Source organism: Mercenaria mercenaria, chromosome 13 (genome assembly GCF_021730395.1).
Source record: "Mercenaria mercenaria strain notata chromosome 13, MADL_Memer_1, whole genome shotgun sequence".
In the NCBI taxonomy this organism is placed as follows: Eukaryota; Metazoa; Mollusca; class Bivalvia; order Venerida; family Veneridae; genus Mercenaria; species Mercenaria mercenaria.
The window spans coordinates 22,314,714-22,438,465 of NC_069373.1; the positions used below are offsets into that span (position 1 = coordinate 22,314,714).

Here is a 123,752-nt window from a genome sequence, read left to right on the forward strand (position 1 = left end):
ACTTGCTAACACGTTTACTGAATCAAGAATTTTGAGAAGAGAAGGGACATAATTGTACAAAATTTGAAAAGCCTCAGGAGTTATCTCCTGTGAACAAAATACAGGGTCTGATCTGAACACGGACTAGTTTCTCTTTCATAAAGATTGAATTTCTGTTAGCCGCATGGTTTATCAAATGATCTGTGTAAAACTGAATCCCAATGATCATGAATTGCTAAATTTGTGTCATGTCATGCATAGTATATAATATAGTTAACATTATTGTAACAATGTTTGAATACTTTTAACAGAAAGGCCTTTTCAACAGTTACTGTACATCTCTGCAAATCCAGACTACACCTGAGTCACATAAACAAGTTGCCAAAACTGAATGGTTTCAATACAGCCTGTTGTTATATACGAGGAATCTTTCAAAATATCTGCCACATTTAATATACCCATCATACAAAACTTTTTACTATGATAAAAGATTTAAGTGAAATAAGAACTGACTTTTAAGATCGGCCGTAGAAATATAGCGGTGTGCCGTACCCATGGAAACGGCTACAGAAGCTGGTAATCGCGGAAACTCGAAAAACTTTTTTTTGTCATATTTCAAAAGATAATAGTATTAGAAACTTGATTTTTTCATATTTTCATTAAGTTATGAATACTTATTGTTTGCAGTGATTATGTAGGGATAACGCATGTTTTTTCGTGTTATAACGTCTGCAGAATCCCGAGGGATTGGTTGGTGCCCGAGCCCGTAGAGCGAGGGTTCCAACGTATCCAGAGGGATTCTGCAGATGTTATAACACGAAATGAACATGCGCTAACGCTATTCTAGCATAAAACGCGGAAAAAATACTAATAAATGAATACATCCTACCTCAACATCATTAAATTTCCATGAAATGCGCGGGAATGTCTGAGCTGTTTTAACGTTGACGTCATGTCGTTTTGAATTATCCGTTTTGGAGCCGAATGACGTTTACGCTTTGCCACGGAACTCGCATATATAAAAAGGTGTTATAACAGCACGTGAGCGCGAGAATCTCTCTGTTAACAGAACAGAACAGAACACACGTTTTCTCTCCTGTTAAAACACCCCCGAAATGTGACAATAACAGCAGTTTTATGCTAGAATATTCTGAATATCTTATTAAATTTCTTAATTGTCGTCAGCACGTGCAATTTTAGTAATTAGCACGTCCATTCAGTTGTGAATCAAGAAGGTACCTCTTTTAATCAGAAAATGTTTTTGGACTTAATTACAACTATGACTGATTTTTGGCTTAAAATATTATATAATACGCATGCAATTTAAATTCTAAAAAATTTTATACGTCAGTTTAACATCATTTTATATATTAATGCAGCGGATTGCATGCCATATAGGCTATTATTCTATACCTATTTTATCTATCTAATCGCGAACGTTCATTTGCAACACGTGACCGTACAATATATTACGGTATTTGGATGCACGTGCGTACAAAAATCCTGTATTTTCTGTATTTGGACGCACGCGCGTACAAAAAATCCTGTATTCTCTGTATTTGGACGGTTCAACAGTCCCATGTTAAACATATGATAAAGCCAGAAACGCGTGAAAATGTTCCGAATGTAAATCGGATAAGTAGGCGCTCTGTGTACAGAGTTTGATTATGCGTCTTGAAATCTGGATTTAATTTTAGTTTGTTTTTTGTTGTTTTGTTTACAACACACAAAAACGATTCAAGGGATAACAACGCTATCTGATTTAGATATTAAAACGTTCGTTAAGAAATACAGTAAAAAGGATCATCAGATGTTGGAATATTTGAAAAGTCGCTAAAAGAAGCCGTTCCGGACGAAACCTAGAAATTGGTGTCTGAATAGCTACCTAAGCATGTTTTGTTTAACGGTTAGAAACAAAATGGAGAAAACTATGAATGGCAGCGGACGGGCGGTCAGCATCCAAAACATGTCTGCTCTATAATTCAGTTTTCGTCGGCTCTTCACCAAACTTGCTGAGAATGTTAGTGGGCATTACATCTCGGCCAATTTCGATAACCAGCCAAATTGTACCAGGCACTCTTTGATTATAGTCCTTGAATAACTCGAAAAACGGGGAATTTAGCCTTGTCCGCTCTTTTAAGTCTAACAGTTTTCATCCGATCTTCACCAAACTTGCTGACAATGTTTGTGGGCATAATATCTGAGCCAAGTATTATTACCACCCAAATCGCCAAATGGCTGTTGTAGAGAGGTTGCACCATATACTTTTTTTAATGATGATACGCAGAAAAAACAACATTCAGTGAATTACGTATATTATGTATGAAGTGAAATAAATATAGAATAAAAAGGTTATTTAAGGTCTAACATTGTTCTGTATAATAATTATATATTTGCACTCATACCAAGCTGGGTAAAAAAAGACAGGAATACAATATTCAGTGAAACATTTTTAATTTAAACTATTATTATAGTAAGATAAAATAGATATAGAATAAGAAGGTTATTTAACATTGTACTGTACAATACGAGATATATTTGGACTCGTACCCAGCTGAGAAAACCATATTGAACTCGCCTAGCGGCTCGTCCAATATGGTTTTCTCAGCTGGGTACTCGTCCAAATATATCACCGTATTGTACAGAACAATGTTAAATAACCTAATATTAATTCGCTTCCTTTTTCAATACATATGGACAATGAAGTTAATTAATAACGCGTTAAATATCGGCTTGGAATATTTAATGTATATTATATGAAAAACAACAAAGTTTATTTAATTAATTGTTGGAAAACATATGGATAAATTGTTTTTGTGACATTGCCTTTTGTTAGCTGTCAGTATTGTATAGATACGCTTAACATATTATAATTCATGCATAAAATTGTTCCCTTTTCTGTTGATATTTTAGATTATTTTTACTATTACTGTTACGAAATCAAATATTTTAGATTTGATACTTCTATCACTTTAATAATTAATCATATTACCGGATCTCTCTCCATAATTCAGCGGAACCATAATGGGAGTAAACTAGGCATAGAGTAATTTTTAAAGGCTTCCAGTGTATGTAGAGCGGTTCTACCAAGGTGGCGAACCATATGTAGCTATATACGTTTATTTTTGAAATAATATCTAGCATAAACATACTAATAAACTTTGATAATGTGGCAGTTGACCTGAATACAATCGACACTGTTTATTGTCCAATACAGGTAAATCCAATAATTGCTTTGCAATAGATCTATGGCGGATTATCTTTGAACATCCCTGGACTTATTGGACTCAACTGCCACATTATCAAAGTTTATTAGTATTTTAACATAAAAATTATATAAACAATACACAGAGTATAGGGCCTACACCTGCGAAAGAATTCCACGAGTCTTGTCCGAGTGAATTATCCACGCAGCTTGTAACTGACTAGTATTGTTTGGATAATTAAAACATGGTTCCGCTGATTATTATTTCGATCGATTGTAATATGCTCTTTTTTATGTAAAAACGTAGATGGAAGAATCGGGAAGCACTAGTTCACGTCTCATTTAAGGCACCAAATATGTAGGTGGACACGTCACCGTGCAACGTGTATTTGTGCTAACAACGCTGAAAAAACATAGGAGTGCGTAGAGTGAGTTCTATCCTGCGTACCTAGTAATCCATACACTGTGCCTAAATTAGCTTTTAAGTGTAACAAGCCTTTCATATGAAATAGAAGATTAAATGTATATAATAGCAGCACTCTTTATTCGTACCTGTTAAATGTAATTTTCATATTAGAATCAAACTATCATGTATTGCTTCAGCAACGGATTGTCAGTATGCCAGATACCTAATTACAAAATGTGCACATATCTAGTGCTCTGTCATTATACAGCATTAAAAAGCATTTTTTTTTTCAGAACATGTCGGTTCATCTTGAAAAAAATGTTACAGTTTTAAATTGTTGCGACATCAACCATTTCTGTCAATTCAGCATACAACGCCAACATCATGTCTTTGGTACTGAATTAATAGAATTATTGTGTCTAATACCTTTATAAAGAAAAAAGACCTCAGTATGTTTAAATTGTAGTTACATTAATGTAACTGTTATGATATTACATTGTTATAGTACGTATAATATCTTGTCGGAACAATGTTGTCTTTTTCCCCTAGTATCGTGTGCGCGGAACTAATGTGTCAAGGTTCCAATTTCACTGGTTGCAGTTCCAATGTGGTTTTGTCTTTTGCCCGGCATTAAAAGATAGTTCCGACTGGAGATCACATGGAGTTAATTTTGGCTAGTGATTGATTAAAAATCTTAAAACGGGGTCAATGTCAAGGTGTTTGCCTTTCGATCCTGGGGTTATAAGTTCAAGCTCTTATAGGGTCGCGGCAACACGTTAATCTTACTTTCTTCAAGGAAGTGGGCAGAATAAGTGTGAATCTTTATCACAATTAGGGTGAAAGAAATAGATAAAACGGGAGACCATGTGAAACGCAGTAGGAAATCATTACTACTACAAAATCTAACGTAAATTATACTATAGCGCATCTGTCATCATTCTACATTTTATTTACCTAGACTCATTTTATTTTATATTATTCTTTTGTGTGTGTGTGTGGTGGTGGTGGTGGGGGGGGGGGGGGGGGGGGGGGGTATGATATAAACCTACTCGGTGAATGCTATTTAGAGAGAGATACGCAACGAGATACCGGTATGGCTTTCTATACTGAAAACTTGTCCTTGGAAGTGAAAATGGTGTCTTGAGTCAAAACTACACGACAATTATCCCACTGGAGAAACATTAGAAATAAGCAAATAAGCAAGTCAAAAAAGGGGAGAGCGTTCCCGGCCAAACACCAAAGTCCACCCTTGCTCGGAAACCAGACCTTAACCAGGATGGCCACCACCCGGGCGTGTCGGGCGTCCACCCTCTCTACAACGACCACCCGGTGGCACCCCAGTTTCTTCTGCTGTTGCGGGACTGGAGCCCGACACCGAAACTCGCCATTTTACGTTCTGCCCAGACTTTGACACACGCTCACGAAAAAACCAGACCTTACGTCTGGCATATTTGTTTGTCACAAATCCGTGGGTTACGGGCAGCCATTTTCTGTCATAACCCAGTTGATCACATAAATTTCTACATCTAACCTTTACCCTGCTGAATTTCTAAAAAGGACTGTTCCATCATTCAGTTTGGGCAATACCATTTACTATTAGAAGGGGCGTTATTAAATGAAAATTTACTGACTGAATAGTAAATAGTCTGCACTGGTCGCAAAGGCAGAATCACTAGCCGGCAGCAGGCTAAAGGCTAAAAGGGTACAGGCAGCCCAATTCTGTCATAACCCTTATATATTATATGGTACATTATGGGTTACGGACGGCCCTCTTCCGTCACAACCCGCAAGTTCTTAGCAAAGCATCATCTATGAACTGTACCTAGTATTCATGATTTTACTTGTCACATTTCATTTTATGATGTATTAACTTAGCTGTTCGCTATTGTTAAGGGTTTGTAAATATATTTGAAAACTGCTATTCAGCTTGGTTTTTACTTGGTCTAACTTTAGAATAAACTTGATATACCAAGTGTATGACCCTAGGGTAGTAACCACCCCGCTGAAATATCTACTCTTTGGAGCTATAGCATGGCTGGAAAGTTGCATGCTTAGTGAAACTTGAGTGAACTTGAGGGTTTCTAGTTAAGTGCATCCTACAAGATCAGCTTAAGTTGGCACTATTTTAAGTCTGAGCTGATGGAACGGTTACAATTATAAGGGAAGGCAATTCCGAGGAATCCTTTTTGATTAATTTCCCTTTGATGGACTATAATACAAGTAGCTGTAAACTGCTGCAACTGCCAGCAGTTCTAGCAGTTAACTGCTGTAACTGCCAGCAGTTGTAGCAGTTAACTGCTGAACTGCTGCAACTGCTAACTGCTCACTTCACACCGATGTGGAAAGAATGTACGACAAAATTTGCGAAATAATAATAATGCTTTGCGTATTTCTTATTTTGGAGGTGGGTGACTTATTGTTACTCTGTTGAAATCTCGTATTATGCAATAAACTTTCCGGAGATATCTTCACCATTGGTATGTTATTAAGTATACTTCATATTTTGTATATAGCACGGTTGGAAAAATCAAAGGAAAATACGATGTTTTTGAAAGAGTATGTCTGTATTTTTTCCATGCACATTTGTAGAAGAAAATACATATCTTAAAGTGACAGTTTGCAAAAGGATGGTCAGTAAATGTTATCGTTACACGTTTTCGTTCCGGCTCCGTTACTTCAATAAGTCGCATATTTCTAGTTATTTTATATACAAAACACTTTACAGTTTATTGACAAAATGAAAAACAAAATGAAATCCAAATGATCGTTTTACTATGATGACTTACATTCTAAACATTACAAAACATGCAAACACCATAATCTCGTTTTAAGAAGCAAACAGAACGTTAGTAGGGGACTATGTGTAAAGACGAATTTCAAGTGTTAATGAATAACTCCGGATGGCCAAACCCCCGGGCCCCCCCCCCCCCCCCCCCCCCCCCCCCCCCCCGCCACCACGCACTACCCCTTACTCAATTTGAGCAGCTTAAATAAATCCTAGACGTCCCAGTGCTAGGATTAATTCTTAATTGCAACTTTGTACGACTGTTTCGATAGTTACCAATATGCACACTATATTAGAATCAATTTGCTTTGAGTGAAAATATCGAAATGGTACAAAGTTACATTCTTCCTTTGTTTCATATAAACAATTAAATCTTGAAACCTCATTTTCAGTGTTTTACAGCATTTCGATGATATTAAAACACATATATAGCCATTATATATAACATGTCTTCTCACCAAAAATGAAAAAAAAATATATATATATATATATAAAAATGAGAAAGTCACCATCATAAAGGCACTAACGAGACCAAGGATAGAGGAAGATGCTTTTCATCTCCTTGATCGGTCTGAACAAGTGATGCTGGTCAGGCTTCGCTCAGGGCACAACAAGCTCAATGCTCACATGTACAAGAAATACAGACTGGCACCAACTTGTTCATGTGGTGAGGAAGATCAGACTGCGTGCATATCCTTTAGAGATGTAAAAGGCATGACCATGAGCGAGCTGCGACTTGGCCGATAGATACCTCAATGCACCAGAAACTGTATGTAGACATTGAGGATCTGCGGCAAACCACAAGTTTCATCGAGGCTACTGGTCAGACAGTGTAGTTGCGAACGAGAAGAAGAAGAAGATAAAAGCAAATTCTTTTTATCAAATGATAAATGGTAATTCTCAAATTTATGATCTTTATGATCTTTATCTCTTCAACTAATGAATGTAACTTTTACTCATTTGGAAAAAAAAGTTCTGCCTTCCTAATTTAAAGCAATAACGTTGCAGATGTTATAGGGACATGGAACCGAAACATTTTGCTGTAAAATGTTTATTATATAATAGACTAAGATATGTAACAGAGATAAAGTTATGTGATGTAGGGCAACAACAACAACAAAAAAATATCTTTGACAATTACCGTTCGAAAGCCAATATTTGAAATTACGCAGGTCGTAAATAGCATTTTTCATTTTGCATTAACATTTTTGCAGTTACCATTGCGCATTGGCCTTCCTTAGGCATATAGCATTTGGTATGTTGCATTTTATGTAAAGTATTTGGCATTTTACATTAAGTAATTGGCATTTAGCATTAAGTATTTGGTGTGTAGCATTAAGTTATTGGCATTTAGCATTAAATATTTGTAATTTAACATTTGGCTATATTCATGGCGTACCTGCCTTCAGTACATATCAAATGCCATATACCATATCCTTTGTGCTAAATGACTATAATTGTTGCCAAATGGCAAATGCTACTCGTCAAATGCTTTAACTTTGTGAGTTAATGATCTGTATCCCTTACTTACACTAATGACTGTTACTTTTAATCACTTGAAAACATATGAAGTTCTATCAGTCTGATTTGAAGCAATAACATGTTCTAAAGGTTATGAGATGACATGATCGAAACTTTTCACTCTAAAATATTTAAAAGAAATATTTTTAATAGAGACAAAGTTATGTTACAAAGGCAAATGACTATTTACAGGATGCATTTATACACAGTGACTGATATATTCTGAATAAGTACTTAGCAATACGCATTTGGCATTTATTGTTTCGTATTTGCAATTAAAAATTATCATTTATTGTTTGACAATAACCATTTCACAGGCAATATTTGACATTAAGCATATAGCAAATAGGATTTTGCAATAGCTGTTTGTAAATATCATTTCGATTTCAAAACATTTTGCATAAGGTGTTTGGCATTTAGCATTGATATCTGATATTTCGCAATTGACAAATAACATGGCGCACCAGGTTTCCATATAAACATGAACATTAGCATCACTTTGGTAGAACCGCTCTACACACACTGGAAGTCTTTACTCTGGGCCTAGTTTACTCCCATTATTGTACTGCTGAATTATAGAGAGAAGTCCGGTAATATGATTAATTATTAAAGTGATATAAGTATGAAATTCAAAATACTTGAATTCGTAACAGATATAATAAAAATATCAACGAAAATGAAAACAATTTTATGCATGCATTATGTGTTAAGCGTATCTATACAATACTGACAGGTAACAATGTATCACAAAAAAAAAACCATAATTTATTCACAATTTTTTCAACAATTAATTTAATAAACATTTTTTTTTCATATTATATAATGTTAAATATTCCAAGCCGAGATACAACGAGTTATTCCTTAACTTCATTGTCCATATGTATTGAAAAAGGAAGCGAATGAATAGCGTAAATGGCATGTAGTCCGCTGTATTAATATATGAAATGGTGTTAAACTGACGTATCAAAATTTTTAGAATTTTAATTGCATTCGTAGTATAAAATATTTTCAAGTCAAAATTCAGCCATAGTTGTAATTAAGTCCAAAAAACATTTTCTGATTAAAGAAGGCACCTTGTTGGTTCATCACTGAATGCACTTGCTAATTACTAAAATTGCACGTGCTGACGACAATTAAGAAATTTAACAAGATATTTAGAATATAATCACAGCAAACAATAAGTATTCATAACTTAATAAAAATATGAAAAAAAAGTTTCTAATACCATCACTTTTTGAAATATGACAAAAGAAAGATTTTTAGTTTCTGCGGTTACCAGCTTCAGAAGCCGTTTCCATGTTTACGGCACACCGCTAAATTTCTACGACCTCATTTAAAACCTCCATTTGTTGTCTAACTGTATTTTTATATAGGTGAAAAAGTTTTGTATGTTGGGTAAATTAAAATCCTTACGGAGGGCCCATACACACGAAAGCTTCTTCAGTTATTAGGAATATTTCTGTTTGATGAAACGCAATCCATTGAGCGACAAACCTAGATTTAGCCATTTTCACAGTGCGAAAAGTAACATTAATGTAGATATTTTCCATTTAAAAACAGATGGAGGCAATAATTTCATGGCAGAACTTTTGTTTTCAACAAAAATGATACGTATCTTATTTTTTCCTCTGTAGTCACTTTATTCATCTTTTGAGAATATTTATTATCCTTTAAAAGGTCATAAGATCGAAAAAATGGAAAAAAACCTGATTTTAACATATTTTTTTGATCACGGCATGATAATGTAATAAAAAGCTTAATTCAGATCATGCGTTTTTATTTTTGTTGCTTTTAATTACATTTTTATTGCTGTCGTGCCCAGGTGCGAGAAATCCTGACTGACTTACTTCCCTTGACCATGCACAGATGACGTCATCTGTTCATACTCGTTGATTGGCTGAAAACGTATCATGCGACCTTTAACCCGCGCCATATTGTATTTTTTTACGGGAAACGCTATCGCTACTCATCGACTCTGTTGAAAAATTGGATTATTAAGGAAAGTAATGGCTAAATGTGTTGTTGAAGGCTGTGGAAGATAATTTTTAGATGGCAGAAATCAGCCTTCATACTACATACTAACAAAGAAAATGACCAAAAGGCTTTGAGTGCCTGTGATAAATTACGGCCTCCGATATATACCGGATTCTAGAAATTTGAATGATAAGTATCTTAAATGTATATATATTGTAACCATGGCAATCCTAACCCTAACCTTTAGTCAGTAAATCATACATATTCTACACTAAATGCGTGCGTACGTGCAATGAATTGCGTCTATAAAGTCTAAATACATACATCGGTATATTCTGTGCTAATTATGATATATTTTTCATCATCTGTTTGCATGCGATGTTAAAGTTGAAAATTATCAGGGCCATTACATGAATTCTGTATTACAAATGATCTCAATTTGCGACAGACTGTCTGCACGAAATCTGTACTTAGGTAACTTTAGACAAATCCGCCTTATTTTACACTTTAAGTCGATGGTTAATACAAGAAAACTACAGTCAAACCTATGCTTAGATCATTTAGCTGTAAAGATCAATAGTAAACGGAGGTCATTCAGCTATAAAGACCAACAGTAAACGGAGATCATTCAGCTGTAAAGACCAATAGTAAACGGAGATCATTCAGCTGTAAAGATCAATTGTAAACGGAGATCAGTCAGCTGTAAAGACCATCTGTAAACGGAGGTCATTCAGCTGTAAAGACCAGCTGTAAACGGAGGTCATTCAGCTGTAAAGACCAACTGTAAAAGTAGAACATTCAGCTGTAAAGACCAATAGTAAATGGAGATCATTCAGCTGTAAAGATCTACTGTAAACAGAGATCAGTCAGCTGTAAAGACCACCTGTAAACGGAGGTCATTCAGCTGTAAAGGCAAAAAATGTAAACGGAGATCAGTCAGGTGTAAAGACCACCTGTAAACGGAGATCATTCAGCTGCAAAGAACAACTGTAAACGGAGATCATTCAGCTGTAAAGACCAACTGTAAACGGAGATCAGTCAGGTGTAAAGACCATCTGTAAACGGAGATCATTCAGCTGCAAAGACCAACTGTAAACAGAGATCATTCAGCTGTAAAGACCAACTGTAAACTAGATCAGTCAGCTGTAAAGACCACCTGTATACGGAGATCACATAGCTGTAAAGACCAACTGTAAACGGAGATCATTCAGCTTTAAAGACCAAACGTAGATCACTAAGCTGTAAAGACCACCTGTAAACAGAGATCGTCATTGCAGACAGGTTTTACTGTAGTTCCTCAGGTTAATTTTCCTTCAGTAAGTTAGAATCCTGTTTCCATCTGTAAATATATTCTGTACACCATACTACTAGTGAGTAATAGTGACCTCAAAAAAATTAGTAGGGTTACAGGGATAAGAGAAATGAGTTCGGAGACCAGTCTTAGAATCTGCAACGTTTTAAAAGGCATACGGACACTAAAAAGGAAGATGGCGCGAAAAATAAAAGGTAGTCGCTTAAAGGCGGATTCAAATAGTCCTCAGTTTTTTATTTTTTTATTTTTTCTTTTTTTATTTTTTTGCTTTGTATAGCTATTTTCCCTATTTTCTTTGCAATTTTTTGTTGAAATCACATGACAGATCTATGCTTGTATATAAAAAAGGATTTGTAAGAATGAGAAATAGAACATTTTTTCTGTATTCTGGACATTAGGCGAATACTGATGTTTTTACAAAGATATATTTTTGTTATGTTGTTTTATTTTAGCAAATTGTTTAGTGTTGAATACACATGTGTATGTAATGTGGTTCAAAGTTATATTCAACTATCACAGGCTGAAAACAGGGTCCATACGACAAAATTTTCAAAACTGTGTTAAATTGTGCTTTTGGCAAATATAATTAGTTTACAAGCATTTAGACCTTTTTAAACAATTACTTATATTGTATATTTTGAGTCAATATTGAATATATTGACAAGAGTTGTGAAACGATTACTCAAAAATTACCAAAACCTTGACAAATTTAAGATAATTTCCTTTACTGACTCAACTTGTTAGATTTTGAAAGCTATGTCCAGTGATTTTAAGGGAAGACACTTGACCAGATGTTTCAGAGAGTCCAGAAGCTCTCACCTGGCCTGTGGTTGTGGAGCGTGTTATTTTAAAGTATATGCAAATTGTTATTGTCCAGCTAATTGGTAGACAAAACCCAGCCTGAGTTTTCTACAGTTTTTCAACTGATAGATATAAATCATATAATCAAATTTGTTAATGTTTTGACAAAAAAAGGCAACATGCATGTTCTTCTTTAATATAAGAAAACGCCTTTGATTGTTTTGGCATAAAGGTCTCATTTTTAAATTTAGACAATATGGCTTTTCGGGCAAACTTATCGTCTAGATTACTTACTACCTTTCAAACCATAGTCAAGAAGTTTTCGTGAACTCGTCTTTTGCAGACCCAAAAATACAAGATATTTTTCAGTGAAAATTGGCACTGTTATAGACCATGGTAATGTAGAGAATGAGCACGTCCTTTTATTTAGTTGCTATGGCAACAAATGTGGTAGACGAAAACAAAAAGGATTCTGCGATAACTTAAACATTTTTACAGATTTTTTTATTCATTCTTTAGATACGTAGAAGTCGTTGATGGAGAATATGCAAATTATTTTATTTTTGTTCATTGTCCATCCGTTCATCTGTCTGTCTGCCCATCCACCAGTGAAAAAGGATAGATCCTTTCAAAGTGCAATATTTTACCCATAAAACATAACTTATAGATAGTTGTAGGTTATTTGTAGAAAATGTAGGTTTTTCAGTTAAGTCTCCGTGTAAAAATTAGGTTCCTGTGGCAGGAAATATGACAAATACCACTTCCGGTAGGTGACTTAGAATTGGGAAATAGTCTTCATGGTCTTGTTGGTTTAACGTCGCACCGATACAATTAGGCCGAAAGGTCATATGGCGACTCCTAGCTTTGATGGTGGAGGAAGACCCCAGATGCACCTCTGTGCATTATTTCACATGAAGAATTCAACGCCCTGAGTGAGGTTTGAGTAGGCGTTATCATTGATTCAAATAAATGCAATTGCAAATCAATACTGAGTTGAAGTTTTCTTGCTTTTCTCAACAGAGAATACATAGCTTTTTAGCCTGGTCTCAAAAAAACTTACCATTATAATTAAACTTTATGCCTAGATAACTAAATTATCAACAATTTCAAGTACTTTGCCATTACCCGGTATAATAGAAAACTGGCTTTATTCTTATTTTACCACGAGAAAAAAAAAACAACAACTTTAGTTTAACTAGAGTTAACAGCCAGTTTCCACATAAAATTCATCTAACCGGAACATGAAGACAATTAATATGCGCATCTCCTCTTGATATTAAGCTTCCAATGAAGATTCGCTAAATTCTAACCAGTGTTCTACTGTTGAATAATCAAAGGGCAATAACTCGCTGAAAAATCATCCGACCGGAACACGAAGATAATTTGCGCATCCTCTTGATAGTGAAGCTTCCTGTTGTGTCAGTCACACTACACCGTAAAGCGTTAACGGACGCCAAACGTATAGAAAAATTGCGGCAGCAAGTTATCCGGTGACGAAAAGCATCCCCCGCTGCTGCTCGGTTCTGTCGCGATCGTTGTATGGGGCGCATAAAATGCACAGTGACCGCAATATTAACGCACGTACATAGGACGAACAACGTTCAGTTAACGGATATCACCGTACTAGTAACGGATTTGTACCGCGTAAAACGTTAGCGCAACGCATGAGAAACTGACAAAACGTTATCGTCCGTTGAACATACGTTACATCCGTTGCATGTCCAATAGTAGTCCGGCCGTGAATCAGGTCCACCGGACAAGAACGGATGCGAACCGGACAAGTACAGAATAGGAAACGCACGAGTAGCGTACAAAACGCATATCAGCGCATTGCTACAGTACTTTGCCCGGTGGTGTACATGCTCAAAACCGTCCACCGGATGGAACGAAACGTCGCCGGACAAGGAGCGCAGGCGCCGCATGAGAAACGGACACGAACGGATTGAAAAATTTGTTATACGTTACGTCGTAACGCTCCGTTGACTAGCGGCTATAACGGTTGTGGTACTGAGACTTAGAAGTTTCAATAAATTATCCAAACCGATATTGGTTGCTCGAGTAAATTCCACCGGGTTAAGAATACTCGGAAAACTATTGCATACTACAGTTGAATAATCAAAGGGCAATAACTCTGTTCGCCTCTCCTCTTGACAGTGAAGCTTTCTATGAAGTTCCGCTAAATTCCAATCATCAGTGGTTGCTGAGAAATACTCCGGACAAGAAATGCGAGTCGGAAGGACGGACGAAACGGCGACTATTAAAACATGAGAGAATGTATAAAACCTGTTGAAAAAGTTTCGGTTAAATTATTTGTTGATATAATGGATATCTAGCTCATCTCGATTTTGAATTCTCATCTGCGCAAGTCTGACAGGAACGTGATAACAAGATTATTGATACCTTACCGTCGTTCTGTCGACCTCAGCACGACTACAACAAGATGCTATAGCCCGATATTTATGCGGTACTGTCGACCACGACAACACGATGCCATAGCACGACCACAGGCACTGTTCTAGTGTTACAGAAATTCTTTTTCAAAAATCTTCTTTTTTTCACATAAAGGTTGTGTTTATACGTTAGTTAAATGGGGGAAAAAATGATGACCAAAACTCCGGTCACAGTACATGTATATACATTGTATATGATACTGTGACCGAATTTTGTCATCTTATCAACAGAACATTTGTGTCAAAAAAGAGATTTTTGAAAAAAAGGTTTACACTAGACCAGGGCCTGTGAGCACGAAAACACGAAGAAATAGTAAAACAACACGAAAAAATAACAACACTCTGAGATAGCAAGACAATACAGTGCGGTAACGCAATATTAAAGTTGTGCTACCACATCATCACAGTACGATGGCGTTGTCGGAACATCGTATCTATTTCCTTAGCAGTAAATTTATAGAATGATTTGGGTGTTGAAACTCGTCATTTTCCGACAGTGCCGTCATTCAGAAGTACATTAAAGATAATAATTTAGACCTTCACAATTCCCTAATTTTACTTGCTGGTGACAGACACTACTCAATGTTTCACGCTAATGTAGTGACATTAACGCTGACTTGCTTATTAAGCACATCAGAGAAAATCCAACGTGCGATTGCAGTTCCGAAATGGAAGATACAGAAGACTATTTGAGCCGCGTCATGAAAACACCAACATAGTGCGTTTGCATCCGCGCATCCGCGCAGTCTGGTCAGGGTCCATGCTGTTCGCTAACAGTTTCTCTGAATGCAACAGGCTTTGAAAGCGAACGGCATGGATCCTGACCAGACTGCGCGGGTCGCAAAGCCACTATGTTGGTTTTCTCATGGCGCGGCTCATTTCTTCCAATGTACACGGTTTTTTTTTCATCAAAGAAGAGAACTTGATTACTGCATCCACTTAGTGCCAAAAAAGCTATTATACGGCAATGATAGCATTTCTGCAGAAGATAACATTACTGTTTTCACTGAAGTTCAAAAATATATCAAAAACACATAACGTTTCTACAGTATAGTACTTTGTATACTGTAGTTCCAATGTCTTCGTATCCGGGTTGACATTCGCGACGATATGGAGCAGCATAGTAGTTTTTTAATGAGACCTGAATGAGTTTATATTATAAGTTTGAGTTTTAGACATGATTTACACGTGCATGAACACTACATTTTTTCCATATATTGTATGCCATAAAAGCAAAAGAAGGAAACGAAAGCATAAAGGTATGGACGATAAAGAAACTATTTGTTTGTGTTCAGTGTAAGATATTAAATATCTTTCACAAGTGAACACCAGATGCAATATTTTCACCATAGCCACGAGTGAAAATGTGAAATATGGTGTTCGGGAATGAAAGATAATTTGATCTTTCATGTAGGAACAGACAATGTTTTCTTTTATTTTAACATTTTTAGCAGGTGAGTTATTGTGATCGCTCGATATCCGGCGTCCGTCGTCTGTCTGTCGTCTGTCCGTCAACATTTAGCTTGTGTATGCGATAGAGGCTGTATTTTTCTATTGATCTTGATGAAATTTGGTCAGAATGATTGCCTTGATGAAATCTAGGTCAAGTTTGAGAATGGGTTATCTGGGATAAAAAACTAGGTCACTAGGTCAAATAAAAGAAAAACCTTGTGCATGCAGTAGGGACTGCATTTTACACCGGATCTTCATGAAATATTGATCAAAATGTCTGTCTGGATGAAAGCTAGGTCATGTTTGAATATAGATTATCTGGGTTTAAAAACTAGGCCACCGGGTCAAATCAAAGAAAAACCTTGTGTACGCAATAGGGGCTGCATTTTACACTGGATATTCATAAAATTTAGTCAGAATGTTTGCCTTGATGAAATCTAGGTCAAGTTCAAATATAGGTAATTTGAGGGTAAAAACTAGGTCGCTTGGTCAAATCAAAGAAAACCTTGTGTATGCAATAGGGAATGCATTTTACAACGGATCTTCATGAAGTTTACCTGGATATATTTTAGCAGGATGTTCATGAAATTGATCAAAATGTTTGCTTTGTTGAAATTTAGGTCAAGTTCAAATATGGGTCATGTTGGGTCAAAAACTAGGTCACCTGGTCATTTCAAAGAATAACCTTGTGTATTCAATAGGGGCTGCAGTTTGTTCAAATGTGGGCACTTGACCCAAGAGCTAAAATTAGAAATACCCTTAAAAGACTTTTCCTCATGAACCACTTGATGGATCTTCATCAAACTTGGTCTGTAGCATCATTATAAGGTCAATTTTGTTCAAATAGGGGCACTTAGTCCCTTTTTAGGGCAGCTAGAGCTAAAATTAGAAATACATTTAAACGACATCTTCTCATAAACAGCTTGATGAATCTTCATCAAACTTGGTCTGTAGCATCATCATAAGGTCCTCTTCCAATTTTGTTCAAATGGAGGCACTTGGTCCCTTTTAAGGGCAGCTAGAGCTAAAATTAGAAATACATTTAAACGACGTCTTCTCATAAACAGCTAGATGGATCTTCATCAAACTTGGTCTGTAGCATTATTATAAGGTCCTCTCCCAATATCATTCAAAATGGGTGCACTTGTCCATTTTTAAGGCCACTAGAGCTAAAAATAGAAATACCTTTAAAGAACTTCTTCTCATGGACCACTTGATGGATCTTCAGCAAATTTGGTCTGTAACATTATTATAAGGTCCTCTCTAAAATTTGTTCAGATGGGGACAGGCGGCCCCTTGTAGGCGCCGCTTGAGTTAAAAATAGAAAAGCCTTTAATTGACTTCTTCTCATGAACTGCTTGGTGGGTCTTTATCAAACCTTGTTTGGAGCATCATTATAAGGTATTTTACCATTTTTTTCAATAGGGGTCACTTCGCTCCTTTAAGGGGCCACTAGTGCTTAAAATAGAAATACCTATAAAATACCTCTTCTCAGATTTGCATCAAACTTGGTCTGTAGGAATAAGGTCAGTAATTCGGTCGAAAATGTGCTTCCGTGGTGTCGAAAGAAGTCCATAATAAATAGATCCTAATTTTCCCATTTTCTGCGCAAATTCGTGTAGAACGAGTGGTTTAATCACACTTTTTCGCTACTTGAATACATTCTGCATGAAATGAGATGGTTTTCATGTTCATACAACCCACATGGCAAGTTTTGCAGATCGAAACCGGAGGTAGGTGTTTATTGCGCGGAGGAGAGCAAATATGCGCCATTTTTAGGGTAGCAGACCACAACTGACTGGCATTTCACTAGGAACTTTAACCCAAACAAAAAAAGGCCCAATAAACACTGTCAATAAACACCACTAAAACATGAATTATAATTTATTTACTGTCAAAGTAGAATCTAGTTGACATCTGTGGTGCCTACAGCGCAGAAATTGTAAACTACACACACGACCAGACTAGATGCACTGGTGTTGAAATTGAAACTTACCGGGCTGAAACATTTTCTTACGGTAAAATTATAAACAAATAAATTCATCAGTTAGAAATTGTTTGTTTCAGAAAATTTGATGTACTTTTTATTACTACTACATATCACTGAAAAGTAGAGTATTTAGTCGGTATATAACAGAAGCAGAGTAGAATCTCACAGTCGTGTTACAATCGTAGGGTGGAATGGAAGAGCTATATTTTATCCTAGATTCATGTATAGGCGATTTCGCTATATGTTTATATAGCAACTGCTGCGGATCGTGTTAGAATGTGCATTCACGTTGACGTTATAAATTTAATGCACTAAGCGGCACTAAAATGAGCTTTATTCATGTAACGGTTTCAAGTTCACAGACTGAAGTACATTTTTACGTAGAGGCATTATTCATTTATTCATTTTGTTAAGATTCCTGATTCATTAGGGGCTCATTTGTTAATATTTATAGGTATTAAAAGCTAAATTAGAATACCCATTAAGATTTCTATGAAAACTCAAATCTTATCAAAGTTTAGCATCATATAAGCAATAAAAGGGGCACTTGATCCTTTTTAGGCATCCTAGATAATTAGAATACTATTTCGTTTTAAAAAGCTTGATATCTTCATCTTGGTCTGGAATATAAGTTCCTTACCAATTTTTCAATCTGGTATCTTCCTTTTAGCAGTACTGAAAATTAGAAATAACATAAGGAGTCTTTCCAGTTTGGCACTTATAAATTTCTAGCAAAAGGTTTAAAATGATTGGCCTGCCATTTAGGCCAAAGCAAAATAATGGTTTTGATTCCGCTACAGCTGTCAGGATCCAAAAATTGGTCGTAACAATTGTCTTTTAAATTGCAATAGGCTTTGGCTTGAGTAAAAAAAGCGAACCCCAGGCTTGGGGGTCTTGACAAACTGCGGGCATCGCTATAGGTGATCTATACTTGTCGCAATAGGTCACTGTGTGGTTTTACATGGCACGTGCTAATATAAAATTTAAATCACCTTTTCTCGATTTATCTTGGGTCTGTGGAATAATTTAAGTGAAATTCTTGTTTGAAAAATATAAAATTTTGAAGTTTCCGTTTTCTGCGCAAATTCGGTAGATAAACATTTCTACACCACTCGTTCCACGAAACATTTTCTTTTAACCTAACATGGCAGGCCAGATCGAACGGAGTAGGTTATTGTCCAGAAAATTTTCAACCACAATGACCATTTCAGTAGTTTAGTACATGCTTTTACCCGGTATGTTCCATTTGTGGCCGAAATTGGCGATAGGCATAACATGTCAGACATCGAATTGCCGAAATAGTCTGTTGCATGGTAGTTAATTTGCAGGTGATATTTACTTATAGAATATTATATAACTTTAAACTGATAATACGGCTAAACAATGTAAGATCAAGTGTTATATATTTTTAATAAAAAGTATTGTTTTAATTAATCTCTTTATGTCTGTTTATATCAAAAACATAAAAAATGCATTTGGCACGCTTTAACGTGTCATTGTGTATTTGAACGATCATATATTTTATTGCTATTTTAAACAATAAAAAGTAAATTTACAACAAAATTTGCGTTTAAATAACTTCCCTATTTTTATTTATTTTTTGTTCAAAAATGCACTTGAAAAAGAATTTCTATAAAATCAAGAATTTCTTTGATTTTCCGTTTTATTTTGTTACTTGCTTAAAGGCCATTGAAAACAATTGAATATTTTCTGTTTATTTTTTTCATAGTAGGAAATCTTTGCTATAAGTTTTTTCCCAAATTGCAATATTTCAAACGCTAGAATAAATTAATTTACATTAATATATATTCCTGAGTACATGTGAAAAAATGTAAAAACATTTAATTTATAATGAGAATTATTTACAGTGTAAAATTTGACTGCATTTCCCTGTCGAAGTAATACATTTTATGGCCCTCAGGCTGGCCGACTCTTTATAGGGGATAATGTTGGTATTCGGACGGATATTTTTTCTTTTTTCTCCAAATGAAAGAGGAGGATATATGTCATACAGACCTAATACCCCAGCTTATATCCAAAAACCCCATCAAAATTTTCGTAGAGAATGACCCGCAAACAAAACTTTAACAACACGCTAATGGAGCGCACAATGGATCGCTCAATGGAACGCATAATAGATCGTATAATGGAACGCATAATGGATCGTATAGTGGATCGCTTAATGGATCGCTTAATGGAACGCATATATAATAGATCGCTTAATAGATCACTCAATGGAATGCGTTTCATCAAACTGATAAATTCCTAACTACAAGCTGTATTTAATTGAAACCTGATGCATTCAGTTTTGGCAAATCGTTTATGTGACTGGATATATATATATAGCCTGGATTTGCAGAGATATGCAGTAACTGTTGAAAAGGGTTTTCTGTTAAAATTATTCAAATATTAATTTGTTAGATAATTTATATAGCAATCATTCAACATTTTCATGATCATTTGGATGCAGTTTTATACAAATCATTTAATAAATCATGCAGCTAACAGAAATTCCATCTTAAATTTTGTGAAATATGGATAGACAAAGAGAAACATATATTTATTAACTAGTTTCAATATAAGAAAGTAATATACAGGTCATTTGAATCTGCATTTCAAAAACTATTGTGTTATGCATTTGATAAATCTTTGAATTCTAACATACAATGAAATCTATAAAGAATCACAATGTTAACATACATTTATTTATACTGAATTGTAAGTACATGTATTAAGAAAATACCTTTAGTTGTAAGTCATAGAAATTAAATGAAATAACCACCATTTTCTCTTCAGTAAATCCATATGTCCAACCCCTATACTTACAACCTACAAAATGCACTAATTTCTGTCCCTCTATATTATACCTTAAATGAGATTACATAACATAACCATAGCAACTAGAAGATCTGCTGTTACAGTACATTTGATGGATTAAAACCATATGTTTCCTGATAAAAGAGGAGAAAGCCTTCTGAATGGCTCTGTAAAGTTAAAAACTCGCTTCAAAATCGCGATCCATTTAATGGAATACGTTCCGTTAGCGATCCATTGCAACCATTTCTTGATTGTTTCAATGGATTACTAATGGAACGCACTAACAAACACCAAAAGGCGGTTTTGATAGTGTTTATAAGGTGTTTTTATAGTATTTATTAGAAAAAAAATTTGTTTGATGTATTCAACCCCCTATTTTCTTTCCATTTTTTCGTTAATTTTTGATAGAACTTTCATGAAAAATTGGTGTAGGAAAAAGTGATGTTCTCTAAAGATATGTAAAGACGACATGAAGTTGTCGTTTTTTTATATGAAACAAAGAAAGATTTGAATTACTGACCTTTAACCTGTAACATCATTAAAAGGTCTTATGCCAAATTTATTTAAAAGGGGTACACTTTTAGTATACATTGTTTATATCATTGAAAAACGTGTAATAATTAAGTTAATATATAGAACCTTCAGGCAATATTCTTACTTAATACTTAGAGCAGTATCAAATCAATATCTCATATGTAAGTTCAAAGGGTAGTTATTTTGCTAAAACGGTACAGACAGATTGGATAAAAGTTTTGGGACGTATTTGATCGTGTTGCAATAGCAATCTGTATTCCATCAAGCTGCCACAACAGATTGATTTCATTTTGTTATAGCTTTCGAAAATCATTAACCCTGCAAGCTTAAATGTTATAGCTCGTTACCCGAATATCATAGGCTTGTTTGAGAGCGGAATAAATCCAGTGAAAAATTTGAAGTCCTGCATTCTCGGGCATTTTAAAAACATTTAAGAACAATTTGTCCACTTCAGTTTTATATACAATATACCCCTTATTTGCATATTTTTATGAGCTCACCTAAAATAATAAAATTAAGTTTGCTTAAAGGTAAAATTCTTTGTTTCTTTGAGATAATTAACATAAATATGAATTATGTCGTGGCCGTATGTAGCAGCAGCCACATACACTTTGAATGCGGTCCTATTGTTGCCTTTTCAAAAGAACGTTTTCTTTCCTTCTTCTTTTCTTTCTTTTGTTAAGGATTTTCCGGTGGTGGTGTCCGGACCCCTCCGGATCCGCGCATTCAACATTAATTTACAAACCCAAGGAAACGAATTCACATATTTAGACTTCTTCGAAGGCTTGATTTCAAATCGTTTGTATATTTTGCTCTATTATGTGTTGTACACTTGTACATCTATTCATTCTTTCAAAATAATGGAAGCTAGGCGGACTAAGATTCAAATCACAATCCTCTACAAGATCTATCACAACTTAATCGACATCCAAGCAGATGCATCAGACAAAGGACTTCCATGACCAGATCTAGGCACCAAATTCAAAACTTTACAACTCTACCAACCATCTAGCAATCAGTTTAAATACAGCTTCTTTCTGAGACCCATCCGACAGCGGAACGCACTACCAGCCTCAGTTGCTGAGGCTCCCTCTTTGGCACACTTCAAGAGAGGGAGCTATCTACCAAACCCTCCTAAATGAGGACTTTCCTCCCGAGTTGTGGCATTTTCAATAGTATAAGACTCACGAGCTGTGCCGGCGGGGACACTTCCCTGGTAGCGCCACGCAGGCCGGAGTGGTCAGCACGTATAGTCTGAATGTCACAACTGGGCAATCTTTTACTTTTATTTCCTTACTTTTACTATATTGCACTTGTCCGAGTCTTTTCATACTTTACTTGCCATTTCTCTTTATCTTTTATTCTTGCACACCTTGATAGATGTAGATGTAGATATAGAAACACTGTTTTAGACAACAAAATATAAATAGAAGTACGAAAACAAGTATGACTGTAGACTGACTAGACTAGTGTAACCTTTATAGTACGGTACGGTACGGGCAGGAATAGGAGCAATTCTTGCACCGATCGGTTATCATCGGTCATTACCGTTTCACCGTTGCGGAAGAAGAAAGATGGAACTCGCCGGCAAAACAATTTTTGCATTCTGCATGGTACTGATGCCATTTATGGTATTTGGTAAGATATTCTCTTCTCAATTTCTTCAGTCACCATTTATGTCTTATCCTATTGATGATATTTCCTTCTTACTCGTTTTACCAACTGAGAGACGAGTGGAAAAATCTGCATACGTGGCAGTCCGATACACTTTAGGCAGATAGCCTGATACAGTGATAGGGCATCATCATGTCACATAGAATGTGAATAGTCTTAAAATTAAAAAAAGAAGCAACGCCATTTTCTTTTATTCCACGGAAGTGTTACTGGACAGGAAAAAGTAATTTTGAAGCCTTGTAGTGAATTTTGAAAAAAATGACATCACTCTCAGACAATCGACAGTCAACTCACCCATGGTCAGCTCTTCCCCATTTTCAAATGGTCTTTTCATCCCCCTTGACGATTTCAAATTGGTCATTTCTGCCCCTCTTGTTTACTTTTTTTATTGAACTTTGCTTGAAAATGGGTAATATGATTTTAATATGATGTCAATGTTGACACTGTTGTATGTGCTGACTTTTAACATCGGAAGTGTCTAGCCGTCCGGTAAACGGACCCCTAGCCTGTGTTCTAGTCGTCCGGTTACCGGACGGCTAGCAAATCCTCCAGGGATTTTCTAGTCGTCCGGTAATTGATTTCCTAATGCATAAGACATGATTTTATATAGTTTTTATGTTACTTACTTAAGATATCGATTCTTATCTGCAAATAAATTTTTGTGTAAATACATACTATAAACATTTACAATAAATCACTGCATTATTCAGCCGATAAAATGGAAGTTTGCCGAACTCAATAATGGCGAGATCGACGTGACATCACTTATTAAAATCTGTTCATCTGGAGGCTTTTATGGGAACGGAATTTTTAAATTTTAACAACTTTTTCACTGGATTTTCAAAACTAAAACAGTTTTTTAAGTACTTTCAAATTTTCATATTTCAGTATTCAAATATTTTTTAATGAATAACAGTTTTAAATGACATCTAATTTCAAAAGCGACAGCGTGATGTTCAAAACTTTAAGAAAAACAGTACGTAGTTGAGCGTTCATTAATCCATTTTATTTTGAAATAATAGACCATTTCACGAAGTATATGCGCATGCGCAAACTGATTACCGTTAATCCGTGAATTAACGTGATTAAACGATAAGACAAAAACTGGGGGCTAAGAGATAGATAGATAGGTTATGTACAGCGTGTTAAGTTTGAGACAGTTTTCTTCAATTTTGAATCGAACTACGTTGAGAATAAACAATGAAATAGTCTGTATAGCTGAACGCTTTACTTAAATGTCTTACGATAGCTGACCAACCGCTGCGTCTGTAGTTTATTGACAGGTGTAATGAGCGGGAATTTCAAACACAAGTTGCGTCCTTAATAACTTGTTTAATTAATAGCAAAAGCTGATCTTCACCCGATGTACAATTATTGAAAAGGTCAAATGCACACTTTTTACGCAAATGGCGTCGAAAAATCACGTTTTAGCCTAAATAGTTTTGATGTTGCTGTTTTTACAGCGATTAATTTAGTTTCGGGCGCCCATTTCAATCAAAAAGAAATTTATTTCATTTATTATAACAGGACCGTTGAAACCTATACGGTAATGTAATTTTCAAATATGTACTCCGACTATTCGCCGAAGGAATTCTTACTTAATGCAAAGACTATGCCAAAATCTTTCTACGAAATTATTATTTTCGAACGGAATGACTAAGTAATGTGTAAAAAAAAACTAAACTCATAATACAAATTTATTTTACTGTAAAATTAGAGATAAAATGCGGGGTCTCCGACTTTGTTTTCGCTGTATTGTCTTCAATTTTCCCCTACATTCTTTTCACGCGACATTTAGGGAAAAATAAAAACAACAACATAAATTGCATTTTAAGCGTACTTCAATTTTGTTAACAATTCTCCGATTTCTTTCTGATTTTTATTGTCACACTTGTATGCGTGAATGCATGTTACACACACAAAAAATGAAAAAATGATACTTTTTATTAAACATTTTACTGCTCGTTCTCTCCTCCATAGATTTTTAGAAATTTTCTGAAAATGATCCCGGGATGTTTTTGAATAGAATAAGATAACAAAACTCCTTGACTACCGTGTTTATTTTCACGCTACAGTGCTAAGAAAATTAGGAAGTTTAAGGAACTCTAAACATGTCTTTTCCCGCATTTTCCAACCAAGTTCATATTGTCTGTTTGTGGAATTTATTAATTTATTTGCAGCCTTTATTTTACGGCTTGTAGCGTTATTAAATAGTGGTTTTTGTTTTTTGTTTTTTGTTTTCGTATAAAGTTTAAGCCCATTTCAGCTGTTTCATAAATAACTAAATGCGGTTTTCTCCGGAATCTGGAGATGTTAGTTCGGGACCGACTTCCTACAGCACTGCATGAAGTGGGGAAGATGTAAATTTCTTACGGAGAGTACCTACTGGTTAGAAAGTATAAAACAGGTTGTGTAAGCAAACCGCCGTGACAAGGTTGTTGAGAAACGGCGTAAACCCAACACATAATGGACATCAAATGGATATATACAATAATCTATTTATTTCATGTCGGTAAATTTTTACGTCTGACATTAACTTCATGTCGTTTTGATTGTGCATATTTCGACCAACTTATAAGGGAATAATTATTGTTTGTTTAGGGTTATACACCCGTTTTCTTCAACATATTATTTATTTATTTTTTGCAAGCACTATACTATTTCTACAGTAACTTAAACTTGTCTCATTGATAAATAATACTTACGGATAGAGTGGCCGTACCAGACACCAAACATGTGATCGCTCGACTGACGGGCGAACGATCCAACCAGTGTGTATTTCGTTCCGGGCGGGGGTAAATTTTGACTAGATGAATTAGACAAAGACTATTTTTAAGAGTCATTTGTATTTGATGTTTCAAAACTGGAATTATTTTAAAATCTGAATTGCACGTATTTGTTAACAATGGTTTAAAAGGTTCATTTAAAAAGATGAATGTTAAATTGTGGGAAGGACTTATATACCGATCATTTGAAATAACTTAATAACTTGTAGCAAAGAAGTATTAAATACATTTTATAGCTCTTTGGTTGTAGCCTGACCCAACTGTTTTTTGTTTTTTTTTGTTTTTTGTTTGTTTTTTTTTCATTTTGTTATGTGTTAAAATGATATGCTTGTATTATTTTATGTATGAAACACAAAGCAGTCAAATATAATTATTAAAATAAGAAAATGAAGTGAGCATGTAATTGTTTAAACGCGAAAGTCCATTGTCGTTTGTTTTTTTTTTTTTTTGCCGTTTTTTTTTCTTTTTGTTAGTGCTTCTTTAAAACAGACTCTTAGTGGTGACACGGGTTCTAAATTTTTGCATAATATTCACGTTATTCAAATTTGATAAAAAAGAAATACACATACTGATAAAAACGGTGGATTCGATATAATTACGGTCAAATGCTGACAAAATCATAACCATATTTTTAGTCTAAACAGTCAGATAGGAGTTCAGTTTTCCTATGTCAATATCAGCCGAATCAATAAACCACTGAAGTGAAAACCCTTTTTCACCGATTTATGCATCAGGAAACTTTGTTGCAAAAATCGATAAATAACAGAAGAGCCCCCAGTTTTTCAAATCTCGTTGCGTCTCGAGAATTCTCGCTTAGAATGCGTCTACCGATCAAGACTTTTCCAATACTTAGACGCTTGCCGTGAAATGGTCTATTATAGTCAAAATTAATGAATAAATTGCTTTTTTAAGCTTTCCATTCTTCAAAAAATATATATATAATTGTGTTTTAATAATTAATGAGGCCGTTAGAAAAAAACCATCACTTTTTACAAAATAGCATATGGATGTTCGGCGATCAATGCTTTATCACTTCTAAAAATAGAATGTTAACGGATTGTAAACAAACACGATCTCTTGCGTTTAATCGACTGAAAAATCAGGTAAGTATTGACATTTTAAGTAAATAACATTTAAAACTATATAAAATCATTACTTATTCATTAAGAAATCAATTACCGGACGACTAGATAATCTCGTGAGGATTTGCTAGCTGTCCGGTAACCGGACACGACTAGAACGCAGGCTAGCTAGGCGTCCGGTTACCGGACAGCTAGACACTTCCTTTAACATCAGGTTTTTTATTCCCCTTAAAAGGGCCTTTGCCGAGTTACTGAGCTATTTTTTCCCCAAAACACAGGCTTGGGGCCCCTTCCTCTCCTGGTACAAGAAATCCCCGAGTTACATGTTTATAACAGTAAAGGTAATCTTTACTTACATCATTATATATGTTTATGTCCAGGGCTTTCCATCCATATATAACAGAGGCCTATAAAAGGCCTCTTCCCAATCCAAAAATAAACTATTTTTTCCCAACTGTGGCAGAAATATTTCCCAAAATGCAAGGTAAGATTTCCCAAAATCATGCAACAGACAGTTAAGATTGTGTTTACATTTTAGTATTTCCACAGGAAGCGTCTGTCTGGTATCGATTTTTTATCGCACAATAGCCTAACAGCGCACAGAACAACGTGTGACACATTGCCAGTCTAGTACGTTAAAATCCATGGCCTGGATTTTAGTCCATGTTTCAGGGGAGATAAATTTGCCTAGTCTTTCGGTGTTAACTTCCGGTTGATAATTTTTCCCAAAATGGACAGTTATCGCGCATAAATTTCCCAATTTGAAAGGCCAAGACCTCTTCCCAATTTCCTGATGAAAAGCCCTGATGTCGCTAATTGATAATCAGTTAATATGCTGTTTTGTAACATTTCTTTCATTCTTATTATAAATCTATAACAATCATTGTATTTACTACATGTATCAGCTATTTTCTAAAGTTTTCAGGGATTTCCCTTGGATTTTCCAGATGGGGTCTCGGGACTCCCACACTTGCCAGTTTGGGAGTCCTGGATGACTTTTGGGGGTCCCCAATTATAATTTTATATGTAATGATATTTTTGCTAATATTTTTATTCATCCTACCCCGTTAATTACCTTTTTGTATGATTTATATCATCTCAAAATTCCAAGAGTAAATCTTGGATTATTCAAATTATGCTCCTGAGGTGAAAAGAGGCCCCACCTCGGAGTCCCAAGTTTTACATAGACTCGTATCTATATAGGAAAAACCTTTAAAAAATTCTTGCCTGGGGACACTTGTATAGGAGTTATATAGGAAAAAATAATTATCTGATCATAATTATAATTACCTAATGAGTCAATGACCCCAAGTGATAAGGTGTCACTTGACTGTGACCTTGACCTACTGACCTACTTTCTTGTTTTTTAAGATACAGCCTTGAAATTTGGATGACTTATACAGTTTTGCACAACGATCGTAACACTGACTTTCAGTGACCATGAATGTGACCTACTTTCTTAATATTTTAGCATCAGTCTGACATTTGAAACATGTGGCACATATTACTCAGGTGAGCGATCCAGGGTCATCATGACCCTCTTGTTTCTTTTCTTTTTGATTTTGTTTTCTCGCATCTAAGCATTTAAGAGCTTGAAAACCCATATCGAAATTAGACCAACGTCGCTGCTGATTTTGATAACCTGAAAATAATTAATTCAGTTACAAAGGGAGTTTATCACCAACATTTTAATAAAAGCAGGTCACGTCTGTGTGCAGTGTCAGAACCAAATCACTTTTAATGAAGAATTATCTCCATTGCTTCTTTACAACAACTAAATTCTATGTTTTTAGGTGATTCTTGTGTGGACCCTAAAGTGAAGTCAAAAGTGTATACAACAACAGAAGCTACCTCATCAATGGATACAGTTTTCATAGTACAGTTTTCAGTAACATGCAAGAATGGTCTTGAGGTAAAATAGAAGAATTCCACACATTATCTATAAACTTGTATAGATCATAGGTCAGGAGTCCCTGTTCCTGCAACTAAAATAACTACAATTCAGATAGGAGTCCTGTGTATGGGTGCTTTACACCTAGCATGCTGAGAACCAGGGAAGCTTCAAGAATGGAAGCACCTTTGGGATTTTGCACTGGCCTCCCAAGTACTATAACATACTACTTATGAGTACTTACATACTTCATGTATTTTGTGAAGGAGTCGACCATACATGGTTATCAATGGAAAAAAAACAATATACATAAAATACACACACTCACTGTAGCACAGAAGTGTGAGCACTTGTTTCAGAAGTGGAAGGAAGTGGGTTCAAACCCCACTGATTATTGAATTCTTCATACAAAAACACTTATAGTCTAAATTGAGAAAATTGTCTACAAGTCTGCTCAGTAAGTGTCAAAAGTAAAATGTTGGAGTGACAGGCATATTTTGTGACAGTTTACTTTTAATATGAACTGTTTCATATTTATGAAAAAACAGCTGTTTGTTTATTCAATATACTTGTACCAGCTGTTTGTTTATTCAGTATACATGTACCTGTAAGTTTCCCCTTGAGATGGACACATCCTTATTCCTTGTTAACAAAAAAAAACAGACACAAAGTCTAATAATTTATGTCAGATTAATTAAAATTAATGGTAATATAGCAAATACCTTTATGTTGCTGCTGTACTGATATGTGATATTGGTATTCACTTTTCAGGATCTAACTTTGTTTGCTGACATCAGCGGAAAGACTCTAGCTGTGACCAGAAATGACGAGAACACAGACTTCAAGTATCAGGTGTGTACATCTTGCTCAATGTCTGATATTGCAGAACATTTCTGTCAGTCCCTATTGTTAATTTTTATACACCCATGAAATGGGATGTATAATGTTAACACTTGTATCTCAACTTTGATAACCAGGTGGTTTGTTCCAGGGTCTCTAGCCCTTGGATTACAAAAAAATTTGCAAAAATTGAGTGTCCACTCCCTGGGGTAGTTTCTACATAGTGTTCATCAAACATGGTCACAATATTTATTGGCATAAAATCTATGCCAGTTTTGAGAATTATACAGATTGTCCCCGTGGCTTTGGAGTTACAGCCCTTGAATGACTCAAAATTGCAAGCATTGACGGTGCGCTGTCTCTGTCCACAAGCTTGAGCAGTTCTTACCCAATAATCACCGGACTGGGTCACAATGTTAATGGGCATAATATGTTATCAAAGTTTAATCATCATCTGGATTGTCCTAGTGGCTCTGGACTGATGGCCCTAGAATTCTTAAAAATTGTGAAAATTGACAGTGGCTGCTCCAAAGAATAGTTCTTATCCAGTGTTCACCGAACTTGGTCACAGTGTTTATTGTGCATTATATCTCGGAAATGTTCTATAAGCAGCCAGATACTGTGAAATCATTAATATTCGTGGGGGACTAATTTTCTTGGATTTCGTGGTTGAGTCAATCTACGAAATTTAAGCCCACCAAACATGTAAATTTTCCATTCATTTTATGTTCAGAAGTTGAAATCCACGAATTTGTATCTCCATGAAATTGCCATTTTAACCAAAACCACGGAATTCCATGCCCACGAAATTAAATGATTTTACAGTAGTCTGTTCAATGAGTAGGAAATAACCGACACAATGTTAGTTTTAAAATATACTGTTTGTTTTTATTATCAGATCATTTGATTGATACAGAACATCTAGGCCTTTGATATTTTGTATGAATCGAATGTATAGCCAGTTATGTGGAGAACTGGAACTGGTTATGTGAAGACAAGTTACGAGATACCTTACTTAGATTTAAAGCAGTACTGTTCTACCTGTACATTGCTGATCCTTGTGGGTTTGTTTAAACAAACAACTACGTGGGATACAGCTTTGTTTGGCTGCTCTAGTGTCAGTTTTATGTTTGATGCAGGTATTGCACTCGGCACTTCTTGCTTGCAGCTGTACATAAATGACTTTCTTGCTTGCAATCAACTGTCATTTTTAAACTGTTTTAGAATCTGTAATTATTTGATCGTATCAGTCTGCCACAAAAGCAATTTGTGTAATTTATGGCTACGTTCTATATATGTTTTACAGGTGAGCTTTAGTGATGAAAACAAAAATTTACCCTCTGGAAAGTACGATTTGAAATTTTACGATGAAGATGGATACTCAAGTTTGAGAAAGGTTTGTTATTTGTTGTTTTATCTGTCCACGAAATATAATCCAGACAAAACTTCAATTAATTCTGGTATTAAATATTGAAATCAGCAACATTATATCCCAACTATATACTGTGAAATCATTAATATTCATATGGGAAAATTTTCATTGACTTGAGCGAGTTGATCTGCCAATTTTAATTTCGACAGACATGTAAATTTCCCATTAATTTTATGTTCCTAAGTTGAAATACAAGTTTTCATATACATTTGTATACATAAATAGCTATTTCTGTCAAAATTACATGTTTGTGCCCATGAAATTGAATGGTTTCATAAGTTGCTTTGACCGAAACCACATAGAATTAAATGGTTTTTACAATGTAGATATAGAATTCTTAGACTTGAAAGTCAAGCAGCTCATTATAAAGTTATACTAGGTTGTTGATATTGAAAATACATTAGAAAGTTATTGATAGATGTTTAGCTGTTTTTATTAGTGTTTTAAAAGTAGTAGTTCTCTTTTTCACTTTGTTGTTTAATATTTTCAGGCTCAGCGCAGCGGAGAAAATGTGGCATCAGTTAAGTCATTGTTCACCATTCCAGTAAACCATCCTGTAAGTTCACATTTACAGCAATATATAATGTTGGTTTGTTAAAGTGCACGATTGAAGTGTCTTTCACAAGTGAACACCAGATGCAGTATTTTTATAAATGACATAGGCACACATGAAAGTGTAAGATCTGAAGTTCACGAGTGAAAGATAATACAATATTACATAGAAAACAAAATAACATTCTTTTATTCCTTTTTCAGTGGTAACCAAATATTGCATATATTTGATTTTTTTTTTCACTGTGAAATTATCAGCTATGTCATTTGATATTTCAGTAATTTGCTGAAAACACAAAAAGTATGAACTAGAGTATTGAGAAGACATTCTCAACTTATCTTTACATGTACTTTTATAAATTTGATTAGTTTTTGCATTGCTTTTATTTAAATATTGGATGTTTTTTGTGTGTATTTATATGGGTATAAACTACATTTGCATTTCTGGCAATTTCATAAATCACACTACAGAAGCTTTCTACAGTATTCCATATTTTGTTCAGTAGAAAATCAGATGCGTGTATTTCCAGTGTCCTCGTTGGTCAGATGTTTCTGTCTACATTTCCAGCTACATAAAATTTACAACTGCTGCCAATACAGCTATCTTGTAGTGAACTAAATGTATTTTAACAGAATGTTGTTAAAATCTCTGTATTACTCCAAAAGTGAAATGCTTAATTTCCATTTTCTGTAAAATCTTTTTATTTCGTGGGCATGAAGTTTCATTGTTTTGGTCAGAACAGCAATTTCATGGGGATATGAATTCGTGGATATTAACTTTTGAACATAAAATGAATGGGAATTTTACTTGTTCGCTGGGATTAAATTTCGTGGATTGACTCAACCACGAAAATTAGTCCCCCACGAATATTAATGATTTCACAGTATTCAGACTATTGTTGACATTGCTACTTCATAGCAGATGACATCTAGACCGTTCTACCTAGCAGCTTATACTTTCTGCTTGTCAGCCTGTACATTTTATTATTTAACATATGTACTCCATTTTAAATAGCAACTTTTATGAATGCCTTTGGCTTAGGAAAGGGAAGAACGATTTACACTAACTGTATAATGTTACTATTTCAGGGTGTATGGAAGGGACAGATGGTACCTAGCGAATTTGTAGCGTTAGCAGTATCAGCAGCAGTGTTTTATTTTGCATACAGTACCAGAGCAAAGCTTCAATCCTCGTGAAAATATCAACAGCGATAAAATTATTTTTTTATATTTAATTGATTGATAAAAATGTGGTTTTTTTTAAACTTAGGCTTCAGTTATCTCAGATGAGAAACAAAATATTCCAAAGAGCTAATTTGCAAAGAACTGAAGTTGATGAAACTGGACTAAAAAAACCGACTCCTCAATTTGAAAGAAGTATTACAAGACTCTTCACTTCATCCAACATTTTGTATTTAATAGTCATTAGATTTTTATACATTTATGCATTGTATTTAAAACCTTCATGTACATGTATACATATTGTTATTTCTGTAATACGAGTCCACCCAATGTTTCTTTTTGAGTGAATTTGAGAGAGAAAAAACGCCTGGAATGTTGAGTAAATGTAAATGTTTTTAGGAATAAATGTTTTGTAGAAACGAAAGTTTTTATTCGATTATTTAAACCTGTCTTGCAAACTCGGAAAGTAGTTAGTACATCCGGGATTTCAAGTAGTCCTACTTTTTAAGTCTGTTCCTAATTTTTTCCTACTTTTTAAAAAAAAAAACTAAGACTTTTTTTATTTAAAGAAGAAATATGTTAACAAATGTTAGTTTACTTGTAGAATGAATTTTGTTACACTATATAAGGACTGATGGTATACTGGTGAGACTTGCTATGTACAATTGGACCTCGGGGCATCATATGTGACTGACCTTATATATCAGGCCCGAATCTAGCGCCTTGCCAAGGGGGGCCTGTGACCCCCCGGTTGCTGAGAAGTGATCTATACTCCTTGAAGTTGCACCAAACTACAATTTGGCAAAGAAATAATACTTTCTCAAAATTTAGACCCAAAATGCACCAGAGGCCACCATTTCATACCTATATTTAAAAATTTTCCAGGAGTAGAACCTCCTGACCCCCTAAAATGAGGGGGTATCCCTCCAGTATCTCAAATTTTTGACAAAAAAATGCACCAGAGGTCACCATTTCATACCTATATTTCAAAATTTTCCAGGGAGAGAGCCCCCTGAGCCCTCTAAAATGATGGGGATATCCCCTCCCATACATGCAAGTTGTCCAGTTCAGTTTGCTGAAATTGTTTTTTTCCTGCCTTATAAAGTACAGTGTTTCAAGTTCAATAACAATACATAAGTTTGTGATTTTAATACTTAACCAGTTGTAAATATCCTGTGTCATTTTTGCCAATTTTTATAGCTCACCTATTTTGTCCGTCATCCGTCCGTTGACAATTTCTTGTGAACACGACAGAGACCACATTTTGCAATGGATTTTAGTCAAACTTGCACAGACCTTGTATTAGCATAATATCTTAGTTCCTTTCGAAAACTGGCCAGATCCCATCATGGGTTTCAGAGTTATGGTCCCTTAAAGGGCAAAAATTTGCTATTTTGACTTTTGCAGCAATATAGACTTCAATTATGGTTTGATTTGATACAAACTTGCAAAATATCTTAAGCAGCAATATATCTTGAATTCCATGATGAATCCGTCAGATCCAATAATAGGTTCTGGAGTTAGGCCCCTGAAAGAGCCAGAATTAGTTAGTTCTTACCTTGTGAACACGATAAAGTGACATTTTACATTTGATTTTAATCACACAACTTGTCACAATAAGATCTTGGTTCCTTTCGAACACCGGCTACATTCCATCATGGGTTCTAGAGTTACTGCCCCTGAATGGGGCAAAATTTTTCTATTTTGACCCTTTCAGCCATATAGTCTAGGTTTCATTTATGCTTTGATTTGATACAAACTTGCACAGAATGTTTATCTTGATGATCTCTAGGCCAAGTTCGCAACTGGGTCATGTGGGGTCAAAAACTAGGTCACCAGGTCAAATCAAAGGAAAAGCTTGTTAACACCCTAGCTGCCACATTTATGACCCTATCTTCATGACACTTGGTCAGAATGTTTATCTTGATGATTCCTAGGCCAAGTTCGAAACTGGGTCATATGGGGTCAAAAACTAGGTCACCTGGTCAAATCAAAGGAAAAGCTTGTTAACACTCTTGAGGCCACATTTATGACCCTACCTTCATGAAACTTTGTCAGAATGTTTATCTTGATGATTCCTAGGCCAGGTTTGAAACTGGGTCATGTGGGGTCAAAAACTAGGTCACCCACTCAACTTGTTAACATTCTGTGGGCCATATTTATGACCCTATCTTCATGAAACTTTGTAAGAATGTTTTTCTTGATGATTCCCATGCCAAGTTCGAAGCTGGGTTATATGGGATCAAAAGCTAGTTCACCACTCAAATCAAAGGAAAAGTTTGTTAACACTGTAGACGCCATATTTATGACCCTACATGAAACTTGGCCAGAATGTTTATCTTGATGATTCCAAGGCAAAGTTTAACAGGTGAGCGATATAGGGTCATCATGACCCTCTTGTTAATTATTGAGGATCTCCATGGTTAAGATCGCCGACTTCAAAACATCTGCCCCTCAACAATGCGAGTTTTGAACCACTTTGGGCCTAGAATTCTACATGTCAGGAAGGCAACCTGCTTGTTTACCAAAGGCTGGTGGTTCTACCACAGGTGCCCCATGTGATGAAATAGTACCTGGAGGTGCACCTTAGGGTTTTCCTATACCATGAAAAGCTGGGGAAGCATCATAATTTGTTAGTGTGATGTTTAACCCAACAAAGACATTCCTAACTAAAACTATAAAATGCGCCGATTATAAATTGAGGCTGTTTTGTTTAAAAATACTCCCGTATTGAAGCCAAGACATTATCCTCCCACTCGGAAGCATTCATTATAAATTGTACTTGTTCCCTGCTTCCGAAGTTTAGGAAAAAAGTAGCTATTGAATCTTGATACCTGCTATTCTCATAAGATGAGTAAGTCTTTTCAGTTCAGTAAAAGTATTTATTTAAAATATCCACTAGTGACTGACAATTCATTAATATGTCTCTGTTTTAAAATGTCATTATAATTTAATGTAATCCTGGCAGCGACCTATTTTAGAAATTTTGATTTATAAAACATTAATGGGCCTTGATGGCCCTAACTTGCTATCCACAGAAATGTATGTCGCACAAAAATCTTTTCTATTTTTAGCTATGGCAGCCCCAAAAAGGGGCCAATGATGCTACAGACCCAAGTTTGATGAACCTTCCTCAAGTGGTTCACGAGGTCAGTAATTTGAACAAAATTGGGAGAGGACATTTACAAGGGTGCTACATACCAAGTATGGTGATGATCTTAGTTCTTTAAAGGTTATATTTTTTAGCTCTAGCAGCCCCTGAAATCAACAAAACCATTTGAAAACATCTGAGACGATCTTACAAGAATGCTTTTCATGAACCGCTGGATGGATTTTCATCAAACTTGGTCCTTGAACAATTTATTTATTTATTTGGGTTTTACGGCGCACCAACACAGTATAGGTTATATGGCGCCAAACAGGACTACAAATTTTGGTTTCACATCTCATTTACATCGAAATAAAAACATGAGGTATGGAATCAAAATTTGCATACCTGCTGGAATCGCAGAGTTACTGCAAAACCAAGTGTTAAGACCATCTAGGTAAATGATCAAACAAGGTACATTTCTTTTATATCATTTTGAAATCACACATACATATAAGGAAAAGTGACCATGCTGGTAAACACTGGAAAATTTCTATCAAGTTCTTTTGAAATATGACCAGTGATTCCCAAGCAGGCTTTGAAATGTTTTCCATTCCACTGCCATGTTAACCAGCATTTTGCATGGAATAAAATTCTTGACCATCCAAGGAACATCAAGGCCACTGAAGACTTGAATTCAAAAAGAACATGTACATACAAAATAGAAGTTTATTCATTAAACATAATACACGAGTTAAGATATACAAATGTGAATAAATACAGAGTACATACAACCAGCCATAAAATAAATCAAAAATGAAATGTTAAAAGTGACACGGAAGAAAATAGAAACAATAATACAATTGGAGTGCAGACATATGTATCACAGGAGAATAATAAGCAATGAAAAAATTCTCCTCACTTGTGACACTTTAAAAAATATGACAATTTTGATTAATCAAGGGCTATAACTCTGGTCTTACTGAAGCAAAATTCAACCAAGATGTTGAGACTTAGTCAATTTTTTATCACAGAAGATTACAGGGTAACCAAAATGAACAAGCGCTACATTTAATGATTTTCAGCTTAACTTGTCAAATTTAGGCACATTGGTGAGGAATGCATAATCATTATAACAAAGTCAGAAGTTGTATCAACTCGTATCACAGCTGAAAATTAGCAACCTTTGATAATGGTGACAGGCACAGTTTGCCTCAGTGCTCTGAGGTGCTTTAGTTGCTTAGACTAGTTTACTATGGTCAGTACATGAAAACTTCACTTCTGTCGAGTTAAAGGTAATGCCCTTGCATTATTAACCATAAACTTAAAAGAGTCGTAATGACTACGGTTTAAAGTGGCTTTAACACTTTTTGATATGAACATAAAAAATATTAATTTCTTGCTATACTTTATATTTGTCATAGACATAACTGAAAGTATTAATGAATCCATTCTTTTTTATTACCTCCCTTTATGGAACTAACAAATTAAGTTCATATGCAACATTTAAGGTAGTGCTTGTCTACCTATGTAAGCTGGTTTGTGCTCTATCTAGAACACTATCTGTTTTAACATATAGTTTAAAGGGCAAGAAATGCCTGACAATGAGTTAATTTTACATGAAAGCCATCCTCAAGCCTTTCATAATGCTGAAAGAATTTTTAAAATCGGACCACTATTGAAAAAGATATGGAAGTTTGAAATTTAAGAAAATGGCTGTCTGATCATGGAGGCAGTCATTTTAGTGTGTTTATGACGTCATTTACACACTGCTTAATTCTATAACCTTTTAAATAGATTTATTTGATATGTTTCTTGAGTGTAAGATGTAAAACATGGTAGTTTCTTTCATTATGGCAGGAAAAAGTTGAGAAATTACTTTACAGAATTTAGTAAATACATTGCAATTATGTATCTAAAAATTTAATAAATCTGCCATTTTGTTTCTTGTTACCATGGAAACAAAATGGCCACCATTTTGATAAAATATTTAAATGCTCATAACTGTGTCACTTTTAAGCTGATTTTGAAAATTCTTTCACTTCTTTAAATGATTTAAGAAATCCTAGTAAACTGAATTAGCATAAGAACAACACTGCCTTTTCCTTTAAAGCTTTAATAAATATTAAAACACAATACTTATGTTTGTGCCAGTATCTTTTAAATTGCTAAATCAACAACCATTAAGTTTTATATACATTTTAAAAGATCAATTCTTAATGACATGTAAAATGTTATAGCAAAATTGAATAATGGAATCACATAATAAAATTAAAAGCTCAACCCATTTTGAAAAAGTCATAAAATATGAATTCATAAATATACTGCATTTTTTACGTAACATTTACATATTGATAAGGTAAATAACACATTTTGTTTTCGAATTGCATTTCTGAAGGTAGATGCAAGCTAATTATTCCGACATGAACTTCTGTGAGACTGTGATTTGACCCTATTAAGGTCTAAGGGAGGTAACTCAACAGTAGACAATTTTAACAATACATGTATGAACAAGAAACGTGGCAATGCCACAAAACCAGGTTTTCAACGCTTTTCATAAGAATAAACAAGAGTGCCAGAATGTCACAATATACGCCCGTCAAAGCAAATTTCTTTACTCTAGCACCTGTATTTGCAGATGTAATTTTAATTTTGTGGTTGTTTAGTAATCATTGTAATTCTTTTGTTTTTCTAAGTCCACAAAAAAACTCCTTACCAGGTAGAGATACCTTAAAATACACCTAAAATTAGAAAGTAACAACTATGTTGTACCACAGAAAAGTGGTCTTGGTTTTTCCCTACGGTCAATTATAAAAAAGTTACAATATAAGTTATTTATAGTAACAACTAAGGGAAGTTAATCTTAAAAAAAAAAAAAAAAAAAAAATACAAAAAAAAAAAAAAAAAATGTAAGTCCACACAGAAATCCTTACCAGGTAGAGATTGGTCAAAATACACCTCAAAATTGGATGTAACATGCATGTTGTACTACAGAAAAGTGGTCTCGATTTTTCCCTACATCTAGTAATGAAAAAGTTACAATATAAGCTATTTATAGTAACAACAAAGGGAAGTAATTCTAAAGAAGGGAACTGCGCAAGACACTTCGTCTCATGATGGTGTATAATTGTGCCAAGTTACATCAAAATCCCTCTATGCATGAAGAAGATATGCTCCGGAAAAAGTTTCCATTCTTGTATCCTTTGATCTCTAAGTGTGACCTTGACCTTAGACCTAGGGACCTGGTTCTTGCGCATGACACTCCGTCTCATGATGGTGAACAATTGTGCCAACATTCATCAAAATCCCTCCATGCATGTAGAAGATATGCTAACCCTAACCCTAACCCTATTTTTAGTAACAATGACCTTAACCTTGATCCCAGAAACCCCAAAATCAATCCCAAGCTACAACTTTATATAAGTTTTCTATACACCAAGTTTCATCATGATAGCTCATTCCTAAGTTAAGTTATTGACCAGAAACCCTTTTTCTATTTTAAGTAACAGTGACCTTGACCTTGACCCCAGAAACCCCAAAATCAATCCCAGCCTTTGTCTTGATATAAGCTACATACATACCAAGTTTTATTCAAATATCTTTACCGAAACAAAAGTTATTGACCGGAAACCCTTTTTCTATTTTAAGTAACAGTGACCTTGACCCCAGAAACCCCAAAATCAATCCCAGCCTTTGTCTTGATATAAGCTACATACATACCAAGTTTTATTCAAATATCTTTACCGAAACAAGTTATTGACCGGAAACACCAGTTTGACGCCGCCGCCGCCACCGCCCGCCCGACCGACATCTACCCAAATCTAATAACTCAGGTTTTCAATGAATATTTAAGACTTTAATGCTATTTTCTGTGTATTAATGGGAAGCAACTAGGAATTCTTTAACAATTTACAAGAAGTCCCACTATGATTTAAACCCGTCTAAACGCACATAAAATAGCATTCAATTCTTATAATTACTGGTACATTTTATACAGTAGCTTGCTACAAAAATAAGTGGTTTGCTTTCCACGAGTACCAGAAATTTTACTTTTTAAACATGTGGTATGGTCATAAAAGATAAGATGACTTAAATACTTTTTGGTGAAATTTCTCTACAAAATACAGAAAAAAATCATTTAAAGTAAAGCCAAATTTCAGGAATGTGTTTCTATTTCATGCAATCAGTTAAATATACTGGCAAAAATTCTAGAATGGACTGGTCCACCATCAATTTGGGCAATACCATTTCTTATTCAAAGGGTGTTCACTGAAAATTTACTGACTGAATAGCGAACAGTGCTGACCATGATCAGCCTGGCAGGCTGATCATGGTCTGCACTGGTCGCTAAGGCTGAATCAATTGCCGCCAGCAGGCTAAAGATTAAATATACTGGCAAAATTATATGCTTTAAAAGATTTGTTAAGTGTACATTAACATACTATGTACATAAACTATAATACAACAGATCTCTATTCTAAAACAAAATTTCTTTACATAAACATGCTAAAAAAATGAAAATGAGTAAACTTCATTCATTTTAAAAATAAATATCAATCACAATAAAAGTTGATTTAAAAAAATCATAATAAACTAAAAGAACTTTGGTCCTTTTTTTAAAAAAAAAAGTATTCTTCATAGATAGATAGTGTTATAACTATTCTTTTTAAAAGAAAAAGAAACCAAAGATAAAAAAATGTGAATTTGTACCTTCTATATACAACAAAGCAACTGATAAAACAAAGAAAAAAGATAAGATGACAGTTGGTAATTTCTATGCAATTTCGTATTCTCATCTGCTATTACGGCATAGTTCTGCCACAAATGTAGCTCATTTGTAACACCCAGAGAATGCCAAAATATCATACGGAGAAAATATGCAACAGAACGGAAATAACAGATAGACATTACAGCCCGCTACCTTCAAACCCAAATCACAAAGTGTGTCAATCTTCCAGCACTTCTATATCATCATCAGGATCACTGTTCACTGATATTGCACTTCTTTTTGACTTTGTTAGGTGAAAACCACAATACCAACTATACGAGTATTTTCTACAACAGCCCCTAATACTTCTGTAGCATTCCGGAACCTCTCGCACAAACAGTGGAACAATGCAGAAAATTGTCAACCCAGTCTAGAATGTAAATAACAAACCATACAAATAATCATCAGCTGATAGGAAAGTCCCCTACTGGAAGGCACTTAAGTTTCTCGACTGCAGTATAACATAATGAACTGATATCTGTCAATAATGTATAAACAATATTGTACTATATATACAATATGTTATAACAAAACACTTGGATTAAAATTTTGTATATAGAAAAACCTATAGTTGTTTTCATATAGCATTTTTTTGGCCGATTATCAAAAAAGGTATCATATAAGTTATTTATAGTAAAAAAAAAAAAAAAAAAAAAATATTTGTAAGTCCACATAAAACTCTTTACCAGGTCAAAATACACCTAACCTAAAAATTGGATGTAACATGCATGTTGTACCACAGAAAACTGGTCTCAATTTTTCCCTACGGCTTGTAATAAATAAGTTACAATATAATCTTTTTATAGTAACAACCAAGGGACATAATTCTAAAAACAAGAGTGCCTCATGGTGGTGAACATTTGTGCCAAGTAACATCAAAATCCCTCCATGCATAAAGAAGAAATACTCCGTACAAAGTCATTCTTGAATTTGGCATTTGACCTCTAAGTTTGACCTTTGACCTAGGGACCTGGTTCTTGCACACAACAATCCATCTCATGGTAGTGAACATTTATGCCAAGTTACATCAAAATGACCTCCAATTATGACCTTGACCTTTGAGCTAGGGGTCCGGGTTTTGCACAAGACACGTCATCTCATCATGGGGAACATTTGTGCCAAGTCATATTAAAATACCTTCATGAATGGCAGAGTTACGGACCGGACACGAAACAGACCCTGTTCATGCCATGTTAACATTTGACTGCCAAGTGTGACCTTGATCTTTGAGCTAGGGGTCTGAAAGTTGTGCAAGACACATCGTCTTATTATGAGGTACATTTGTGCAAAGTAATATTAAAATCCCTTCACGGATGGCAGAGTTATGACAGGAAAAAGGCCCTGTTGACCTTTGACCTCCAATTGTGACCTTGACCTTAAGCTAGGGGTCTGGGTTTTGTGCATGACATGTTGTCTCATCATGGGGAACATTTGTGCCAAGTAATATTAAAATCCTTTCATGGATGACAGTTATGGACCGGACACGAAATTGCGGAAGGACGGACAGAAAGACGGACGGACGGAAAAGCGTATTCCTATAGTCTCCAAAACTGGTTTTCAACCAGTAGGGCACTAATAAATGTATCAGAAGATCCAGCTTTCATTCTGAGATAAAAGCGTATCTTGGTACATCTTCACTAAAAACACAAAACAGCAACTGCAGCAGTCAAAATACAATGCCACAGTGTGATTTAAGACACATCTAAACAGGTTAGTGACAGTATGTCAATCCTAACTGTTCAAAAACCATCTCTTTCTATTATAGGTAACTGAGAGTTTGACCTTGACCTTAAGGCATCTAGTAACTTTTTCATAACCTAAATAAAACAACTTATACCATGACCGGGCCTAGACCCACTACCCTTCTGCTGCCTTCAAACATTTCTACATTCAAATAGGCACAATAAATCACTGCCTAAGACCACTGCATTCAGGTCTCATGCTCAATGTATACACATTATGTGATGTTGACCTTGAACTTTCCCTGGTGTTTTTTATTTCTTCTGGTGGCACTGGAATACACATTTCTGCCCTATTTAAGGGCTTCTTTCAGCCCTTCGTTTGTTCAGAAGTGTGATGTAGAAAGTTATATACATACCATAACAATAAAAAGATAAAATACAGAATGCCATCCTGTATGCTCTTGAAGCAGAGGCACTAAAACCTGAAATAAATTTAGTAATTATAATTTGAGCTATAATTTGTGGTGATACAATGAAATATTTCTTTGTACAAATAGGAATGTTTAGTATAGCATTTTTTATGATTTATGCAAGAGTGTCATGATGGCCCACGATCACTCACCTGAGCTTAGAAGATTGCTTGAACTGTTCTGGTATAGGGTCACATAAGGCTAGTATCTGTAAAATTATTCTGAAATAGGACCAGTGTTTTTTCTGATAAGAAGAGTTTTGAAAAGTTTCCATTTAAGATGGGCCTGTAATGTCGGGGAGGGGCTAGTATAAAGAAAGAGTTGATTTATTTTATGTGGGTGGGGATAATGTGGTGGTGGGTGTGCATTGATATGCAGGGGGGCGGGGGTGTCAGATAATTATGATATGTTACTTAGACACAATATATAAAGAAACATAATAAACTAAAAGAATGGATGATAGACGATGAATGCCAGAGTATCCATGTATGTTAACAGCTCACTCCTAAAAATTCAGGTGAGCTAAAACTATTATGTTTCCTTATGCATTTAATCTTGATAAGACAGCTTTTTGTAGAATATAAAAAGTGGAAGTAAATGTTAATTAATTACAGAGCAACATCATGTTGAACATATTCTAAAAACTATGACCAGTGTACAAAAATCAAAGGACCATAACTTGATGAAAACATATTTAACTATAAAATTCATAATGCAATACCTAAGTAGGCTTACCACTGTTCCTTCCAATAAGTTTCATTCAAACCCAACAAATAACTCCGTAAAACAAGAGGACCATGATGGTCCTGAATCGCTCACCTCTTCCCACATGACCCAGTTTTGAGTATGACGTCGTTTTTTCTATTATTTGACATAGTGACCTAGTTTTTGAGCTCATGTGACCCACTTTTGAACTTGACCTAGATATTATCAAGATAAAAATTCTGACCAATTTTCATGAAGATCAATTGAAAAATATGGTCTCTAGAGAGGTCACAAGGTTTTTCTATTATTCGACCTATTGACCTAGTTTTTTATGGCACGTGACCCAGTTTCAAACTTGACCTAGATATCATCAAGATGAACATTCTGACCAATTTTTATGGAGATCCATACACAAGTATGGCCTCTAGAGAGGTCACAAGGTTTTTCTATTTTTAGACCTACTGACCTAGTTTTTGATGGCACGTGACCCTGTTTCGAACTTGACCTAGATATCATCAAGATGAACATTCAGACCAATTTTCATACAGATCCCATGAAAAATATGGCCTTTAGAGAGGTCACAAGGTTTTTCTATTATTTGACCTACTGACCTAGTTTTTGAGGGCACCTGAACCACTTTCGAACTTGACCTAGATATCATCAAGATGAACATTCAGACCAACTTTCATACAGATCCCATGAAAAATATGGCCTCTAGAGAGGTCACAAGGTTTTTCTATTATTTGACCTACTGACCTAGTTTTTGAAGGCACATGACCCTGTTTCTAACTTGACCTAGATATCATCAAGATGAACATTCAGACCAATTTTCATACAGATCCCATGAAAAATATGGCCTTTAGAGAGGTCACAAGGTTTTTCTATTATTTGACCTACTGACCTAGTTTTAGAAGGCAAGTGACCCAGTTTCAAACTTGACCTAGATATCATCAAGATGAACATTCAGACCAACTTTCATACAGATCCCATGAAAAATATGGCCTCTAGAGAGGTCACAAGGTTTTTCTATTACTTGACCTACTGACCTAGTTTTTGATGGCATGTGACCCACTTTCGAACTTGACCTAGATATCATCAAGGTGAACATTCTGACCAATTTTCATGAAGATCTCATGAAATATATGGCCTCTAGAGAGGTCACAAGGTTTTTCTATTTTTAGACCTACTGACCTAGTTTTTGATCGCACGTGACCCAGTTTCGAACTTGACCTAGATATTATCAAGATGAACATTCAGACCAACTTTCATACAGATCCCATGAAAAATATGGCCTTTAGAGAGGTCACAAGGTTTTTCTATTATTTGACCTACTGACCTACTTTTTGAAGACACGTGACCCAGTTTTGAACTTGACCTAGATATCATCAAGGTGAACATTCTGACCAATTTTCATGAAGATCTTTTGAAATATATGGCCTCTAGAGAGGTCACAAGGTTTTTCTATTTTTAGACCTACTGACCTAGTTTTTGAAGGCATGTGACCCAGTTTTCAACTTGACCTAGATATCATCAAGGTAAACATTCTGACCAATTTTCATGAAGATCTTATGAAATATATGGCCTCTAGAGAGGTCACAAGGTTTTTCTATTTTTAGACCTACTGACCTAGTTTTTGATGGCACGTGACCCAGTTTCGAACTTGACCTAGATATCATCAAGGTGAACATTCTGACCAACTTTCATAAAGATCCCATGAAAAATGTGACCTCTAGAGTGGTCACAAGCAAAAGTTTACGGACACACGCACGCACGGACGGACGGACGACGGACGACGGACACCGCGCGATCACAAAAGCTCACCTTGTCACTTTGTGACAGGTGAGCTAAAAATATATGCATAACTAAGCTTAATACCAATCACTCCTGTGAAGTTTCGGTAAAATCTGGACAGGGGGTTTTGAGAAGTGCAGACAAGCTAAATGCAGAAAACGCTAACACAGGCAGATTGCAAAGTCAACAATCACATGTCTCCAATGAAATTGGGAGAGGTATGAAATGGAGAAACATAATAAGGAAAACTGCCACAATTCTGACTAATTTAAGGGCCATAATTCTGACTTGACAGAAGCAAATCTGTATGAATGCTTCTGTATTAGAACTTGTAACCATAAAACGTTCTGTGTCAGTTTCATGAAGATAGCTCCAGTACCATCTACAAAGCCAGTGACTACTGGTTTCAACAAAGTTACCTACCTGACCTAAAGCAGCTCCCACACTACCAGTACCATCTACAAAGCCAGTAACTACTGGTTTCAACAAAGTTACCTACCTGACCTAAAGCAGCTCCCACACCACCAGTACCATCTACAAAGCCAGTAACTACTGGTTTCAACAAAGTAACCTACCTGACCTAAAGCAGCTCCCACACTACCAGTAACATCTACAAAGCCAGTAACTACTGGTTTCAACAAAGTAACCTACCTGACCTAAAGCAGCTCCAACACTACCAGTACCATCTACAAAGCCAGTAACTACTGGTTTTCAACACTACCTGACCTAAAGCAGCTCCCACACTACCAGTACCATCTACAATACCAGTGACTACTGGTTTCAACAAAGTTACCTACCTGACCTAAAGCAGCTCCCACACTACCAGTACCATCTACAATACCAGTGACTACTGGTTTCAACAAAGTTACCTACCTGACCTAAAGCAGCTCCCACACTACCAGTACCATCTACAATACCGGTGACTACTGGTTTCAACAAAGTTACCTACCTAACCTAAAGCAGCCCCCACACTACCAGTACCATCTACAAAGCCAGTAACTACTGGTTTCAACAAAGTAACCTACCTGACCTTAAGCAGCTCCCATACTACCAGTACCATCTACAAAGCCAGTGACTACTGGTTTCAACAAAGTTACCTACCTGACCTAAAGCAGCTCCCACACTACCAGTACCATCTACAAAGCCAGTGACTACTGGTTTCATCAAAGTTACCTACCTGACCTAAAGCAGCTCCAACACTTTCATTACAATTTACAATATCACCAAGTACTTGTTTCAACAAAGTTACCTACCTGACCTTAAGCAGCTCCCATACTACCAGTACCATCTACAAAGCCAGTGACTACTGGTTTCAACAAAGTTACCTACCTGACCTAAAGCAGCTCCCACACTACCAGTACCATCTACAAAGCCAGTAACTACTGGTTTCAACAAAGTAACCTACTTGACCTAAAGCAGCTCCCATACTACCAGTACCATCTACAAAGCCAGTGACTACTGGTTTCAACAAAGTTACCTACCTGACCTAAAGCAGCTCCCACACTACCAGTACCATCTACAAAGCCAGTGACTACTGGTTTCATCAAAGTTACCTACCTGACCTAAAGCAGCTCCAACACTTTCATTACAATTTACAATATCACCAAGTACTTGTTTCAACAAAGTTACCTACCTGACCTTAAGCAGCTCCCATACTACCAGTACCATCTACAAAGCCAGTGACTACTGGTTTCAACAAAGTTACCTACCTGACCTAAAGCAGCTCCCACACTACCAGTACCATCTACAAAGCCAGTAACTACTGGTTTCAACAAAGTAACCTACTTGACCTAAAGCAGCTCTAACACTACCAGTACCATCTACAAAGCCAGTGACTACTGGTTTCAACAAAGTTATCTACTTGACCTAAAGCAGCTCCCATGCTACTAGTAACATTTACAAAGCCAGTAACTACTGGTTTCAATAAAGTAACCTACCTGACCTAAAGCAGCTCCCACACTACCAGTACTATCTACAAAGCCAGTGACTACTGGTTTCAACAAAGTTATGTACTTGACCTAAAGCAGCTCCCACACTACCAGTACCATCTACAAAGCCAGTGACTACTGGTTTCAACAAAGTTATGTACTTGACCTAAAGCAACTCCCACACTACCAGTACCATCTACAAAGCCAGTGACTACTGGTTTCAACAAAGTTATGTACTTGACCTAAAGCAACTCCCACACTACCAGTAACATTTACAAAGCCAGTGACTACTGGTTTCAACAAAGTTATGTACTTGACCTAAAGCAACTCCCACACTACCAGTACCATCTACAAGCCAGTGACTACTGGTTTCAACAAAGTTATGTACTTGACCTAAAGCAACTCCCACACTACCAGTACCATCTACAAAGCCAGTGACTACTGGTTTCAACAAAGTAACATACCTGACCTAAAGCAGCTCCCACACTACCAGTACCATCTACAAAGCCAGTGACTACTGGTTTCAACAAAGTTATGTACTTGACCTAAAGCAACTCCCACACTACTAGTACCATTTACAAAGCCAGTAACTACTGGTTTCACGAAGTAACATACCTGACCTAAAGCAGCTCCCACACTACCAGTAACATCTACAAAGCCAGTGACTTCTGGTTTCAACAAAGTAACCTACCTGACCTAAAGCAACTCCCACGCTACCATTACCATCTACAAAGCCAGTGACTTCTGGTTTCAACAAAGTAACCTACCTGACCTAAAGCAGCTCCCACTCTACAAGTACCATCTACAAAGCCAGTCACTTCTGGTTTCAACAAAGTTACCTACCTGACCTAAAGCAGCTCCCACACTACCAGTACCATCTACAAAGCCAGTAACTACTGGTTTCAACAAAGTAACCTACCTGACCTAAAGCAGCTCCCACGATACCAGTACCATCTACAAAGCCAGTAACTACTGGTACCATCTACAAAGCCAGTAACTACTGGTTTCAACAAAGTTACCTACCTGACCTAAAGCAGCTCCCACACTACCAGAACCATCTACAATACCAGTGACTACTGGTTTCAACAAAGTTACCTACCTGACCTAAAGCAGCTCCCACACTACCAGTACCATCTACAATACCAGTGACTACTGGTTTCAACAAAGTTACCTACCTGACCTAAAGCAGCTCCCACACTACCAGTACCATCTACAATACCAGTGACTACTGATTTCAACAAAGTTACCTACCTGACCTAAAGCAGCTCCCACACTACCAGTACCATCTACAATACCAGTCACTGTTGCAAGTGCTGCTTTATTTCCTTGAACTGGTCCTTGTTTACCTGTTCAAATAACATTTAGTACAATAATCATCTGTGGTAACAACAAGTATTTTTTTGTCACTGCTAAGAACTGGAACTTTTTTTAAGGTGGCAAGCCATACTTAAAAGGGGTTTGGTTATTTGCATCACTATCTTAAATCAACCAAATACATTTCATTATGATATAAATTTTCAGTTGGTACTTTGGATTCTTTCAAAATTGGCAACTGAAATAAATGAATATCAATACCTACATTACAAACTTCTTTTTGTCATAATCAGTTAAACACATAAAGAGGGACATGATGACCCTATTTTGCTCACCAGGTGTAATTATCAGTGACTGGGAAACCCATGAGACATGAGCCATAGTCACATAAAAATAAAAAATGTCACGTAAGTTTTAAGTGCTGATGAGCCCTGTGTCACATAGCTAAACTGTATTGAATGCAAAAGAATGAAACTATTTAATAGTGCAAATGTTATGTAAAGGAATGTAACCAGTGTGGGGATTCAAAGTGCTTTCAGTGTTTAAAAACATGTGTTAAAATAGTATTTTATTCTAGACTTTGATTTTTATGTCAGTTTTCAATATTTGTCCCCAAGAAAGAGGAAATTGTTGCTAGTAAAAGGGCAAAAAGTTACCTTTAAGTTTTACAAAAAGGATATCAACAATAATGAGAAATTGACTTGCGATGAAAATAACAACACCCCGTTTTTAAATATATTTATTTCTGTTGAAGTTTTTATAATAAGTAAACAAGCAGTTTGTGCTCTTAGTGTAATACCTAGTCTAATACTGAGTGGATGTCTACTGTTACACGTGAAGTTCTCTGTGCTTTTAAATAATTGTTCATAGAAGTAACAGTACACTTGGTCTGCTTCTTCTTCTTCTTCCAAAGTATTAAATGTTGGCAAATTTTACTTTTATCACATACAGGTACATTGCTGTAAAATTCTTTTAAGAATGTTATACAGGGTATGATTAGAGCATTCTTCGGAAGACTTACATTTATTATCGTGGTATAAAGGAGTACTGTTCAGTTCTTACCAGGAAAGTAGAGTAAACAAACTCCAAATTACCCAGTATCAAATGAAAAACTCCCTTTGAATATTATTGACATTAAGCTGTTAAGCTTTTAAACAGTTTTTAGTTGCAATTACTTGTATTTAATTAAGAGCTTCTTTAATCTGAAATATTACATACTACAGTGCCAATTCCTAGCACACAGTCGCAATGTCCAATAGAAATTTCTAAATGTCACATGAACTTTTTAAATGTCACATAATAATTGTGTATGATGGGCCATTGTCCATGGACAAAAATTCTTTCCCTGTCACTGAATTATACAAAACCTTTCTGCTAAATTGGCAGGAATATTCAGGCAGAGATTTTCCAAAATTTTTCAAAATGCTTTACAGGGACAAGATGCCCAGTGATGGCCACAGGTCGTTCACCTGAGTTATACCACTTGCTTAAACAGTTTTGGTAGATGATTATGCAACGAAAATGTCTTTGAATTATGTTAAAATAATGCCAGTGTTTTCTGACTACAATATTGTAAAGGTTTCTACTAAATAAATATGGGTAGGTGCTCTCTCTCTGTGTTTGGAATGTTTGGGGTTGGGGTGTAAGAGGTTGGGGGAATTATGACATAGGATACTAAGAGACAATATCAAACAAGAAGGCTTTTTAAAATTTCCACTACATCCATACAGTATAGTAACCACACCCCCTGGTGACCATGTTTTTGACAAAACACAATAATCTGTTTAATCTTCTTAAAGGGTCACCCAAGAAACATTTGTGTAAACTTAAAATCAAGCCAGCAGTTTCTGAGATTTTTAAAGTTCCCTTTATATAAATATAGGGCAAAGTGGCCACACCCTCTTGCAGGCATGTTTTTTGATGATAATCTTGGCAGAGTGATGTGAGTACCATTTTTGTGAAATTCTTTCAAAATCAGGCCAGCAGTTTCATACAAGAAGATTTTTAAAGTTTCCAATATAAACATTCAGGGAAAAGTGACCACACCCCCTGGGGGCCATGATTTTTGACAAACTGGAATAATTAGAACAATCTTAGTAGAGGGTTACCATTTGCTTGAAATAACATCAAAATTGGACCAGAGATTTAGGAGATATCATTTGAAGATTTTTGTATTTTTAGCTCTCGCAAGCCACTCTGTGCAACCAACCAATGGTGATTAAAGATTTTTCTATTTCTTTCACATGTCCCCATATTTCTTGACAAAATGATGGTTACTCAAGCAACCTTTCTATGAAATCATTTTAAAATCAGACCAATGATTTTAGGGAAGAAGGTGTTAAGAGAGATTTTTTTACTTTTAGTTCCAGCACACATGTTTTTTCTGACGAGTCTGAATACAGTCAAACCTGTGTTAAAGACCACCTCTGAACAGAGACCATCTGGCTCTAAAGACCACATGTTTTATTTCCCATTTTAACATTTACAGTGTATTTAAAGCTGTGAATAAAGACCATTCTGGCTCTCCCAAGGGTGGTCTTTATAGACAGGTTTGACTGTAACTGAAAGTTGTTAAAGGGTCAATATATCTGTGTAAAATGATTTCAAAATCAGGACTGGTAGGCAAGTCTCTGACAAGAAATATTTCAGTTTCTGCTATACTTCATACAGCTTCATGAATTTGCAACTTATGGTTTTGGAGGAGATGCTGTTTGAAGAAAATGTAAACAGATGATAGACAGACAAATGGTAACTGATCACAATGGTTGAGTTAAAAATACCAGTTATAATATCTTCTGAGGGAACCATGTCACAATTTTCATCTTCAAAAAAATGTATCCTTTTCTAGTAATTCCAAACACACATTAAGTAGATGCTAATTATAAAGATGCTACTTCTAAGTACAAACAATTTCTGAAATAGCTCCCTTGACAACAAATGCCTTTCACAGTATGTTAACTAAAACTATTCATATTTTTGGACTCCCTACATTCTTAAATTTACTTATACTAGATTACTTTTATAGTTAATGATGGCATGGACATTACTAATGTTTTAACTAGGGATGGGAACGAATATTCGAATATTAAAAAATCGGCCGAATATTCGAAATTTAAAATCGAATTCGAATATTTGTAAAACAGGGTATACTACTTTTTAAAAATAGGTATCATTGATTTTGAGCAATCCAAGCAGAACAAGAGCTGTCAGTGGACAGCGCGCTCGACTATTCTCAGTGCTTGATAGTATGATATAAGCAATGAGTAAAACTTTAACATTACAATAAGCATATTCTAAATCGAAAAGGGGCCATAATTCAGTCAAAATGCATGATAGAGTTGCCTCCTCCTTTTAACAGACTTGGGTCATGATAGTAAACAAGTATGCAAAATATGAAAGCAATACCTCAATGGACTTTGAAAATATTTGGGGTGGTACGCAAACTTTAACATTTATTCTAAGTCGAAAAGGGGCCATAATTCAGTCAAAATGCTTAGAGTTGCCTCCTCCTTTTTACAGACTGGGGTCATGATGGTAAACAAGTATGAAAAATATGAAAGCAATATCTCATTGGACTTTGAAAATATTTGGGGTGGTACGCAAACTTTAAACATTTATTCTAAGTCGAAAAGGGGCCATAATTCAGTAAAATGCTTGATAGAGTTCCCTCCCCCTTTTTACAATCTGGGGTCTGATGGAAAACAAGTATGCAAATATGAAAGCAATATCTCAATGGATTTTGAAAATATTTGGGGGGGTTTACGAAAACTTAACATTTGTGTGACGCTCAAGCTAACGCTCACGCCGAGCCAATGCGAGTAGGATGCTCCCATATTCTTCGATAGTCAAGCTAATAAAAACGTTTGTTATGTCGTGTTTGTTTATCGCGTGTCAAAAACTGTAAAATTAACAAGAAAATTGCAATGCATAATTGGCAGGGGCCCCCGTTACGGATTAACAGTTTGCAACAGGCGTAAATGTGTGCATGTCAAAATTGTCCAAATTTTAACAAGAAATTGCAATGCATAATTAGCAGGGGTCATCGTTATGGATTAACAGTTTGCCACAGGCGTAAATATGATGCCTTTTTATCTTTTGTTCATTTTAACTGGCACCTGTTTTATGTAACAAATTTTAAAAGCTGTTGGTATATTTTTTGATAAATACAGTCCAACCTGTACTAATGGTCACCTCCGATCAGCGGTCACCTCCGTTCAGCAGTCATTTTATGACACCCCCGGCAGATTTTCCTCTATTTCATCACTTTATTCAGCGGCCACCTCCCGTCCGTGGCCAGCAGCCACCGAGATTGCCTCCTGACTGCCGTATTTGACTCCTTTCAGCGGCCTTGTTTCTTCCAAAACCAATTATTTTTAAGTGATTACTGCCGAAGATACCCGATTTTTGAGAAACACGTGATTGCTAAGTTTTGCGTGACCTCACCACAAGAACGACAAAATGACATGAGCTTCTCAATTAAAGGTGGATAATCAGATTTTGGCCATGTAACAGATTTGTTCGAAACTTTACCATCTGATCATTTACACTCATTTATGTTCACTTAACACTTAATACAAATTAGATATTCACTGGAGGTATTTTTAAAATTTCATTTTCCTATCCTGGTTGCCCAACCAGGATAGAGTTATTTTATTCTGGGTATAAATTTGATAAACATACTTTGCCTAAGGAAATGTATAAATTTAGAATTTGTAATATATTTGGTAAATATTTGCATTAAAAATTATGTATTTAGATGGAATTCATTAGAATGAAAAGTTTGAAAAATTATTATTACCTCACTTTGCCTATCTTGGTTGCGCAACCAAGATAGATTGGAAATAAATGAATTCAGTAGCTACACACAGCTTTTAAACTTGCATTTTGGTTCGATTGTTCAATAGTTGAAAATGTCTATCAAATGCAATGTAAAACTAGACATTTGTATCGAAATAAAAAGAAATACCCAGCTTTTTATATACTTTCATATTAAAGGGGAGTAATTACAAATTTTATAAAAATAAAAAAATATACATTTCAAATAGGTATCTAACTCTATGTAATCGGTCTTTTTGTTCCTTAAATAATTCTCTACCAGAATATACAAAAAGTAAAAAATGTCATTAAATGTTGTTTAAATGTGATTGACCACCTTTAAAACTGATAACCAAGGGTGTGATCCCCTTTTTGTTACGATCAAATGGCCAGTAATTATCGGCAATTAGCGCTGTCACCTCGTGTCAAATTTGTTGTTCACAGTTTGATCTCGGTTAAAGATAATACTCAATATCTAATTAGTAGCATAATGTTTGTGATTTTTTTATGTTTCTTTCATCAAAATACTATTAAATTTATATGAAATTTGTTGTGTTTGCAAGAAATATAAACCACTCGATCTTTTACGGAACGTAACGGCAATCTCAGATTTTAGCGTTGACAGTAAGCGCGGAGAGTAGATTCCCCTACCAAAATGGCGAAAATTGTAAACAAACTTGTTTTCCAAGTTGGAAAATTGTCTGTAACAATTTTTGTTGTAAAAAAACACGCCAGAGTTTTAGATTGCTAAGAAGACCATACGTACTGCGAAGGCAAATGCACATCAATGTATCCTGGTAAAATAATAATAGAAAACTGAAAAAGAAATGGGCCTAAATGTTAAAATGGTCAGAAGTCTGAAAAACACATACTGGCTGCACCTCCGATCAGCAGTCACCTGACTTAAGCAGCCAAATTGTCTGCTTCTCCTGGCTGGCTGCTTAAGACAGGTTAGACTGTACGTAGTTACCATCATACATTTATGATTGTGATACTTTTGTAGCTGTATAAACTATACTTGAATAAAAGTTGACACATTAAACAACGGAATATATTGTGTATATGCCAATCACTTAATAAGTATTTAAAGCTTCCAATAAACAAGCCGAATTTTCCTATATATTTGAATATGGCAAACCGAATATTCGAATATTGATTTCAGTATTCGTTCCCATCCCTAGTTTTAATGAATTAAGCTTTAATAAATAAAGCTTGAACTTACAAAGCATTGACCAATTAAACTTTAACAAATTAATCTTTAACTTAGTAAGCTGTAATGAATTGAGCTTTTTAATGAATTAAGTTTTATTAAATTAAGCTTTAAAGACTTAAGCTTCCTGGAAAAAAAAAGGTATTACAATGTACCTTCTCAGTTGTGACAGGCTGCCTTAAACATGTAAAATATCACTGCTCTTTAACAGACTTGCAGTTACATACATGTAAGGGAAATCTAATGAGTATATCACTTGAATGATAGTCGAGTGTTTCATGTGTGAGCAAAACAGAAAGCTGTCTAGTGAAAGGTTTGTTCCTTGGAGCCAGATAATCTATGTCTATAATATAGTTTGAAGAAAAGCCTGTGCTTTGGCTGGACAGTCCCCATATAACCAGATGCTGATCTGAAAATTATCATACAAAACAAAATGTATTTACCTAAATCAGCTGAAATGGCTGCACTGATAAGGTTGGCAACACCACCAATGAAAAACCCTGTGACTGTCATGAGGAAGGCATTAACTGTCATATCACTGGGAGAATCTACAATAAAACAACACTGTTTATAAAACACATGTACCTCTCCCCATCCATCATTAATAACTTTCCAATTATCAGGGCATTCATTTAGAATACTTACATTATTTAATTAGAAATTCATAACTAAGTTACATAACCATAACCAAAATATACTCTTGAGAAATGTATACAAAAGTGTCATCATGCTAAAAGTAAACTAGAGATCTCACAGGAGTGCCGAATTATACCCCCGCAATACAGCCTTGACACAGAAGTAAGCCAATTTCAAAGTCAAACTTGTCCTATATTTAATGATGTTACACCAGTGTATCAATAAGTGGGTCAAGATGACCCTGGATCGCTCACCTGAGTAATATGAGCTACATGTTTCAAATGTCAAACTGATGATTTTTAGAAATTTTTTGGAAGATTTTCTGATGTACAATCAAGTAACCCCTGCGGGGGTCAATTTTACCACAGTGGTCAAGATTTGAACAAAGTTTGTAGAAGTCTACTGGGCCCAATGTTATATCAAATATCTAAGATCTAGGCCTTCTGGTTTATTTTAGAAAATTTTATGAAGATTTCCCTATGTACAATCAAGTAACCGCTGGGCTGGGTCAATTTGACATGGGGGGTCAAGATTTGAACAAATTTTGTAGAGGTCACTTGGCAATGCTACATGTAAAATATCTAAGCTCTAGGCCTTCTGGCTTATTTTTAGAAAATTTTGAAGTTTTTTTCTATTTACAATCAATTAACCACAATGGGTGGGGCCCAATTTGACCTGGGGTCATGATTTAAATAAATTTTTTTGAAGTCTACTAGGCATGTTACATGTGAAAAAATCTAGCTCTAGACCTTCTGGTTTATTTTTAGAAAAATTTTGAAGTTTTTTCCTATGTAAAATCAAGTGCCCCCTGGGGCGGGGTCAATTTTGCCCCCAGGTGTCATGATTTGAACAAATTTTGTAGGGGGTCCATTAGGCAATACTACATGTCAATTATCTAAGTTTAAAGGCCCTTTGGTTTATTTTTAAAAATTTTAGAAGATTTTCCTATGTAAAATCAAGTGACCCCTGGGGCGGGGTCAATTTTGACCCTGGGGTCATGATTTGAACAAAGTTGGTAGAGGTCCACTAGGCAATGCTTCACCCCAAAATATCTAAGCTCTAGGGCATCGGGTTTTTTGAAAAGAAGTTTTTTAAAGTTTTTCCTTTCTGTTGCCATGGCAACCAGAGTTCTGCAGGGAAAATTAAATTCTTTGAAAAATTTTTGGAAGGGGCACCCAAGGATCATTCCGTGAAGTTTGGTGTAATTCTGCCAATGGTTTTCAAGAAGAAGATTTTTTTAGAAATTGTTGACGCACGGACGCACGACGGACATAGCGGTCACAATAGCTCACCTTGTCACTTTGTGACAGGTGAGCTAAAAATGATTTAAATCTGTCAACCCTGCAAAAAAAGTTCCACTGTTCTGGGTCAATGAGACCTTGACCTTTGACCTACTGACCTAAAAATTAATAGGGGTCACCTGCTGATCATGATTAACATCCCTAACTAGAGCTGCTTTTGAGAAAAGCACCTGTCTCCCACAACTGCCTAATCATCTGAATAGTTATGTATCTGAGTCAAACATGCACGAATGACTTAGAGTGCAGATACTGGCATCAGTGTCCAGAGCGATTTTCGGTAATTCAAGGGCTATAATTCCGAAGTGCCTGGACCGATCTGGCTAGTTATTGAACCTGGCCCAGGACTTATTGGCAAACACACTTTGTTCAAGTTTGGTGAAGATCAGATGAGATCTGTTCGACTTAGAGCACGGATAAGATTTGTGACAGACAGATGGACACACACACACACAAACACACATACAGACAGGAGTAAATCAATGTCTCTCACCATAGTGGTGTGGGAGACATAATAAGTTTCGTGATCTTAGGCCCATGCCTTCTCAAGTTATCGTCCTGAAACAGTTTAACTGTTCTGGGTCACTGTGAACTTGACCTTTGACCTACTGACCTCAAAATCAATAGGGGTCATTTGCTGGTCATGACCAACCTTCCTATCATCTTCCATGATCCTAGGCCCAAGCATTCTCAAGGTATCATCCAGAACTGTTCCAGGTCCTTGTGACCTTGACCTTTGACCTTAAAGTCAAACTTTACCTGTATTTTATGATGTTACACCTGTGTACCAAAATTAATTATCCTAGGCCAAAGCGTTCCCATGTTATCATCTAGAAACCATTCAACTGTTCAAGGTCATTGTGACCTTGACCTTAGACGTACTAACTCAAAGTCAAACTTGACCTGTATTTTATGATGTTACACCTATGTACCATAAATTATTTAAATCTGTCCAGCCTTTCATGAGTTATTGTCCGGAAACCATGAAAACCAACGGACCGACAGACAGACTGACTGACAAGCTCACTCCTATATACACCCCCAAACTTTGTTTGTGGGGGTATATTAAGTTCTTATTAATCAGGACTCTGAGCATGAAAATAACAAGAGGGTCATGATGACCCTGGATTGCTCACCTAAGTAATATGAGCTACATGTTTCAAATGTCAAACTGATGATTTTTCGAATTTTTTGGAAGATTTTCCGATGTACAATCAAGTAACCCCTGGGGCGGGGCCAACTTTACCCGGAGGTCATGATTTGAACAAAGTTTGTAGAAGTCTACTAGGCAATGTTAATATAAAGTATCTAAGCATTGTTTTTTTTTAGAAAAATTTATGAAGATTTCCCTATGTAAAATCAAGTAACTCCTGGGGCTGGGTCAATTTGACCATGGGGGGTAAAGATTTGAAAAATTTTGTAGAGATCCACTAGGCAATGCTACATGTCAAATATCTAAGCTCTAGCCCTTCTGGATTATTTTTTAGAAAATTTTTAAAATTTTCTATGTAAAAATAAAGTAACCCCTGGGCGGGGTCAATTTGACCCCGGGGGCATGTTTTGAACGAATTTGTAGAAGTTACTAGGCAATGCTACATGTCAAATTTTAAAGATCCGGGCCTGCTGGTTTATTTTAGAAAAATTTGAAGTTTTTCCTATGTACAATCAAGTAACCCTGGGGTGGGGTCAATTTTGCCCCCGGGGTCAGATTTGAACAAAGTTTATAGGGTCCACTGGGCCCAATGCTACATGTGAATATCTAAGCTCTAGGCTTTCTGGTTTTTATTTTTAGATTTTTTAAAAAATTTTCCTTTTTAAAAAATCAAGTGACCCTGGGGCGGGGTCAATTTTGACCCGTGTGGTCATGATTTGAACAAATTTTTGTAGAGGTCCACTAGGCAATGCTACAAGTCAAAAATCTAAGCTTTAGACCTTCTGGTTTATTTTTAGAAAATTTTGAAGATTTTACTATGTACAATCATGTAACCCATGGGGTGGGGTAAATTTAAATCCAAAGGTCATGATTTAAACAAATTTTGTAGAAGTCCACTAGGCAATGCTACATGTCAATATTAAGATCTAGGCCTTCTGGTTTATTTTTAGAAAATTTTTGAGATTTTCCTATGAAAAATCAAGTGACCCTGAGACGGGGTCACTTTTGACCCGGGATCATGATTTGAAAAATTTTGTAGTGGTCTACTAGAAATGCTACACGTAAATATCTAAGCTCTAGGCCTTCTGGTTTATTTTTAGAAATTTTTTTGAAATTTTCTATGTAAAATCAAGTGACCTTGGGCGGGGTAAATTTTGACCATGAGGTCATGATTTGAACAAATTTTGTAGGGGTTTCATAGGCAATGGCTACATGTGAAATATCTAAGCTTAGGCCTTCTGCTTTTATTTTTAGAAAAAAAAATTGAAAATTTTCCTATGTCAAATCAAGTGGCCCGTGGGGCGGGGTCAATTTTAACCCCAGGGTCATGATTTGAACAATTTTAGTAGAGGTCCACCAGGCAATGCTTCACACCAAATATCTAAGCTCTAAGCTTCTAGTTTTTGAGAAGAAGATTTTTAAAGTTTTTCCTTTCAGTTGCCATGGCAACCAGAGTTCTGCATGGAATTCAATTCTTTGAATAATTTTTAAAGAAGACCATCCAAGGAACATCCCTGTGAAGTTTCATCAAAATTGGCCTGTTGGTTTAGGAGGAGATGTTGTTTAAAGGAAAGTGTGGACGGACGGATGGACAATGGCCGGACAGTGAGCGATCACAATAGCTCACCCCAAGCACTTTGTGCTCAGGTGAGCTAAAAAGTCTTGTATCTGAAACTATCTCTTATACTTTGCCTAAGTTTGCCTACATATATCCTTTTTGTCAATATCCATATAAACTAGAAGATGCTTTTGTAGAAAAGCGCATGTATCCCCCTAAGCATAGTAGTAATAGGCAAGAAGTCAATAGGGGACAGAAGCGAAAGTCAAAGAGACACTGATGGTTGGCTGCAATAGGGATCACCTACTCAGCATGTCCAATGGTTCTAGTTATTGATCTGAAACGGTTTTCCATATTCTGGCCCCTGTGACCTTGACCTTTGATTAAGTGACCCAAAAATCATTCATAAACAGCAACAGAGGTACTGAGTTCTGCAATATATGTATGTAAATACTTACTGATATACCAGATTAATGATGGGATAGCCATACACAACATTGGTACAACAACTATAGACCTCTGCAATATGAAAATACTTACTGCTATACCAGATTAATGATGGGATAGCCATACACAACATTGGTACAACAACTATAGACCTCTTCTGGAAACAATCCTGCAACAATACAATGTTTAAAATCTCATCTCACCTAGTAAATCACAGACAAAAAATATGTAAGCAATTTGCTTAAAGAATTTTAATTATATATGAAATTTTCTCAAGTTTATGTATCATTTGATCCAGTTCATTGATGATGATTTTATGTGTATTACCTTTAACTGATAATGTCTACAACTATTTACATTTTACAATTCATTAATGATGTATAAATCTGAACAAACCGAGACATTTTACTTTATATTATAAATTACATGTGCTAATTTTAGCATCTAAACACAGACATTTCTTTAACATGCTGACACCATTTTCTTTTAATTCACATTTAAGAACTATTGTATATCAACTGAATAAACTTATAAAAGCCAAATATGGTTTGACAATACTGTGCTGGTTTTCAAATGTGTATTATCATCTCAGGTTCAAGTAAAATTGTATTTCTTACATTAAAATTTATCGACATGCCAGTAGATGTACTTTATTCCCAAAATAAATTTTACTGATAAAAGTTCAAGAGCTCTCCATATACAGAGGTAAACTTGTCAAAAATAAGACTTACTGGTAGTTTGCTTCCTTTAAGTTACCATTTGTCACAACAGAAAATATGTAACCAAACACGTATATCAAGCTAAATTAAAGTAAATACTGAAAAGAATGTTACCTTGTCTTGAAAATGTCAGCAAAACTTTTAGGATAGAAAAAGACCTTGATGAAAAAAAATGAGTCGAGCGGAGTACAAAACCTTGTCTTTATTGAATTTTCTCATTGCAGTAATAAATATTGTGCCTATCAAGTACACAAAATTTGAATGATACAGAAAAATATCCAATCAAAAGAAAGGCATTATCTTAAATCTGTTTAAACCAGAGCTGTTTGTAAAACACATGAGCCACCCCCACTCCCCCGTGATGACCTGTCTGAGGCAAGTGGGTATGTAATTTTGTTTGTTGTGACCTTAATCTTTGACAAAATTATCTCAAAAACAAAAGGTGTCATCTACACACTACAGGCGACCATCCTATGAAAAATGACAGCAAAAGTTTTTCTTTAATCAATCAGCAGAAGCAGTTTTCAGCCTAGAGGTGATTGTCACCTTGACCTTTGACATACTGACCAATAAAACAATACAGGTAATCTAGTGACCATATTTAATTATCCTATGAAGTTTGACAACTGTAGGCTAAAACAATTTTAAGTTGCAGAGCTGAAACGTTTTTCAGTCTTGGATTCACTGTGACCTTGACCTTTGACCCCAACACAAAATGGGTCATCTACTGACCACAAGTAATAAATCTATCAAGTTCAATGACTGAAGGCCAAAGCGTTCTTTCTTATTGAGAGGAACCCATTTTCAGTCTAAATGTGACTATGACATCCATCTTTGACCTACTGACTCCTAATACAGCAAGGGTCATCTACTGACCACATGTAATCATCCTATGAAGTTCCATGACAAGGCCAAAGCATTCTTTAGTTACTGAATGGTAATTGTTTTCAGCCTCAGTCACTTTGACCTTGACCTCTGACAAACTGACACCAAGAGACAAGGGGTTCTGTACTGACCAAAGGCAATCATCCAATGAAGTTTGACCATTGTGAGACCAAGCATTCTCTAATTATTCATCTGAAACCAAATAGTATACTGACTGATGGCCTGACTAACAACAATACCATATACTCCCTCTTCCCCAAAGGTAAAATAAACATTGCTGCAATTACAATGTCATAGAAGAAATGCTAAATATTAAAAGGAGAAAAGAACTTACAGATATGACACCAGCAATTGTTCCACCTGTAACACAATAAAACATCAACAATAATTATTCCATCTGTAACACAATAAAAATATGTTGCTTATTATTCATCAAAAGCATGTTTTTATGTCACCAAATATGGGGGAACAAACTTTCTTTCAAAATATTGTAGAATGAGCAAAAGGACAAGTGTAATGATCTAATGCTTTTCAAAGAACAAAGTATGTATGTCTGAAGCAAGTTTTCATCTACCTTTGACAATCATTATGGGAAGTTAAAAATTACCTGCGGAGAACAAGTTTGTGCTGGAATAATCCAGGAACCATTGGAGAAAAAGTTAGTGCTGGAGTATAATCAAGGAGTACTTGGTAGATAAACTGTACACTTGTAGAGAACAAGTTAGTGCTGGGATACAATCAAGAAGTACTGTGTAGATAAGCTGAAAACTTGTGGAGAACAAGTTAGTGCTTGGATAAAATCAAGGAGCACTGGGTAGATAAACTGAACACTTGTAGAGAACAAGTGAGTGCTGGGGAAAAATCAAGGAGCACTGGGTAGATAAACTGAACACTTGTAGAGAACAAGTGAGTGCTGGGATAAAATCAAGGAGCACTTGGTAGATAAACTGAACACTTGTAGAGAACAAGTTAGTACTGGGGAAAAATCAAGGAGCACTTTGGTAGATAATGAACAAATTGTAGAGAAAAAAGTTAGTACTGGGGAAAATCAAGGGCACTGGTAGATAAAAAGAACATATGTAGAGAACAAGTTAGTGCTGGGGTAAAATCAAAGGGGCACTGGTAGATAAATGAACATTTGTAGAGAACAAATTAGTGCTGGGGTAAAATCAAGGAGCACTGGGTAGATAAACTGAACACTTGTAGAGAACAAGTTAGTGCTAGGGAAAAATCAAGGAGCACTTGGTAGATAAACTGAACACTTGTAGAGAACAAGTTAGTGCTAGGGAAAAATCAAGGAGCACTGGGTAGATAAACTGAACATATGTAGAGAACAAGTTAGTACTGGGGAAAAATCAAGGAGCACTTGGTAGATAAACTGAACATATGTAGAGAACAAGTTAGTACTGGGGAAAAATCAAGGAGCACTGGGTAGATAACGACATAGTAGAGAACAAGTTAGTTTCTGGGGAAAAATCAAGGAGCACTGGGTAGATAAACTGAACATATGTAGAGAACAAGTTAGTGCTGGGGTAAAATCAAGGAGCACTGGGTAGATAAACTGAACATTTGTAGAGAACAAGTTAGTGCTGGGGTAAAATCAAGGAGCACTGGGTAGATAAACTGAACATTTGTAGAGAACAAGTTAGTGCTGGGATAAAATCAAGGAGCACTTGGTAGATAAACTGAACATTTGTAGAGAACAAGTTAGTGCTGGGATAAAATCAAGGAGCACTTGGTAGATAAACTGAACATATGTAGAGAACAAGTTAGTGCTGGGATAAAATCAAGGAGCACTGGGTAGATAAACTGAACATTTGTAGAGAACAAGTTAGTACTGGGGTAAAATCAAGGAGCACTGGGTAGATAAACTGAACATTTGTAGAGAACAAGTTAGTGCTGGGGTAAAATCAAGGAGCACTGGGTAGATAAATGAAAAATTTGTAGAGAAAAAGTTAGTGCTGGGGTAAATCAAGGGGCATGGGTAGATAAACTGAACTTTGTAGAGAAAAAGTTAGTGCTGGGTAAAATCAAGGAGCAACTGGTAGATAAACTGAACATTTATAGAGAACATGTTAGTGCTGGGGTAAAATCAAGGAGCACTGGGTAGATAAACTGAACATTTGTAGAGAACAAGTTAGTGCTGGGGTAAAATCAAGGAGCACTGGGTAGATAAACTGAACATTTGTAGAGAACAAGTTAGTGCTGGATCAAGGAGCACTGGGTAGATAAACTGAACATTTGTAGAGAACAAGTTAGTGCTGGGGTAAAATCAAGGAGCACTGGGTAGATAAACTGAACATTTGTAGAGAACAAGTTAGTGCTGGGGTAAAATCAAGGAGCACTGGGTAGATAAACTGAACACTTGTAGAGAACAAGTTAGTGCTAGGGAAAAATCAAGGAGCACTTGGTAGATAAACTGAACATATGTAGAGAACAAGTTAGTGCTGGGGTAAAATCAAGGGCACTGGGTTTGATAACGAAACATTGTAGAGAACAAGTTAGTGCTAGGGAAAATCAAGGAGCACTTGGTTTGATAAATGAACACTTGTAGAGAACAAGTTTGTGCTAGGGAAAACAAGGAGCACTGGGTAGATAACTGAACATTTTGTAGAGAACAAGTTTAGTCTGGGGAAAATCAAGGAGCACTGGGTTTGATAAACTGAACTTTGTAGAGAACAAGTTAGTGCTGGGGTAAAATCAGGAGCACCGGGTAGATTAAAATGAAACATATGTAGAGAACAAGTTGTGCTGGGGTAAAATCAAGGAGCACTGGGTAGATAAACTGAACACTTGTAGAGAACAAGTTAGTGCTTGGATAAAATCAAGGAACACTGGGTAGATAAACTGAACATATGTAGAGAACAAGTTAGTGCTGGGGTAAAATCAAGGAGCACTGGGTAGATAAACTGAACATTTGTAGAGAACAAGTTAGTACTGGGGAAAAATCAAGGAGCACTTGGTAGATAAACTGAACATATGTAGAGAACAAGTTAGTACTGGGGATAAATCAAGGAGCACTGGGTAGATAAACTGAACATATGTAGAGAACAAGTTAGTGCTGGGGTAAAATCAAGGAGCACTGGGTAGATAAACTGAACACCTGTCTTACCTATAATGCCTCCAATGTCATACCAAATTGATATTTTATCTGCTGTTGATTCTGACCAACCAAATGATGCATGCAGGTAATAAGGCAACCAGAAGAAGAATGAGTAGTTGACTAACTTCAAACAGAAGTAAGCAAATGCATACTGAAATATAATAGAAACAATAAAATCTCAAAGAGAGTGCAAGTATCATATGATTATAGGTTATTAGAATTGTATCGAGAAATATGCACGAGTTCTGCAACGGAAATACTGCGCGACTTTAGGAATGCAATATTGTTCCGCATCAGAACGAGTCCATATTTCTCAATGCAAATCTAATAATCTTTTTATTTACATACACATTTATACTTAAGATTATTATAAAAATGATATAAATTTGTTCTTAAGCCTGAGTAACACTGAAAATATTGCCGTAAAAGAACTTTTAAACAAGACAAGATACATGAAACTGACGTCACAAATGAGGTCATACACCCGATATGAAATTTGAACGTCAATATGAAACAAGAGGGTCATGATGACCCTGAATTGCTCACCTGAGTAATATGAGCAACACGTTTCAAATGTCAAACTGATGCTAAAATATTAAGAAAGTCAGTAGGTCACATTCATAGTCAATGCAATTCAGTTTTATGATCGGTGTGCAAAACTGTACAGGTTATCCAAATTTCAAGGCTTATCTTAAAAAACAAGAAAGTAGATCAGCAGGTCAAGGCTACAGTCAAGTGACATCATAATACTTAGGGTCATCAGGTAATTATTATTAAACAGTCTTGGAAATAGGATTCAGATAATTTTCAAGTATTTTTCCTATATAACTCATATAATAATTAAGTGACCCCGGGGCGGGGCCTCTTTTAACCCTAGGGGCATAATTTGAACAATTTTTGTAGAGTACTACTAGGTAATGCATCATACCAAATATCAAAAGACTAAGTCGTGTGGTTTCAGACAAGAAGATTTTAAAAGTTTTTTCCTATATAAGTCTATTTAAAAAACCGGGACCCCAAGGGGGGGCCCCTTTTTCACCCAGGGGTACATTTGAACATTTGGTTGGGACCTAAGACAAAGCTACAAACAAAATATCAAAGGCTTTTGTCATGTGGTTTCAGACAGAAGATTTTTAAAATTTTTTTTCCTATACAAATCTATGTAAACTTGGGACCCTGGGGAGGGGCATATTTGATCTAGGGGGATAATTTGAAACCCAAACCCTTTGGGAGAGGACCGCTAGTGATGCTACATACCAAATATCAAAGCCCTAGGCCTTGTGGTTTGTACAAGAAGATTTTCAAAGTTTTCCCATATAAGCCTATATAAACTATGTGACCCCCCGGGGCGGGGCCCTATTTGACCCTAGGGGATAATTTGAACACATTTTGGGAGAGGACTACTAGATGATGTACACCAACCGATATCAAAGCCCTGGCCTGTGTGTTTTTGACAGAAGATTTTAAGTTTTTCCCTTTTAGTTGCCCTGGCACCCAAAGTTCTGATGGAATTCAATTCTTTGAACAATTTTAGAAGGGGCCCACCAAAAATCTGTCATTGTGAGTTTGGTGTAATTCTGCCCAGTGGTTTTCAAGAAGATGTTTTTTAGAAATTGTTGACGGACAACGCACGACGGACATCAAGCGGTTACAATAGCTCACCTTGCCACGTCGTGACAGGTGAGCTAAAGATATTGGTCTAGCTATGAAATCCCAAATAAAACACCATGTGTACAACTTCACACGGCGAATGATAATCCTGTGAGGTTTGATGACTCAATGATGGGTCAAATACTTCTTGAGATATGCACAACACAAATTCAGGTGGACAGATAGATGGATAGATGGACGGATAGACACGGCAATGGCCACTCTTGGGTATGAATGCAAAAGCACTGTACAGAGACATTTATATTGTGTTTGTTTTTTCTCAAAGAGGCCACATGTAACTGGGCAGGAAACTACTTGCCAATGTCTCAAGTAATATTTCTAACCTTTAAGCCTAGCATTTTTTGCTTTAAAAGCAAAACCCTGTATAATCCTATGTAAAACACTGACCCTTGAGGCCCAAAATCAAAAATCAGGTTCAAGGAAAACTACTTACATAAATGTAAAAGAGAAAATTTGTAAAAATTTCAAACATTATTTAGTATGACCTCAATACTGAGCTGACCCCAAAATTGCCCAGCACTCATAACACTCCTAAACAATATAACCAGTCACATCATCAATTAAGATCATGTTTATTTATACAGTCAAACCTGTGCTAAAGACTACCTCCAAATAAAGACCACCTCCTTGTTAAGGCCACCTCCACCTAAAGACCATCTCCTTGTAAAGAACACTGCTATAAATCCTGTTCATACCAGCCACTATTTCATCTTTCTGTTTTGCCATAAATTATGTTAATTAACCTGTTTTTACAGACCATTTGTCCATAACGACCACTTTTTTTTTCATTTCCTAAGTGCAGTCTTCACTTGACTGTATATATAACAGAAATTTATACGTACAAGAAGTACACCAGGCAATAATAAAGCTCTCCAGAAACTCAGTGCTTCTTCCTTGCTGGGCTTTGGTATAACTCTGACATCATCAGTCCCCTCCAGTAAAGGATCTGTATCTGAATAAAATACATTTAAACTAAGGCTTCATTCAAACATTACATTACAGCAACAAATACATGTGAAAAAACAAAGTAAAACTAAAACGATTTCTGTTTTTTTTACGACAAAATGAGTAACTAGACAGAAATTTTCTTTTACAATATTTGAGCTCTGTAGTCAATATCTGAGCCCTCCATGACACAGTACCAGTACACAAGAAGGTCCCACCACCCTATCAACTGTTTTACTATCGTTACCCTAAACAAGACGGCCCTACATCACTCATCTGGGCTTCGATATTAAGTGAGATATTATTTTGAAATTTGGCCAGATGGCCATAATAAGAAAAACTTGCCCCGCCCCATGGCAGTCATCTTTTTAATGTAGCTGTAAGATCTGAAGGAATTTAGTGGAATGTCACTGATGAAATGTTTGTGTAAAACTGTTAAAACACAAGCTTGTGCTTTCAGTAGACACATTCAAAAGATTTCCATGTAGCCATACTTAGATCCAGGAGATCTAGAAAGAGTCCCCCCACTCCCCACCCCACCTCCCTCACACAAAAAAAAAAGTCGTAATATATTTTCATTCTATATTGTCAAGTACAGTTAAACCTGACTTAGAGGCCACTGTTGCCACAAGCAGCCAGTCAGCCAACTTCCTAATTTTAACCTGCCTTTAGCAACCACCTGCTTTAAGTAGCCAGACTGTGTCATTCCCATAGTGGGCTGCTTAAAATAGGTTTGACTGTATTTGCAAAAAGTAATGATAGGAGTGGATTATGCGAGTTAACTCATGAAAATTATCATTTTATTGAATGGGAAATCATATATATTTAAGTACCGGCATACTTGTATTACTATCTCCATAGATGTGTTTTAGTACCTGCATACTTTATTACAATCTCCATAAATCAGTCTCAGTACCTGCATACTTTTATTACTATCTCCAAACATGTGTACTAGATTAACTATCTTAGTTCCTGAATAGTTTATATTACTGTCTCCTAACATTTGTACTAGATTAACTATCTCAGAACCAAAATAGCATGTATTACTATCTCCAGACATGACTTTTGTGTGCTAGATTTATTATCTCCCTCATTTGGGGCCATTGAATTCTTCATGTGAGGGAGCCATCCAGCTGGCTTACAGAAGGTTTGTGGTTCTACCCAGGTACCTGCTCATGATGGAATAATGCACGGAGGGGCACCTGGGTTCTTCCTCCGCCATCAAAGCTGGAAAATAGCCATATGACCTAAAATTGTGTCGGTGTGACGTTAACCCAATAAAATATTAAACAAGAGCACCGCCTTGCAGGTGCTGACGCTCATCTGATTTTTTTGCATAATAGAAAAATTGTCCTACCCATGGTCCAAAAAGGGCCATAATTCTTGCAAAAAGCAGGATGGAGTTATGTTTCTTGATGTACAGAGTCAGCTTATGATGGTGAACAACAGTTGCAAGTTTCAAAGCAATAGCTTTGATAGTTTAGGAGAAAAGTTTACCTAGGCATAAAACTTAACCAATAAATCTGATATTTTCCAAGTCCAAAAGGGGCCATAATTCTTGCAAAAAGCAGGACAGAGTTATGTTTCTTGCTGTACAGGGCCAGCTTATGATGGTGAACAAGTGTTGCAAGTTTTAAAGCAATATCTTTGATAGTTTATGAGAAAAGCTGACCTAAACATAAAACTTAACCAAGAAATCTGATTTTCTAAGTCCAAAAGGGGCAATAATTCTTCCAAAAAGCAGGACAGAGTTATGTTTCTTAATGTACATGGTCAGCTTATGATGGTGAACAACTGTTGCAAGTTTCAAAGCAATAGCTTTGATAGTTTAGGAGAAAAGTTGACCTATAGCTTTGATAGTTTAGGAGAAAAGTTGACCTAAACATAAAACTTATTCAAGAAATCTGATATTTTCTAAGTCCAAAAGGGGCCATAATTCTTGCAAAAAGCAGGATGGAGTTATGTTTCTAGCTGTACAGGGTCAGCTATTGATGGTGAACAAGTGTTGCAAGTTTCAAAGCAATACCTTTGATAGTTTAGGAGAAAAGCTGACCTAAACATAAAACTTAACCAGGCAACGTCGACGCCGATCAAGTGATGACAATAACTCATCATTTTTTTTCAAAAAATCAGATGAGCTAAAAAGATTTACTATCTCAGTACCTTGAATTACTATCTCCAGACATGTATTTAATTTACTATCTCAGTACCTGCATACCTTGTATTACTATCTCAGTACATGTGTACTAGATCTACTATCTCAGTACCTGCATTGTTGTATTACTATCTCCCAAACATGACTAGATTTACTATCTCAGTACCTAACTAACTTGTATAACTATCTTCAAACATGTGTACTAGATTTGCTATCTCACTACCTGCATATCCTGAATTACTATCTCCAGACATGTACTAGATTTACTATCTCAGTACCTGCATACATTGTATTACTATCTTGGTACAAGTGTACTAGATTTACTATCTTAGTACCTGCATACATTGTATTACTATCTCGGTACATGTATACTAGATTTACTATATCAGTACCTCAAGACATGTGTACAAGATTTTCTATCTCAGTACCTGAATACCTTGTATTACTTTCTCCAGACATGTGTATAAGATTTGCTATCTCAGTACCTGAATATCTTGTATTACTTTCTCCAGACATGTGTATAAGATTTTCTATCTCAGTACCTGAATACCTTGTATTACTTTCTCCAGACATGTGTATAAGATTTGCTATCTCAGTACCTGCATACCTTGTATTACTTTCTCCAGACATGTGTATAAGATTTGCTATCTCAGTACCTGCATACCTTGTATTACTTTCTCCAGACATGTGTATAAGATTTGCTATCTCAGTACCTGCATACCTTGTATTACTTTCTCCAGACATGTGTGTAAGATTTGCTATCTCAGTACCTGCATACCTTGTATTACTTTCTCCAGACATGTGTATAAGATTTGCTATCTCAGTACCTGCATACCTTGTATTACTTTCTGCAGACATGTGTATAAGATTTGCTATCTCAGTACCTGCATACCTTGTATTACTTTCTGCAGACATGTGTATAAGATTTGCTATCTCAGTACCTGCATACCTTGTAAACTATCTCGGTACATGTGTACTAGATTTTCTATCTCAGTACCTGCATACCTTGTCTTACTATCTTGGTACATGTGTACTAGATTTACTATCTCAGTACCTGCATACCTTGTGTTACTATCTCAGTACATGTGTACCAGATTGACTATCTGACTATCTGCATACCTTTTATTACTATCTACATGTGTACCAGACTGACTACCACAGTACCTTCATACCTGTAACACTATCTCTGTATGCGAGTACCTGATTTACTATCTCAGAACCTGTATACCTGTAACACTATCTCTGTATGTGAGTACCTGATTTACTATCTCAGAACCTGTATACCTGTAACACTATCTCTGTATGTGAGTACCTGATTTACTATCTCAGAACCTGTATACCTGTAACACTATCTCTGTATGCGAGTACCTGATTTACTATCTCAGAACCTGTATACCTGTAACACTTATCTCTGTATGCGAGTACCTGATTTACTATCTCAGAACCTGTATACCTGTAACACTATCTCTGTATGTGAGTACCTGATTTACTATCTCAGAACCTGTATACCTGTATCATGATCAGTTTCCTCTATCTCAGTATCTATCTGTGAAGTGCTAACAGTAATCTGGTAGTCTGGATCCTCTATCTCATCTGGACTTTTTAAACCTAAATAGTATAAATAATTAGAATCTTACAGTTTGCACTGCAAAAAAAAGGATTATCAAGACATCCCGACATTTACATTGATTTATCTGAGAAAGTAAAGTGCTCAAACTTACTATCCCTGACAAATGAATATCTGACATACAGATCTAACTTCTTAAAGATATATACAAAACCAATCAGGCCATGATGACCCTCGATCACACACCGAACTTTTACAACTTTACAACCCCACATGACCAAGTTTCTAACCTGGCCTAGAGATCATCAAGATAAACATTCTGTGCATGTTTGTATCAAATCAATGCATAAATGAAACCTCTGTATGGCTGAAAGAAAAGAAAATGTTGTCCCTTTCAGGGCCAGTAACTCTAGAACCCATGACAGAAACCAGCTAGTTTTCGAAAGGAACCAAGATCTTACAGTGACTTAAGTTGTGTGTAAGTGTGGTTAAAATCAAATGTAAAATGTCACTTCTATCGTGTTCACAAGGTAAAACTTAACAAATTCTGTCCCTTTCAGGGGTGAATCAGGGGCCGTACTCCAGAACCCATGATTGGATCTGACGAGTTCATCATGGAATCCAAAATCTATTGTTGTTAAAGATATTTTGCAAGTCTGTATCAAATCAAACCATAGTCTCTATATGGCTGCAAAAGCCAAAATAGCAAATTGTGTGCAAGTTTAACAGAATCAATTACAAAATGTGGTCTCTATCCTGTTCACAAGCCAAAAATAGCAAATTTTGGCCCTTTAAAGGCCCATAACTCTAAAACCCATGACGAAATCTGGCCATTTTTTGAAAGGAACCGAGATATTATGGCAATACAAGTTGTGTGCAAGTTTAAATAAAATCAATTGCAAAATGTGGTCTCTATTGTGTTCACAAGCCAAAAACAGTACATTATGGCCCTTTAAGGGGCCATAACTCTGGAACCAATGAAGAGATCTGGCCAGTTTTTGAAAGGAACCGAGATATTATGCCCATACAAGTTGTGTGCAAGTTTGATTAAAATTGATTGCAAAATGTGGTCTCTATCGTGTTCACAAGAAATTGTGGACAGACAACAGACGGGAGACGGACGAAGGGCGATCATAAAAGCTCACCCTGTCACTATGTGACAGCTGAGCTAAAAAAACATATGAATAGTCATATTTAATTTGAGTATTGTTAGCATGAATGAGATGACCACACATCAATGGCATGGCGGGAGAAAAGTGTTTAATGAAACTGTTTTCAACAAACATCAAGTACAGCAAATATTGTCAAAATGTATGATCAAATAAAGGGTACTTCAAATGCATGAAAAAAAGTTACATGTATAAAATAATTTTTAACGAAGTGGAATAATCTAAATGTGTTTGGTACAAGTTCACTGGCCCTAGCACGTTTGTGTGCAATTACTTTGAAATCATGTTAGCAGTTTCTGACAAGATGATTCTCAAAGCTTCCACTACAGCCATTTAAGGAACACCTGCCCTGCCCCTGATGGTCATGTTTTTAAATAGATGAATGATCAGAAGCAGGTTCTTTGATGATCACACAAGAAATCAATTAAACACTTGTGGAAAATTACTTGGCCAGGGAGTCCAGAGAAGATTTTTATAAACCAAATCCAGAAAACTAGCCCAGCCCCCTGGCAGCCAGATTTTTAAAACAAATCAACATGGCTTGAAGGAATATGGTAGATTCAACCAATGAACTGTTTGATAAAATTATTTTGAAATCTGGCAAGTGGTTTCTGAAAAGAATATTTTAAGTATTTCCAATTGGTTGCCATGGTAATTAAAATTTTGCATAGATGACATTGAACTGGCTGAGTTCCACAAAAGGAACATTCTTGTGAAGTTTGAAAGTGGCCCTCACTGAGTGGTTTAGTGGGCTCTTCAAAGATAATAATAATTATAAGAGAAGAGACAAAATAATCATAAAATCTGATTAATCAAGGGCCATAACTCTACTGAAAATACTGACAATATATACAACTAGGCCTGGCAACTACAACTCTTGGGAAGTTTAGTGTAAATCTGCCCAGTGGTGTTGGAGGTATTGCCTGGACAAACTTTGTGCCAGACTGATTAACAGATAGAAAGACAGCACTTAATATGCTTCCCCCACTACACGTTGGAGACATAATTACATGTACCTTACAACACAAATACAACTAAGAGCTGTCACAGGAGTGCTGAATTATACCCCCAAAATATGGCCTTGTCACAGAAGTAAGCCAATGTCAAAGTCAAACCTCAAAATTAATAGGGGTCATCTGCTGGTCACAATCAACCTCCCTATTAAGTTTCATGATCCTTGGCCCAATCATGACTCTAGGCCCAAGCATTATTAAGTTACTGATGGAAATGGGTTAACCGTTCCAGCTCACTGTGACCTTGACCTTTGACCTACTGACCTCAAAATCAATAGGAACCTTCTGCTGGTGATGACCAACCTCCCTTTCGTGATCCTATGCCCAAGCATTCTCAATTTATTATCAAGAAACAGATTAACTGTTCCGGGTCCTTGTGACCTTGACCTACCGAGCTCAGTCGATCTTGACCTGTGTTTTATGATGTTACACCTGTGAACCAAAATTCATGATACTTGGACCGTGTTCTCAAGTTATCATCCAGAAACCGTTTAACTGTTCCAGTCCATTGTGGCCTTGACCTTTGACCTCAAAGTCAAACTGTATTTTATGATGTTACACCCCAAACTTTATTTTATGGGGGTATAAAATTACAACTTTAATATAAATTCATGATTTTCAGTATTTAATATCACTTAAGGCTAGAGTTACCCTGAGGATGACTCATACCCACACTAATACTCTTTTTAATATTTTCTTCTTTCAACTGCATAAAGCAAACAAGAAAAATAAACTTACCCAATTCTGTAGGTGAGTTGAGCAAACCAAAAAAATTGATGATTCCTCCAGCAAAAAGGACAGTTGATGTTACTAAAAATGCAAACTGAAATTGAGAAAAAATGCTCAAATCTTTCCATGTAAGAGTGAGTTTGAACATTTATATCGTACATAAAATATTTTAGGTAAATTACAGACAGCAAAGTGAGATTCATTCCCAATGGCAAGATTAAACATACACAGTTTCAAATCAATTGAAATCTGGAGTCATAACTAAAAGTGATTAATACCCCCAGACACCATTTTGATAGTGGGAAAGTTAAATGTTGATATCATGACCTTTCATCTACTAGCCTAGGTTGTCATCTTGATGAAGTTAATAAATAATGATTTATGAAAACTATTCCAGCAGTTAAGAAGATATGCAGCAGACATAAATTAAAACTATATGATCTTTGACCTCTGTGCCCTTGGCCTTGGACTTATCCGCTATGTTCATGTGCTCTGCATGGTGTTTTGATAAGGTAAACAACAGATGTTCTTCCAAGCAGTTTAGACGATACAGAGGTAGACTAAGATACAGGTTAGATTACATGAGCTTTGACCACCAAGTGAAGCCTTGCCCTTGGACCTAATGAGTTGGTTCATGTGCTTTGCACATCGTCTTGATAAGAAAAATAATTGATGCAAGTTTTATGAAAATCTTCCCAGTGGTTAAGATATGGAGCAGATATTAATTTGAACAGATGGACATATGTGACTCCTATACAGCCCCCATATACGTTGTATCAATGGGTATAATAAACTCTGTTTCCAAGTTTTGACTACACCCCGCCTAAGACTTACATCATATCCATAATGCAACACCTGAGATACCATCAACGCACCAATTATGTTGCCAACAGAAGCACATGCACTCCATAAGCCCAGCACCAGACCACGACTGAAACAGAAAACATATCAAAGCCCACCTGAACTTTGGTCAAATCTCAAATTAAGACATTGTTTACTTACTTGCAGCCCAAAATGTTTATGAAGCAGGTAAAGTATAACTTTCTTTGATTAAAAATAATGTTTAGTGATGTTTTATGGATGCTGCAGTGATAACAATTTGCAGGTTCTAACATAAGGAAATGGTGAGAATTTCTAAACTGCCTTCATTTAATATATATTCTATATAAAACAAGAGCTGTCACTAATGGTGACCAATGCCCTCGCAGCACCTTGACCTTTGACCTAGTGACCCCAAAGTCAATAGGGGTCATGTACTCAATAAGTACTGTAACACCCGTAGGTGCTAAGTCAGTAATGGCAGGCGGAAGAAATTAAAGTCAACACAGTTTTAAGTTCATGGTTGTAATGAGCAATATAGATTGCTGGAAGTTTTTACTAACTTAATAACTGATTCAGTAGTCTTTAGCAATACATCACATATTGGTAATTTTGATGTAAACAGCTCAAAATATCTATAATCAGATGTTCATTACCACTTAAGCTACTTTTGAACCATGATAATTAACTGTACATCTCATTAAAATAGGTGTATTAAGTTATCAGGCATACAATAAGTCACGACTAAGTTTTACTAGTCGCGTAGCAGTTTACAAAGAGTAGTCTAGTTTCAATATATACTTTTTACGTAGGTGTGAAGGTTAAGGTTTTTCCAGTGACACACTTATATTTATAGAAAAAAAGTCTGGCAAGAAAAGTCTAACACCAATGAAAAAACGCGGTCTAAAAATGTTGACCAATGAAATGAGCCGTTACAGCCAGCATCTCTGGCAAATCTATCAGAATGCCGCCATCTTGAAAGACATCTCGCAGTTGAAATATCTTTAGTGATGAAATACATAAATGTAACCAGTTGAAAGTTATCTATCATTAAACAAATGGATGCTTTGGAATATAAGGAATTTATCCATGCAAATTAAGGTTGGTAGAACTGCTTATTTTATCAGATATCAGATAGAGGGCGAAAGACATATGTCTTTCACGAATGAAGTGAGCGAAAGACATTTCAAAATATGGCGCTCACTCAACTTTTGAGCAGAATCGATCTGAAAACAGCCTATAGCATATGCTACAGTAAAAGTTAAATTGACAGAATGATGGTAAAAACCTTACTTAAAAACCTTGAAATAATGATTACTTCAGCTTTACTGTAGAATACTGTAAAGATTGCTGGAAAACTTAGCATTACAGACAACCGGAAGTGAAAGATTCCGCGTTAAATCTCAAAATATTCTTGAGAAAATCTGAAGAAATCATGCATATATCAGTCTAACATCAACTAAAAGTGACTAAAATGTTACATAATGATAATGTGGCTATTGAACTAAACTGTTTTTCAAATGGAACTTGATTTCAAGAAGATTGACTAAGTCTTTCGGTTCTATCAATTGTCTATCGGAATGTCTATCAGTTCTGTCATATGTCTATCGGAATGCCTATCAGTTCTTTCAATATTAGGATCTAGCTTTCTTGAGGCGTTAAAAGTTTATAATATAGAATTTCAGGTCTTATTGTATAATAAAAAACACACATAGATATAAATAACAACTGAAGGTTGTTATAGTACTATCAGCATGTGAAGTTTGAAGGTCCTGGGTGCAGTGGTTCGCGAGTAAAGTGCCTTCATGAAAAAAGTTAACATTGTCCCCTGTGACCTTGACCTTTGACCTGGTGACCCCAAAGTCAGTAGGGTCGTGTACTCAATAAGGAATATCAGCATGTGAAGTTTGAAGGTCCTGGGTGCAGTGGTTCGCGAGTAAAGTGCCTTCATGCAAAAAGTTATTATTGGCCCCTGTGACCTTGACCTTTAACCTGGTGACCCCAGTCAGTAGGGGTCGTGTACTCAATAAGTACTATCAGGGTGTGAAGTTTGAAGGTCCTGGGTGCAGTGGTTCGCGAGTAAAATGCCTTCATGCAAAAAGTTATTATTGGCCCCTGTGACCTTGACCTTTAACCTGGTGATCCCAGTCAGTAGGGGTCGTGTACTCAATAAGTACTATCAGGGTGTGAAGTTTGAAGGTCCTGGGTGCAGTGGTTCGCGAGTAAAGTGCCTTCATGCTAAAAGTTAACATTGACCCCTGTGACCTTTACCTTTGACCGGGTGACCCCAAAGTCAGTAGGGGTCGTGTCCTCAATAAGTACTATCAGCATATGAAGTTTGAAGGTCCTGGGTGCAGTAGTTCGCGAGTAAAGTGCCTTCATGCAAAAAGTTAACGTTGTGACAAACGAACGAACTAACGACCGAACGAACGGATGGACAGTTGAAAACTAATATGCCTCCCTTCGGGGGCATAACAATACAATGCAGGAATACTTCTTTTTAGATACAGGGAGAAATGAAAGATAAATCAGGAACAAGAACTCTGTCAAAGAAACTGTTTTACAACATATACTGCTTGGTCACAAATATTTCACATGATTTTCTGTAATACGTTCCTCACCTAGATTTCCCAAACCAGTTACCCATTACAGCAACCACTGTAGGCCAACCTGTACTCTGTAGTAGTCCATTGAATATCCACACTGTCACATACAGGTACTTGTTGTAGTAGTGTGCCCATTCTAACACAGACCCAAACAAGAATACCTGTAACACAGTACCAACAAACTTAAATGACAGCATGCTCTAGTATTTGAAACCATTCCGCTAAAATTTAACAAAATTGTGTAAGTTGAAAAAATGTGCATTTTTGTGAAATGTAAGCCAGTGTTATCAACCCTACTCAGCAATATCAGCTGATGATGAAGAAAACTTGTGTTGATGTTTGCAAGCATTTGGTGCTCTAGTTTCCACAATACCTGTTTTGTAACATGCAAAACTTTCATAAAATAATCTCGTGTTTCAAACAGGAATATTTCTGACAAAATGTAAGTTAGAGTTTTTTACTTACAATGGCGTGTGTAGAGTTTGACAGCATTCTGACATTTAATTTCTGAGAACATGCCTCCTAACAATGCCAGACAGAAAAACGAATAAAGTTAACAGCAGGGCCATAACCCCAGAAAAATATTCAAACATGAAAATATGTGCATGTCCACTTTATATTAATGATGTACAGTTTCATTTCAATTGGATGGAAATTTTAGGAGTCAAGGCAAAGAGCAATTACTCCAAAAAAGTACTCAGATAAGAAAGTACCAAAAATCTCATGTTGATGATGGATACCAAGTTACATTTTAATTGGTTAGAAACTGAAGGAGGAGTTGCATACACAACATTCTGATGTAGGTGTAATTGCGTACACAACATTCTGATGTAGTTGTAACTGAGTACACAACATTCTGATGTAGTTGCAATTGGGTACACAAGATTCTGATGTAGTTGTAACTGAGTACACAAGATTCTGATGTAGTTGTAACTGAGTACACAAGATTCTGATGTAGTTGTAATTGAGTACATAACATTCTTATGTAGTTGCAATTGAGTAAACAACATTCTGATGTAGTTGCAATTGAGTACACAACATTCTGATGTAACTGTAATTGTGTACATAACATTCTGATGTAGTTGCAATTGAGTACACAACATTGTGATGTAGCTGTAATTGTGTACACAACATTCTGATGTAGTTGCAATTGAGTACACAACATTCTGATGTAGTTGCAATTGAGTACACAACATTTTGATGTAGCTGTAATTGTGTACATAACATTCTGATGTAGTTGCAATTGAGTACACAACATTTTGATGTAGCTGTAATTGTGTACATAACATTCTGATGTAGTTGCAATTGAGTACACAACATTCTGATGTAGTTGCAATTGAGTACACAACATTCTGATGTAGTTGCAATTGAGTACACAACATTCTGATGTAGTTGCAACTGAGTACACAACATTTTGATGTAGCTGTAATTGTGTACATAACATTCTGATGTAGTTGTAGTTTTGAAGACCCAAAAAGGGCCATAACTCCAGAAAATTTAAGTGGACAATAAGGTCCAGACAAAATGACTTGTCCACTTCATTCTGATGATGTATACCAAGTTTCATTTCAAATGAATGGAAACTGTAGCAGGAGTTGAGTAAACACAATGTTCTGATGCAGTTGTAATATTCAAAAGTCCAATGAAGTGCCATAACTCCAGAAAAACAAGTAGCTGCGTTCAATAAACGCTTGATGCCCCCGGTGGCATCCTTGTCGATACAAAGCAACATAAGTCCAAAATGAGGTCAAGTTCAAGGTCAAGGTCAAACTGAGGTCAGGTGATGTCTGAAGATGAGGAATGGTCACAGATTACATCTGCATTAGTATCAAGTCATTCTAGTTAGAGGTATTGATGCTAGACGGAACGGTCCCATTTGGTTAACCTCGTACGGATGGACGAACGAACGGATGGACAGGACAATCACTATATGCCTCCCGCATCAGTAGATGCCGGGGGCATAATAAATCAAATATGAAATGTTCGAGGGCCATATTTGACCCTAGGGGGATAATTTGTACTTACTTGGTAGAGGACAAAATAGATGATGCCACATACCAAATATCAAAGCCCTAGCTACTGTGGGTTTGGACTAGAAGATTTTTAAAGTTTTTCCTTTCGGTTGCCATGGCAACCAGTTTTGCATGGATTTCAGTTCTTTGGGCAATTTTGATCATTTCTGTGTAGTTTCGTGTAAATCTGCCCAGTGGTTTTGAAGATTTTTGAAATTTACAATATAGCCATATAGAGAAAATAAGCCCAGCCCCCTGGCGGCCATGTTTTTTACCCAATCTGAATGGCTTAGGCAATTTTGGTAGAGGGTCACCTAGAGATCATTTCTACAAAATATTTTTGAAATCCGGCTAATAGTTTCTGATGAGAAGAAGTTTTTAAAGATTTTCCTTTCTGTTGTCATTACAACCAAAGTTCTGCATGGATTTCAATTCTTTGGGCAATTTTGAAAGGGGGCCACCCAAGGATCATTCCTGTGTAAATCTGCCTAGTGGTTTTGAAGAAGGTTTTTTTTAGAAATTGTTGACACACGACGGACAAAGGGTGAAACAACAGCTCACCTTGTCACTACGTGACAGGTGAGCTAAAAATGTAAGGGGAAGTTATGTTACTAGTCTGGTAACATCATTTCATGATGCCAAAGACATGTATTGACAGACAATAATGTTCATGGTCATGTAAGAATTCTATTTACAGACAATAATGTTTGTAAGTTTTTAACCACATAATAATTCTACTTACAGAAACTGCTGCACTACACATTCCTAATGCAAGCACTTTTCTAAGCTCAAATCTGAAACAAAGACAGTCAACATGACTTTAAAAGTTATTTCATTAGCTCGACTATTCAAAGAATAGGTAGAGCTATTGCACTCACAAATCTGTCAGAGTCTGCATCAGGGTCTGCGTCTAGAACTGGTTAAGCTTTGAATGTAAGCTGGTATTTAAGTATCCACAAATAAGAATGGATTTAAATTTCACATACTTGTTCACTGTTATAACAGAAGTCCCATAACACTTTTGTTTTGGGTTTAACACCATTTTTCAACAGTATTTCAGTTATGTAATGGCAGGTCCTGTAAGTCTGTTTTGCATTTTTACAAAGTTATGCCCTTTTTTCAACTTATCAATGTTTTTTGGCATAATCTCTTCTAAGACTCAAAATTTTTGCTCTCTTGTTCTTGTTTAGTTTCTATTTTCGGTATTTTAACTTTTCTACTAAAAAGGCCTCAATAGTTGAGAGTTTCTATCGTAGAATAGCTCGTGTTACAATACCAATTAATCCCTTAATAAAGAATTTGGATCAGACATAATATTACATTGGAGTGAACAAAATGTGTACATATTTTCTGCTCATAAGGCCCTAAAATACATCCAAAGTCATACTGACCTTAAATCAGTCAAAAGAACTTGATAAGGAATATACAGTAGCAACAAATTATTTCATATCGACGGTTTTTGTTTAAAAAAATATCTCTACAACAGCATATTTCTGTGTAGCCTTTTAACACTTTTCATTGTCAGAATTCCCAAGGTTAACACAACTGAGCTATTTAGCCCTTACCTTGCTAAATTTCTATAATGAACTTGTCCATCATTCAATTTGGACAGTACCATTAGCTGTTAAAAGGGGTGCATACCAAAATATTATTGACTGAATGGCGAACAGTGCAGACCATGATCAGCCTGCACGGATGTGCAGGCTGATCTTGGTCTGCACTGGTCGCAAAGGCAAAACCAATCGCCGCCAGCAGGCTAAGGGTTAGGTAAACAGACATTTTAAATTCTAGAAATTTCCAACATATAAATGATCTGTCAAAGCCTAGCCTGACTTTATTGCAACCTAGAAACAGCTGGGCTGCTATATGTAATGCTACATTAAATTGTGAAAAGGTCAATTTTTGGAAATATATCGGCAATATATAATAATTCATTGATCATAACACAACATTTTATGTCTAATTCTTAATAAATACATGTGCGGTAACTCAACTATTATACTGCAAAACACAAACAACAAAATTTTTGTATCTTCATATATTTCTAAGGTTTTTTTGGTGGGAGGTAGTTGCTATCAGAAGAATCAAGACTGAACAACTTGAGACAAGTCTGTATGTAAGATTTAGAGACTATCAAAGCTTTTTATTTCCTGCTAATTATTTCCGTGTAAGCTATTTATATGGACCCCTGTGACAAGAAGCATCACTAATTTCTTGTATGTTTTTATATATTAATGCTTTACTAAAGTGCAAAGATCAAGCGTAACAATAAAACAAGAGAGCCCTGAAGGCCCTGTATCGCACACCTGACCTAATTCTTAACCCAGATAACCGAGCACCTAATTTAGCCTAGATTTCATAGAGACAAACATTCTGATCATGTTTAATGTAAGTAAGGTAATCATTATCCAAGCTTTTCAATGACTTGCCCCAGTGACATGGGTTTTGACCTTAAGTACTTCATTTCTGAACTTGATCTAGATTTCATACAGACAAACATTCTGACAAATACTTACGATAATCAAGTTGCCTCTAAAGTTTTTCTATGACTTGATCTAAAACCTAGTTTTTCCCAAATGACCCAGTTACAAATTTATCCTACATTTAAAACAGAACTGATAAACATTCCAACTAAGTCTCATGAAGATTGGGTAGAAAATGTGACCTTTTGAGTATTAAGAATTTTTTTCTATAATTTGACCTAGTTTAAAATCTAAGGTATTAACTCAGTTTGAACTTGACCTTTATTTCATGCAGACAAACATTCTGACTTTTTTTATGAGGATCAAATGGATTAACCTCTTCTAAAGTGTTAACAAAGTCTTTCTATGATTTGACCTGGTGACCTAGTTCTTGGCCTCAAGTAACCCATTTTCAAACTTGAACTAGATTTCATGGAGAAAAACATTCTGACCAAGTTTTATAAAGATGAGGTAAAAGGTGTGGCCTCTAGAGTGTTTACAAGGTTTTCCTATTCATTAACCTAGTGACTTTGTTTTTTACCTTAGATGACACAGTAATAAACTTGTACAAGATTTTATTCAGGGTAACGTTCTGACCAAGTTTCATTAAGATTGGGATAATATTGTGACCTCTAGAGTGTTAACAGTCAAATTATTGACGACACATGACAACAGATGCCGGACACAGGGTGATCACAATAGCTCACCTTGAGCACTTCGTGCTCAGGTAACCTAACAACAATCATACCTATATCCAAGAATTCCACTGCAGTGCAAAGATCAAGCTTAACAATAAAACTACAATCTTACCTATCTCCAATAATTCCACTGATGTACAGTCCCTGAAAATTTCAAAGATTTCTTTTTAAAATTTGCTTTTCCCCGAGAAAAATTTTGACACCAAAATTCTTAAAACATTTCATTTTTGACTTTATTCATAAATTACTTATTATAAATCTTACGAAGAATATCTCACTGAAAAAGGAATACAGATGTATTTCCACGTAAAAAATTAATGAAATTTAAAAAAAAAAGTTTTTATAAAGTTTCATGGGCCATAGTTTTACCATTGGGAAACTCATTTCTGACATTTTAAAGGAAACCTAAAATTCCAGAATATCCTACCACCACTAGAAACTTATTAAATGAAGTATAGCTTATATCTTAATCTTACAAAATAAATCTGTAATTTACATGTCTTTATACAAATTAAGGTATTGGACCCCTAATAGTAATGCATTTGCTTCGTATATTCTTAAAGATGACCATGTTTCGCACTGTGTTGCAAATTTTAAACTACTTTTACCATGCCGTTTTTGTAACTTTTGTATAATTTATGGAATTTCCTCCAGCTCAAGTAGAGACAAATTTCAATGCAATGGCCACTATCTAAAACGTTTGCAGAGAATTCATTACAGCATTAATTTTGATAAAAGAAACATCAAACTATTGTTAAACAGTTATAAAACACAAAATAAAACTATAAATATTATTTTTTCTAGGGTGCCTCAAGTAAACAGATATAATGAGACAGAATTCTAACTCCAACATTAAAAAAATAAGGTCGAATCCTGTGGGTCTGTTTTGAATTTTACTCACTTCATTCAAAAATAACCTTGGGGCAGAAGTAAAACCTACCTGCATTTCTTCCATAATAAGTAATCTAAAGAATGAAGGCAAAATAGAGAACTTTTACCGCACGTAACTCAGTATTTTTAAAGATGTCTAACTCTACCCCTCCCGATTCAGAGGTAAATTCACTCTGAACAGCAAGAAATCGCTTATAAAATGAAAATTTTCCACTTTTGTACAATACATCTATAATAAGTCTTGAAAGAAGTAAAAACTTACTAGAAAAAAGGAAAATATGGAGAAAAAAAATTTTGGTCCCAGTGGGGCTTGAACCTAGGCTTGAATCTACGCCCCCTGAAAATTGCAGTCAAAGTAGGTTTATGGTAGGAATTAAATACTCTTCAAAAAGGATGTACTCTATTACGAGTCAAATGCCTTATAGGCTGAACACCACTAAATCCAGCTGTTCTTTATTTCATATAAAATCCACTCACTTCATAACGGTGTTTCGACATTTTCTAGCATATCAGATTTTCAGAGACTTATATTCCCATAAAGAACTAGATTGCTACTTTAGAAAAACAAAAAGAAAAGGGGGTGTTAACTTTTATATAGGAAAACTACAGTTCGTTAAATACAACCCGCTGAATTTACTACTTTTCGCTTCTTTCAATTTCTCTTTTCGTGACATTAAATTCTTACGCCGCCATTTTTATCTAGCATGCGATAGGAACATGCTGATTTCATTAGAATGCAAAGTGATACATACTGAAACGCGGTAGGGTAAAAGTAAGCACATTGCTGCCGAGAAAATGCACTAGGAAAGGAAAAAAGATTAGTACTATTTATATTTGGACTACCTGTGACTAGACCTGCGGAGGCTTACATTCTATTTGGTAGTGATCAGCCTATGAGAGAAAATTTTTGTTTGATTTTTCCATGAATTTGCATTCATTCTCAAGGTACACCTATTTCACAATGATTCTGCTTTGTTTTGGTGCAAAATATTGAGAAAATATAGAGAAATGACAATTCATTACAGGTCACCCCCATCCCCAAAAATATGCAAAATTTAGCCCTGTGCAAGCAATATTTCAATTAATTTTACCTTATTCGTGGAATTTACATTTAACATCCATTTAATTGTTACGAGTTTTGTCATTTCATTCAGAAACATGCTAATTTCAATATTAATTACACAACTGAAGTGCTAAAATGCGAGAAAAGACATTTACTAGGTCCTAAAACGAACCAAAATAGTGCCACCTGGTCGAAAATTCAATCTAAATTCCAAAAACACAAGAAATTTAAGCGTTTTCAGCCATTTGTTACTGTTTTACATCATAAAGAATAGATTAATGGCATTTCCATTCATTTTCGAGGGGTTTCAGAAAATAACATGTATTGCCCCTTATAGGCTGAACACCACTAAATCCAGCTGTTCTTTATTTCATATAAAATCCACTCACTTCATAACGGTGTTTCGACATTTTCTAGTATATATGATTTTCAGAGACTTATATTCCCATAAAGAACTAGATCGCTACTTTAGAAAAACAAAAAGAAAAGGGGGTGTTAACTTTTATATAAGAAAACTACAGTTCGTTAAAAACAACCCGCTGAATTTACTACTTTTCGCTTCTTTCAATTTCTCTTTTCGTGACATTAAATTCTTATGCCGCCATTTTTATCTAGCATGCGATAGGAACATGCTGATTTCATTAGAATGCAAAGTGATACATACTGAAACGCGGTAGGGTAAAAGTAAGCACATTGCTGCCGAGAAAATGCACTAGGAAAGGAAAAAAGATTAGTACTATTTATATTTGGACTACTTGTGACTAGACCTGCCGAGGCTTCCATTCTATTTGGTAGTGATCAGCCTTAAGAGAAATTTTGAAGATAAAAAATGTTTTCTGGAGCATGTTAGTTTGCCTGATTAACATGGAAAAACTGTATTTTTGTCATAATGCTGACAATATTAGTAAAAGATCCAACTACTACCCTATGAGACCTTTAAAATGACGTATATTTAATATCAGGTTCCTGCAAAATTACGCCCCAATTAACTGGATCAAACATAGGGCATATGAAATCTTATTTACTTAATTTGACCACTAAAAGCAAAGTGTGGGAAAAACAAGGTTCTCTAAAAATACTTCTCAAAGTGTAGTCAAGTTACTCAAGTATTTACGCTTCATTAAAATATATGCAAGTAGATTGTTAAATCTAACTACACAATAGTGTGACTAATGCCAGTTCACCAAGGTCACCCAAGGTCTCAAGTTATAAACCGAGATTGAAGACCAAGGTCGCTCAAAGTCACAAGTTACAAAGATGAATTTGAAGACCAAGGTCACTCTAGGTCACAAGTTTTATAGTAAATACTGTCCAAGGTCACAAGCTATAGATGAATTTGAAGACCAAGGTCACCCTAGGTCACAAATTATAAAGATGATGTTTAAGACCAAGGTCGACCAAGGTCGCCCAAGGTCACATTTTATAAAGTTGAAATTGAAGATAAGTCTGGAAACACAATCTGTTAAGTAAAATTTCAAATTAGTAATACCAGTAGCCTGAAACTGGCTTATAAATTCAATGGTATTATCAAGAAGGCTCAACTGCTTTAGTTTAACATAGTCTTAATATATCAAAACATATGAAAAATAGTTACCACGGCATAGGACACCATGAACACAGCATCAAGTACTCCCAGGTAGGTTTCTGCATCTCCTGCACTGCCAAACATATGATGATCATTCCACAGCTACAACAGCAGAATGAATGAGTGTGTATATACTTTATATCACTGTAATAAAAATAAATATTGTGACCTTGTATAAACTAGATCGATGTTTTGTGTGAAAAAAGAACATATGAGCCGTGCCATGGGAAAACCAACATAGTGGGTGTGCGACCAGCATGGATCCAGACCAGCCTGCGCATCCGCGCAGTCTGGTCAAGCTCCACGCTGTTCGCTTTTAAAGCCTATTGGAATTGGAGAAACTGTTAGCGAACAGCATGGATCCTGACCAGACTGCGCGGATGCGCAGGCTGGTCTGGATCCATGCTGGTCGCACACCCACTATGTTGGTTTTCCCATGGCACGGCTCATTTATATTATCTCTCCTAATGCATTAAAACTTGATAAGGCAGGGATTTTTTCATGCAAATATGGTGTGGAAGTAACTGTTTACCAAGGCTTGACCTTTAAGACTGCCCTATGGCCTGGTCGGGCAAATGAAAAATAAGAAAGATCCCAAGAAACACTTCTAGGAAAATCATGTACTACTGTTTCTGTTGCTATACTGTACATCATCCGACCCTAGGCAGTCATATACATGTATTGATAAGTAACCAGCTGATCTATTTGACAATCTACTCTGTCTCACCAAACCACAAGAGCAAAATCTATACATTCTCTTCTTTGAATGGAGCATAACAAGTATAACATCTCACTGACCTTGTCAGGTTTATTGATAAGAGTGTCATTTCCTGGAGTTGCACTCCATTCACTTGAGATGGTTGATTTCACATTGCTGAATGTCTTCCTTGTTGCATGAAAAAATGCGTAACTGAAAAAAAATCAACTCGATGAGGTTAGGTTGCAAAATAAGACATATCCTTGTGTATTAAATACAAGAGTGCCAGACTGTCACAAAATACATCCGTCATCGAACTTGGCCTAATTCAAGGGCCATAATCCAAGACTGCCTGTGGCAATTTGGGTGGATATCAAACTTGGCCGAGAGATATTATGCCCACAAACATTGTCAGCAAGTTTAGTGAAGATCGGATGAAAACTGTTCGACTTAGAGAGCGGACATGCTTTGGATGCCGACTGCCCACCCGCCAAGGGTGTTCACATAATTCGCCCCGCTCTTTCAGAGATGGGCGTATAAAAATCAAAAAGTCAAATTGGCAGAAAAATACCAAAGTTGGCTTAGAAATGATTCTGAATGTATAATCAAATAAGGGTACACATAATTATGTTTTCTTTATTAGTCTAAAAAATTCTGTTTGAACATTCATGTTGCATATATACACATTTTAGCTAAGCATACACAAGCAGTTAAAAAGACGACTGATATACATTTCCACATCAGTCAATTAAAATATATGTTGTCGTCTAGACTGGAAGTTCAGTAGGGAAGGTAATTATCTAAGTTTTATATTATATATACCGGTAGCATAAAATACACAGCATGTAGGTTATAAACAGTAACTGAGAAAATGTGACTGGTGCATGTTGGTTTCATATAAAACTTATTTCAATGCTGCACTAATGTGATACTTCCTAACAGCTAAAGTGTAATGAAATACCAAATTAATACTGTTTCTCATTTGCTTAAAAATATCTTATTAAGTATAGCATTAAATACTGCACAAATTAAACACTATATTCTATACTGCATGATTTGTACTTTATTGTTAAATAATTAGTATATCTATCTATTTTTTAGTATAGAATTGGTATTAATTTGAAAAATATTGTCAAATGGGAAATGTTCCTTCTGCCTAGTTCAAATAATAGGATGTTTAGGCCAGGACAACAAGGTAACTTTAGAGGGATGGCAAAGATCTATAAAATATCTGATCATAAAATATTAAGCCATCCTGATAAGCCAAACAAATAAGACTACTACATGTAACTGTCTAACTGCTCGTTTTAGGTGAGAATTGCACGACTAAAATGGACTAGCGTATTTTTTCACTGGGTGCCCCCAACTGTGGGCAAATAGCTTTAAATCATGATCACCTCTACATCCTTGAACAGGTATGATCCCAAGACATTTCAACCCCAAGAGACATTTAGACCCCAGGAATCTTGATTGTAGCTGTGACCTTAACCTTGAACTGATATGTCTGACTCATGAATTTGCACAACGTCTTGATGAGGTGATCATTTGACCCAAGTTTCATGAAAATCCTTCAAGGGGTTTAGGAGATACAGAGCTAAAACCTTTGACCTTGAGTTGTGACCTTGACCTTGAGTTGACATGGCTGACTCATGAGCTCTTGATGAGGTGATCATTTGACAAAAGTTTGATGAAAATCCTTCAAGGGGTTTAGGAGATACAGAGTGGACACAAAATGGAAGGCTCAAACCTTTGACCCTCAGTTGTGACCTTGACCTTGAGCCGGCATGGCCAACTCATGGGTTCTGCACATCCTCTTGATGAGGTGATCATTTGACCCAAGTTTGATGAAAATCCTTCAAGGGGCTTAGGAGATATAGAGGGACACAAAATGGAAGGCCCAAACCTTTGACCTTAAGTTGTGACCTTGACCTTGAGCCAACATGGCTGACTCATGAGTTCTGCACATCGTCTTGATGAGGCGATCATTTAATCCAAGTTTCATAATTATCCTTCAAGAGGTTTAAGAGATACAGAGCGGACACGAAATGGTAGGCTCAAACCTTTGACCTTGAGTTGCAACCTTGACCTTGAGCCGACATGGCTGACTCATGGGTTCTGCACATCATCTTGATGAGGTGATCATTTGATTCAAGTTTCATGATTATCCTTCAAGAGGTTAAGGAGATACAGAGCGGACACGAAATGGAAGGCTCAAACCTTTGACCTTGAGTTGTGACCTTGATCTTTAACCGACATGACTGACTCATGGGTTCTGCACATCGTCTTGATGAGGTGATCATTTGACCCAAGTTTCATGAAAATCCTTCGAGGGGTTTAGGAGATACAGAGCGGACACAAAATGTTACGGAAGGACAGAAGGACGGACAGAGACCATTCCTATAACCCCCCCCCCACCACTTGTGGTGGGCGATTAAGAATCGGGCTAATAGTTGGTAGGGGCAGAGAGGGAGGGGGTGTCCTGACCCTAACTTCCCCACAGCGCAGGGGCGGACCTAGAAATATTCGACTGGGGGGGGGGGGCACCAGTCTAGAACAAAGACGTCAACGCCGAGGGCATAGTGCTGGGAGCGAGTAGGTATTGGAGGGGGCCTCTGGCCATGTTAAAGGTGTCTCTCCCCCGCCACCCCCACTGGAAATTTCTGAAATACAGGTATGAAATGGTGGCCTCTTGTGCATTTACATCATTTTAGTGGGGTCAGGTAGTCTTACTCATTTGGCTTATGACCTGTTATTTTTTAGTTGTCATCCCTGTAAGACTTTAAAAAATCAAAAAAAGTCATAATATACTGCTCTAATAAATTAGACATTAATATTCATGTAGAAACTTCAAATGGGTTGAATATAACTCATAACTTTAAATAAGAGACTATAATAAAATGTCAGCAAGGTAAATTTATGCACAGGAGTACGTAATTCTATCAATAAGACCCGAGAAGTCTATCTTAAAAAAAAAAAAAAAACTTATATATATAAAATATTCATCAATAAGACCTGAGAAGTCTATCTTAAAAAAACCCAAAAAAAACCCATATATATATAAATTTAAAAAAAAATACCCCCTATATATATATAAGATTTATATATATATACTGCAGGTATATACTGGGGGTACAGTCAACTCGCCAATAAAGAATCACTGCCAATAGCGGATCACTTGAAAATAAAATATGAATCTCTCTTAAACATATTAGAGTATACAATGTTTTAGTATCCAGTAATATAAACTTATCCCTTAGCAATTATTACACAAAAGAAGATGGATCTAATCTAATGAGTTTGAGTTCCATGAGTAGATAACTCTTGCAATCATGTTTCCTGACTTTGATTTTAGCACTCTTGAAGTCTTCGAAGTAGAATAATTTTGAGCATACCTCACAGTTCCTTAGATAAAACCACACAAATTTGGTACCATTTTGAAGAGTGAAACACACACTTTCATAGGAATAATATGATTATGAAATTTAGATTGACTTTGATGAAAAAAAGTGTCATCAAGCAGAGGTGGCCATTCAGCCAATAGAGGGTCACCCATATAAGGGATTATCCAAAGGATATTTATTCTGCTTAAAAATACAAATCGATGGTTGATTTGGTGTAATAATGGTTTGAACTGGCAAATTTAGATAAATGAATAAGGTTCTGTGCATCAATATTTTGATTTTAGAATTAGATATAGGGGGCCTAGTTGGTGCTAATTATGCTTAGAAATACAACTGTGAAAACTAGCGCTATATTCCTTTTACCTAGTAACTCCCATTTGAAATGTAAACATTCTGATTCTCATTATATTCTGCCTTGAAATGTTTATTTCCAATACCACAGTCATGCTTTGTCAAATAAAATACTATTTTAAATGAATAGAAAATATAATAAACTAGGTGACCCTCTATTGGCAAAAGTGACCCCCTATTGGTGAATCGGACAGGTTTAAATATTTCATCATAACTTCAGACGTAAAAGATAGATTCAAATAAATCAAACATTTAAATGAATGTGAGCAATAGTTTTAAGTGTTAGTAAGTTTAGATATCATGAAAGTCTAAACATTCTTCACCACATGCTATAAGTGTTGATAGTGACCCGCTATTGGCGAGTTATCTGTATTTTTTTTAAGACAGACTTCTCGGGTCTTATTGATAGAATTTCAGACTCCTGTGGTTTATGCTTTCATGTCAACATAAATTCATTATCCATGATGTAATCATTACAAATACATTGTATATGTACCAGAAAATGTTCCCAACGGATTTCATTGGGGACTTCCTAACAGAAATATGCAGAATAAGTTTGGATGTGACGGGACTGCGAGTGTCCAGTTATCATCCTGTCCCAAAATGTCCTATTATTTGGACTAGGGGTCAGGGGGCACACTACCTAGAATTTTTTTAAATACAGGCCTCTGGTGCATTTTTAGGTCTAAATTCTGAGGTAATAGAGGGGTTATTCCCATCTTGATGGGGGTGGGAGGGACTGGGACTCTCCCCCTTGAAAATTTTGAAATACAGGTATGAAATGGTGGCCTCTGGGTCTAAATTATGCGAAAATATTATTCCTTTGCCAAAATATTAGGGTACGCCGTTGATGAGTATAGGTCACTTCTCAGCCAAATTTTGGGGTGGGGGGCTCGAGAGTGTAAAAGACGTGTGGGGACGAAAACGATAGGTTCCAGGCAAGAAGCTGGTAAATAATGAAAAAGATTTGATAGCATTACCTAATAAATGTTAAAAGAAAAGTAGATACATGGTAAAACGTCCACATATTATTCTAAAAAGTAAAACGAAACTAAAATAAAACCGGATGTTGAAATTTAATGGAAGGTAAAATACCACTAAATCAAAGTCCCCTAATAGGTTGGACGGGCCTAAATAGGCCTATTACAGGATATAGACCTAGAGAGGTTTTGCCTGCATTCCAATTCAAAGAAATTACATTTAAGAATTAATGTGTAGTTTTAACAAACTTTATACTTAATGTGAAAGAATTGTATTTAAATGTTCAGAATAAAAGGGAATTAATTCATGCAATTACAGAACTTGACTCGAGTTACTTTATTAGCATAGAAAAATCAAACCAGTTTGAAATTCATGTGTTTTGTTTTTCTCCATATCAATGCACTGATTTAGTGTACATACACTGTAGCTTTGATCATTTTTTGGCAATTATTAGTTTAAAATCCAAATCTAAACAAACTTCCCGGGATTTTACTATAAATTAGAATAACAATGTATGTAATCTTTTCAAAAACATTCAGTTTTAAAACATTCTATCAGTACAAGATAGCTTAGCTTCGATTTTCACATGAGGACATATGAAAAATGACACGGCAAGCAAACACAAAAAAATGTCTGTCAGAATGTCTTTCTGCATGCCAGTAAAAGAATTATATGAAAGATTATACAATAATTCAAGTCTAAATAAAACAAAATTATCAACCTATCCTCGAGATCTATACTATAAAATCCGCTATACCTAAAATTTAAAGCACTGTATGCGTACTGAGTACAGCGTTGATACACATAGCTAGACCGATTTCAGAGTTTAAATCCTTGGGTTCAATAATCTGTCCGCCATTACCCGCAAACATTAATTCTCGCCTATTTGATGTACGCATGCACGCACTGAGGTAAAGGTAAATTTTATTTACCGTCGCTTTGTGATACAATGAACGTAACGCTGATAAGCTCTGTAGAGCTTTATAGCGACCCTATTTAAAATAAAAAAAGTAGATAACCACAGGTCACCCAACACGACATAAACGAAAATGTTGCAGGCTCGGTTTGATTGAGCCTGTTCATAGTCGGTAGTGGAAGTGCAAGCTACCGTCCACGCTCTCCAGCCCCGGGTTGAGCAGAACTCAACATTTACACATGTTATAAGTACCAGAATGTAATCCGTAGATGTATTCATACGGCGGTGCACATGGAACCTTCAATGATGCACAGAGTGTAATTCCATGAAAAGCGGCGTATGGTCCCAAGATAACATAATGGCTGTGCCATAAACGAGAAAACAATGGGCAGAACTAAACAAACTGGAATTTAGAAAGATCTTTGGTTATGGAGCCTGCAATTATACATTACCAGCAATTTGCTGTACCCTTTTACAGCCGGTTTGGCTGAGGCAATCAGGATAAAGTACCTTGTCCAAGGATACACCGCAGTAGGAGTAGCCAGGAATCGAACCCGGGGCCTTCATCTCTTAGTCCTCTGGACCAGTGCGTCCGTAGTGTATAAAAGTTAGGTTTATTTGTTGATTAGGACTTAATATAAGTTGTACTAGAAACTTAAAAGACACATATCAAATTAATCTCTTCACAAAAAATAAAAATCCCTCAAATAACTAATTAAAGGTAAAATAAGTATATCACGTAAGTCATATATGTACGTATAAACCATATTTGAAGACTCAAAACAAGAAAATAATAGCAACACTTCTTCAAAGTCCCTACTAAAAGCTATATCACCTTAGAAAAACTCCGGGAAAATTTCTCAAGGTATTGCCGTATGAAAAATCAACTTTCATGGACGTTTTAATCAGGCAGTATGCAGAAGTTCAGTTTGTTAATGGTCAGTTCTAGTCTGTATTTTCTTTTATATCTTCCCTGGCTCCTGGTCAATCATGTCTTAATAAGATAATATATCCTTTTTCAGACCAGACATCAACATAAGTACGAACACGGTCGTTAACCCTCTATGAGTTTTTTTTTATTAAAACAGCATTCCCTGACTATTAATGGTCAAAACCAGTACTATTTTGGAAGAGACATATCAAGACATTTCCGACAGGTAGGCACAAAAGAATCGTTTTATAGTAATGACATTGTGTTGTATGCAAAAGCATAACGGAATGTCAGAGTGACATTTTTAAAGGAATAATAATATCTGCCATGTGTTTACGAATCGTTTCCATCCGATTCGTAAACACATGACTGATGTTTTTTATTGCATATCGTCTACATGTTAGCATTTTATTCTGGCAGATTATTTTTCTTGCATACCGTATTTTACAAATAACAGGTCGAAGTATTTTCTTTGTAGCACTCTTTCTTATAGTAGAGCGCGGGAAATTAACGTCCGTAAGCAGAAGTGACGTCATGATGTTTTGCGTTACGCACAATAAATAAGTTCCACTTAAGTTTTATCGTTTGTAGCGTAACGTTATGTTCTTGTGGTAAACTAACGTATTTTGAATCGAGAAATACACTACAAGGAATGGAGAGAAACTATCAAGGTACCTGCTTTTTACGTATTTTTACATAAACAATATATTATCAGTGCATGAACCACTAGTTGTCATTAACAGCACGAGAGTCATCTGGCATGGGGTGGGGGTGCCAGATGGGTTTTGCCGGCATGGGTAAAATCACCGGAAACGCCAGTCCGGTGTGCAAGAATAGAATGTCGTATACAAGATAAAGCAAGGAGATTTTGTGTACAGTTTAAAGGATTGCAAACTCGCATTGTACTGATATAGCCTAACATACCAAAACAGCTTGCTAACCTGTAAAACAAGTTGTTCTAATGGGCCCTGTACACTTTTTGGGGTTTTCATAAAAGAATTTATTGCAATTTTGTATCAAAAATAAGTATAGGTTATAGATCATTTATTGACTTTCTAATGCAATTAATTTTGCCGAAACGGGGCGCAGCGCAGTGAAGGCAAAACTTAATGCATTAGAATGTCAATAAGTGTATCTATAACCGACTTATAGTTAAAACATCAGCAACATCTCCGTCTCAAGTAAACTAAACCACATAGGGAACCCTTCCTTGAAATTACCTTAAATCAGTAGAAAGATTTCTTTTAATTTGCACATTTGTACGTAGTGACTTTTTACAATATCTTATTAAAAATCTGTTTCTGTTTTATTTTACAAAGGTGACTTTGAGAAAAATTTGAATTTCCCTGGGAGGTTTGGCCAACAATGTCATGATTGTCTGTACACAAAATCATGCGGATGTAATTATAAATATATAGTAGACGACACTTATCGAGTAGTCTTATTCAATGAAAATGTAATATGCAGGTTTAACGTTATGCACTCTGGTTTATTTTTAGACCAGTAGAGGTTAATTGACCTCCAGTTTACATTTGAATTGAATGAACAATAGGAAAATTTGGATATATATAAATACTTATAGCAACAATTAGTGCACTTCCCGGTCAATGCTGTATTAAAATCGTGGAGTTAATACAAAGAGTGCAAGGTGCAGAAAGGTAAAACTTGAACTATGAAAGTAAAGCTTGCATTATAAAGAAGAAAAAAAACAACAACACAATTTGATATTTATATAGACACATTATTTCTTGTATACAGTCCCTGTTTTGGCAATTGCTCCGCCTCCCTGAATGTGGGAAATCCATAGTAGGCGGTACAATGAATACTCATGAAAAAATATGAAAATAAGTTGGTTACTTTTTTGAAAATCCTTCGCTTGTCATTGGATAAAAAAGATGTTTGAATTATAATAAAGTTTATTTCTTTCTTCATAATGACACTGATAAAGAAAACCCTTTCCTCTCTAGGCACATCTCAACATGAGTCAGAGATAAGAGATATTGGGTTTTTTTCAGTATTAAAGTGCTATTGGATAGGATTTACTGGCAGAGATATTTGTTTTAAAGGACTCCAACGACTGGTACAAGTCTAAGACCGGGTGAGTTTGATTAAAATTAAGCTGCACTTTGAAAAAAGGTTACACGCCAAACTGGACAGGGGAAATATTTGTAATTAATGGAATTCGCAACATAAGAACCTAAGAACATACATGTATACAATTAATAATTTGAATAAAACATTGATTAAATGTGCATTTTATGAACAAGAACTTTTGTATGATAAGCAAGAAGTTTTTAGAAAAAAAAGTATAAACGAGACTAGAAAAAACAGGCCTTAGCAAAATGGAGAGTTTACAGGGATAGATTTAAAAACTGTGTTTCTTTAAGTAATCTTGAACAACTATTATTATTTTTTCAAAAGATATAATATAAATGAGTAAACTGAGAAAGAAATAAACAGCAATGGAATAGAAACGACAGACCAGTTAATTACCAACTCAACTTAACTTGCAGCTTCTTATAGAAAAAGTTACAAATTTTGTAGAAAAGTAAATACTGCATTACAAATCACAGCAGGTATTATTGGTTGCTGAGCTGCTTTAGCACTAGTTCCTGCTATTCCTGTATTTGTTGCCAGTAATTACTATACATCTTGACAGACTAAATGCAAGAGATCAGGAAACTATTTCAAAATTACATAATCAGAAATAAAACAATTAATAATGGACGTGTAAAACAAGAAAACAATAAAGTCACTGAAGAAATTTTACAGTACTTTTAGAAATGCAGAAAGAAAAATAGTTCAATACCGCTTGAAATTTATATGAAGGAATTGAAGCTGAGCTGATGAAAAAGACTTGTATTATATTCTACAATTTATCTTTAAATCCCATGTTTAAAATAGGATAAAAGATAATGGTCAAAAGTCAGAGGCAATAGCCCTTCTGTAAGCCACCAACAGTCAAGGGTTAAGAGTCAAATGTTAAGGGTCAAAATGGCCCTATATAGCGACATTCCTTATAAGGGGTCAAAAGTGGCACTATAATCTCGTACATAACCAATGCTTGGTATATATATATTAGTGTATTTTTTACTTTTCAAAGAAAAGGATTGAAGTCGTAAACTGTATAAATATATATGATATCATTATTCCATTTTTAAGAAAACTAGGACTGTCACAGGAGTGACGAATAATACCCTCAAAACACTCACAGAAGTTTGGCAAATTTTAAGTTGGAGAGAGGCCATAACTACGTCAAAAATTTGGTGGTATGTAGTCAAAGTCGAACTTGACCTGTATTTTATGATGTTACACATGTGTACCAAAAATTATTTAAATCTGTCAAGCCTTTCATGAGTTATTGTCCGGAAACAATGAGTTTGGCAAATTTTATGTTGGAAAGGAACTATAACTACGTAAAAAATGGTGGCTTGTAGCCAAAGTCGAACTTGACCTGTATTTTATGATGTTACACCAGTGTACCAAAAATTATTTAAATCTGTCCGGCCGTTATGAGCTATTGTCCGGAAACCATGAAAACAAACGGACGGACCAACCGACCGACAGGCTCACTCGTTTCAGAGAAGTATTTTCAGTTATTTTTATTATATTGGCAAAATAACAAATGACGGACCAATTGTGTCTTGTTCCTTTCAGGTATCAAAACATAAATTTAAGGATTAGATTAAATGCATTATAGATATCCAAAAAAAAAAACCCAGACTTTCTGGGTATCTTTAAGCCGATTTAATTACAATTCTCCAAATTTTACTATCGTGTGCTAATTACTTTGAATTAAATTTAGGAATCCTTAAAATCACACAAAGTTAATATTTCAGATGTAACCTGTGAAATATAGGTCAGTTTATCACAGTAAATAAGTGTTTCAATCCATTTCCGCAAGCGGTTACTGAGATACCAGCTTACACATAAAAACTTAACAAAATAAGTACGCCGCCGTCTACAGACCCACGAGCAAGTCCAATAGCTCTACCTATTCTTCTGAATCGTAGAAGAAGAGACAGTTCTAAGCAGGCACTCTACGATTTGCACTGGCTGCCGATCAAAGCCAGAATAAACTTTAAGATCTTGACGTACATGTTCAATTGCCATGTTGGAAATGCGCCTGCATATTTGATTGAACTCTTAACACCGAAAATCCCCCAGCGCTCCCTCAGATCCTCGGAGTCATCAGTTGACTGTTACATCGTCCCTTTCAACAAGCGAAAAACTTTTAGTGATAGAAGCTTTAGTACTATAGGGCCAAAGTTGTGGAACAATTTGCCGTTGAACATCAGACAAAGTTCTTCAATTGACTGCTTTAGGAAAAAGTTGAAAACGCATTTCTTCAGAGACTACTTTGCATTATTCTAAGTTTTGACTGAGTTTTAAAACAGTGATGCTGGTGACAGTGATAGAAATTTAATGTTTGTCTGTGATAATTGTATGTTAGTAATATTTTAAAATATAGTATTATCATTGACTTTAAATTAATAATTGCTATTTTGATTCGTTTAAATTAATCTTATTTAAAATATTTTATATTTAATATTTTATTTCAACTTGTATTGTAAAACGCCATTGAATATGTTTTAAATGTAGAAATAGGCGTTTAAGCAAATAAACCAGTTTCAGTTTCAGTTTCAGAATAGTAACAAATATTGAGGCCACTTTTTTGAGAGAGAAGGAGAGAAAGATTTCGTGTTTTACATTAACATCTTTGAAATATAGCTGGCGGATAACAACTGACAGTCCCTTTGTAAAGCTTTGTTCCTGTAGTGAAATAAGTATGTAACACATAAATAAAAATCCAATGAATTAATATTTTTTAATTTTATTTAAGATCAGAATAATCAAATCGGATAGTGTTGTCTGTAGTGATCACGTGGTGTTCTCCTAGAATATCAACCAGAAATTGCGATGCCGCCGCCGCTGGTGAGAAATTGATTCTGCGTGTTCCCAAGGGTCAATGTCGCTAACTGGGACGCGCATGTCTCTAGGTACTGGTTCCAGACGAGACCCGATGGGCACTGCTGGGCAAAAGCGTTACCTTGGAGATCGCACTGTATGAACTTTGTGGGATCAGGGTGGGAGAAGAAAAGAGCGTTTGCGCTGATGGCTTGAGCAGTGCATGGGTTTTTAGTTGACAGATACCCTAAAATATACATGAATACATAAACAGTAAGTAATTCTAGTTTGTTTTAGAGTTATAACAAACCATGCAAATCTTTCATCTAATATGAATAATTATACTGTCAGAAACTCCACCTTCGATCCAAAGGCGAAGCAAATATTAGCATTCGGAGCTTAAAATTCTTCATGTGAGAAGTCATCTAGCTGGTGTACGGAAGGTCGGTGGTTATGCCCATGCAGGTACACACCCGTGATGAAATAATGCTTGAAGGAGACTTGGGGTCTGGGTCTTTGACTTGAAAGCCGCAATATAACCTGTAACTGTGTCAGTGTGACGTTGAACCCAAAATAAAAGTGTGGAGCAACTTAAGAAATAGAATTCTCACTTAATATGATTGCTTTAAGTCACGCTAAAATTGACCGCCTGATCAGTTTTTTTTTCTTTAGTTTTTAAATGATCTAGTAAAATCTATTGTGTTAAAGGTGATAATATCTTTATGTGTATTTTGTAATTATAGTGTAAGTAGAAATGATAGAGACACCTAGAATGTATGAAAAATGGTGACATTTCAGCTTTGAACGTCGTTTTTCAATAAAGCGCTGATACAAAAGGTGTCTTGCTGACATGGCGGCTCACATTTCGTTGTTTACCTGTAAGGGTATTTGTTCCAGTACCGAGTGTTCCAGGTTGGAGAACAAAACCCGAATTTGTAGGGAAAATACACGATTGTCTGTTCTGGTCCCAGGTCATCTGTGAGGGACATGTTAGCACTATAGCATTCCCATTCTGATCGCACTGGATAAACCTTGAAAAACAATTATCAGCTAATTATTAAATAGGGAAAAACGGGAATAAGTATACATGTTTTGTACCTCGTGTGTGACATCCCAGTTAAAAAGGAGCAGTTTTCTACGGAGCGTTTGTAATTACTGTACAATAACAAAGTTTTACTGAGAAACGCCGTCTTAATAATGTTGAACGCCAACAAAATCTTCAAAAGATTGATAACATGTGGGGAAACTCTTATGATAATTCCTGTAATTTTGCAATAGAAGTTTTTTTATTAATATGAAAATATGGATACTATTCTTTAAGATCATTGAAAGTTATGTTAATCTCAACACATAATGATAAATCATTGGAATGCAAACTGTTGGATGACATTCATTCTACAGTATCAGCAAACATTTGTTGCACAACTTATTCAGTTCTCTTTACCTTGTGTGGTCTGATAGCAGACTAAAGAAGATCCTTCCAGACTGTATGTTGACAGCAGTGCAAGGGTTGCTCACGCCGTATCCACTGAGGCTGTTTACAAGAGGTTGACTCACAATCGTCTGTGAATTAAAGAACGTAAATCTATGCCTAGAGTACGTGAAAACACATTTCCAAAAGTGATGATTTTTGGATGTAACAAACCAAAAACATATTTCCAAAATTGATGATTTTTGGTTATCACGACCAAAATTCCAGGATCTAGCATCAGTGTTAGAATTTATAGACTCTGCAGTGGATTATGCTAGCCCCCGCCTACCCACCACCAACACAACTTGTATTGTCATCAGGTAAAGGACCGATTCTTGCTTTTCTGGACAAATTCGAATTCTTGACTTGGCATATAGTTTAAAATGATACAATTTCATTGAATAGTCAATGTCACAGTAGGCCTATTTAAAATACAGAAACAGTTAAAAGGGAAGGAATGCCTATCCTATGTTGAATGTGTATGAAAGTCATCATCCAACAGTTCATAACAATGAAAGAATTTATAACACCGAATCACTATCAAAACAGATGCGACATTTTGAAATTTAAGGAAATGGCTAATCATCGAGGAAGATGCCTAGTGTGTTGATGACATCATTTACACATTCCCATTTTTTTATTTAGCAAATACGCTTTAAAATGATTTTTTATAGTTTCTTGAGCTAACGCCCACTTTAAGAAACATCCGGGATCTTCATCCACCATTATAGCTTGAGCATAATATTTTTTCCTTCTAGTCGGAAAAAGTAGATCATTTAATTTACAGAATTAAGGAAATACAGTCAAACAGAAATTTAAAACTAAAAACAAAATGTCTACCGTTTTGATCAAATAGTGAAATGTTCAAAACCATAACCGCCTTATTTCTTAGCTGATTTTGAAAATTCTCTTACTGTCTTAAATGATTTAAGAAAACTTTTCTGATGGAATTAATTCAACTGTGAAACACCGTTGCCTTTCCCTTTAAGTGTTGAAACAAAAATAAATATCATTTGTAGTGTAAACTACTATATGCAAAGCAACGTATTCGAGGTGTACAAAGATCATTCACAAATATGCGACAATGCTGGTAGATGTCATTCACAATGTCGTTGCAATTGACAATGCCGGATCTGTATCTTTAAATGTACTCGGTTCATATTAATAAATCATGTTCCTATCTTTGTTGTTCATGTTCATGCAGACATAGTGATGATGATAATAATAAGCAGACGACAAATCTTACCATTGGTTTGACGCACGTGGTGGTGGCTTGGTCATATACCTCTCCTGTTGGACACTGGATAATGAAGAGTCTACTGAATGTACCGCACTGGATGAACTTGGAGTTGTCCGATGGGTGGGGAAAGTTGAGCTTGTTTAGGGGATTGTTTGCACAAGGATTGTTCTGTACTTGCCACTGACCTGCACGTGCAAGATATATTTGATTCATAGTGACTGATTTATCTTCATTATATCAGGTTTGTTTGTTTGTTTGTTTTTTTGTTTATTAAAACATGCTTCATGTAATATGGCGGCATTAAAGCTATAATGGTGGATGAAGATCCCGGATGTTTCTTAAAGTGGGCGAATATTCGGAGTGAACCACTAACTTTCCGAAGGCCAGCTAGATGCTGTGTTAATTCTTAAACCGAAGTAGGGTTTCTAACCTATAGCGATTAGATACATCGACCGTAACTTCTCGGCCGCAGAGTTGCGAGCCATCACTTATGATCTAACACAAACATTCTAACGGATATTGGTGAAGCAATCTTCAAAACTCATTGACTAATTTTGTTTGAAAATATCTAACACCACTCGTGTGTCCATTTTGTCAGGCAATAAAGTAATTCTCATCATATTATGCTACGCACAATTTACTTCAATCTCTCAAAAACGTGTGGTAAATACTCGTGTACTTTGATGTGAGTCTGCTAACATAGTTGCAACATTTTGATAGAATGTATGTAGCAAAAATCAGTAGTCTTAAAATATAACTGCTTTCAGGCAATACCATTTAAATCATTCGTGTATTTTCTGCAGTGTACCTGTATAATCCCTGATATAATAATAAAAGCCCATTGCAAACGTGTTTTTTTTTTTAATGACTGCCATGTACTGGCAATGATCTACCTAAATTTGAATCTTTAAATAATAGCGTAAAATATTTTTCAAGATCGCTTTATTTATTCTCAATATTAAAAAAAACCTCACTTATTCGCCTGAAGCAATCTAAAAAAAAATCTTGTAGATAAACTCACACGGGTCACCAAAACGTCCAACAGTGCCGCGTAAATAGATTCGTGAGCTATATAAAATCAAAATTTTAATTATGGTGCATAATAATGTTACACATATTTCTTCTTTGTTTAATCTCGGGTAGTTTTAGAATTTCAAAATTTACTTCTACTGCGCTAAACGCGCGCCATATTTTCAAAAATTAACTTACACTGCTAAATGTTTCAAATTGTACTTACAGTTTTGGTATCTTGGTCCTGGCAGAATCACTGACCTGTCTGCGTGCTCACCTGTAACATATAATTGAAAAATAAACATCTCTAAATCTTAACGTTTTTGTCACTATTAAACTGTATACTAGTCAATGGTTTAGGGACAGCGTGATAAAGTTAAACTGTCGCTGTCCCGTTAGAGTGATGGCTAGACCCAATTTCATGAAAAAACGTAAGTAATTGCTTAGCTAAGTCTGTTATTTCAAACGCTTTTTTGCCCTTTCATGCGTCTTCAGTGTCAGAACCGTATATGATTATTTCATAGATCAAAGCACAAAAATACTTAATTTTACAGAAAAATGTATAGAAATAAGAAATATACAGAAGTAAAAATTAATTACTCAAGTTCGTTATATCGTGCTTAAATAGAAATATCATATTTGCGTGGCTAAAATAAATACTGCAGACAAATACTACTAACCATAATATAATTTAGCTATAAATCCATTGTTATAGAAAAAGACTGAATAACTATAACGTAAGCAATAGTATTTTTTTTAAATAACAGACTTAACTAAAGTAATAACTTTTTCCTGAAGTTGGAGCCCGAGATCATAAAGTAAGCCATGCCGATAAGCCGAAAGACTTTTTAAGGCTTACTGAATACTACTTGCAGAGAAATCCTTACATTTGATTTCTGTCATAATATACTATTAAGAATTTATTAAAGTCCTAAAATTATTAAATTATTTAAAAGAATGGATAGATACTTTTATCTAGCATCCATAAAAGCAAGAACGCATACATACCTTCATCCTGTTGGTCAACTGCCGCAGTCTGGGTGAAGACATATACTGATCCCAAAAGCACGAACTGTAGAAACCCCTTCATTGTTCAATGATTCGCAAATTTAGAACTGAAAAATGACAGTTAAAGAAGGCTATTTATAGAGACCGTTGCGGTGCAAGCGGTTCGCTGCCCTTCCGTTAAGAGGAAGATGCAAAGGGCGAATTACATCAGAACGCCGTTAAATAAACACATAGATTACATAAGATGCAATTAAAACTCGATTATATTTTACAAAACTCGGATGTATCTGTCGGTAATTTACGAGATTTGCCAAACATTTCACCGTAAAAGATAAATATCTACCGCATTTCAAATACTCATGCAAAAAACACGAAACCTTTGATTGACTATCATGGGAAAGGAAGTGCTGTGGATTTTTTTCCATTGATGTCCAAGCTTTATCTTTTTGTATTATAATGGCTAGATGCAATATTATTATCAGAAATGTATAAATTATGCCCAGTATTTTAAACGTAAGCTATATATTATTATCAATATATATTATAAAACAATAATTTTATTTTTTTTATTCGTGTAGCCGAAAGAGGATCTTTCAACAAAATTCAACATTAGATCTAGTAATGAAAAATTTAAAAAAAAAACAACAAAAAAACAAAAACATGAAACGAGAATGACCCGTACTGTAATAGTATCGGGGATATAAAGATACATGATACGAAATTTTCCTTACTAAACTGCTTATGTTTAAATCGTCTAAGCGTTCTATACTATTCGTTCTATTTGAAATTTCAAAGGCTTGGCGGATAAAAACATTAAAGGCATTGACCTCTAGATTTTGGCTAAAGATGATCTCCTTCAGAATTGAAGTTTGGTCATATTATGAACATTAGAATATGAGTTTTTGTTTCTAAACTATCTTAAAAATGCCAAATCAAGAAGAAGAAAAAAACCCGAGTCGGGAATCGAACCCAGGCCGCTGCGGCAATTAAAATTTTCACGGTATCTTTACTAATACACCATAAAGGAAAATATGTATCTAATGATCGTTAAATGCATATAAAAGTTATGTAGCAGACTCAATTTTTACTTGATCTTCTATAGTGATCTTGACCGTTGACCTACAAGCATAAGTCATGTACGTCCATAATCTACATACTGCCCTCTTTTCTCTTACCAAGTTTTATGAACCTAGCTTGAATACTTTTTGAGTAATTGCAGGATCCAGATCTGCGGACGGACTGACAGACGGAGGAACAGATGGAAGGCATTCCTATAGGAGAACGAGTCAGTGCTTGGGTATAATCAAGGAGCACTGGTAGATAAACTGTACACTTGTGGAGAACAAGTTAGTGATGGGGTATAATCGAGAAGCACTGGGTAGATAAACTGTGCACTTGTGGAGAACAAGTTAGTACTAGGGTATAATCGAGGAGCACTGGGTAGATAAACTGTACACTTGTGGAGAACAAGTTAGTGCTGGGGTATAATCGAGGAGCACTGGGTAGATAAATAGTACACTTGTGGAGAACAAGGTTAGTGCTGGGGTATAATCGAGGAGCACTGGGTAGATAAACAGAACACTTGTAGAGAACAAGTTAGTGCTGGGGTATAATCGAGAGGCTCTGGGTAGATAAACTGTACACTTGTGGAGAACAAGTAAGTGCTGGGGTATAATCGAGGAGCACTGGGTAGATAAACTGTACACTTGTGGAGAACAAGGTTAGTGCTGTGGTAAAATCGACGAGCACTGGGTACATAAACTGACCACTTGTGAAAAACAAGTTAGTGATGGGGTAAAATCAAGGTGCGCTGGGTAGATAAACTGATCACTTGTGGAGAACAAGTTAGTACTGGGGTAAGATCAAGGAGCACCCGGGTAAATAAACTGTACACTTGTGGACCGGGTAAATAAACTGTACACTTGAGGAGAACAAGTTAACTGGTATACAATCGAGGAGCGTTGTGTAGATAAACTGAACGCTTGGGGAGAACAAGTTAGTACTGGGGTAAAATCAAGGAGCACCCGGGTAAATGAACTGTACACTTGTGGACCGGGTAAATAAACTGTACACTTATGGAGAACAAGTTAGTTCTTGTGTACAATCGAGGATTACTGTGTAGATAAACTGAACGCTTGGGGAGAACAAGTTAGTACTGGGGTAAAATCAAGCAGCACTGTGTAGATAAACTGAACGCTTGCGGAGAACCAGTTAGTGCTGTGGTAAAATCAAGGAGCACTGTGTAGATAAACTGAACACTTGTGGAGAACAAGTTAGTGCTGTGGTAAAATCAAGAGGAGCACTATGTAAATAAACTGAACGCTTGCGGAGAACAAGTTAGTGTTGTGGTAAAATCGAGGATTACTGTGTAGATAAACTGAACGCTTGCGGAGAACAAGTTAGTGCTGTGGTAAAATCGAGGATTACTGTGTAGATAAACTGAACACTTGTGGAGAACAAGTTAGTGCTGTGGTAAAATCAAGAGGAGCACTATGTAAATAAACTGAACACTTGCGGAGAACAAGTTAGTGCTGTGGTAAAATCGAGGATTACTGTGTAGATAAACTGAACACTTGTGGAGAACAAGTTAGTGCTGTGGTAAAATCAAGAGGAGCACTATGTAAATAAACTGAACGCTTGCGGAGAACAAGTTAGTGCTGTGGTAAAATCGAGGATTACTGTGTAGATAAACTGAACGCTTGCGGAGAACAAGTTAGTGTTGTGGTAAAATCGAGGATTACTGTGTAGATAAACTGAACGCTTGCGGAGAACAAGTTAGTGCTGTGGTAAAATCAAGGAGCACTGGGTAGGTAAACTGAACACTCTTACATATCTTTAGTGTTGAAACTACAAAAGCTGTTGCATGTGTATTTTGAATTAGAATGTTCCTCTATAAAATCCTCTCTTTTAAATCTCATTACCAATACCTAAACATGTAAACGCAATTTTTTCCTGATAACATACGTTTGTTTGAGCGAATGTCTTATTCAATGTCATAAAAAGTAGTGTCGAGGTGTAAAGCACAATATTATACAACGATACCATCTGAGTTGATATATTTCTTACTCAATGTTTAGACTTAGTACTTTAGTTGTACATGATAGTCACCGAATCAATCTACTTTCACTTTCTACAAAAAAGAAATCCGACCGTATGATGTGCCCTAAGTTGAACGCTTCTTACATGTATATATCGCCTACTGTATTATCATACTTTTTAGCAGGTTCGTGAGTGTTTCCATGTCGCGTATGCTGTTAAATGAACTTATTTGGGAACTAAGCACTTTAACCTTTTCACAATTATGTAGGGACGTTCAAATATTATCAAATATGGCAACGACGTGATGCCGTTCTAAACACAGTGAAGAATGCTGATGATCATATTACGGAATCCTGTTTCCGCCATCGACTTTTCGACTAGACAGATACGCGAAAACTTAAAATTAAGCATCTAATTTCAACTTTTCGTGCTATAAATTTAACGCGAAAAGTCGAAATCTTGAAGTTTTTGTCCCGACAATTGTCGTGCAAACATCAACTTTTCGACCTATAATCAAGCGCGAAAAGTAGAAATAAAGAGAGCTAATTTCAACTTCTCGTGCTAAGATATTTCCTCGAAAAGTTGAAAAGTCGAAGTTTGTAACGCAACAATTGTCGTGCAGATGTCAACTTATCGACTGAATTTGTAGGGCGAAAAGTATAAATTTAAGTCTTAACTTCTATTTTTCGTGCCAGTTCTTTGGCCGATAATTTCGCGATATTATCGCTTAAATTTCGACTTTTCGTTCTAGGGTTAGGGTTAGGGTTAGAGTTACTTAGTTTAGGGTTAGGGTTAGTTAGTTAGTTAGTCCTAGAACGAAAAGTCGAAATTTAAGCGGTAACATCGCGAAAATATCGGTCAAAGAACTGGCACGAAAAGTAGAAGATAGGCCACTTAATTTCAACATTTCGCGCTAGATTGTGGGTCGACAAGTTGATGTTTGCCCGACAATTCTCGGGTCAAAAACTTCAAGATTTCTACATTTCGCGGGACATCTTTGCGCGAGAAGTTGAAGTTAAGGCTTTTAAATTTCTACTTTTCGCGCTTGATTCTAGATCGAGAAGTTAACGTTTGCACGACAATTGTCGTATTAAAAACTTCAAGTTTTCGACTTTTCGCGGTAAATTTTTAGCGCGAAAAGTTGAAATTAGATGCTTAATTTCAAGTTTTCGCGTATCTGTCTAGTCGAAAAGTCGATGACGGAAACAGGAATCCGTATCATATAGAAAATAAAAGCGTTCGTCCTACATCTGTTTCCGTTGAATAACAAGCGATCGGAGACCTTGAAAGGTGCGCAGTTATAATCAATGACTGGATGAATAGAAACAAACTGAAAATGAACACTTCCAAAACTGAATTTATTATGTTTGGTAACAGACCTCAATTGAACAAATGTTTAACAAATTCCATTAACATTGCTGGTGATGACGTCAAACATGAAAACACAATTAGATATCTCGGTGCATTTCTTAGTTGACGAAACCTTGAACTTTAAAGATCCTGTAAATCGCAAATGTCGTACAGCCATGTTGAATTACCTACGAATTAAGAACATCCGAAAATACTTAACAAAAGCAGCCACTGGAATTTTAGTTTTGTCTCTGTTATTTCACATCTGGATTATTGCAATGTCATAACTGTGAGGTGCGTAAGATGCAACGTATTCAAAACATGTGCGCAAATCTTGTCCTTAACAGGAGGAAATTGATAGTTCTAAACAAGCATTGTATCACTTACATTGGTTGCCGATGAGAGCAAGAATTGAGTTCAAGATACTTTCTTTCATGTATAGCTGTCACACTGGCAGAGCACCTCTGTATTTAACAGAATTGCTTACAAAGTATATTCCTAGTAGACAAGGTTTGAGATCGTCTGTGAATTCTGAATGTCGTTATGTTGTGCCATACAACATTCAATGATAGAAGTTTCTGTACTATTGGTCCAAAACTTTGGAATGAACTGCCGTTAGAACTACACAAAAGTAAATCACTTGACACATTCAAAAAAGTCTTAAGACACTGTATTTCAGAGATTTCGCGGCATTGTTTTAAATTTTTTGAAAACTGTTTATTATGCGAAAACAGCAGGTGATAGTTCTTAAATTTTTCTAAAAGGTTTTACATTTCAACATTTATATTTCCAAGGTTTGTTTAATAAAACGCACTTGTTGGTAAGGCTTTATGGGTCAGATAGTGTGTAGTATTTCTTTCTTAAATAGTATATGATGGCACCATTAACCGTGGGGTTTGAACCTATATATGCAGCTCGTCTGGGCGTACCATGTGATGATTTAAACACTGGTATTCGCAATAGGGGTAAAATGACCTCAAGGGGAGAGGTGCAGTCATGACAGTTTATTACATGACTGTATTCAATTGTTTCTCTGATTGGCTAAAAACGGTTCGAAAAGTAATGAGTACTTATCATATCAATATATCTTGGGTTATAAATAGTACGAAAATAAAAATAGATCGAAGTAGGTGCTTGGAAAACCAATATCAACCTGATTTGGTCTAAATTTATTCCTTATTTCTTTATTAAAGATACAGTTGTAATAACAAGACTGACTATACATTTATTCATGTAATAAAACAATTATTGACTTTTTCATAGGTTGATATCAGGATTTATCAACCCTCAAAAAGTTATATTCACCTCGCCTTCGGCTCGATGAATATAACTCTTTTCGGGTATCAACCTATGAAAAAGTCGATAATTGTATATTGTTACAATAAGGCTGTTATCATTATTATTGTCATTATTAATATTGTTATAATAATAATAATTATTATTATGTACAACGCCATTGAATATATCATTGTATAAAAATAGGCGTTTAATCAAATTATTTAGTTTCAGTTCCAGAAGAAACTTAACCGTGTTACTACAACAATAACAATTAGTACGGAAATTAACGAATCCGTCCGGTAGCGATGATATTGGATTATTGGTTTTATTGATTTTTATGATAGGTAAATCTGTCCCGCTTTATCGGTTTCGAGATGTTACTAAAAGTTGGTAATGACAGTGCTATTTGTTAATATCTAGTTGGAACACAGATATAACTAGTAAGTTACGGAAGAGCATTAGTGCCAGGTGCATTTTATTTATTAACTCAAAATTTCGAGATACTAACTCGAAATTTCGGGTTATTAACTCGAAATTTCGAGATACTATGTTACGAGTTAGTATGTTTTTTTTTTAAGACTGAGTTAGTTTGATTAAGATTAAGCAGCACTTTCAAAAAGGTTACACACCAAATTGGACAGAGGAAATATTTGTAATTAATGGGAGTCGCAACACGAACCTAAGAATATATACCATTAAAGATTTGAATAATACATTGATTGAAGGTGCATTTTATGAACATGAGTTTTTGCCTACTTAAGCAAGAAGTTTTCAGAATAGAAAAAAATATAAAACGAGACAGGAAAAAACAGGCATTAGCAAAATGGAGAGGTTACAGGGATAGATTTAAAAGCTGTGTATCCTTTAGTAACCTTGAACTATATTTTTTTCAAAAGATATATAAATGAGTTAAATTGAGACAGAAATAAACAGCTATGGAATAGAAACGACAGACCAGTTAATTACCCACTTAACTAAACTTGCAGCTTCTTATAGAAAAAGTTAGAAATTTTGTAGAAAAGTAAATACTGCATTACAAATCACAGCTGGTATTATTGGTTGCTTAGCAGCTTTAGCACTAGTTCCTGCTATTCCTGTATTTGTTTCATTTGCTGGAGCTGTTCCATCAGTAAAAACTATTTTTCTTAACAAACTAGAAGCAGGAGATAAGAAAACTATTTCAAAATTACATAATCATGAAATAAAACAACTAATAACTCAAGTTTATATTGGACGTGTAAAAGAAGACAGTAAAGTTATAGAAGAACAGTACTTTTAGAAATGCAGAAAGAAAAAAATCAATACATCTTGAAATGTATATAGAGGAATTTAAGCTGAGCATATACAGTGATAAGAAAGAAAAAGAGTTGTATTAAACTACGATTTTTTTAAATCCCATGTTTAAAGATAGGATAAAAGATAATGGTCAAAAGTCAGAGGCAATAGCCCTACTGTAAGCCACCAACAGTCAAGGGTTAAGGGTCAATAGTTAAAGGTCAAAATGGCCCTATAGCAACTTTCCTTATATGGGGTCAAAATAGGCCATAAAACCTCATGCTTGGCGCAGAGCGGACGCAGTGCTCCAGTGGTAACACTGTTTGACTACGAAACCAGGGGTCGCGAGTTCGAGCCCCCGTTCCTCCAACTAAAAATTACTAACATTGGGAGAAGAGTCCCGTGTATGGTTGCTTTACACCTGGCACGCTAAAGAACCAGGAAAGCTTCTGTATCATGCACTATCCTCCTACTATCACTACAGTCTTCTTGAGGAGTCGCCTATATGGGTTACCGGTGGCGACTATAAATAAGCTTACAAACAAACTAATGCTTGGCTGTAAATTCCAAGTATTTTCGACGAAAATGGTTGAAGTCGTAAAAGTTGTAAATTTATATATCATTATTATTATTTTTTTTTTTTGAAATTGATAACATATTGTTCTAAGCGTACGCACAATTTCAAGTTTAAAAAGTATTGTCAGTTATTTTTAAGATATTGGCAAAATAACAAATGACGGGTTAACTGTTCTGTTCATTATAGGCATTTAAACATCAGTTTAATGAATATATGGATATCTAAAATTACAGGCTTTTGCTGGATATCTTAAAATCGATTTAGTGATAACAATTCCCACAATTTTACTATCATGTGCGAATTACTTTGAATCAAATTTAGGAAACTATAAAATCATACAAATACAATATTTCAGTTGCTGAAGGGTATTTTTCTTCTCATTTCTCGGAATTACTGGCGTATAGGTACACCAAGGGTGCTAACTTGTTCGTCTTTCATTTAATCAGCAAAACGTACAACTGTATATTTAACAAATGATCAAAGACTTCGAGTGGTTTGTCGCCTTATTTATCACGGTTCTGAGTTCAGATGCGCAGGAAATGAACCACAAGGACACAAGCTTGAATGGTTAAATATAACCATTCAATCTGAAAAACATCAGAAAGTCTTGATTGATTTCATTCTTACATGCTCATTAAAATATTTTGACAAAGATCATACTGGACTTCATTTATCCAAGTAGTTATGAGCCGGGCGTTTTGCGGCAATTTGACGTCAAAATTGACCGGTCCATCCGTCAACCGTTGTTTATAGCAGATTCTAATGGTTAGAGAAGAGCAATTGTTTAAGAAATAATAAATCCGAACCAGTGATTTGTCGTTGGATAAAATCATTGTTTGGCGTTTAGATGCGAAGGAATTATATCACGAGGGCGCAGCCCGACTGATATATTAATACGCATCTAAACGACAAACAATGATTTTATTCAACGACAAATCAAATAAGGTCGTGTTAGAATTTCCCATAGACTTCCATTATAACATAACGGCGTGTGTGGCTTTCCATAAATCTTATCAAATCTTGAGTACATATTTCATAATGAACATGTGTACATAGCAATAAGCTTTTAGATAGTACAATATATGTTAGTGTATATAGAAGTGGTTTTAATAGAAGAATTGTTTCAACGATGAATAAATGTATAATGTATAGTCTCTAATAGCTCTATATATAGAACAGTTATGTACTATTATATGTATGTTTGTAATGTATATTGTTATTGTATGTATGTGATAGAGACTCTAATAAACAAATATCTATCTAATGGTCAGGGACCACCAATTAAAAAATTACAGGTAAGGTAAGTGTATATACCTGGGAATAAGGTAATGTTTATCCGTTCTGATTGGTCAGTCATGTAAACAAACCGAAGAAGTGATTTTTTTTTTCAAAATTATTTTTTTACCGCATTTACAGTATTTTATTATGCATTTTGACAAAATTAGCTACATTTTATGTGTATTGAAAAAAAAAGTCTTGTATTTTACAGATTTTATTATCAAACAAATTTCTCCCGCCATGCCAACTCATTGGATAACTCATTGGACGTTTACGCACTCCCTAAGTTAATCTGTGGGACGTGTTTCTTTCCGTCTTTTTAACGCTGTAAAAACAGTTCGTGAATTATACGTTGACATCATGTAGACCTACAGTATTTAGAGCCATAAATGCATCATAAAATTTTGCTTGTCTATTTCATTTACTTGTTTACATAAAAACATATTAGAATCCTAATAATATACAGCAGAACCATTTTTCACATATCTCAACAATACCCGAATCAGTTATACGTCGCGTACATAATTCAGTCGGACTAATTATTCCACATTGACATACTATGGCCATTCTAAAAATAATGACAATCGCGAGCTTCCGTTGAAGTTTGTTTACTCGGATGATACATGAATGACTCCTTTTAAATGGAAGTCAAGGGCGAATGCTTTAAAGGGATAAACTGAATTTGAAATAACAGACCAGCATGGTTTTCATTATTTTAAGAATAGCTGTGGTAAAGGAGCAGTTATCCATTTTAGGTCAGGTGACGGTATGTTAAACAAAACTCTCAGAGGACAACAACGTTCGACTATTCACCAGCCTTGTCAATAGTCAAAACGGGGCATAATTTTGTAAAGGTTCAAAGTAGAGTTATGAAACATGTGCACTGCATGTCGTCAGATCATCGGAGTGAACAAGTATGTGAAGCTTCAATCCATTCCCTTCAGTGGGTACTGAGATACAAGCTTACATATAAAAACAACTAAAAATTGCTAAGTCGGAAAAGGGGCATATTTTTTTTTAGAAAAAAAAACAAAACAAAATAGAGTTATGGAACCTGTGAACTGTAAGTTAGTTTAGCACAGTGAATAAGTGTGTGGAGTTTCAATTCATTTCAACAAGTGGTTACCGAGATACCAGCTTACATACAAAAACTTAACAAAATAAGGACGCCGACGTCTACAGACGCAGTGAGTCCAATAGCTCTACCTATTCTTCGAAAAGTCGAACTAAAAACGGAAGGTAACAAAGATTGAGGCCACTTAAACTTTTGTTAGTTCGAAAATGCCACGATCTTTCATCTGTGTCGGCGAAAGTTTTGTTGTTGTTGTTGTTTTTTTTTTTTTTTGAGAGCGAGAGATTTCGTGTTTTTTTTATATAGCTGGCGGATAACAACCGACAGTCCCTTTGTAATGCTTTGTTCCTGTAGTAATGTTAGTATGGAACACATAGAAATCTAATGAATTAATATTTTATAATTTTATTCAAGATCAGAATAATCAAATCGGATAGTGTTGTCTGTAGTGATCACGTGGTGTTCTCCTAGAATATCAACCAGAAATTGCGATGCCTCCGCCGCTGGTGAGAAATTGATTCTGTGTATTCCCAAGGGTCAATGTCGCTAACTGGGACGCGCATGTCTCTAGGTACTGGTTCCAGACGAGACCCGATGGGCACTGCTGGGCAAAAGCGTTACCTTGGAGATCGCACTGTATGAACTTTGTGGGATCAGGGTGGGAGAAGAAAAGGGCGTTTGCGCTGATGGCTTGAGCAGTGCATGGGTTTTTCGTTGACAGATACCCTAAAATATACATGAATACATAAACAGTAAGTGTGTTTTAGAGTTATAACAAATCTTGCAAATCTTTCATCAGGTATGGGTCTTTGACTTGAAAGCCGCAATATAACCTGTAACTGTGTCAGTGTGACTTTGAACCCAACATAAAAGTGTGGAGAAACTTAAGAAATAGAATTCTCACTTAATATAATTGCTTTAAGTCACGCTAAAATTGACCGCCTGATCAGTTTTTTTCTTTAGTTTTTAAATGATCTAGTAAAATCTATTGTGTTAAAAATGATAATATCTTTATTTATCACATGTTTGACGTCGCGGGAGTGTAATAAAGCCATTAAATAAAAATGGTAATACACTAGTGTAATAAAGCTTTGACGTTGACGTCGTTATAAGTATACGAGATGTTGATGAAATTGACTTGTTTATATAGTAAAAGAATGTAGAATTTCTGATGTTTTAAAAGGAAAAACTAACATGTGATAAAAAGAAATTACATTTATGACTTTCCATATTGAATTTATTAAACTTGTTGAATAAAATTAATAAAATGCTCGGCAGAGCCTCGCATTTTATTACTTTATTCAACTCGTTCAATAAATTCAATATGGAAAGACACTCATGTAATATCCTCTATGTGTATTTTATAATTATACTGTAAGTAGAAATGATAGGGACACCTAGAATGTATGAAAAATTGTGACATTTCAACTTTCAATAAAGCGCCAATACAAAAGATGTCTTTTTGACATGTTCATATTTCGTCGTTTACCTGTAAGCGTACTTGCTCCGGTACCTAGTGTTCCAGGTTGGAGAACAACACCCGAATTTGTAGGGAAAATACACGACTGTCTGTTCTGGTCCCAGGTCATCTGTGAGGGACAAGTTAGCACAATAGCATTCCCGTTCTGATCACACTGGATAAACCTTGAAAAAAGATTATCAGCTTATGATTAAATATAGAAAAATGGAAATAAGTATACATGTTTTGTACCTCTTGTGTGACATCCCAGATAAAAAAAGAGCAGATTTTTTTATGGAGGGTTTGTAATTAATAATGATGCGAAACGCCGTCTTGATAAACAAAACCTTCATAAAGATTGATAACATGTTTTGGAACTCTTATGATAATTCCTGTGATTTCGCAATAGATAGATTATTATTATTATGAAAATATGGATACTATTCTTTAAGATCATTGAAAGTTATGTTAATCTCAACACATAATGATAAATCATTGGAATGCAAACTGTTGGATGACATTCATTCTACAGTATCAGCAAACATTTGTTGCACAAATTATTCAGTTCTCTTTACCTTGTGTGGTCTGATGGCAGACTAAAGAAGATCCTTCCAGACTGTATGTTGATAGCAGTGCAGGGGTTGCTCACGCCGTATCCACTGAGGCTGTTTACAAGAGGTTGACTCACAATCGTCTGTGAATTACAGAACGTAAATTTATGCCTAGAGTACATGAAAACACATTTCCAAAAGTGATGATTTTTTGGATATTACGAAATAAACTGTTGTCACAACCAATTTCCAGCGATCTAGCATCAGCGTTAGAATTTATAGACTCTGCAGTGGATTATGCCAGCCCCCGCCTACCCACCACCAACACAACTTGTATTGTCATCAGGTAAAGGACCGATTCTTGCTTTTCTTGACAAATTCCAATTCTTGACTTGGCATATAGTTTAAAAAGAATATTTCAAGTGATACAATTCCATTTGATAGTCAATGTCACAATATTTGAAATACAGAAACATTTAAAAGGGAAGGAATGCCTATCCTAGGTTGAATGTGTATGAAAAACATCATCCAACAGTTCATAACAAAGAAAGAATTTATAACATCGAATTACTATCAAAACAGATGTGACATTTTGAAATTCAAGAAAATGGCTAATTATTGAGGATGATATCTTAGTGTGTTGATGACATCATTTACACATTCCTCAAATACGCTTTAAAATTAAATTATTTTTTATAGTTTCTTGAGCTAACGCTGTAGAGCATATTTTTTTCCTTCTAGTCGGAAAAAGTATATCATTTAATTTACAGAATTAAGGAAATACAGTTCAAACAGAAATTTAAAAATGAATTAAATCTTCTATTTTGTTTCAGTATTTTGCCATGACAACAAAATGACTGCCGATCAAATATCCATAACCGCCTTATTTCTTAGCTGATTTTGAAAATTCTCTTACTGTCTTAAATGATTTAAGAAGACTTTTCTGATGGAATTAATTCAACAGTAAAACACCGTTGTCTTTCCCTTTAAGTGTTGAAATAAAAATAAATATCATTTGTAGTGTAAACTACTGTAAGCAAAGCAACGGATTCAAGGTGTACAAAGATCATTCACAAATGTGCGACAATGCTTGTGTTACTGACAATGTCGTTGTCATTGACAATGTTGGATCTGTATCTTTAAGGTTTAGGAGTATATCATCAAATCACAGAAATATTTGATAAATGAACAACATCTTTACCAATATTTTACCTGACCATTGCATGTTCTGTCGTACTGTCCCGTACGACGGATACTTAAAATATTCTGAAAAAGTTGTCCCCCTTTGAAAATGAATGCCATTTGTAAAGAAATAAAAATAAACAATTGCTGAAAACTGCGTTCCACGTAGTTATGTGAAATTTCAACATTATTGCAAATACATCAAAACGAATATATGTAACAGTTCTTTGAAAATGGTGTGTTTTTAAATGCGTTTAACTGTCCGGAAGTGTGGCCCCTTTATGTAGTCCTTTTCCGGAATTCAATGTTTTTACCAGTATACTGATACTTGTTTCGTAGAGTAATATACATGTTTTACATGCTGTTCAATTTTCATATGAAACAACTCTTTCTTTCTATGATTGGTGTTTCATTTTTTTTCTCAAAACGTAACTTGCGTAACCAAGCGTTAAGGGGACGCATATTGCTACATTCACAGTTCATACAGCAATGCGGAAGGGGTGCATATTCAAGAAATCGATGGTGGGAAAATAAAAAACATATTCCTAAACTGATATAATACTGATGGACACCTGTAATATTCAGTATTTTGTGGATAAGGATGTGGTACTATGAATGTAATAGGAAAACAGAGGTCTTTGTGAAAGTACATTCAACACAAAATATTAAGCTTTTGTATAAGGAAAAAACAGGTTTTTTACAATAACAGTGTTCCAAATAATGTTGAAGGGATGAGATTTTCTTTCTAACACACCAGGTTTGCTTAAACATGTAAAAATTTAACGCCACGTCAGTTCATCTCGGGATGGACGCCATATTTCTCATTGATAAAAAATGTAAACAAAAAAATCAGAGTGGGATTAGCATTGCAAGGACATAAAATGACACTCTACAGAATGAATACCTTAGAACAGATATCTAAGATGCTACACAGGTCAGGCGGGTTAAATGCATAATGTCGATCACTTGAAATTCATCTTGAAAAGGTGGTTAATTTTAGTTTGTTTACATGGTTTTTAATTTTCCCACGACTTCTCGGCGATTCACTGCAAATGTATTACTGCGCCGGACGAAAGGTAACTCTAATAAACAACGGGAGACAACTTAGGAGTCAGCACGTGTACGATTTTTAAAAAAACATGTCGATGATTATAATTTCTTATCAAATAATGAATCCTATTCAGATATTCGTCTTTAATATTACAAAATTATTCATTTCTGTGGACATTTGTCAAAAAATATTACTTACAGTGGACTACTTTGCCAATCAAACTGGTTTCCGCTTCAGTTGTGAGGCACTTCCGTTATACTTTTTGACAACAATAACAAAACACAAAATGAATAAATAAAGTCACTTATAAACCGACTGCTACTTAAATCAGTGTAAGTAAAGTTGTTGTTACAAAATTAAACATGTTCGTTACGTTATGAGATAAAGTTTATCTTGAACTGCATAATCCATTAATTACGTTTAGATGATATTGCATTTACAACTTATTTGACCCCGTTTTTTTACGTGAATGACAGCATTCTCGTGCAACTCGTGCAAACAGAGTTATGAAAAGTATGGTGGAGAATTCAAGGACAAATTATAAATGACATTACAGTGAGGATAACTGTATATTCGTCCAGTTTTGATCATTGACATTCCTGCTGTGTATTAGTAACTTGTGTGAACAAGATTAGAATGTTGCTTTTGCACATATACACATTGATTGGACCTCTCAACCAAATTTCATACCTTATTTTAGGGATTTTTCAAAAGTTTGTTGAATGTGTTTTGATATTTAAGTGCATTGTAGTTCATGAATACCAAGTTAAAAATTAATAATGGCAACATTTCCAGGCCTTTATTGTAAGCCACTAGACTTCTGTAATGATAAATGTTTTATGTATTAAGGGGAATATACTCTTTTAGTTTTGGAATGTGGCATTCCTTGACCACCATATCTTTTCTTATGCACTACTTTGTAAACAAACTAAATAATGTGTTTTAGCTCACATATGCGAAATGAAAAACAAGACAGTGAACTTATTTCACATTCTTTCTTTAAATTAGAATCTGTAGGACATTGATAAATGTTTGAACAAAGTGAAGCACTATTATTTTCGCACCAAAAAGTCTTAATTGTTGACTTTGAATGTACACAAGAAGTCTTATGTAATTCAACAATAACTTTCTTGTTTCAGTTTTTCTCATTTTTATTTTAGTGAGCAATCCTTTGTGTACTTATAACAGTTGAAACAGTATTCATTTCATTTACCAAAACCTTGTACTTTTTTGCAGGTAAATTTTATAATACCCCACCCACTTTTTTCTAATTTCAAAGTATGCGTCCCCTTAAATGTACTTGGTTCATAATCATGTTCCTATATGATGATAATAATAAGCAGACAACAAATCTTACCGTCGGTTTGACGCACGTGGTGGTGGCTTGGTCATATACCTCTCCTGTTGGACACTGGATAATGAAGAGTCTACTGAATGTACCGCACTGGATGAACTTGGAGTTGTCCGATGGGTGGGGAAAGTTGAGCTTGTTTAAGGGATTGTTTGCACAAGGATTGTTTTGTACTTGCCACTGACCTGCAAGTGCACGATATATTTGATTTGTACAAAGCAAGACCCTATGAACTAAAGCCTGATCCATCATCATTCATCATGAGAGGGATAAACATTAAGAGATGCTTTATGTAATATAGACTGTATGTAATATGGCGATATTTAAGCTATAATAGCGGAGGAAGATACTGGATGATACTTTAAGTGTTATTTTCGACACGGGCGGATATTCGGAGCGGACCACTAGCCTTTAAAAAGCCCGCTAGATGCTGTGCTTTGTCATATGTACTAATTTTAAAACCAAAGTAGGGTTTCTAACCCAATTGCGGTGATGGACGAGTGAATGGATACATCGATCGTTACTTATCGGCCGCGAAGTTGCGAGCCATCACTTTTTACACATACCTTATGATCTAACAAAAAAAAAACAAAAAAAAAACAACAGCCTTATGGATATTGGTGGAGCAGTCTTCAAAACTCATATTGACTTATTTTGTTCGAAAATATTCAACATCACACGATTGTCCATTTTGTCAGGCAACAAAGTAATTTTCATTATATTATGCTACCGGCACAATTTACTTCAATATCTCAAAAACGTGTGGTAAATACTCGAGTACTTTGATGTCAGTCTGCTAACATAATTGCAACATTTTGATAGAATGTATGTAGTCTTAAAATATAACTGCTTTCAGGCAACACTATCTAAATCATTTTGTATTTTCTGCAGTGTACTGTACATGGATAATCCCTAGTATAATAACGAAAGCCCATTGCAAACTTTCCTTTTTTTGTGAAAATGACTGCTTTCACTCCAAATGATCCACTTAAATTTGAATCTTTTAATTGATAGCGTAAAATATTTTTCAAGATCGCTTTATTTATTCGCAATGTTAAAAAAATGTTCAAATTTATTCGCCTGAAGCAATCTAAAAAAGTTCTTATACATAATTTACAGATAAACGCACAAAGGTAAAAAAAACGTCCAACACCAATATTAATGTTACATTCTTTGTTTAATCTCGGGTAGTTTTAGAATTTCAAAATTAACTTGAACTGCGCTAAACGCGCGCCATATTTTCAAAGCTAAATGTTTCAAATTGTACTTACAGTTTTGGTATCTTGGTCCTGGCAAAATCACCGACCTGTCTGCGTACTCGCCTGTAATATATTACATAAAAATATAAATCTCTAAATCTTAACTTTTTGCCACTATCAAACTGTATACTAGACAATGGTTTATGGACAGAGTGATAAAGTTTAACTGTCGCTGTCCCGTTAGAGGGATGGCAGCTATATAAAAGACCTAGATCCAATTTCATGAAGAAAAAAAAACAACATAAGTAATATTATTGCTTAGCTAAGTCTGTTATATCCGACGCTTTATTTTTTGCCTTTTATGCGTCTTAAGTGTTGATTTTTTCATCTATATCAGAAACGTATATTACTATTTCATAAATCAAAGCACAAAAATACATAATTTTACAGAAAAAAGTATAGAAATAAAAAATATAGATTAGCAAAAATTAATCACTTAAACTCGTTATATCGTGCTTAAATAGAAATATCATAATTTGCGTGACTAATATAAGTACTGCAGACAAATACTACCAACCATAGTATAAGTTAGCTATAAATCCATTGTTAAAGAGAAAGTCAAGAAGAGAAAGTCAAGATTGAATAGCAATAACCTAAACAATAGTATATTTTAACACTAACTTAAGCAATAGTATATTTTACAATAACAGACTTAGCTAAGAAATCATTCAGTCTTTTCGTGGAGCCAGATAATAAACCTACGGTAAGCAATCCCGATAAGCGGAAAGAGTAAGGTTTACTGAATACTAGTACCTTACATTTGACTTCTGTCGTAATGTACCATTACGAATTTATTAAAGTCGTAAAATTATTTAATTATTTAAAGAATTGCTAGCATCGTTAAAAGCAAGAACGCATACATTACCTTCATCCTGCTGGTCAACTGCCGCAGTCTGGGCGAAGACATATACTGATCCCAAAAGCACGAACTGTAGAAACCCCTTCATTGTTCAATGATTTTCTTTCTGCAATAGCAAATTCAGGACTGAAAAATGACAGTTAAAGAAGGCTATTTATAGAGATCGTTGCGGTGCAAGCGGTTCGCTGCCCTTCCGTTCAGAGGAAGATGCAAAGGGCGAATTACATCAAAACGCCGTTAAATAAACACATAGATTACATAAGATGCAATTAAAATTCGATTATATTTTACAAAACTCGGATGTATCTGTCGGTAATTTATACGAGATTTGCCAAACATTTTACCGTAAAAGATAAATAGCTACCGCATTTCAAATACTCATGCAAAAAACACGAAGCCTTTGATCGAACTTCAGTATCATGGGAAGGGAAATGTGGGTTTTTTCTTTGATGTCCAAGCTCTTTGCATTATAATGGCTAGATGAAAAATTATTATCAGATATGTATAGATAATTACATTTTAAACGTAAGCTGTACTATTCTTTTTATATATATTATAAAACAATAATTTTATTTTTTTACTCAGAGTCGCATTGAAACGAATCGGTCATTAGAGCAACTTGTATTGGAATTCGACAATTTTTATTCGGTAGAGGATCTTTTAAAAAATCAACATTAGACCTAGATATGAGAAATTAAAAAAAAACGAAACCCCCCCCCCCCCCCCCCAAAAAAACAAAACAACATGAAATGAAAATGATCCATACAGTTATAATATTGGGATGATATGAAATTTTCCTTACTAAACTTGTTTACAGCGTCCAGGCTATCTATGCTATTCGGAAGGAAATCCGTTTCTAATTAAAAGATCACAGCCTTAACAGGTTAAAAATTAAAGCGTTACACATCCTACTGCAAAATAAAACTTCTTAATTTGATAAAAATCACATTACAAATTTTAAAAATTGAGTTTACTATTTATTGCAAATGTATTTGGTATGTATTAAAATAAAATAACACTAGATTCGATGTTTTCTATATAGTAGAGTGCCAATTTCGAAAGATCTAGACAGGTTGGACAAAAGTACCAAATTTTGTAAAACGATAGCTTGGGACAATATAAGACTTTTGGCTGTAAGGGCCAAGGTCACAGCTCTTTGGAATTCTATTTTTAGAACATTCAAAATGGCCGCCATTTAAACAAATAGCTACTTTAGTAAAAGTTAGTTTTGATCATATTCTTGTTACATATTTATGTGTAAACTGATTCATACTTACTGTAAGGGTCAAGTGATATTTATATAAAGTTAGGTCATGCCACATAACGGCCTGTCCGTACATTCGTCCGTACGTACGTTAAAAATGTCATCTTTTTTAGAACCATAAGATTTTACGAACATACATCACGGGCCCTGTAATGTGCTGCTTGATCTCAATTGATCTAGAGGTGATAAATATGTGTAAAGACTAATTTCTTTGTAGAAGATATGTTCCATTTTGCTTCGTTCGTCTGTCTGTGTGTCTGTCGCAAAATCGTGTCCGCTCTGTATTTTAGTCATACCGAGACCACGGTAGCTTGGGACAATAAAAGACTTTTGGCATTAAGGGCAAAGGTCACAACAGTAGCTTGGGGCCCTATAAGACTTTTGGCTGTAAGGGCCAAGGTCACAGCTCTTTGGAATTCTATTTTTAGAACATTCAAAATGGCCGCCATTAAAACAAATAGCTATTTTAATAAAAGTTAAATTTGATCTTATTCTTGAAACATATTTATGTGTAAACCAATTCACACCTACTGTAAGGGTCAAGTGATATATTTGCATAAAGTTAGGTCATGCTACATAACGGTATGTCTGTACATTCGTCCTTACGTACGTTAAAAATGTCTTCATTTTTAAAACCATACGCTTTTACGTGTATGCATCATAAGCCCTGTGACGCGCTTGATCTAGAGGTGATAAATATGTGTAACGACTAAATGTTTTAGAAGATATGTTCGATTTTGCTTCGTTCGTCCGTGTGTCTTTCTGTCTGTCTGTCTGTCTTTCGCAAAATCGTGTCCACTCTGTATTTGTAGTCATAATGAGACCACATGTGGAACGCAACATCAGTTTTATATTACTGTTGAACATTGTAGACCAAATGATATAAATATGTCCGCTAGGGCCTCAGATGGCATGCAGATGCCAATTCCATTCGTCCTTCTATTGAAATAAACTATATTGGGAGACATGGCTCATTTTCATTTATGGTTCTTTTGCATCATATACATGTATCAAATAATAAGCTTTTGTTTTTGGTAGTTTTAGCATCGCATTAACACAACTCTATGTCATACGGCGACTAAATAAGCTTTGTGATAAGCTTTGTAATTTCCATAATAGAACACATATTACATATATTTATCTAAAGTCTCTATATTCAAATAGTTTTATTTTGATATAGCTAAGTATCAATATGGTCATATCTATATGCATGTATCTTGTATAGCTTTATTGTAATGGGAAGTTAAAACGTTTCTTTAATGATTATGTCTTTATTTACTGGATTATTGTTATAATTTATTATTACTTGCAACTGAAAGCTTTGACCACACAGGACATTCTTTCTGTTTAAATCATCAAACCGATGTCTTCTGGTGTGATACTTTTCATGTTTATCCCGGCCACATATCATGCCAGATCCTTCTGATACTAAACAGTTTTGTTGTGATAAGTCACTCGTCAAGAAACTATAGGTAAGGGAAGCGGTTGTCTAGCGTTTAAGGTGCCGGCCGCTCAACCCTGAGTTTGATACCGACATGGATCATAACCAAGCCTTCTCAAATGACACCAGTACTCGATTTTCCAGGAAAAGGATTCGAGTGTGTTTCAGATAAGCTTCTAGCTTTCATCACAATTGAGTTTAAAGATAAATTAGTATAAACTAAAAAGCTATAGATATTCATATAGACAAGAGATGGAATAGATGTATGCACATGAATTTTGTTAACGTAATGATTTAATTTTATTTTATTTAAAAAAGCCTCTTCTTTTATATAGACATTCTCTTCTGTATGGTGATTAAAAGCCAAAAGGAGATATAGATAGATATAGAATGCTGACATTTATAACTAAAAGCTCCCAAATGAATACGCTAATTATGCTATTTCACTACAATGCCCCATGTGGTTATGGGGCGATCTGTGTATGAAAAGAACTGGAACCACTGCCTTACCCTTGCATGATCGTAAGAGGCGACTAATAGGGTCTTAACACTTGGTTTTGCTGTAACTCTGTGATTCCAGCAGGTATGCTAATTTTGATTTCATACCTCATGTTTTTATTTCGATGTAAATGAGATGTGAAACCAAAATTTGTAGTCCTGTTTAGCGCCATATAACCTATACTGTGTTGGTGCGCCGTAAAACCCAAATAAATAAATAAATAAATTTCACCACAAATTATATCATCAGAAGTATATGCACCTTTATAACATACTCCTTATGAATAGATGGAAATACTATGCAACAAAATTGTATCGCATAATGAAACAATCAAAGCCTTGATTGCAGCATACATGTACTGCCTTTTAAATACTTTGAAATGTACCACTTAGATTTATGACCTCAATTCCTTCTTAAACATGTCTTAATAGA

The 123,752-nt window shown here is 35.5% G+C and overlaps 4 protein-coding genes across 6 annotated transcripts; 1 reads left to right on the top strand and 3 right to left on the bottom strand.

The window, feature by feature from the left end:
- The first annotated feature begins 22,707 nt into the window (after positions 1-22,707).
- Positions 22,708-33,089, top strand: LOC123529398 (translocon-associated protein subunit delta-like). Its single transcript, XM_045309725.2, has 6 exons — positions 22,708-22,864; positions 28,562-28,680; positions 29,431-29,511; positions 30,806-30,895; positions 31,422-31,487; positions 32,573-33,089. Exons 1-6 carry the CDS (start codon positions 22,801-22,803, stop codon positions 32,678-32,680), a joined length of 528 nt encoding a protein of 175 aa, XP_045165660.1. The 5' UTR covers positions 22,708-22,800; the 3' UTR covers positions 32,681-33,089.
- A 3,379-nt stretch (positions 33,090-36,468) lies between these two features.
- Positions 36,469-91,180, bottom strand: LOC123529397 (sugar phosphate exchanger 3-like). 3 transcript variants are annotated; one of them, XR_008366689.1, is made up of 18 exons: positions 91,050-91,180; positions 86,419-86,530; positions 85,630-85,722; positions 82,194-82,225; positions 79,664-79,715; positions 76,925-77,070; positions 74,319-74,415; positions 73,494-73,578; positions 70,516-70,614; positions 66,749-66,858; positions 64,245-64,386; positions 61,467-61,492; positions 59,622-59,697; positions 54,880-54,984; positions 48,349-48,443; positions 42,620-42,685; positions 39,412-40,891; positions 36,469-39,266 (listed from the first exon to the last, which is right to left on the bottom strand). XR_008366689.1 is itself a non-coding variant. In XM_045309723.2 (17 exons), exons 1-17 carry the CDS (start codon positions 91,094-91,096, stop codon positions 40,700-40,702), a joined length of 1,575 nt encoding a protein of 524 aa, XP_045165658.2. In that variant the 5' UTR covers positions 91,097-91,180; the 3' UTR covers positions 36,469-40,699. The 3 variants fall into 3 exon arrangements, 2 of the variants coding, with proteins under 2 accessions (XP_045165658.2, XP_045165659.2); XM_045309723.2 differs by having other exon boundaries at positions 36,469-40,891; XM_045309724.2 differs by lacking the exon at positions 91,050-91,180 and having other exon boundaries at positions 36,469-40,891; positions 85,630-85,764.
- Positions 91,181-97,711: 6,531 nt separating this feature from the next.
- On the bottom strand, positions 97,712-102,650 carry LOC123529205 (uncharacterized). The gene is made up of 6 exons (XM_045309432.2): positions 102,536-102,650; positions 101,754-101,804; positions 100,523-100,701; positions 99,250-99,368; positions 98,682-98,836; positions 97,712-98,052 (listed from the first exon to the last, which is right to left on the bottom strand). The coding sequence occupies exons 1-6, from the start codon at positions 102,615-102,617 to the stop codon at positions 97,802-97,804; spliced, it is 837 nt and encodes a 278-aa protein (XP_045165367.2). The 5' UTR covers positions 102,618-102,650; the 3' UTR covers positions 97,712-97,801.
- A 10,143-nt stretch (positions 102,651-112,793) lies between these two features.
- LOC123530158 (uncharacterized) lies at positions 112,794-120,258 on the bottom strand. Its single transcript, XM_045310880.2, has 6 exons — positions 120,123-120,258; positions 119,270-119,320; positions 118,005-118,183; positions 114,439-114,557; positions 113,894-114,048; positions 112,794-113,130 (listed from the first exon to the last, which is right to left on the bottom strand). The coding sequence occupies exons 1-6, from the start codon at positions 120,202-120,204 to the stop codon at positions 112,880-112,882; spliced, it is 837 nt and encodes a 278-aa protein (XP_045166815.1). The 5' UTR covers positions 120,205-120,258; the 3' UTR covers positions 112,794-112,879.
- Between the last annotated feature and the right edge of the window lie 3,494 nt (positions 120,259-123,752).

Excerpts from the sequence above, each read along its gene's own strand:
- LOC123530158 (XM_045310880.2), bottom strand. The coding sequence starts at position 120,204 with ATGAAGGGGTTTCTACAGTTCGTGCTTTTGGGATCAGTATATGTCTTC. Across the intron at positions 118,184-119,269 it reads AGGACCAAGATACCAAAACT|GTCAGTGGCAAGTACAAAAC; the intron begins GTAAGTACAATT and ends GTGCACTTGCAG. Across the intron at positions 114,558-118,004 it reads CCACGTGCGTCAAACCGACG|ACGATTGTGAGTCAACCTCT; the intron begins GTAAGATTTGTT and ends TGTAATTCACAG.
- LOC123529398 (XM_045309725.2), top strand. The coding sequence starts at position 22,801 with ATGGAACTCGCCGGCAAAACAATTTTTGCATTCTGCATGGTACTGATG. Across the intron at positions 30,896-31,421 it reads GATACTCAAGTTTGAGAAAG|GCTCAGCGCAGCGGAGAAAA; the intron begins GTTTGTTATTTG and ends TAATATTTTCAG. Across the intron at positions 31,488-32,572 it reads CCATTCCAGTAAACCATCCT|GGTGTATGGAAGGGACAGAT; the intron begins GTAAGTTCACAT and ends TTACTATTTCAG.
- LOC123529205 (XM_045309432.2), bottom strand. The coding sequence starts at position 102,617 with ATGAAGGGGTTTCTACAGTTCGTGCTTTTGGGATCAGTATATGTCTTC. Across the intron at positions 101,805-102,535 it reads AGTTGACCAACAGGATGAAG|GTGAGCACGCAGACAGGTCA; the intron begins GTATGTATGCGT and ends TATATGTTACAG. Across the intron at positions 99,369-100,522 it reads CCACGTGCGTCAAACCAATG|ACGATTGTGAGTCAACCTCT; the intron begins GTAAGATTTGTC and ends TTTAATTCACAG.
- LOC123529397 (XM_045309723.2), bottom strand. The coding sequence starts at position 91,096 with ATGTGGACGTTTTACCATGTATCTACTTTTCTTTTAACATTTATTAG. Across the intron at positions 74,416-76,924 it reads AACTGGTTTGGGAAATCTAG|TCGTGGTCTGGTGCTGGGCT; the intron begins GTGAGGAACGTA and ends TTTCTGTTTCAG. Across the intron at positions 61,493-64,244 it reads TGACATTGGAGGCATTATAG|GTGGAACAATTGCTGGTGTC; the intron begins GTAAGACAGGTG and ends ATTGTGTTACAG.